Source organism: Labrus bergylta, chromosome 13, assembly GCF_963930695.1.
Source record: "Labrus bergylta chromosome 13, fLabBer1.1, whole genome shotgun sequence".
Lineage (NCBI taxonomy): Eukaryota > Metazoa > Chordata > Actinopteri > Labriformes > Labridae > Labrus > Labrus bergylta.
In genome coordinates, this window is record NC_089207.1 from 16,895,805 (window position 1) to 17,006,890 (window position 111,086).

General features: G+C 39.7%; 3 protein-coding genes across 9 annotated transcripts; 2 read left to right on the forward strand and 1 right to left on the reverse strand.

Moving 5' to 3' along the window:
* The first annotated feature begins 620 nt into the window (after positions 1 to 620).
* spegb (striated muscle enriched protein kinase b) lies at positions 621 to 41,748 on the forward strand. The gene is made up of 41 exons (XM_065962173.1): positions 621 to 1,711; positions 11,276 to 11,359; positions 11,560 to 11,626; positions 11,782 to 13,304; positions 13,476 to 13,619; positions 14,378 to 14,560; positions 15,291 to 15,457; positions 16,204 to 16,292; positions 18,572 to 18,747; positions 19,213 to 19,473; positions 19,582 to 19,740; positions 20,033 to 20,222; positions 20,517 to 20,746; positions 21,689 to 21,808; positions 22,092 to 22,196; positions 22,288 to 22,494; positions 22,577 to 22,700; positions 23,073 to 23,245; positions 23,331 to 23,443; positions 23,579 to 23,747; positions 23,887 to 23,983; positions 24,191 to 24,391; positions 24,619 to 24,676; positions 25,834 to 25,911; positions 26,077 to 26,249; positions 26,354 to 26,380; positions 26,497 to 26,649; positions 27,610 to 27,652; positions 27,750 to 27,818; positions 27,939 to 30,702; positions 30,826 to 30,975; positions 31,812 to 31,928; positions 32,308 to 32,475; positions 32,588 to 32,710; positions 32,857 to 33,021; positions 33,282 to 34,050; positions 35,124 to 35,363; positions 35,487 to 35,710; positions 37,357 to 37,432; positions 37,709 to 37,858; positions 38,355 to 41,748. Exons 1-41 carry the CDS (start codon positions 1,294 to 1,296, stop codon positions 38,617 to 38,619), a joined length of 10,812 nt encoding a protein of 3,603 aa, XP_065818245.1. The 5' UTR covers positions 621 to 1,293; the 3' UTR covers positions 38,620 to 41,748.
* Positions 41,749 to 45,091: 3,343 nt separating this feature from the next.
* ctdsp1 (CTD (carboxy-terminal domain, RNA polymerase II, polypeptide A) small phosphatase 1) lies at positions 45,092 to 74,131 on the forward strand. 2 transcript variants are annotated; one of them, XM_020636562.3, is made up of 7 exons: positions 45,092 to 45,475; positions 58,229 to 58,377; positions 62,559 to 62,660; positions 67,115 to 67,171; positions 69,170 to 69,262; positions 71,278 to 71,463; positions 71,580 to 74,131. In XM_020636562.3, exons 1-7 carry the CDS (start codon positions 45,403 to 45,405, stop codon positions 71,706 to 71,708), a joined length of 789 nt encoding a protein of 262 aa, XP_020492218.1. In that variant the 5' UTR covers positions 45,092 to 45,402; the 3' UTR covers positions 71,709 to 74,131. The 2 variants fall into 2 exon arrangements, with proteins under 2 accessions (XP_020492218.1, XP_065818095.1); XM_065962023.1 differs by lacking the exons at positions 45,092 to 45,475; positions 58,229 to 58,377 and adding an exon at positions 59,174 to 61,877.
* A 771-nt stretch (positions 74,132 to 74,902) lies between these two features.
* Positions 74,903 to 108,870, reverse strand: obsl1b (obscurin like cytoskeletal adaptor 1b). Of its 6 annotated transcripts, XM_065962022.1 has the most exons (25): positions 108,620 to 108,870; positions 106,248 to 107,366; positions 104,456 to 104,725; positions 103,598 to 103,858; positions 103,161 to 103,472; positions 102,772 to 103,038; positions 102,274 to 102,549; positions 90,936 to 91,211; positions 90,557 to 90,829; positions 89,830 to 90,105; positions 89,475 to 89,750; positions 88,911 to 89,186; positions 88,550 to 88,825; positions 88,176 to 88,445; positions 87,791 to 88,057; positions 87,424 to 87,693; positions 86,678 to 86,944; positions 85,401 to 85,667; positions 84,171 to 84,283; positions 83,791 to 83,944; positions 83,015 to 83,176; positions 82,767 to 82,871; positions 82,152 to 82,418; positions 78,270 to 78,539; positions 74,903 to 75,398 (listed from the first exon to the last, which is right to left on the reverse strand). In XM_065962022.1, the coding sequence occupies exons 2-25, from the start codon at positions 107,260 to 107,262 to the stop codon at positions 75,388 to 75,390; spliced, it is 6,477 nt and encodes a 2,158-aa protein (XP_065818094.1). In that variant the 5' UTR covers positions 107,263 to 107,366; positions 108,620 to 108,870; the 3' UTR covers positions 74,903 to 75,387. The 6 variants fall into 6 exon arrangements, with proteins under 6 accessions (XP_065818094.1, XP_065818088.1, XP_065818091.1 ...); XM_065962016.1 differs by lacking the exons at positions 102,274 to 102,549; positions 102,772 to 103,038; positions 103,161 to 103,472; ... (2 more) ...; positions 106,248 to 107,366; positions 108,620 to 108,870 and adding exons at positions 91,657 to 91,908; positions 93,013 to 93,288; positions 93,549 to 93,824; ... (1 more) ...; positions 95,176 to 95,451; positions 96,730 to 97,111; XM_065962019.1 differs by lacking the exons at positions 86,678 to 86,944; positions 102,274 to 102,549; positions 102,772 to 103,038; ... (3 more) ...; positions 106,248 to 107,366; positions 108,620 to 108,870 and adding exons at positions 91,657 to 91,908; positions 93,013 to 93,288; positions 93,549 to 93,824; ... (1 more) ...; positions 95,176 to 95,451; positions 96,730 to 97,114.
* Positions 108,871 to 111,086: the final 2,216 nt, after the last annotated feature.

Genomic DNA, 111,086 nt, shown 5'->3' on the forward strand with positions numbered 1-111,086 from the left:
GTCTGGGGTCGCCAGAGTTTTGTGAAGTGGGGTCACAGTCCAAAAAAGGTTGGGAACCATGGTATCTAGCATTAAACTGACTTAGCAGTAAATAATTTACACAGCATAAGCATCACTTCATTTAAGTTTGACCAAATGTGTTTTTATTTTTCAGGTCTTTCCTTTGTTACAGAGGCAACGATTTCATTGACTACTACTACGACAAATCTTGAAAACCAGGCCAATGCCTCTGTTATGCAGTCTAAGATACTGCCACAACTTAGTCAGTAATAATAGAAGATGCTTAAAATATCCACCATTGGGCTACAGCTGCCAACTTGCAATGTGAACACAGCGATAACATTTACGTTTTATGGTATTTGACCACCTCACCACAATTATGAGGCCAACATCAGCCTCTACATTTGACCTACAAATTAAATATCTGTCCCATACCCACCACCCACGGCTTAGCGCCAAGTGTTGCACCATCTCACATGTTCTACTGACCCCAGGTTGGCTAAAAATGACGAGGGGGCGGGAGCCTAGCGGTGAGTGAGCAGACGGATCACCATGCAGCTGCCGGGCTGTGACTGTCATTTCCCCCTTCGGACTGACTGGCAGAGGTAGGGGGAGATCATGAGTGGGGTGGTCTAGCTCATGGGACAAGGAAGGGGGGGCACTGTGCAACTTGCTGGACAGGACTTGCATTCAAACACAGAAGCTAAGCAGGAACAGATACAAAGGAGGCTGGGATTAAGAAAGGAAACTCGGAAGGAAGATTCGCACACCTTGCTCTGCAGAGAAGTTTCGAGAAGTTAAACATATTTGGAAATCTTTACAACAGTCTGAAAGGGCAGGAAAAGGAAGGGGACAAGCAAGGCCGTCACTTCCAAGAGGCAAGTCAAGAGAGCTGTTAATGCAACTTGATCCAGTGGGTCTTGCCCTAAAAATACCTCTGAACAAGAGAGTGGCAGCTATCTCTATCTCCTAAATTACCTGGTAAACGACAATTTCTTCTTCTTTAAACAACAACTGAGGTCAGACAGCAGCGGTTCTAGGACACTTTATCCATGGCAGACGTGTTTGTAAATATTTAAATTGGGCTTTTCAAATTAAATTAAGTTCTAAATCTTGAATACAAAATGTGAGAACTTTGTTTCCTGTAATGTATACTTAATCCAGCTCATAGTATCTAATGGCCTCTCTTGATATTGGTGTACAAAACTAAGAGAGGGCCCAGTCAGTGTTAGTGCAATTCAAAACCCGTACAGTTACAGGATCCATTAAAGGATCTACCAAATCAGTTCCACCATGAGAAAAGCTGAGGTGCAAATGACCCTGAAAAAAGGGGCAGATGAAACAGTGGCATCCCCGAGCCCCATCATCCCCCCAAAACGGTCCAAATCAAGTTCGGAGCAGGCTGCCCCGGAACCTCGAGAACCCGGTCTTCCCACTCCGACTCCTCCTGTTTTTATCCGCAAAATGAGGAATGCCGCCGTAGGGACTGGATGCGACATCCGCCTCAAGGTGACTGTGGCTGGAGACCCCCAGCCCTCCCTGTACTGGTACCACAATGATGACCTCCTCAACATGGAGAACCAGGAGTACGGAGGACTTTGGATTAGGGATTGCAAACCCAGTGATGCAGGCCTCTACACGTGCATCGCCAATAATCACCTGGGAGAGGCCCGGAGCAGCGCTGTACTCGCCGTCTTGGATCTGGGTGAAGGTAATGCTCATGAATTCATTTAAAATGTCACACAGGTATACAGTATGGTCTTTTAATAGAGATGACTTAGTGGTTTCTAGAGTTTATTTTCAGCATTAAATGAGTCTAAATCAATCAGATTAAGATGCTACGAAATAATTTGTAGACAAAGCAGTCAGACACAACACCTACAGTTCCTTGTTGGCAGACCTTCATTATAATGTAGAATACTATCTGATATTACAGAATAAGGAAGTCATCCGATACACTTTGGGACCAAATATATTCAGCAATATAAGTCAAATCATTGTCAAACCCACTGTGACAATGCAGTTCTGAAAACAAAATCTTTTACTCTACTAACTTCTATGTTAATTACCCAGAATGCCACAGTTATGCAACAGTCCCAGCCTCCCCATAGCAGGAAGTATCTCGAAAACATGTCACCTCCATTTGCTGGAATATTGAGCGATGATGCTGGCTGATACCCCAACTTGCTACTGCACCTTCTCTAAATAGGGTTTTGTGCAACAACTGTCTAATATGTTCTAATATTTGAGATTTTATTGTGGTAGTTTAAGAGCTAAAGTGTGGCTGTCATTCTCTAGTATATGCCCGGCAGTGTAGATAATTTGCTTTTTGTTTTTAACTCTGCTCATTGATTTGAGAAGAAGTCGTTCTAAAAAATAATGGAAAGAGAGAGGAAACAAAATGCATAAATTTGCATTGGCATACATACTTAAACTCTAATGCAAAGCACTAATTTACACATATTTACAGACATATGTTGTGTTCACATGTCGAGGCCAAACACAAAGCCTCACTTTGATTTGCACATTCAAATGTTAATTTATTTAAGATTGAGGTTTTCTTCGATGGAAGTCTCGTATTTATTTGTCTATTTTGCAAACTGCATGAAATGATGATTGACGTTACTACTGCGGTGTTGAGGCAACACTTCATATCTGAATCACTGTAGATTTGTCTGCTATAGACACAGAGGGATCATTGTTATTTTTTTAGCACAGATGCTGAGTTAAAGTATAATTTAGCTTTCACTTGTTGGGAGCCGTTTATCTAAATGGCTTCTCTGCATTCTTCTCTTGGTGGTCTTAATTTCAAAAACAATCTTTTGAGTTTTATTGCTCATGTTTTTTTTGCTATTCATAAAGACTTGTGGAGACCACTGTTTGAGATGTGCATATAAGCGAGAACTTGTTTAGATTCCACATTGATTGCAGGGAAACTGTAAGTGAGTAGTTCTCTAAATGAAGCTTGCTTTTGACTAATTATCCAGAGAGGGAGCTTTTGAAGTGTATTTCAGTCTGATTTCTCCCCGTCTGGATGAGGATGCTCTGAAGGCCAGTGCGGCTCCTGTCTGTTAAAACACCGGCATTCTGATCATCTAAACCTCTTCTTATGCGTTGTGTCATCTGCAGCCCTGATTTGAATTCATCTCACCTGAGCGCTCTGACCACCTCAGCTGCTGTGAAAAATGAAATTACCATCCCCACAAATATGCCCTTCATATATCAGCTCGAGTAGTCTGTCATTGTTTGGCAGAGCTCTGCGTGAGTGTCTAGTGGAAACTCACTCTTCAATTTAAATCTGCCTTTTCCTGCTGAGAGAGCACATGAGGCATGCATTTGCATGCACAAAAATGTCAAGTCTCATCACTGCCGAACACAGTTCAATCAGTTTAACAATCAGTTTTGAGTTTTTTGGCAAATGATAGTTTACTCTGATGGTGTAGAACAAAGCACGGGGTGCTTACATAACAATCCCTGCTGATTTAAAAAAAAAAAGAAAAAAAAAGCTGCTCTGTGCAAGCTTAAGACAAAAACTGGATACTTAAAGAGTGATGATGTCTGCAGACTAGACAACATGATGTTAAGGATTCCTTTTAGTATGGGCTGCAGAAAGCACACTGTATTAAATATACTTGAATTATTTAATTTATTAATATAAATGCTTGGACAGAGACCAGATAAAAGATGCACCATCACATTTTAGCTTTTGAAAATTAATATTATGACCCAGTCTGCCTCTTTACAGAGACATAGTCGAGTTCCTAGTTCAGCTTCTTACTGTAAAGTTTGTGTTCCTCCCTTCTTGAATAAGATTGCACTCAAATACATATAAAGCAGCAGGGTTCTTGTTGTTGTGAATGCTTGAATTGTAGAAATTCAGACTGAAATTGTACATGTTTCTGGTTTAAGTGAAGAAAGCAATTACTTTAGAGATTTAGGCATCAGTAAACTTTGATTCAATCCTCTTTTCTCCAACTTTATAGTTTCACAGAATAATTAAAATGGTATTTTAAGTGTTCACAGTTTTCATAGGGGAGCCATGATGATGATCTGAATTAAGATACTATAGGGAAAAATATAAAAGTCTTATTTCATTACACCCTTGTGATACAATATGAAAGCAGTAGTCGTGATAACGTGGACCACTCGGGACATTTCACAAATAGTAATGTAATAGTCATCTAGACTCTCATAGTTTAGTTTCTCCACTTTTGGCTGGAGATAGCATAGCATTGTTAGCATGAACAGACAGTAAAAGATTTAATATTCAGTAATCCATATCCGTAGTACCCGTGCATCCTGTGTTTTGTGGTGTGGTCCTTTAAAAATGATCATCGACAACAAAAGGTCTTGTGTTTTTATGCAACTGTATCTTGTGACGCAGATACTAGGTGTCACACACTGTTGTAAATCCTCAGTACTTCTCACAATCCTATCAGCTACTTTAAAATGACATCTCCATTCAGAAGTGTTCCTTTGATTCTCCATTTTAACCTTCAGTTTGATTCAGCTCTCCACTGCTTTGCTATGTGCGTAGTCTACAGCTGTCCCATCACTCAATGGTCCACTGCCTGGACCCTTTCTCTCACTCTCTCTCTCTCTCTCTCTCTCTCTCTCTCCCTCTTTGAAAATGTCTCTCTGTACCGCCCCCCTCGTCCACCAACTCTCCCTGGTTATTTATACTGAGGAATGTGCCAGGCCTTAGATTTTTGTGATGTTAGCAGGTCCAACGTCTCTCCTGTTACATAGGAAGACATCACTTCTAATTTTAGCCTGGCCCTGTGTGACTTTTTTTCTCTCTACTGACCAGGGAAAGGTCTTATTATGAATCTGCAACATCTACTAAATGTGCAGGAGCATAAAGATGTCTGCCACATTTTGCGGTGTCGCGCTTCTTTTATGATCTATCCAGTTTTTATGCCCATAAAGTCTCTATCCCCCTTTAAATCCTGGCTGCTGTTTGTGCAGTCAGTTGATTAATTACTGATCTGACAAATTGATGAACTCATTCATTAAAACAAAAGATAAACTGTCCAACTTAAATGAAATATGTGTAGATGAAAGGCTCATATATGAACTGAAATAAAACAAATAAGGAAGGTAAAGTAATAGATGCATTCATCCACTACTGGTTAACAGTATATGATGAGCACAGTAAGCTGCATGCTTTTAAACAAAGGACTTAAAGACACTAAAAAGTTGCATAGAGCTGATGAGAAATGTAGATCTGGGTTTTTCTCTGGGCACAGCAGTGATTTTAATTCAAAAATCTATACAGTCTGTTCAAAGCCTGCAGATTAACTCTGTTTGCAGAGCCCTACTGCTGGCAGCTTTAGATGTCGCCCCCTGAGTGTGACCATGGCCCTTTTCCAGGGTGTTTGGATAGTTTCCTCTCCATGTTGTCTTCTTCTGAGAGCATGAATGTGAGCGAACAGGTGGAGCTGAAGTCACACTGTGGAAATCCCCTTCACGGCCATGTTGCTTTAATAAATTGAAAAGCACATCAACAAATCAATTTGAAAGGACAAGAAAACCCAAAGGGAAATTACGAGGTTTATTACAGCTGTAAGATGACTTTGAGTGACAGACTGTCAGAATTTATATTAAGCTAAATGTTTAATCAGGACAGATTTCTAGTTCATGTGCTCAAATTTAGGAAGATTAAATGTTGTTGAAATAAACATGAATCTTTAATACTTTCATAGAATAGTAAATTATGTCATAAATCGCTTTCTTTCGATTTACATTCTTTTACATTTAAAGGTGAACAGCACAAGAACGTACTTGTGGCAAATTTCCCGTCATGCAGCTCTCAGAGAGTTCATGAAAATGCTTTATTTTCCGAGTAGTTGCATGCCAAAGCTTAATGCCCACCAGTACTTAGAAATATGTTAAAGCTGCTATGCAGGCTGTAAATTCCAAAACAAAGAAGCAAAACAGCTGAATAAGACTAAAAAACTCGACTTTGGTGATTATCTTTTGGGGGTTGATCTTCACAAGCGACCCTTATTATATTACACGGGGCGGCTGTGGTTCAGTAGCAGAGTCATTCGTTGCTCAACCAGAAGGTCAGGGGTTCAATCCCCAAGTCCTGCAGTCCCACATGTCCGGTGTGTCATTGGGTAGGACACTTAACCCCAAGTTGCTCCCGCAGCTTCGGCGGCGTCTATGATTGTGTATGAATGGATTAGTTAATACTGGTGGCATGTTATTTACTCTATGGTAAATTATTGTTAATTAAAATAAACAAACGTTTCAGTGCATTACAGCATTTTAGCTTAAATTTCATGCTGCACATAAATGATTAACCACAAGGGTTTTATTGAACATAATGGCAGCCTCTGTATTCATTGCGTGCCATCAGCAGTGTTTGAGGTTACACGATTTTTTTTTACACATTCTCACCGCTACAATAGAAAAGCAATTATTCCACTACAGGTTATAATCTCAGCACGAAGCCTGTGCTATAGCATGCTGCAGTGAACATTTATACATGATAATTTGTTGCTAGGCTGAGAATCATTTTTCATTTCTCCTTTGTTTAATCAATGTTGAATCCAATACATTATTTAAAAAAAAAAAAACAGAAGAGGTCCACATAAAGTGCAGCTTCCATTGAAACAGGAAGGGACTCTCCATGACCTGAGATTACATAACACACTCACACTTTAATTAAGCCTGTAGGCATATGCAATGTTATGGTTGAAAACTGCATTTTTGGATGCAACCATTACCGATATATCTAAAAGTCCTTATTCAGTCTAGGTGTGAATATTCATTGGTGTGTGAGCAGTGCTACATTGTACTGAGTACAGTGTGATAACATGTGGATTGAAATAAGCGCAGTTATTTCTGTGTAGCGGTTTATTCTTGGTGGTGAAATTAAATGTGTAAGCAGTAATGCCTTTTCCTTTCCCTCAGGGGGAAAGACTTCTTACATACTGAGTCATTCGAAATAAAGCATGTTACAGAATGCAGGATATTCAGGATTTATTATACCAGATGTACATTAGCAGCAACTGAAATTGTGTTGTACAATAACACAGTTGCTCTTTTAGATTTTAGGAGCATAGCTGTAGCCGTGAGCGCATCAATTCCATCTTTCACATGCTTTGGAAATAGCTGCGCCTTGTAACACATTATTTTTTTTCTGTGAGAGCTAACAGAGCTCCAGCAATGCAGTGAGGAGCGAGGAGCTCCCTGTTGCTGTTGCAGTGATTCTCCCCTTCTCTGCCGACAACACACCATCGGCTCATTACACCAGGTGGAGAATAATACACAGACACATGGGGAGGAAGGAAAAAATGAAAAATGTCAACCAATGCCGTAGAACACTGATCTCAAGAGGGCTGGATCACTCCCACTGGTTTTTCTGCCTATCGGTGTGCACTGCCTGTGGGGTGGAACGCAGCGGGGGAAGATGCTTACACTGTCGCTGGCTATTGTGTGGACAGGGGGGCTCCCTCAGAGTGGATGATATGCATTCAACAGACATTTCCACCTGCGGACGGAGGTCTTTTCTCTTTGCTTTTCAGAGACGGATCCTCTCAGAAGAAGTGCTGAGACTGTGAGGGGCAACTTATTATGTAATGGACCAAAGTGCCTTGTATTTCCTTCTTTTCTTTGCATTTTGATTGAGGAGCTTTTACCGGCAGTCTTGCAGTATATAACAAGTTGAATCTTTTTCACCTAAGTCAGATGATTCTTGCTGATGTCTTCATAGAAAAATGCCTGATTTAGGCGTGTAGTAATGGCTCGGAACCCCCCTGTATTTTGGGGAATACCCTGCTGCTGCTGAATGTAAGCCAAGACAAAAAATACCTTTTGAGGATATACCAACAGTGGCCATGAACAAAATCCAGACCAAAGAAAAAATCAGGCAAGTGCTTATATGTTATCTTGTCAATTATTTGTCGATTTATTTTCCTACTTTATTGTTTCAGTCATTGGTAATAAGTAGATACAAGGCAAAAAAATGTTGCACAGGAAATCTTGACTGAATACATTTTTAGAAATTGCTGCTTCTCAACTGGAACACAGTATTTCTTATAAACAGTCTAGATACAATGAGAGTGATTAAATATGATGAAGCTATTCTGTAAAACACTCATCAAAAGGGAAACTAGCTTAGACCAGTGTTACAGTGGATGATATAATAACATTAGCCAACAAAAAACAGCGTTAAACTTCGATTAGATGCACCAAGCTCATGGCACAACCAAAGCTTTGAACTAACTTCAAAGAAGTCTTTTAGAGTTGCACTAAAACGCTGATATATTGGGATGTTGCTCTGACTGATGCTGCTTATGTAAGAATGGATTTGTAGTTCCTTATCACAACTATTGGCTTCTGTCATCAATATACAATATACAAGATTCAAAATAAAACCATATTGTCCAACCCTAACAGCACAAGGTGATGGTTTATTAAGAAGTATTAAAATAGGATCAAGAGAGTCATATAAACACAGAACTATCTCCTTTCCCCTCTAAGAATGCCATATAAACAAAGACAATCAACTATCAGCAGAATATATACCTCTGTATAGAAGCTGTTACTTGAGCTATGTGGTTTTCTGTATTGTTGCAGTGACAGGTTTATGATCCACACATTCATGGATGGGACTATAGTAGGATATGTACAGTAATACCCTGTGCACTCACTCTGCGATCATTCCCCCGTCAAGCAAAACTAATTAAGCAATGTGATGTCCATTCGCCATTTAAGGACCATGCTCAGGGCTCAAGTTGGGTATCAACGTCGCCGAGTTTCCTTTAATACATGTTTAAATTTGTATTCACGATGAATTTATAGATTTAAATGTCTCCACACTCTTTTGCGAGATTTGCATGCTAGAAACTCAGAGGAAGAGAATGTATTGTATGAAGAAAAAAATGGTCAGTCAATCTAGTAGATAGTCATGATTTAATTGTTTTCCAATCCATGCAGATGAAATGTTTGAATAGTTTGCTACCTCCACTGATGACATCCATGTGTGTCATCTTCTTTGCACATTTCCACCATCTTTTCTAAAAAAGGGCTACTTATTGTCAACTTCACTAATGCTATGTCCCCAATCCAATATTTATGACAAATCTAAATATAACAGTCTTTTGGCAGTTAATATAGGGGTTAGTTTATATGTTCATACTTACCTATTTAACCTTTTTGTTTTTCTATCAAGGCAAAGTAGAGAGAAGCTTGTAACGGCTAACAGAGCTCTAATTGTTTCTATAACTACAGTACATTGCCCACAAGATGCAGAGCCAGCTATAACAGCAGCTGGTTAATCAATAGACCTTTCAGTACTTTAAAAAAAAAAATATTTCACAACTTTTATGATTGCTGTGTGATTAATTTTTGTCATTATCTGAAAACTGCTTCAGTATGTGAAATTTAGAAAAGAATATCTGCTGATACTAATGAATGCTCTGGAGAAATTGTTGTACACTTAGTCAATTTTATGTAAAACATATTCATAATGCAGACTCTTGGCCACATGTAGGACATCTGCATTTAAAAAATCTAATCGACAATGTGGACATTTGCTGAAAAATGTAATGTAAATTAAACTTTATTTCAATGGAGATTTGAAAAGCTTTGAGTAATATTATGAACTCTATACACACTCTCAACATTTGAACCAATTTGAGGTTCAGCTGAGTTCACTGCATTTTACACGCAGTGACCTTACACAATAACATCCATTAAACACGTTTATTGTGTAACATTTGGTATAATGAACCTTTCCAATGACTTATGCAAGTGTTTCTAGTATTCGTCTACTGTATTCGATATAACAAACATTGTCCTATTGTGTTCTTTAACTGCAACAGAACAACGGATAGCTTCTTTTTATTATAAGCAATAACACCTACTGTGAAGTGAACGCCTCATGAGAGCTGCTGGGATGGCAGTGACTCAATAGTGCTTTCTATTTTGAGTTCTACCAATGACTGAGTTTGATCTCAGTCTAGGGAAAACAGTCATCTTTCAGGTGGTTTAAACTGGAACACACTTTTATTTTCAAAGGGATAAAATGGAAAGAAATTGGCTTTTCTAACTAAAATACAAGAGCAACTGTTTGTTTGCTCCATGGTTTTATATATATATCCCTTATTTTTATCACCCTGTAGATGTTTATGAGATAATTATGAATGATATAGACTCAGCAACAATGCAGCTGCAGCAATTTTATGACACTTAGCTTAGCTCTACTAATTAGTCCCTGTGGGTGACATCTTTTCAAGTAAATGGACCGTGAGAATCAGAAAGAGAAATGGTCCAATATGTCAGAAAACTACCTTGAAGTTTACGAAGGTGGTGTTAATCTTTGATATGCAGTTTTTGAAATACTTATTATGATACAGTATATTTCTGTATAAGGTAAGGTTACTCTCCCTAGATGCACAACTGAAGTATGCACCTTTTAATATAACTTTGCACAGTTTGTAAATTTGCAGGCGTCATTCACCATTAAAGAGTTGACTGTAATGGAAAACTAAGCCTTAAGGTTTTTAGAATAATACAGGATCATCACTCCAATGCTGCTGCTACCACCATAACAACAGCATTATCCAAAAAATTAATAAAAACATTTGATTAATTTTGAACAATACTTCATATCGTCATTGGTTCTTATTCCAAGAATAAAATTACCTTGCACAAACTCTACCAATTTTCTCTCAAACTTTGCTTTTGTTGCAATTTTAGACAGTGAAAATTTTAATTTTAAAATTTTTCACTGTTTAAAGGTCACACATTATGTAAAATATTCTTAACCATGTTTTTCTAATGTGTGCCCCTAGTCTGTCTACAAATCCACCAATTATGAGAAAAGTCCATACTCTCTGTCTTTGCCTGCTCCACTTTTCAAAAAATGTGTGCTCAAGCAGGCTGTTTGGAGATTTTCCCTTCATGACATCACAAAGGGTAGTAACCCCTCCCCCAGGAGGTTGGCACTCCCACAGCTAGGTGTTTACTCTGCCATCTGAGGCTGCCTTCGAACCTTAAACAATTGGGCATGGAGCAAGAAAGCCTGAGCCATCCAAGCCCTTCCAGAGAGGGACGTGGTCAGACACAGCTCATTTACAGACACAGAAACAGCCTGTTCTGAGCAGGGCTGAAATAGAGGGGTTTATAGGCATGATCAAATACAGGATCAGAGTGGATTTAGAACAAGAAACTTCACAGACATGTTTTGGGGAGCTCTTGAGACTTATTTTAACTTGATTAAAAAGATGATAATATGTGACTTTTATCATCTATTTTTCAGATTCTGAAACAACAGAGGATGAAGGTGACCAATTTGAGACCAAAGAAGAGGTTGGGGATGTTGAGGACCAGGATGTGCATACAGGTAGCTAACATTTCATTCCAGCTGACAGCTATCGATTTTCGAATATTCGAACAATTTGTGATTCCTTTTTTTTATCTTAACTTAACTTCATGATGTAAATGGGAAATTGTGTTTCAAAGAAAGCAGCATTGGTTGAGTGATTAACACGAGTACCTCATTACTAGCCCATATGTCATATCTCCTTTTTACATGTGATGCAGTGAAGGACAAATGTCCAGAAGATGATAGTAGAACGCATGGACATGAAGATCACTTGAACACAACCAGGCAAGAAAATGAATATGCAAAAATTCCTATTAATAATCAATAAAATACTTCAATGTGCTAACTGCATTCCTGTTAACAGATTCTCAGCAGATTGTGAATTAGTTACCACATACTGATTCCAACAGATTTTACTGTTAATCCTCTATTTTCAGGAGCCAGTCAGAAAATTATTTAAGAGAATCTCCCTCAGAAGTCCTCCCACCCCCGTCCCCGAGACTCATCAAACGAACCTCCACGTCGCCAATGCCAAGTCGTTCAACTACACCTCTTAGCTTGCGGAAGAAAATTGTGTCGCCAACTGAATACCAAGACACAGTGCCTGGGGAGTTTGAGGATAAGGTTAAGCAGCCAAAGTCTGTAACACAAAGTAGCACCCAGGACTCCCGGCCACAGACTCCAGTGAGCGAGTATTCCCGGAAAGAACTTACTCCAAGACCATCTCCAAAGCTAACCAGGGCAAGCTCAAAGGTTTTTGAGAAGGTCCGCGGCCTAGAAGAGCGGAGACGCAGTCTTGATATTCCAGAAGGATCCATCTCAGGAAGATCCTGGGCTGGGTTCAACCGTGCTGGATCTGTAGATTCAGATGATGGAGGAAGCCGGTTGGGCATCTCTAGAGAAAGTTCAAGGGAGGATCTAAGGGAGGCTTTGAAAGAAGATGCTGCTGAGCGTAGATCTATGTTTAGACAGAGAGCTGCTTCGCTGGAAGAGAAACCTCGCTACTCCCAAAAAGTTCAGGATATTGAGAACAAGTTCACTGAGGAACTCCAGCGCATCAAGAAACTTGTAGGTAAACCTCATTTGAAGAAGTCGTTTTCAACAGAGCAGCTGACTCTGAAGAGCAAGCAGCGACAGCCTCTGAGGAAAATTGAACCTATTCCTCCACAAGTCCTCCAAAAGCTCCAAGAAAGGGAACGTGCCCAGTGGGCAAAGGAACAGAGAGAAAAGGAACTAAGTCAGCAACCAATGCAGCAGCAACAACCAACGGCCCAAAGGACACCAAGTACCCATTCAACAAGTATAACAGTCAGTAGATTTGGAGAGGTTGCAGGCACCCCAGAGTCCATGCAGTTATCTGACTTACCAGGACAACGATCAGTGAGAGAATTAAGTAGAGTCAGTCCTGTTACAGAGATCATTCAGAGATCATCATCACCTGCTTTATATTATCAACAAAGGGAAGGGTCCCCGAGTAGAAATGTTGCTGAGATGACATTACGTAAGGTTGAGCGAAGGCCCCCAAGTCCGCTTGTACAAAGGGTATCTCGAATGCAGGAATCCCAGCACATCCCAGAATCTCTTGCGCAAACATCACAAAAGGACCAGCCTTCAGGGAGAAAGACGCCAATAGAAGTAGTATTACGAAAAATTGAGAACAGACCTGAAAGTCCACTGGTTCAAAAAAGAGGTATCATGGTGCAAGATTTTCCTTCTCAACCTCCTCCAAAACCCACAAGGATGTCACCGCTCAGTCCAACAGAGGAGAAAATGGAAATGGAGCCATTTAAACCGGCCTTGAAAATTAGGATCCCAGCGATTATTGTCGAAGATGAAAAGATGGAAGAGGATGTTCCTGTGAAGACAAGAGAGCCTCAGCAGATTACCTCCAGCACCCCAGAGGGACTACAGCTGAAACCCAAAGCCAAGAAGCGTCGCCCTCGACCCATGTCTCCAGAGTTAGGTTAGATTTGTATTGCTTTCTGATTTTGCTGTCTTTAATAGTTTGAAGTTTCATTCTGGTAATTTAGCATGTTCAGTCAATAAATTATGACGTCCTTATTAAAGGGGTTATACCTCTAATTGGATAAAAGACACAAATTGACTTTATAATTGTCTTATGTTATTTGTGCAGATTCTTCAGATGATTCTTATGTGTCTGCTGGAGAAGACCCAATGGAGGCCCCTGTATTTGAGTTTCCCCTGCAGGATACTGTAGCATCTGCTGGAGCAGATGTGCTCCTAAAATGTATCATTGATGGAACCCCCATTCCTGAAGGTACACATTGAAATTTGTATTTTTCCAGCAAATACTTAAATCAATCAATCAATCAATCAATCAATCAATCAATCAATCAATCATATATTTAGCACAAATTCAGAACAATCTTGGGACACTTTACAAAAAGAGCTGGTCTAGACCTTACTCTTAGTTGTATTACTTACAGACCTAACAGTGATCCACCACGAGCAAAGCACTTGGCAACCTTTAGCAAAGTAACAGTGGCTAGGAAAAACTACCTTAAAAAAGGCAGAAACCTCGAACAGAATCAGACCTTTTTTAGATTTGCCTTGAGTGATTTGTGTGCTCCAGTATTTTCTTTGGTTCCTGTCTTGAAAAATGTATCCGCTGAATTATTTTGTGTACATCTTCAGTCCTTCTCTGAGAGCGCCGACCTCCATTTGTGGAGTGGCTGAAGGGCAAGAGTTTCCTTCTCCTCAGACTTGCATATGTTGAACAGCCATCTGCAGCGACTGTGTTGGGTTGGAAAGAGGGATAGAGGGAGATGCTGTAGATGGGAGAGAAAAACAGAGCAACAACAACAATGAATAAAAGGAAGTTATAGCTACAATGCCAGTAATAATAGTAATAGTATGTTGTAGTAATAGAGGTAACAACAAAGTATGATAATAGACAGATCATTCTTATATTAACATTAGCACTTATAATGGCAAAGAAATGGGGAGGACTGATAGGTGATAATGCATATATGCAAATGAACCAATGTACATTTCTTTTCTGTTTTCTACATAAAGTTACCTGGATGAAAGACAACAATGAAATCACAGGGAATGCTAATTACACCGTCAAAGTGGAGGGTGAGCGGCATAGTCTGCTCATCAAATCAGCCAGACTAACCGATGGGGGAAAATACTGTGTAACTGCTGTCAATCAGGTGGGCAGAGCGTCCAGCAGTGCCACCCTTATGATTAAACCAGGTAAGTTCGACTTTTTGATGGGATATAAGATTAAACTATTTATCACTACAGTACTGCCATGTGGGGATTTGCAATAGGTCTGGTATCTAATCTTACATTTTTAAATCAGCGTTATTATGCAAAGGAAGCGTTGTTTACATTCACATGAATTAAGGTGGATCAGAACATGTATTGTGTTCTGTGGGCCATTCTTTATTTATTGACTGATTGAATAAAGGATGGTCAGCATTTTCAAAAAAACGGTCTAATGCACCTTGCATCTTCTTCTCCATCTTACAAAAACATCCTGTGGCCTCTTCCCACTCTGGCATTGTGTTTCTGCTGATTTCTCTCCTGCTCCCTTGTCATTATCTCTTTGAGCAAAATGTCTCCGCCATATATTCTAGCTGAACAACCTCACTTATAGTTACCATAGCAACTCAGAGGCGAAACTGAACCTATAAATTGCCCAGTGAGGCTCACTGGCTCCACCCACTGTGAATCCACTATTGTTTGGATATCACATTTGACATCTCAGATTCTAATTATATTTTAAGTGGGCTTTGTTGGGTTTCTTTTCTTGAATAATAACCTCCTTGAACTCCTTTGTCGTCACAGCTGTGCTTACTGTAACAAAAAAAAAGAACAAAGTGGGCAGACAGAAAATGAAAGGTGTTTATAGGACTCACTTGTAAGCAGAATTACATGAACCTACAACACAAAACAACATATCACCCTGCTGCTTTTACAGAGTCTATACATGAGGCGAGGGGAAACCTGGGTGTGCCTATGGATATCAGCAGCCCTATCACATCTGATGAGGAGTATCTCAGTCCCCTGGAGGAGGGCATGGATTTTGGAGGACCAGAGCCTATTCGAAATATTGATACACGATTCAGAAGACCTCCTTCATTCCTGGTGAGACAGTACATAGACATAGAGAGGCCTAATTAGATACTTTTTTTTCACATGGTATGTACTCTAGGTGTTGCATTGACACTTGTTAGTTCTTGTATAGGAACAACATTTCTCATGTACAGAATAGGGGTGGGACAAATTATCAATATGGCAATATAACGTCGCCCTGACTCAATTATCGATACACTGGCGCCAAATGTCAGTGTTTTCATTTAAACAAAATGGCGATCTAAACGAACATCCCTGCCTATATGCCTCATTACATCAATATGTCATAACTCCTCAAGGGTGGGGGGATGGTTTAGTACAGGAATGATGGTAACATGAATGGAACTTAACTGGTCAAAGAAGCTGACAGCGGGACGCAATAGCTAGATGTGGGCTATAAAGAGGTTAAGAATGAAGCGATTAGGGGCATTTTGTATTCTTCAGTCAAACCGATATCATGATGTGTCATGATTATCTTGCAGTAGATCAAATCACATAATCGCTGTGTCATGATATTATTATGGTAGGCAACATATAGTATCGCATCATATTGTATTGTGTCCTAACGTGTAGTATGGTATTTTATCTTGAGTTACACTGAGATTCCCACCCCTAGTACAGAACTGATTTATCCATATTCGTTTTCCTGTTTGATAATGTTACTCACTCTATCATCTCCCCATCGACACATTGATTTAAAAAAATGCTGCAGTTGAAATGCATCTTTCAGCTTCTAACATGCATTACATTTCAAACAGGTAACAATGAGTGATCAAGCCGTAATTGAAGGACAAGAAGTCACCATGTCTGTCCGAGCAAGTGGACAGCCCAAACCCATGCTGTATTGGTAAGTCTCTTCCCTGCTTTAGAGTGTTTCAAGGCTCTGCATGCACGGGAGATGGAATAGACTTTGTCTGCATCACAAACCATGAGCAGAGCTTGCTTGACTGCACAGTTTGTCTCCGAGCATGCCACTTGATTTCATCTGTTAAAGGAGGCAGAAGCTTAATGTTTACTGCCTAACAATCTCCTGGCTGACAGAAAGAGTCTTAATAAGGAAAGGGGATGAAAAACAAGCGTCTTCTGTTTACCACGGAGCTGCTCAGTGCCCAGAAACACAAATGTCTGGCTAAACTAATGAGCTCTTAGATAACAATCTGCAGTGCTGAGGCCATACAAAAATGAGCCAGATCTGTTTGCTCTTCATCACAATGGACAGGTCCTTGAGTGTTAGAAGAGTCTCCTCATATTTTCCATGAGCCAGCTTCCAATAATATACTCAGCTATATTCCACATTTTTCTTATTGTTAGCGAATCCCCAAAAAGACCAAACTTACATTTTTCTCTTATGTGCCCAGCTCCTTCTGTTGAGTCAACCCTACAAACACCACCCTGCAGCTGTAAACACTCACAAGTGCACCAAATGTGGATTCATCTACAGCTGAAAATAGCTCCTAGCAAAGTGCACTATTAACTTCTGTTTGAATAATGTTATCTGAACACTATAGTGCCAAGCAGTTCTGGTTAACTATTGAGCTCTTTTCAAAATGAAACTACTAACAAGTGATTTTTAAAGATTGATCATGTCAATAGGAACACCTCCGCTTCAATGGTGTGATCAATATCTAAAAGAAAAAAACATCTTTTAACCTGTATAAACATTTCATCTCTACGTCTTCTTCGCACCTGCTGAGACGTGCAGTGAAGCTAAATGGCTATGCTATGCTATAGTATTTGCCATTGCAATAGCAATGTTTTACTACATCATGAATATTTCAAAAGTTAGCAATAATGAGCAGTAATAAATGTGTTTCATATGGTTCGACCTAAAAATGGAACTTGCGAAGAAAAATTCAACAAGATTCAGTTTTTTTAGCCAAGTATGTGTGTGGGGGGGGGGGGGGGGTCATACAGGGGGGTTTATGTCTTAACAACTTATGCAGCGGCTGTCGCTCAGTTGGTAAAGTCTTCGCCTCTCAACCGGAAGGTCGAGGGTTCTATCCCCAGCTGGGCATGTCATGACATGTCCGATGTGTCCTTGGGCAAGACACTTAACCCCACATTGTTCATGCTGCTTCAATGGCGATGTATAAATGGATTAGTAATTAATCTCTGATGTATGTCGCTTTGGATAAAAGCGTCTGCTAAGTGAATTGTAACTTACCAACGTTTAGTTTTAAGAAGATCGAGGTTTGGGTATCAGTGCTAACTTACATTAACAGCATAGTAATGAAAGTAACCTATGGTTGTTGCATTACTAATGTCAGTTACATCACTCATAAAGAACACCATTTATTACAAGGGGGTAAGTGACAAGCAAACATTTCTTGATGAAAAAAGGTAGAAGCTAGTGCTGCAGTGGGTCAAAAAATGTAGAGGCATCAGGTGCTCTTCAAGAACCTGGGACAAAAGTCAAGAAGCAAATAAATAAATGACTGTCCTGATTACAAACAAAGTTCATTGTGAAGAAAGGCGGTCAATAATAATTATGTCCTGACGAAGACTCAGATGAGTCAAAGGAGTAGACATATCCCTGTTAATTAAGGATCTGTATACTGTGTCAGAGTGCCTTTCATTTATTCACATTTATTGTATATTTAGTGTTTAATTGGAAATCTTTCTAAAAGTTCTCACATGGTCGGGAAACATTATTTACCGTTCGGCACTCTGACGTTCAAGACACATTTCAAGCTGCTTACAATTTGAATGTCAGCCTCAGCAGGAGAGATGGACTGTCATGAGAGATTGACTAATACATTGTAGGCGTTGGTCTTTCAGGGATTTGTTGTCGTTTAGAGCCATACAGAATATTGTCATGCCTTATCCTTGAATATAGGAGACCAGAATAGGCTGAATCACTCAGGCAGGTTCAGTCATTGGACTTAGTCATGTCTCTCGAGAGACAATAGAAGAGAAGAAAGTGCTAAACATAATATTGGCAGCCCTGGATAATGTATCACACCCCCATACCCTTCCTACTAGCCAGAAGAGAGCCTGCAGCTGAAATAGAGTGTGCCTGGTCATCCTTTATTGCATAAATATCATATGAAAAATAAACTCTTGAGTGGTGAACGAGTGATTCATCAGTTTGTTTTGAGTCATAGCAACGATCCTCTTCTTTTGCAGGCTGCGGGACAGAGTTACGGTGAAATCAGGCCCACGTCACATCGTCCGGGAGGCGGAAGAAGGCACTTTTGAGATGACCATCAAGTCAGCTGTGAAATCAGACTCTGGGATTTACACGTGTAAGGTCATTAACGAGTACGGGACAAAGCAGTGTGAAGGAAAGCTGGAAGTGAAAGGTATGCTTCTTTGACATTACTTGACATGTTTGACTTTTCTTTATATGGATGAGTTTGTGAATAATTTAGTTTATTCATTTTAAAAGACCACTGGGAATTTAATGATCACACAAATATTTTTTTTTATATTTTATATATTACGAAAAAAATATTGTAATATAAACCCTAAAATATAACACAACTGGAGATTTAAATGCAATAACTAGTCATTCCATCGGAGCCGGTCAGCACTCAAATGTGTGTAAGAGTGCTCTTGAGTGTTCGTAACTTCCGTTCTTAGCTAAGAACAAATCACACAGAAGAAAACATCGGTGAATCCCAGAATCTTCTTAAAAGTTTGTAAGTAGGATTTAAGTATGGTTGGTGAATGAGGCCCATTATTTTGAACACACACTAGTTCACAACAGCAGCCTCCAGGTGTAATCTGACAGCACTCTTCAGAAAATGTCCTCTATTTAAACCCAGCTCAACCATTTGAGCCGGGTCTGGCTGTGGTCCGCCCGGTCAGGGACATCACAGCCAAGGCCGGAGAGACCGTTCTGTTTGAGTGTCATGTCATCGGCCCGAAGGACACTGACGTGGACTGGCTGGCAGACGGGAAACTGATCCAGCCGGCATTGCTCAACTGTAAGATGCACTTTGACGGCAGAAAGTGCCGTCTGCTGCTCAACTCGGTCCACGAGGATGACAGCGGGACATACATGTGCAAGCTTAGCACCGCTAAAGGTACATCTAAAGAGTATACATCACAAGGTGCTCCATTTAGAATTGAAAGTGTTTTAATCATCCTATCTTCTCTGTTTCTTCTTCTGAATTCAAATCATTACAATCCAGAGGAAGTGACTTCATGCGGCAAACTCAAAGTCCTCCCTTCATTTGAGCCGCTATTCACTCGGAAACTGGATGTTTTAGAAGTGATTGAGGGACGTAACGCTCGATTTGACTGCAAAGTCAGCGGGACGCCAGCTCCCAAAGTCATCTGGAGTCACTTTGGTAAGTTTGTACTACTGTCAGTAGGACCTACAATGTACATGATGTGTGAAAACAGCCTGTTCACAAGTTGGAAATTCTTTCAGGAGTTATAAAATGTTCTTGACACAGACCCTTTAACTCAGTGTTTCTAAGGTTAGACTGGAGAATCCCTCTGGGGAACTACAGGGGGGAAATGTTTTTTTTGTTTTTTTTTCATTTAAAAAAACCCCCAAAAAACATCAATCATTCATTACTCCTCTACATGCCTTTATAAAATGTTCTGTATAAACACAGGTTCCTCTTTTGTCTTCAGATCATCCACTCGCAGAAAGTGAAGATGTTCGTATTCTTCAGGAAGGCGGCCGCCACTCTCTCATCATTTCTCATGTGACCAATGATGACGAAGGATTTTACACCGTCACAGCCCGCAACGGGCACGGGGATGCAGAGAGCTCGGCTGAACTCTACATACAAGAACATCGGCCAGCCATCTCCTCACAGATGTAAGAGTGTGTTTTATTTTTTATTTTCATACCTTTAATTTTGGGATAGAACAGTGGATAGAGTCAGAAACAGGGGAACGACATGGAGGAAAGGAGCCACAGGCTGGATTCCAATCCGGGCCCCCTCCACTCGAGGTCTTAAGCCTCATTTCCTGGGGGCGCTCGCTTTAACCACTAGGCTACCACCATCCCAAGAGCATGGTTTTTCAATTATTTTCTTGGACAAAGGGCTTGTGTTTTTATGGCCTATAAAATGTGATTTCCCTCTCTCCCCTTTCTTCCCTTCCCATTCAGGGCAAAACTGGAGAAGATGCCCTCAATCCCAGAGGAGCCGGAGGTCCCAGAGAACGAGGTGGAACGTTTCACTATGCCCGACTTCATCAAACCCCTTTATGACCTGGACGTCATCGAGGGGAAGGAAGCCGTGCTCAAATGCAAAGTGGCTGGTTTGCCGTATCCCACCATTGTCTGGTTCCACAACGGCAAGAGGATTGAGAGCACAGAGGACAGGAAGATGACTCAGTGTGAGTGTTTCAAAGTGGATTAATATTCACCCAATTTACAGGCCCTGTCAAAGCACTGATGACATTACAGAGCAATTATACAGCAGTTTTATCGAAGTTTAAGTAGAATTAATATTATAGAAAAAAAGATGATTAAGAAGCATTTCTGAATTGCAAAAAAGAGGAAACTTTATTATATTATATAACTGTTTTTTTTTTTTGATAATGCAAAGAGTCTGTTGTAGCAACAAGTAAAGTATAATGTTCACTAACTCATTCCTCTTCTGAAATAAGCTGCTGCACACTGTCTGTCTTTATTACAAGTATGTTAGTGCCCTCTCAAACAACCCATAAGACTGTTACCAAACGTGTTTAATTAAAGCCAGGTAGTTTATGCATCTGCTTTAATCTGTTGTTCACCTCACTCACCATCCAATTCTCTTCTATAAGAAGAATTGAAACGCTGTGCCAATACCACACTTATCATTTTGAAAGGGCAGTTGATACTTGCGAAGCCCCTAGAGCAGGGGTCATCAACATTTATACAAGGGCTAGCTTTCTTCTTTCTACACAGACAGTGTGTTGGCCGGACTTTAAAATATGATGGTTCATAACCCTGACAGCTGTCAAGCCCGCTGTGAAGGAGTTGGTGTCACCTCATGCGAGTATTTCAGCCTTGGTATATTATTTTTATGTTTATTGTTTAATCACCCGAGATAGTTTATATTCTGGGGGCCGGATGGAAAGCTTTGGGTGGGGGGGGGGGGCTGATGTGGCCCATGGGCTGCGGGTTGATGATTACTGCCCTAGAAGTTGCTTTCAGACACAAGTCAATGTTTTTTTCAGTCCTGATTTATTCTAACTGCAGGGATCTTGTTTAATTGTATCCCTCTAAATTCAGATACTCAAAGATGCTAACTGTCTGTATCAAAAACACTTTAATCTCTGCTCTCTCCCATGCAGTCCGTGACGTCCACAGCCTGGTCATCCGCTCAGTGTGCCACGCCCACGGTGGAGTCTACAAGAGTGTCATCTCTAACAAAGTTGGCAAGGCCACCTGCTACGCTCATCTCTATGTCACAGGTGAAGAATTAACAAAAGTAGAATATTATTCTCAGCTGCTGAGAGGAAACTTAATTTTAACTGGAGCAGAGTCTTCAAGCAGATATCTGTCAACAAGCACCCGTTGTTGTAGAAATAGTGTAATATCTGTCTTTAAAAAATACAAATATCTTTGTCATTTAAAATGTAATACCTCTGTGACTGTTTTGTCCCCCTGAATTCTAGTAGTTCAAATCTTTCTGTGACACAGCCTTTACAGCTCAGAGAAAGGAAGGACCTCTAATTCTATTGTGATTAATTTCAGATATCCTCCCTGACCCTCCAGATGGGACACCAGTGATTGAATCTATTACTGGCAAAACCATCATTATAAGCTGGAAGAAACCAAGGAGGCTGGACCCTTCCATTGGTATGCAAGAGGGATATTAAGGATGGTTTTATGCACTACATATTTTTGAGAACAGAGGAAAGTAGCTTCAACATCAACAATTTGCTTTCAGATCCCAGCTCCCTGATGTATGCCATCCAACAACAGGCATTAGGCTCCATCCAGTGGACCATCATAGCTTCTGGCCTGAAGGAGACGACCTACACCATCACCACCCTCTCCAAAAACGTGCGCTACGCTTTCAGGGTCCTGACAATCACCTCCAAAGCCTTCAGCAAGCCCTCACCTGCCACAGACCCGGTGCAGCTCCTGGACAGAGGTATATTCTTTGCTCTTTTTAGAGCACCCATTCATCTATAAGTGTCTGCTACCAGTTTAGTAAAATGATCTGTTTCTTCTAGGCTCCTATCTTCAAGAGGCTCCAGTGATTATTGATAAGCCAGAAATCGTCTATGTGATTGAAAACCAGTCAGTCACCATCACTGTCACGCTCAATCATGTCAACGCTGCTGCCATCTGGAAGAGGTATTTGTGTCTTTTCCATCAAGTGTCTGTTATTGCAAATATTCCAAGAGGTGGAGTCATTGGCTTATAACACTTTTCACTGTAACATCCTTTGGTTAGAACATATTATTGAGGTTGAAGTTGCCACTATTGTTGGCCCATTGTATTACAGGATAATCAGGGTGCATGACAGGCAGACATAAATAACTATGACAGCTCAAACAGGCAGCTGTTTAAGTCTAAAGGATTATCAAAGATTCCCAACCAGTGAAGTCTATGTTAGTGTCCTGACTTAACCTCAAGCAACAGCCAAACATGCACAGTCATAGTCGGCTTTTCGCTTAACTTTAATATGTTTAGTCTGCTTCACAAGTACAAACATTTTTTCTTCAGGAGGGGAGCAGTGCTGTCCAGCAAGCCCGGCCTGTATGAGATGACCATGCCAGATGACGACCAGCACACGTTGAAGCTGCTCAAAGTGAAGAGTTCTGACATCGGAGAGATGGCGTTCCTGGCCTCCAACAAGTACGGCAATGACAGCTGTACCTTCAACGTGGAGATGGCAGGTACACAGTAGATTTATTTATGTATCCAGTTATCTGTCGAGAGCCAATGTGACATTGTTCTGTTCCTTTAAAAATGTGTCCACAGCTCCACCAACATTTGAAACTATCATGGAGGACTTGGACGTCAGTGCCGGGGAGACCCCTCGCTTCGCTGTGGTTGTGGAGGGCAAACCCATTCCTGACATCCTCTGGTTCAAGGTTTGATTTAATAAATAACTACCATCATACACTACATGATCCCAGTTAGCTAAATATTTGAAATTAAGACGAGAATGTACTCAAACAGATGCTTTTTTTGTAATATAATTTGAGAACCTTTGCTGACACTTTCAGAATGATACCCTGCTGTCAGAGGGATGTCACTTCACATTTGTGTACGATGATAATGAATGTTCCCTGGTGGTCCTCAACGCTCGTCCAGAAGACTCGGGGGTTTACACTTGCACTGCCAGGAACTTGGCAGGATCTGTGTCCTGCAAAGCTGAACTCACCATTCATGAAGGTAAGAGATCACTCTTATCAGAGCCATCAAAAACAGTCCCATGAAGTAGAGGAAGTAACACATAATAACGCCAACATCTTTCTTGTACCTTTGGTGAGTCAGGCATTTCTCTTTATCCATTTTTAACTTGCACATGTAGCCAAAACTAAAGAAGATCCAGCAGAGGATGAGGAGACCATTCTCAGGAAAATGCGTAGACTGACTGACTATTATGACATCCACAAGGAAATTGGAAGGTAAACCATTTTTAAAACCTGCGTTAGCATCCTACACTTGAACTAGAACCTGTTTTATTATTCAATCTTCAGAGTAAGGCTGTATTACTTTGTTTCTTACAGCCTCTGTCTTTCTACTGTGAACTGATTTTTAAATATTCCACCTGTCAGTATTAATGAGCTCAGAATAACATAAAGTTTTGGTCCTTTGTTTGTTTTTGTGTTCAGAGGTGCATTTTCCTACGTGAAACGTGTGACCCAGAAGAAAGGCAAAATGGAGTATGCCGCTAAATTCATCTCCACGCGGGCCAAGAAGAAGGTGTCTGCACTCCGAGAAATGAATCTACTCTCCAAGCTGGATCACGAGAGAGTGCTTTATTTTCATGATGCCTTCGAGAAAAAGAACGCAGCCATCATCATCACTGAACTGTATCCTTGTTACGCGGTAAAAACAGACAGAGAAGTCTGATGCAGAGTACACAATGAGGCTAGGAAAGAAGGTGAAATGTTATCATGTGCAGAAAAACAGTTGGATGTTTTCAGTTATTTGCACTTTTTGTTGTTATGTGCATACTGTACATGTTTTCAAGCAAGAAGCAATTACTGTGCAATGAGTCTAAGTTCCCAGAGAGGACAGCCTTAATTAACTTCTAAAGATGCCACGAGGAGCTGCTTGACAGATTTACAAGGAAATCTTCCATAATGGAGTCTGATGTAAGTCCTGTGTTTTGTGACTACACTGCAAATCTTACAGTTAAAGCTTGGGTGGGCAACTTTAGAGGAACCAGCAGGAGTAAGCTGGATTTTTAAAAGTAACCAACTGAGAAACATCCCAGACCTCCCTCTTTGTACAACAGCCCCAAAGCACATGAATAGCTGTTTTCACATTTGCACTCCTGAAAATATCTAGATAATTGTGGACTGCTCCGGATATTCTTAGTACCTGGCTGTTCGCATATGCTCCTCGCAGCTGGAGACTATCCCTGTCAGACAGGAGGAGGGGCGGGGGGTCTCCTGAGGTGAGGTGTAATGTAAAAAAATGATGCAGAAGTAGCGAACAAAGCAACAGAGTCCGCTTTACGACTCTATATTGAGAATATTTGCCTTTATATCAATGCTATGTGTAGTTCGACAAAGTCAAAATATGAACAAAATTGCGGAGAACAACTTACTGATGAACAGAAAACATAATACAGCCGTTAAATCACGTGTGCAGAGATCGCAGCGGAGTAATGTTCTCTTTAAAATAAAGTGCCCTTAAAACAGGTCAGCACTGCATTTCCTCCTTATGTTAGAATGTCAGCTGGGGAAATTAGTTCAGCCAATTTGATTGTTGACAATGTTCAGTCTCATCCTTGTTACCTCTTTCTCTGCTCAGAATTTTCTCATGTTAAGCTTATATCCCATGAATCTTTCCATTATAGGTTAGGTTTGTCATGCAAAGAATGACCTAATGTCATAGTGCTTCATTTAGTTTTAACTGTCTGTGTAAAGTTGACATAAATCCAGTTTGACTGACACTCACAGGATACAAACGTCACTCACCACCTTCTCCTACTGCCTCGAGGTGAATGCTCAGGATAATATCTTGCTGCCTTCTTACATCAGGTCCTCCTGGAAATATCAAGAGATTTTCAGGAGTTTTCTGCAAGTGTGAAAGCCAGGTTAATGTACATACCGGAAAATAATTTAATTGAAGATAATTTCAGGAAATAGATCAGAATTTTATTTTCTGAAATGAATTGGTTACCCTTGCTTTAATCATTTTCAGTGTAAAGATCAAATGTATACATTTTATTTGAATAAGAGTATATATAATGAGATAAATGAGAATAAGCTGCACTGAAATATTTGTGTTTTGGGACCTCCAGGTGCGTTCATGTATAAGACAGCTGCTCGAGGGAGTGGACTACCTTCATCACCTCAACATCATACACCTGGACATTAAGGTTGATACCATAGATCCTCCCTCCCATCAGTTTTTATCATCTTCTGTTGAATATAAATAAATTGTATCCAAACACAGGAAACAAAGATTCACTGTTGCTGTTATTTTATTCATTCGGATCATTGGACACAATAGATTCATCTTTATGTTCTTATTCCCTCCTTAGCCTGATAACCTCCTCATGGCAGACCCTCATGGCGATCAGATCAGAATCTGTGACTTTGGAAATGCAGTGGCGTTCACACCTGATGAGGCTCAATACTGTAAATACGGCACACCGGAATTTGTTGCGCCAGAAATTGTCAATCAGACCCCTGTGTCAAAAGCAACAGACATCTGGTAAAACATCTTGAATTTCAAACGCAACTCTTTATAATTCATGTATTTACTTCGTATGACTCAAGCACCATTTTTTCTGATTCTCTTTATTTTATTTTTTTCAGGTCAGTTGGAGTTATTGCATATCTGTGGTGAGTGCAGTTGTTTTCTGTCATTTTTAGTGTATTTTGGGAGACTGAGTATCCATGTCTGTTTTTTTTTTTTTTTACACATGTCGCTAAATTAAAGTATTTATTTCTGTTATCAGTCTGACAGGAGTTTCTCCATTTGCTGGAGAGAATGACCGCAGCTCCGTAATGAACATCAGGAACTACAATGTGGCCTTCGAGGAAAACATGTTTGCTGATCTTTGCAGAGAGGCCAAAGGGTTCATCATAAAAGTGCTCGTAGCAGACAGGCTGTGAGTAACAACGCTGAATATCTTATTTTTTCTCAGGATCTGTTTTATGGAACAAAGTCTCAGAAAACTGCAGGTCTGCCCTTTGTCATATTACTTTTGATATCTTTTGTGAAGCACTTTGAATCTCCTTGTTGCTGAAATGCGCTGTATAAATAAACTCACCTCATCTTGCTTTACGAAAAAAAAAAATACTGTCAAAATATATAAATTGTACAATCTAGATCTGCAACAAGCAATTCAGGAAATCAGATCAAAGTACGCTCAATAAAAAGGACATCTTTTTAGCCAGAACTGATGCAATAAGAATGAAGTCTTTTAAACAGTGCAGGTTTTGTAGGTCAACATGGAGGATTAAAAAGTGTTTCAGCAACCCTGGTTAAGGTTTCATTCACATATTAAAGGTTTCTCAACATATTCCTCTCCAATTTGTAACATCATCAGGTTTTTTTTACATTTCTTGTTTCCATTTCATTATTCTGGTCCATGTCTTCAACTCTTCTGCTACTTTTCACTAGTAGTGCTTTCCATTTCAGATAGTTTAGATGGTACATTTGATTAAGCCAGGGGATACCAAACTTTTTAGCCCGTGACCCCCAGTGTTAGAGACTGGGGACCCCCATTGTGCCTGGAGGTGGTTTAAACATTTAACGTTGCATACAGCCAAGCACACTATTAGGCCTTTCCTACCACTGGCATTAGAACACCACACAATAGCCCAAACACCATCATATTATTTTTTAAATGTATTGTAAGAAACAACGATTTTGTATGTATTTTCACAATAATGGGAAAAATCTACAATTTTCCATTTTTAAATGTTTACATGACCCCCCTAACAGTGTCTTGCGACCCCCCCCTGGGGTCCCCCATTTTGGGAATAACTTGATTAAGCTACAGTCGATAGAAACACACATACATACAAACTTGTATAAATATAAAATGCAATATTGTTTTTTTTAGGAGACCCGATACGCAGGAATGTCTTCGGCACCCATGGTTCAAGGTGAGACCACTTCTAGCTGTGATAGTTTTATTTTACAGTACTCTCAACGTCCCATTCTTAATTTAATGTCATGCATTTTATGTCTTTTGTTGTACAGATACTTCACAAGGGGAAGGCCATAAGTACAGAGGCCCTGAAGAAGTTTGTATCTCGCAGAAAATGGCAGGTGAGCTAAATTTGACTTCTTATTCTGGTTGTCCGTTATATCACACCCCAAAGGCCTTTAAACATTTTGAGTGGTTACAGCTTTTTAGTTTTTTGACTGGATCATGTGTTTCTTCTGCAGCGTTCCCTAATCAGCTACAAATCAAAAATGGTCATGAGGTCTATACCTGAGTTGCTGAACGATTCGTCCAGTCATATCTCCATCGCAGTTCCCAGGCACCTTAAAGAAGGGTCACCTTTGCCATCGTCATCCTCAGATTCAGATGAAGACCTTGATGAACTGCCGTTTATTCCAATGCCACTCAACATGGAGTTCTCTGGATCCAGGATGTCCCTGAACGACATCCAGACGAATGAGCAGGAGACAGGAAAGCAAGATAGCGGGGGTAAATGGTCTGGGTCTCCTGCTCAAGCCCAGGAGGCAATGGAGTGTGACCCCAATCAAAAGGATAAAGAAGGGGTTGATTTAACGGGTAAAGGCCGCATGCGGAAAAGGTCATCACCAGACAATGACAGGGGCTCCTCAGATGAGGACGCACCTGCTGAACTGCCACAAAAGTCTGAGCTTTCGAGGAAACCTCTGCGAAGGGGTTCAAGCATGGAGTCAGACAAACCAGAGGGAGGGCGACGAAGAGGAGAGCTGAGACGTGGGGGCTCGGCTGACAGTGCTCTGCTGCTCCGGATAACACCTGAGGAAGGTGCTGCAGAAGGAAACCAAGAGGAAGGCAGGAGAGTTCTGAAGAAAGCTGTCTCTATGGAACTACCGAGGAGGAGCACCAGCCCAGGAACTGCAAAGATGAGTCAAGAGGACTACGCTCTTAAACTGGAGCTGATGAGACAGCGTCTGCTGCGAGGTGGCTCTGTGGACAACAAGATGAGTGGACTGAGAGGACCTCTGCTGGAAACCTTAGGAATGGGTGATGAAAAACGAGCGATCTCCTCAGATCGTTACTCTCGTACTGCTCGTCTCGGCCCACCTCCGCTAATTAGAGCTGCGTCCAGTGATTCTGCAAGGGATGAGGTTCCCAAACCTAAAATTTTGCGCAAAACTGCTTCTTTCAGTCAAGGAGATTCAGAACCGATAGCTCTACACCGCCGATCTGGAGCTCCCTTGGAGATTCCCTTGGAAAAGTTAGAAGAGAGAAGGCTCAAGGAAGCTATATCTATGTCATCACTCACTGAGCAATCCAGGTTTGACTCCCGCCCAACAACACCCAGGGATCCTTCACCAAAAGCACCAACACCAGAGTCTGTATTGCAGGAAAGTCCAACCAAAACAGAAAGTGAGGAATCATTTATTGAGAAAGAGATCAAGCCTGATGAAAGTATGAATGAAAAGATGGATGGGCTGACTACTGACAGTAATTTTGATGAAAGATCAAGCACAAGTGGCTTCTCAGAGAAGGACATGAGCATATCAGAAGAACCAATGCTTGAATCAGAGTATGCAGGCCAGAGAATTCCTACTCCTACTCTTGTGGCTGAAAGCTCTACACTAGAAGAAAAAATGGAGGATGAAGAGGAAGGAAAAGAGCAAGAAGTAAAAGAAGAGTTTATGAAAGAGCAAGAAGATGACAGAAAAATCAGCACTGCTGAATCAAATGCTAAGGAAAATGTAGACGTCTCTGAAGAAAAGGTAGAAGAGGAAGAAGAAGTAAATATAACTCCACAGTCTTCTGATATGGTCATAAGCACAAGCTCAGTAATGGTGAGACCAACACAAGAATCTTCTCATCCCCCTACAAATGTTCTGACTACTTATGTAACACCCTCGCCTCCTGCTAAAGTTGTTCTCCCAGATGGAAGGACCTCAGCCTATGCCAGTATTATGCAGACCATCATGGTGCCATCACTTCAGCCTCCAAATGAACAAACTTTAGCACCATCGGCACCCGCTGTTGTGCAGGACACCTCTGCATCATCAGTATCAAATGAAAGACATTTACAAACATCTCCACCAGCTGGTATTCCTTCATCTTTGCCTGGTCGACCAAAGCCAACCATCATCTCAACCACTGAGCACCCTGCTGTATACTCGAGGGTGGCCTCACCAGAACTGATCACAAAAGAACCGAGCCCACCAAAAATGATCCCACATTCCTCATCCCAACAAGAGCTCTCAGCAGGAGTGGACTTTGAGGACATTACCTCTGAGGAGGTCTTTGAGGCCCGCTTTAAAAAACGAGAGTCTTCCCTCTCAAGAAGTCTAAAATTCCTGTCACGGTCGAAGAATGAGGAGAAATCACAAGCGACTTCATCAGACTCCACCGAGTCAGGGGAAGAGATATACAGACCCGGGCCGATCGGTGCACCGTTGGAATTAGCATCAAGGAGACTTGAGGAGAAGTCGAAGTCAGTGCAGGACCTTCGCGAAGCTCAAAAGGACCAAGGCTTTATGAGGAGACTCTCTTTGCGGCTGAAGAGAACTCCATCGACTGAGCGCAAGGAGGAAATGACCAAAGAAGATGATTCAGTTTCTTCAAGGAGTAGGCTCTCTTGGACTCTGGGCAGAAGAGGCTCACAGGAAAAAAAGGACGTAGAGATGTTGCGCATGGACGGTGAAGGTGGTTCATTAGCAGAGCAAGATGAAAAGGATCTAAAGAAACCTAATCAATCACCAGTTTTGGCAATGCGCAAAAAGATTGAATCGACAGTGGCGGGTATTTCCACGAGGATTCGCAGCTTCTCAGAGGAGAGACGAGCCTCAGAGGATAAGGAAACCAAAAGGACACCTATTCTCTCCATGCTTCGCCGAGCCACATCAGAGAGCCGTGCTCCAAAAGCCCCCAGTGTTCCTCAGAACCAGCTAGCAGCTCAAACCAGTAACGGGGCCTCCTCAGAGTCCTTAGACTCAATGTCCAGCCTAAAGTCGGAAACATCAAAGGGTATGAAGCGATTACTGTACTAACTACTTTTATGTCAGTCATAACCCTACAGTTGGCCACATATGGTACATTCCTATTTGTATGATGGTTGATTTAAAAGGTTTGATTGTCTTTTTTTGTAAGGTGCGGAGGCTGAGCGTCGGTCCCGCTGGGATCGCTGGGGGCTGACCAGAGGGAGACGAGACAAGACTGTATCACAGCCTGATATACCAACGGCAATCTCAAGAGAAAATAGCGCCCTGCGTTCACGCCAGTACTCCAAATTAGCCTCTGGTAGGTCATCAGGAGTGTTCATATGCAAAGCTTTTGATTGCATTCTGTCTCAGAGTTATGTGATTACAGCATAAAGCAATAAAGACATTTTGGTTTGCTGCTTATTACTGAGAATGAGATAAAGGTCTCGTGTTTTGAATATAAGACTAGAACTGGCAGCTGATTATCTTAGTGAAGAAAAAATTGTTGTTGATTTGAGAATGTTTTGAGAATAACTGCTCCAAGAAATAGTCTTGACCACCTCCCTCTTGAAATAAGCACGTCTACATTTTTATAGTGCAGGTCAAACAGGATCAGATAAGTAGCTGATTTTGTTTCTTTTAAATAATGCCAATCTTAGCTAACATGCTGAAGGAAAAACAGAGGTATTACTTTTCCGAATCAATGATCAAGATATAAAGGGAAGAGGAAATTTCCCAAAATGTCAAACTCTTTCTTTAAGTTACCTTTCTTAAATTTGTATACTTTGAGGTCTATCATCCCATCACACATAGATGCACACTGATATCAGTAAATCCATGGCAACTGTTTACCTCATGAGTTTCCATGTGATGATGCCTTATGCAAATATATCTTTTCATTGCTATGTCAAAAAAGCAGAAGTAGAAAATAAAAACCTGAACGTAGGCCAGAAGTTGTACAGAGGGCACAATGATGTAATTCATTCTTTTTAATTCCACCTATTAGTGAAAAGAGAAGATAGGCAATGCACGTTTTTTTTTTATAGAGCATCCTTTCATACATAGAGCAGCAACATCAGATCATTATGAACATCATGAAGCAGGAGAGTTAAAGTGTGGATGTAATCGAAGGGTTGTGATGTCTTTCACTGCCAGATTTCCCACCTGTATTCCACATTAAGCTGAGAGATCACGTCCTGCTGGAGGGGGATCCAGTTACACTCAGCTGTTTGCCGGCAGGAAGCCCCCACCCGAACATCACCTGGATGAAAGGTGAGGATCTCTAATGTAAACGAATAAACGTTTCTCACAGGTGGATGATCAGTGTAGCTTCACAGGATAAAAATAGTCATTTACTTAATTACTCCTGGGTGCATGAGTGCAGAGACATAATAATAATGTCTTACATTGCATCTTGCTGCACACTAATATTCAGTGTGGTACCATGACAACAGAAGCAGCACAGCAGGTAAGGTAAACAACTGAGATTCCTTGTTAATTAAGAAACAGATTAAACCTGCAATTATGTGTCTGACTGCCCTCAGATCAGGGCATCATTAGTTCTTATGTTGTTTTTTTTATCATATCCAAACTCTTATTTTATTTATTACATTTTAATAAATCACCATATATATGTATATTCTTTCCTCAGATAAGAAGCCGCTGCAGATTGATGCCAGGATGAATTTGATTGCCTGCCCTGATGGCCGGCAGCTGCTGATGATCATGCAGACCACCAAGAAAGATGCAGGGGTCTATGAATGTGTTGCTACCAACCCTCTGGCTACTATATCCAGCTCCTGCACAATATCTCTAGCTCGTAAGAAATACTACGACTATCACCCGCGTGTGAACAGGGCTAAACTTGTGAGCAAGGAAAGAGCTCAAATATACACAATATGCTTTTAATTTGGATGCATTTGTTTTCACAGGTCTGCCCAATCGTCCCGGGACCCCTGAAATACCTCAAAAATACAACAACACAGCCTTGGTATTGTGGAGGCCCTCAGACACTCTGGCTCCCTGCACATACTCTCTAGAGAGGAAAACAGAGGGTCAGTTTTACACTCACACTGGTGTCATTCCTTTTTAAGACTCCCAGAACAGCTCCTGATATTTCCAGGAAGAGATATATGTGTCAACGCAAACAGCCACATTTTTTCGCGCTGTACTGATTTCTATTCTGTATTTTGTTCCCCAGGTGAGACTTCCTGGTTGATCGTGGCTACAGGGGTGGCCGACTGTTATTTCAATGTGATTGACTTGCCAGCAGGGGGCTCGTTCAGATTCAGGGTGGCATGTGTGAACAAGGCTGGCCAGGGTCCGTACAGCAACCTCTCAGAGGTAGTAAGCCTGGAGGCTTCAGGTAAGTTTTGTTTAAAAAGTTATCTCAGATAACTTTGTGTTTCTTTAAGATAACGCTTTCAAATATGAATTTAGTTGTATTCAATTTACCTATCAATGGTTTGGCTTTAAAAAATATATAGTGTTTCTTTAGTGTAGTGTTCGTTTGGCTCATCTTATTATAGGTCAGAGATGTCTTGATTGCGTGGCATGTAGTGCCCATTTTAAATGTTTCATCAAATCTTTGATGTGTATCCGTCCTCTGCTCGTCTTTTTTTTTAGAACCTGCTAAATCCAGCGCTACCGTGGTAGTCAAGACAGTCCCTGCTAGTACTTCCCCTCCCCCTGTGGTGATGATGTCATCCATGAAAGTGCCTCCTATTAAACCAGCTCCCAGTAAACCTGCTACAGCACCAACACCAACCACTCCCTCTCCAGCAGCTCCTGCTCCAACCGTGGTTAAGCCTCCTTCTCCAGTAACCATCAAACCCACTGTGCAGGTTGAGGTGATCCGTCCTGCAGTTTCTCCGCCTGTTAGTACACCTACACCAGAACAAACTCCTGCTCAGACCACCACAGCCCCGCCAGTTAAAGCCAAGTCCACCCTCAGCATCAGTTTCAGCAAACCACAAACCAAACTGGCCCCTCCTCCTGTTGTCCCACCCAAACCTCGGAGTCCTGTATCTGCAAACCCCGCCATAACCAACAAACCTCCTTCCCCTGTGCCTGTCATCGGGAAACCTATCTCATCTGTTCCCATGTACAAACCTTCTGCGACCACTCGTGTTACTCCGTCTTCTCAATCTACTTCCACTCCAACAAGCACCCCTTCAGTCACTCCTGTGACCATCTCTCCACCCGTTGTGGTGGTGCAGAGCTTGACGCCAGTGGTGCAGGGAGGGGACAGCCGTGGTACCCCATCAGGACGTGTCACACCATCAGGGCGGGCAACACCTTCGGGACGCAGGACGCCGCTGGGCAAGCCTGGAGAGGGATCTCTGCGCCAGGGAGTTCCACAGAAACCTTACACCTTCATGGATGAAAAAGCAAGGTAATGACCACGGCCCCTACAGTAACCTCTTGGAGAGGGAACAGAGGGAGCTTGACTAAATTATACATCAAGAACCAGATCACTGGAAACATACTCAGATATCATCTGACAAATACAAACTAACTCCTCTCATCAACGTAGAGTTACTAAATGAAGATCCACGTGCTCCTTTTCTACTCTGTTACAGTTAGCATCTAGCCTGTAAACATATTTCAGCAATTAACAGCAAAATACAAAACAAAAATTAGAGTTTCCCTTCAGAAACAATGGGTGCAAAAAAAAAAACACTCCACCTGCTTGCCAAGTTACTTTAAGTTAAAGTCATGCCAGTGTTTTTCTTTATATATACATTTCTAAATGTTCAAAAGGCAGAGAGAAGAGGAAGTAAAAACTCATTTTGGACATGTGAGAGGCCCAAGATTGACATGGCATATATAAATAGTTAAATAAATAAATAACATAAGAAATCGAGTACCAAACACAAAGCTTTAAGGCGTATCGCTCAGGTCAACACCATCAACCCTCCTTTTAAGAAAAGTGGAATATTTTAAAACAATACATGTTTTTATGGCCTGCTCCGACCTCCGACCCCGCGGCAAGTAAGTGTGGACAACAGGAAGGTGGGGAATAAAAGGAGATGCAGCTGTATGTACTGGGGTGTGAAATGCAGGAAAAACTCCCAGAACTCATGAAATAAACAGACAAAGCATCTGATGGGTTTGAATGAAAATAAATTGTATTTAATTGATTATGGAGATAGTACCTGGATGCAGAGACTGTAAAGGATTTTTGTAGGGCACATGACATCGGCTCTATTAATCAAAAAAGGCAAATAATTACACATCTCATAGGTGAGACATTGATGTAGTGTAGTCTTACAGTACGTGTGTTACACTGGGCCAGGCACTTCTTGCTATGAATCATCAAACTGTTTGAACACAAGCTGACTCGCACCAACAGTGGCAGGAATGTGTTTCTAAGCATGAAAATCATAGTCCTCTCACTGCCCCTTTTTCCCTAATGGACTTATAGTATTTAAAATAAGCAACTGCTGACTTCTATTTATGACACAGGGGTCGTTTTGGTGTGATCCGAGAGTGCCGGGAAAACGCCACTGGAAACCTCTTCATGGCTAAGATTGTTCCATACGAGGCAGACAGCAAGCAGGAGGTGCTGCAGGAATACGACATCTTGAAGTCACTTCATCATGACAGGATCATGGCTCTGCATGAAGCTTATGTCACTCCGCGCTACCTGGTGCTCATCTCCGAGTACTGCAGCGGGAAGGAGCTGCTCTTCAGCCTTATAGACAGGTGAAGACGAACAGCTGTTTGTTTGTCGGATGTGAAATAATCCCATTCATGCTGCATGAGCAGATTTTATGTCGAGCTGTATCAAAGACCTGCTGCTCTGAGCTGCTTCCTGTCTTGTTTCAGGTTCCGTTACTCAGAGGATGACGTCGTCACCTATATCGTGCAGATCCTTCAGGGTCTGGATTACCTCCACACCCGACGAATCCTCCACCTGGACATAAAGCCAGAGAACATCATCGTCACCTACATGAATGTTATCAAGATCATCGACTTCGGCAGCGCTCAGACCTACAACCCACTCTTCCTCAAGCAGTTCAGTCCTCCCATCGGAACGCTGGAGTACATGTGTAAGAGTTTACACATTACTGGGGATTTATTTATTCATGTTTAAACTATAGCAGCTATTGCCTTTGTTTTTATTGCAATAATTTAACATAAGCATACACTCGATTTCAAACTCATAGATAATTATCATTCAATCTTGCCAATTTACCAAAAACTGACGAGCTATTTAGTATCTTTTGCCTATTTTAATTTGACTAAATCTACACCAATGTAAGTTGCTAGCTACCTGCCCAACAACGACAGCTAAAATACAAAGCTAGAAACTAGCTGACCGGCAGCTAAAAAGGCATGTTTCTCCCATAGGAGCTGGTTGAGACCATACACTTTATGATACATGGACTTAGTCTCAGTGATGTCATTTATTGTTTTGAAAAGGTGTTATGAAGCCCAACGATGCTGGTTGCCATGTTTGAAATACTATCTACCTACATTTTTATCAATCTAGCTACAGGCAAAGAGGTGAGGGGGGGCGGGTCTAAAGCCTCCTGTCAAACAGCAATAACACATCCACCTGCTCGTCAACTCAGCCCCTAATTATGTAAATTCTTGGGCTTATTAAAATCAACATGGATGAGTTATTAAAAAATCACCAAGTATAGTGTGTATCAATTAAGAAAAGAGCATTTGAGACATTTGTAAACTTTTTAATTTCTGCTGTTAAAGTGTATCATTTTAATATAGTATGGTGCATACATGTACTGTAATGGGGATTCATTGGTTTCTGCAGTCACTGGTGTTTTAAGTGTCAGGTGGACACTCGAGGAACTGCAGTTTGTTTCACTTCTGCGTTGGTATTATTTTTCAACAATTGGTTGCTGTTAGTTTGAGACCAAAACGTGACTAATAGGAGATTTCATTTCATTTCATTTTTGTTTTGAAGGTAATAAATCAGTGTGTTTACAGCATATAGGATGGCAGAAAAGCTGACATTGTACTTATAATGTAAGTGAGGTTTATGAATGTGTTTACTCAAAAATAGAGATGACCTTTCTGTGTTCACACTGGATGCAACATCACATGTTTTAACCGCCTCCAGGGACAGTAGGGGTCTGCGGTCTCTAGCACCTTATTTGGGGGTTCGAGGGCCGAAAGAATTGGGAACCCCGGTTCTATACCATTTTATTTAACGGTTGAAACATTGGATGTTAATGTAAGGATCCCCAATGATTAAAATAGTAAAAATGATCTGTACAAATCGTTTAAACCCTTTGGGGTAGAAAACAATATTTTTGGAAGGGTGTGATCTTTTCTGAACCAACTTCTGAACAGTTATGACTCAAAAACCACTTCCAGAAGCATAAAAGAATTAAGCTGAAAGAGTATAATTAAAAGCTCTTGATAGGTTGTAGATCTCGCCTAATGAAACAGATCTGCGATTCCTGTTCATACGGACAGTTTATGTAAGTGTTTAGTCAGTGGGCGAGCACTAGCTGTGAAAACACAGGAGAATTCAGGACTAACTAAAACTTTGTATTCACACATTTCTGAAAGCTGAACTCACCTTGAAGTCGGTACACACAGAGAATCACAGGCAGTTAATCATAAATTGAGCGTTTCAGCGGTTCAAAGACATTTTCTGCAGATGAAATTTAAGTTCTGTGTAGAATGATGAAGGCTCTTCTGCATTCCCCCTCTCTTCCCCTCGCAGCTCCAGAGATGTTGAAAAGCGATGTTGTGGGCCCTCCAGCTGACATCTGGAGTGTGGGTGTACTGACTTTCATCATGTGAGTACAGCGTTCACAGCTTCCACACAGCAAGCTCTCTTTAAAAAGACATAATCTCCATGTGAAATGAGGCTTGTGATTGAATATGTGTCCACTGCATAGTCTCTACAGTCATTTTAATCGTGTGAACAGCCTTTTTTGTCTCTTTGTGATATTGATTTAAATCATAACCGACCTAGTGACCCATCTGAGATGTGACAGTGCTTTGTTCATTTTGTGTTTAAAAGTGTCTAAAGGGTTTCTTCAGTGTCTGAACTTCTCCCTTATGTTTTTCAGGTTGAGCGGCAGGTCGCCTTTTATAGAAAATGATCCTCAGGAGACAGAAGCCAGGATCCAGGCGGCAAAGTTTGACCTCTCTAAACTCTACCAGAATGTGTCCCAAAGTGCCTCTCTGTTCCTTAAAAAGATCCTCTGTAGCTACCCTTGGTAAGCTGAATATTCATCCTTTTTGTAATCATTATATTGTGCAGAATTTTACATGGTTTGTATTTTTTATTCCCTGTTTTTCAGACCTGATTTTACAACAAAATAGATAGTTTTTTTTTTTTTTTAGTGCTTTCTCTTTTTTTCTGTCTATTTTTTTGCTTTCATATAATAGCAGCTTAGTTATCACGTCTCAAGGTTACAAGCACAATCCTTTTATTCCAGCATCGCAGATATCGGTCACAATGTCTATCCAGCCAGTCTCTGCTGGAGGCTTGAGTTGTAACCATTTTTTGTGTTGCTCTTTTTCTGCTGGCTTCTGATAATATCTGTATACTGTACTGTATGATTCCTCCTCCATAGACTCCTTCCATACTCTCTGTGCAATTTTTGTATTAGGGTTTCTAAATGACCTATTTAGATTAAGCCAACAGAAGTACAGTGTTGATTTTAAAAAGGTGTCGTTACATTTGGTCCCTCACTGTCTGGTCTTCAACAGGGCCCGTCCCTCCATTAAGGACTGCTTCAATAACTCCTGGCTTCAAGATGCCTACCTGATGCGCCTTCGTAGGCAGACTCTCACCTTTACGACCACCCGTCTCAAGGAATTCTTGGCCGACCAGCAGCGCAGGCGAGAGCAGGTGGCCACCAAGCACAAAGTTCTCCTGCGGTCCTACCAGAGCTCACCACAAACCCCCACCAGCCCTGCCACGCCGAATGTGCCAACTACACCCACCACACCAACAACACCCATCGCCCAGTGAAACGAGGCGTCCACAAACCTGTTGGCAGGACTTTAGGAGGACCAGACTCTGGGCCACGAGGCGGGTCTGTCGCTTCAGGTTTGAGTTGATGAGCTTGGTCAGAGGAAACTAGAGAAACCAGCAGCAGCTGTGTTCTTCAGAGACGTCACTTTCTTTTCTTTTCTGGTTCTGAAAAGGAATCTTAAAAAGATTCTTTAACACCGAAGGGAACTCTTACAAAGTTAAAAGAGCCTGACTGCATTTTTTTTATGGTGGACCTTGTTCATACCAGACAGGATGTTGTGTGTTTGTACCTCAAGGTTTGTTACTTTGCATACTTTTTAGATAAAACACTTCCTTTCTTACGGTCAACTCTATCACCATTAGAGGGGACACTTATTAAATACATAGTTAGAACCCTCCATGAAAGGCCTAACATGGATGTTATGGATGTTAAAAACATTATGTCATGAAAGTAAAAGGATTTTTACCAGTTTACAAAATGATGACAATGTACTAATAGAAAGCAAGGAAAGCTAATCAAATAGTATCACCCTGACCAGAGGTTCATTCTATGATGTCTAATTCTATGTACCAGATAAACTACAACCTAGAAGACATGTTTTCCCCTTCATAATCTTAATTGAGATTGAATCAAAGGAGCATTATCTGTGCTACAGTTTCCTGAGTTTTTATACTGCTGTAGCATCTCACTGACGGTCAGGATCGTAAGAATGTAGCTGTTCCAGTTTGGAGTTTTTAAAAAAGTGTCGGAGGATTCTCTGCAAGGGCTATAAGAAAAAGCACTCCTATAATGAGCAAAAAAGATCATATCTCGTGATCAAAAGTAGGATAGTAAGTATTTTCGTATTCTCAAAAGCAGAATTTATTCCATATAATTAGTTATTAGATCATCTTTTTTGCCCTGGGGAAAATGTGGACTGCAGATCTGTCACTGTGTTAGCAGTCACTCGAGTCCCTTCAGCACAAATAAGCTAATGAGCATCACATTGGCTTCCAGGTAAACGTCACTCTGTCACTGCAGCCCAGTGTGAACAGTCCAGATTGATGAGCCATGTAGAAACACAGACACTCTTTCAGGAGGTGGGTGGGGAATTGAGTCGCAGTCGAAAACCGCTGTTGACACCGGGGTGCATCCAAGTGCCCTTTAAGACTTAGCATTAGTCAGCATAAAAAAAGAGAAACCTTTAATATTTATTAAGAGCGGATATTTAATAGGCAACTTTGAGTGTGTCGGTTCTTAATTTTGCTGTAATTTTCAAATGCTAACAGCTACTGCTCTGAGGGTCTGCTTTATTTGGTTTTTATAAATCACAATTTTTAAATTGCATAAAGTTTTATAAGTAAAAGGTATACAACTTAAATAAGACAGAAAATGTATATTCAGCATTATATTTCCCTTACAATATTCTTAATGTATTCCCCTAAAGCATGTGTCACACACCAGCTCGTACAACATTAAGGGCCAACTCACACTAGGCAATCCATACCGTGCCTAAGCTCGTTTCACCCTCAAATGTTCATGCATTTGAGGACAACCACGGGGGTACACAACATGGACAGCTTTCATTATGGAGGGATTCTTCAGTCTGTATCTGACTAAAATGACTCCAAATAAGCCAAATAAGGTTAATTAGGTAACCGTGCTCAGGCCCGATTAGTCCTGGAGCAGTGTGAGTGCAGGCCACTGGAGAATGGGGGGGGGGGGGTGGGCGCAATTGTGCTTAAGCACCGTACGGAGCAACTGGGCCTTAGTGTGAGTGCGCCCTAATACTTGTGCAAATTTGTCCAAAACAGAACTATAAATGTTGAAATGAAACAGCATCCATGGAGCTCAAGGAGACAGTAAACAAAGAAACAGAAATGAGAGGCATGCTTGTATTTAATTCTCTACATGAGGTATGTATCTCTTGACAAGTCCATATATACAATTATTTTTTTAATCTGTATTCTTCTATCATCAAGAGAATGCTGGTTAACTTACAAAATTGGTTATTCCCTAACTCAATCTCATTTTTAAATCTGTTTTACTAAAAAAAAAAAAAAAAAATGAATAACATTTCCTCTTAGGGGACTATTCTGAAGACCTGAGTCTGTGTCTAAGAAAGTTAAGTCTCACCTGTCAGGAGAAACCTCATTTCCAATTTTGCCAAAGGACAGTTCATCCTCAATATTTGTTTGGGGAGTCTTACTAAAGGCATACAGTCTGTACGAGTACATTTTCCAAACTTTTCCACGGATCATAAATCAGTAACACACTACTCGACTTTTCCATCCTCACTCATTTACAGTAAATTCAATGTCTAAGTTTCATTCTCTCTTCCAGTTTGCTTACATTGTGAAGTTATGACATGAATGTAAAGCATTTGACAAACATCCTTGTATCGATGAGTACAGATTTGCACTGCAGTTTTACTTTCACAACAGGTTGGATTGATGTTAAAAAGTGCATTAACGATCACCATCAGACACTGATGAGTGTTTTACACACAGCACAGAATTGGGAAAATCATGAGTTCTTTTTATGTGTGTCGACTGGCAGAGATTTTTGGTAATTCTTCTGAAATCATTTGACCAGTTTTGTATGTTCTAACGCTACTGCTCGATAAATACTACCCTCTTCTGCAGCTCTACGTCTTTTCCCTCTATGCAGAGCAGAAGTTAATCACCGGAAAGTCGTTTAAAACTGGAATGAAAAACATGCAAGGTCAGCATGAGAATGCAATGTTGCATTCAATTCTAAACGTCTGTGCAATATACAATATATCATGTTCTTGAATCACATGAAATGAAGCCACAACTATTTGTAAGCAGACAACAGGATTTTGCAAAAGATGTTGAACGCTCCACATTTTGTATGAAAATCCTCCGCCGTACTTTGTGGAATGTGTTGCAGTGCCTCGTGATGGATATTAGACACACAGAGAAAATAGTTTGTTAAACGAATGACACCTTTGATTTGGATTATATGGATGTGGCTGCTTTGTGTGTGGTTCGCAATTTGTTTATTTATTGAGTGACTGTATTTGTTATAGCTGCTGCTTTTTATTTTGTGGACTTTCTGAATCAGGCATGGAAAAGGCATGACAGCTGTTAAGGCTATGAACAATAAAGGAAATATGACAAATATATGGATGTAGTGTCGCAGTTTGTTTCTATAGTGGACATGAAGAGCAGTAAGTAAGTGTCTTGCCCAAGGACACATCCGATATGTGGCTGCAGGAGCCGGGGATCGAACCCCCCAGATAAGAGACAACTGACTAGCAACTGAGCCACAGCCACCTCAAATTGATGAACCTATCAAAATTTATATCAAATTCACTTGCAGTCCGAAGTGCTTTTCAAAAGAGAATTTAATAAAAGAAAGATGGTGGGAAAAATAATAGAAGACAAAAAAATGAAAGCTATACGATAATACAAGTGAGTGTACCGACACATTTAACATTTCTGTTAAAAAACAAACTGTAATAATAAATTAGATAAAAAAAATATACTTTTAAATACATGTATTATAATAAAATAAATTATAGAAATGATAATGTGTTGATAAGGTAAGACAAATAAAATAAAGGACAATAACAAATGAATAGAAAATACTAAAAACCTTAAATCAAACTGTATAAGTATTTTTGTTGGTGTTGACATTCTTTGCATCCTGACATCACACATTACATATACATATATACATATATACATATTACACAAAAAAAATCAATCTATAAATAAAGCTGTCCATCATTTCTTCAGACTGCATGAAAATGATTGGATGGTTTATCTGCCAGTCTACCGGCTTGTTAGCAAAGATTCTGTCCTCCCCCAAAGGTCTGTTATGGACTCGCCCTGCAGCGGTTATCACCACAGACCTCTACGGAGACAATGAACACTGATAATCCTAAGAAAAATCAGGCAATACTATGTTTTAAAAAAAAAACACTGAATAACCAATTAGCTACCGTTTGCAGGTTCTCGTCAATCAGGAAGCTTTGCAATTCAAAAAGTTGCTCAGATTTGTCATTCTTAAAGGTTTAAACCTGGAACAGTAAGAAGCTGTTTACACCTTGTATTAACATCCATCCTGGCTGATCTGATAACAAGTGGATATCCTAGGAGTGAATGCATCCCAAGACATCCTGAGGACACATTTAGATCTGACAGCTCAGACCACCTCCAACCAGCCATACTTGTCTATGCTGCGCTCTCAGATAGGGCCCAGAGACAGCACTTTGCACATCTTGAGCCACTGCTCTGGTTTACAGTGTATCAGCTGCTTAAGGCCCCCTACTGGCCTGGGGCTCTCAGCTGTTGCCTGCCTTTCTGGTGGACAACCTTTTCCTCATTGGTTTGGCAGTGTCAAAGACACAGATTTTTTTTTTTCTTGTACACAAAATTAGTTAAGAAACTTATGTGGTACACTTTACCTGCTAACAAACCTCTTAACTGCTCCAAGTACTTCCTAGAGTGTTTGAGAGGAGGGTAGTGCATGCATGAAGAAGTATCCTTAACATTTGTCGGGTGTCTTCAGTTTGTTGACTTGCTTAATATTTCTCTACATCCAAAGAAGAAGGAAGTTTTTCACTTTCATCCTTGAGGACTCCGGAAGTATTCCTCCTGACCTCGATTTCGAGTGCATGAAGTCTTCAGGGTTTGATTTTTCTGGAGTGGATCTGAAGTCGAGTGCAGCTCCCAGGTAAAGAGTTACAATGAGTTTTGAATAATAGAAACTGCTGGTAGTTAAATACGTTAATGCTTGCCTCTCTAATGCTGCATAACCAAGTGAGATATGTGAATAGAGCAGAACCATTGTAGTAATTTGTGATACCTGTGCTCCTCATGCTCTAACATGTGAAAATGTCTCCTGGGAGAAAGGTCCATTGAGTTTTTAAGATGTACAGGTCCCCTCTTCACTGCAGGTGTCCATAATGAAGATGGCATCCCTTCCCTGATTCTCTCTGATTCTTGGGTCAAGGAGGGTGCTATGTGAGTCAAAGCTTCTTACTGCAGCCTTTAGAACCAAGGTGTTTAATGGTTGTTGGCATCATTAAAATGAAGGTATGTTGGAGAAGTTGAGAAAATCTGGGGGAAAAATCCTCGTAAAAAAAAACTTGTATGGCACAAGGATGGCAGAGTTGAAGGATGGACCTAATAGCACTATGTTTTTTAGGATATTGTGACACGTTGGTTCAAGATAAGTGCATGGAAGCATGGATCAAAGTTGTTGATGTGACACGGCTGGAGAATAAGAATCTAATCAGACCACTTTTATGAATAAACATAATGCAGGCAAATGGGCACAAATCAGAGGCACGTCTTTTATTGTTGCCATAAATCACTTATTCATTCGTAAACCTGTCCTGGTAGTTGATAGTGACATGAATTTGATGTGTTTTGAGGAAGAAAACAAACCAAGTTCATTGCGTACAGTCAGGGCTTTTGGGCAGCCAGCAGCACCATCTGGCAGTCAACTTGAGGTATTACAGCTTTAGACAACAATCACTATGCTTTACCACCCACCTGTTAGTGGTGATTTTACTCCATATAATGCAGGAGACAGGAAAACAGGAGAAAATGAACAGAGATCTTATTTTCTTTAGAGCTTTACTAAAATACTGTTACAGAGTGAAATAGGCTGTCTACCAAAGTGAGCATGCCAGAGTTATCCAATATTACACAAACATTAACACAATGATTAGAGAACATTAAAAATGAACGAACATAAAAAGAAACAGATTATTTTTCTTTTAATTCCACTCTATTTCCTCAACTAGGGACTCTTCATGTTTGTCCCAGATGTACTTTTCCTTTTCTTTTCTTTTTTAATTTAAAACCACTTCCAATACTTCCCTGTCAGGATGTATTTTGTTCCAAGGATGGCTGCTTTTTATTGTTTAATAAAGGGAAAAGACATACTGACATAGTCCTCATTAGCCCAAGTGTACAATGTTATGCACTGTATATATTTAATTTCAATGACACTCAAAATTGTTAAAGATTTGAAATCTAAATTAAAGCAGTCATAACTTTTAATACTTAAAGTCCATCGTTGTTTCTCTGGATGGGGAGTCTCTCTGGAGATTATTCAAAGAGGGAAAGTGACATCGATATAAGGTGTGGGCGCTTTTAGAGACTGCCCCTTACTTCCTCTTTCTGTTGGACGGTTTCAAGGCGGCCCTTACCAAACGTCAAAGTTGTGCATGAACAAACTTTAAAATCACGACACACACTCTAAAGCACATACTTAGAAGTCAGAAAAGATTATAAAATGTATTTAATATTTTCGTTTTCAGGCCTACTATGGCGGATAAGCTTTTAAAAACGTTTAGCAATCACTTTCGGCAAGTTTACAGTCAATATAAAACAATAAATAATACCTTTTTTTTTTTTTATGTCTCCGCACATTTGAATAATAAAAATATAAAATCTTTATTACGTTGAGGATGTTTTGTGCAAATCTTCACATCCTGCAATGTGACTTTAAGAATGGGGTTCCTTGAAACCGTCCAGCTCCATGTTAGCATGGCCAAATTGATGAACTTCTTCAACGATACAACTTTTTGAAATAACTTCTTTTGTTAAAAAAAACCTTTTAAACCGCTGCTCTTTAACGAAGTTTATCTGCAAAGCTTCGTTTTATACTTCTTTTTTTTTATGTTGCTTCTCATTTTTAAGCTCAGTATGCGCGTTTGCAGACAGGGAGTGGCAAAATATAAATACATCTTTTTGCCATAAATCTTTCGAAGTAAGTTCATTCTGCAGCATCGTCCTTGCCTTTGAGTGACGGACCCAATGGACCACTCGCCGTCGATAATCACGCAAGTAACCAGAGACGACGAGGAAAATGCGACTTGTCGTGAGGAAGGTGAGTTTGGGAGAAAGTTTGTTTGACTTTTCAAGCTGCGCATGACAATGTCGAGCGAGGCACGAGACAGCGGTGTCTACGGGCATGCCAGCGGTGTCACAAATGTTACCTGTGGCCCCGTTGACGAGCCTTGACACCCCCGGTCAACTGCGCGGACACTTTTAATGTCCTTGAATGACATTGTGGGAAAGCTTTTGACCACATTTTCTTAAGTTTAGAGCCTCTGTTGCTTTCTGGGTAGGCCATGCGCGCAGCCCGCTTTGGAGTCTTGTTGGAAGTACTTCAAAAGGCAGCACATATGTATATGAATGAGTGTGTGAAACAAAAAGCCACAAACTTATCCAGGTTCCGCAAAACATGAATAAAACTTGTCAAAATGACGTGTGTGTACTAAGGGGGCGGGGTCACTTTGACAGTCCACTGTTATTGTTTTGGACTTTGATGTTGAGCTGCTTTCAGATTATCTCCGTGAAGGTATTGTCGTACATCAACAGAACAATAGAGCCTGCTAATGTAGGTTATGTAGGACACTTTCAACACGCGTATTCTCACTATTTGGACGAAAAGCATGGCCATTATTCCTGAACTGCTCAGAAATGTGGATCCTCATATTTCCCTTTTGTTAAAATTGTTGGTGCAAAAGTTGCCCCAGTTATCAGTAGGCTTGATGAAGAATAAGATATGCTCTCTGGATGGATGGAAAGTAGTCTAAATTAATTTAAAGTTTGCAACGTGTTTCACTTATGTTGAAGGATGGTTCCCCATATAGGCTAACTATAAACATTTGTTCCATGCATCTGCATCCTTCACTAACAGGGGAACGACTCATCAACAGGCCTATCAACCACATCAGTGATACCTCACACAATATTTATAACACAAAGTGGAAATATCGTTCCTTTTTGTCTGATTGAAGAGTCCAGTTTTTTGTGACTTGTTAAATAATCACTTATCGTGTAAAGTGAGCCTGTGATGTTTTGATTCTGAATTTAACTGAATCAAAAATCTCTCAGTGGCAGACGTTGTGATATCAATAAGTATGGTACCGTTGTCCAAAAGAGTCAGTATGCAATTGTAGTATGATTAAACCTGTGATTTACAACTCACAAGGGGGCGATGTAGGTCATGTAAGACTTTGCTTATTTGTTACACCAACAAGAGGTAGTGCTTGATTTTGTTAGAGTGCTTTCATTTAGTGACCTTATATCCTAAAGACAAAATGGCTAGACCCAAAAAGGGGGGGGGCTTTTTTACAAGTTTTATCTTTAAGGTATTGGACTTAGACTGATGACTAAACATATGAAGCCACTAAATTTGAAATGCTTGATTGTGTAATAATGCACATATTGATCCCAATAAGCAGCAATAATGATATGCAGTGCGATAAAACTAATCATTTCTGTGTCTTATCTGCTGTTCTCCATGTTTTTAAGTAATACGTTTGTCCTGCATTTAAAATTTACTCAAGAGGCATTCTTATTCGCCACTTCTTAGGATAATCTGAGGGTAACTCATGGCGGATATGAGCTTCCTCTGACTGTGGTGAAATGGGAACATGACCATTATATATCTATGCTCAGTTCACGACTTCAGAGTGTGGTTCACTGTGATGGGATGCGGTGCAAACTCCACATGGTATGGCATCTCGCTTATCTATAGAAACATGATGAATGAATTGATTACCTTCTCACAACCCCAAAACATGCTGCAGCATGTAGGGAAGCATTCTAAAGAAAGAAATGCAGCCTCTGACAGATCAACCCGGCAGTGTTTCTTCTGTTACCATTTTGTAAAGCTGAGACCAGTCAGAAGGTGGCAGTACCAGCTAGCCTACAGTACATGATAACTTCAGCCTGCTCTTTGGATTTCTTCCTCCTGGCTAAGAGGTCATGAGTCCAAAATATGGCTGCTGTCCAGCAGAGAGGCACCGGAAGAAAGACGACTTTGTTTTAACATGTTTTTCAAAGTTCCAATCTTCTAGTCATTATATTTTGAAAGCTTTTAATCTAGGTTTGGAAGCATAATGATCTAACTTCACTCCTGCAATTAATATGTAGGTCTACTTTGATGGTCAGTACTATTAATGGATATTCCTATTTTATATTCCTCTCAAGGATTTTGGCCACCAACCAGTAACCTCACCTGTTCACCAGTCTCATCGCAGCAACTCTAATCCGAATAACTTTCAAAAAAAATGTTTTAATTGGACAAGAGTAAGGTGAGCATTCTCAGATGTTTATCCCTGAATCTGACCTGAACCTAAGACCAGCTCGGTCGCCATGAACCTGCCGTTACCATTTGCTCCGGAGGAGTGTGAAGCGAGTTGTCAGATTGTAACAGAATATCGAGTGTCAAAGTTTCGGAAAGTCGTGGCCGTGGGAGGCCTCATTCTTTCTGCGTCTGGATAGGAATAGAAGCAGCTGAGTTCGGAGGCATGCCTACACGTAGCCCCAAAGGGTCCCAGATAAGCCAGCTTTTACTAAGTAGGCTGAAACATGCTGTTGTGGCGTGAGGTCGTTGCTGCCCCTCGGAAATGCTGTAACCTCATTATCAGTGTGTAGGCCTCTTGGACGGGGAGGTGTGAGGAATGCTGCAGTACAGTTTGCTTCTTACGCATTTCTTATGGGCTAATTAGAAAAGAGACTAATGAGGAAATAAGGTTATTTCAACTCTGATTAGCAATAGACTCGATATGTTTCAAAATAAAAAGCAAGAAAGGAAAGTGAAAAGAACATGCATGACAAAACTTTGAAGATAGTGTCAAAGGTTTTACATTAATAACAGACACAAATTATAAAGATAAAGGGGAATAACAATTTAAAGGTAACATCGGTTTTGTTATTGCTGTAAAAAGTAATAATATCTGATTCCAAAATTAAAGATTGACCACTCTTAATGACACAGTTAACACCTCACTTTTCTTACGTAACAAATGTGTATTTAGTGAATTATTTAAAGAAGGCGCTGTTATATCATCGGTGAGCTCTGTCGCCCCACAGCAAGAGGGTTCCTGGTTCCGGTCCCTGCTGGACAGGACCTTTCTGTGTTCAGTTTGCAAGTTCTCCCCTCCGCGTACTCTGGCTTTCTTCCACAGTCCAGAGAACTGCTTGTTGGGTTAATTGGTTACTTAAAATTGCCCGTAGGTGTGAGAGTGAAAGTTTGTCTGTCTCTATATTTCAGACCTGTGATGAGTGGTAAACAGTCCAGGGTTTAACCCTGCCTCTTGCCAAATGACAGCTGGGATCAGCACAATCTGTGTCCCCCAATTCCCCCCCCCCCCCCCCGCGAAACGGGACAAGCAGTATAGATAATTGATGGATGTTTTATCAGACCCTAGTTCATGTGTTATAGAATATCAGAAAGTGAAATAGTGTTTATTCTATGTGCTGTGACAGGGCCTTGCATCAACAGGATAAAATTAAGATATGCTATTCATGCATTTAAAAATAAGTATTTTAAAGAAGGTTTCACTGGGAGCAAGGAGGTCAAAACCGGACTGATGTGTAGGCAAGTCTTTGAGAGTAGAGATGCAGTATACGCTTCTTGAAGTTAAATTCAGCATCTGAAATTTTTCGCACACGGTGCCTCAAGGGCTTTGGACCTACACAAAAATCCGGTTTTCCTCATTGAGCTGTGAAGAAGTTGGACAAACTAATCTTTGGTTATAGCTCATGTGGTGGATTTTTTAACTGGTTATGAAACAGACTGAAATGGATACTGATGCCTCTTTATGACCTACTAAACCAAATGAGAATAATAATTGGTATTATTACTCTGCCTCATAGGAGTCAAATTAAGTGATTAACAGTATTGTGCCGTGACCTTTTTTTTTTTAAAGATTTATTTATGGGTTGGATTGTGCATAGAGAATGAGATGCAGGAAAGGAAGTCAGAATCAATCCCGTTTGGAGGAGTATAGCCTCATGGCACGACCCAACCACTAGGCCATCAGTGCCCTATACTTTAACATACTGTACTTCGTTCACATATTCTACTGCAAAGATTATCTATGAGTGATACATTTGACTTTAAAAAAAAGCAGGATGAGTGTTATGGTTAAAACTCATGAGCCTTCGAAACATGTACAGTTCAACATTTGGCCACATGGGGGCATCTAAATGAACAACAAAATGTTCCTCACAGGTCCGTTAAAAAATTAAGCTTCAACTAATGGATCAAGGTATCCTTGATCAAATCTGTAAGAGTGATATTAATGTATAATGCTCATGCTTAGTGTGAATTATATTCCTTCTTTGGACCCTGCAGGTTCTGATTGTTTCTGTTCAGTTTAGCTAAACATGTCTGTTATCTCCCCAGTGCGCTTTAAAAATCTGCTTGCACAGCTATGAGAAGTGTGTAGCCCTTAACAACTAGTCACGTGTCAGTATTAGAAGTGTATTCCTGGTCCAAAATGCCATGTTCATTACCCTCCTGCAGATCAGGATCAAACCTGCACTTGTAATACGGTGCTGCAGTCCCAGATGTCTGTAACAGTGGACAAGAAGAGCGTCAGTGAAACCTCGGAGTTTAGAGTAGTTTGGTGCTGTTCAGTCAGTTTTAATCCGCACAGAGCCGTGGAAACCTTTACGAATTAAGTTTATTTGTATAGTAGGCTGCAGAGCACTTCGCTGTTTTTAGTGTTATGCATACTGTCATGTTGAGGAAATTGGTACACCCATGTCACACTGCCTCTTTATTTTTAGCCACACGAGTGGTGGGGCTCTAGGGATGGCCATGGGCGGCTGGTTACGTTTTAATGGGGGGAGTAAACTTTCAAAGATACACCATCGACAGCGATCTGCAGGAGAAATTACAGAGGATGTATAACCACACATTTTCTGCATCCCTGCACTAATCTTTGCAGCTGTCTGTTTCTTGATTAAATCTCAAACACCTCAGTCAGTTAAATTAAGGGTCAGAATTGATGTAAACAAAATACAAGTTGTAGGATGTGGACAAAAAAATGACCATTAGAAAATGATTGAGAATGTAGAGGCAGCAACGGTGTTGATGAGCAGAAAGTAAACTAACCAGCATTAGCTATAATGCACTTAAATATCCCATATTATCCTTCAGTAAAGATGTTTAAAGTCACAGTCAGATGGAACATTTTCTTTTCCCTAAAAATTTAAACAATCACACATTTATTGTCCTGATAAGAAAACCTATAAATACAGCGTATACTTTTTTTATCACCATGGAAAATAATATTGAAATACAGATGTAGTCTAGGGCTGGACAATTAATTAATTGCTAAAAACTACAATACTAAAATACAAGAAAAATACTTAGACTAAAATACCAGAGATGCTTTCTCATTCAGCACATGTACATTTTGTCTGTTTGACGGAGGCCTGTGAATAATGGCCGTGCTTTTATGTCATTTTGATGCAGTCAGGGGAGGCTCAAACTAGCTATGACAGTGTTTTTTATTTTCAATGTAGTGGTGGAAAAACTCCTTTAGGAATTACTTTGTATTTTTAGGATTTGACATTTTGCAAACACAGGGATTGTGTGAAGAACAGCAGAACTGAATTATAGATAATTTGCACTCTTCAATATTTGTTGATGTATCACCCTTTATATCATTGTTAAGATTTTGAGCAATGTTATTGCACATTCTTGCACAAAGTACATAGTCCTGCCCAAGAATATATTTATAGAATTTTATGCTTTCAGCAGTCTTGTTGCAACAAACTCAAGAAACCAGGGGCGAGTACTCTTTTAATAAAGCAAGCTCTAACAGCTGGTTTAAAGTTTTGCTTGAGTGCCAAAAAAGGTTAATTCGACATACACTGGCCTATCTTCAGGTTCTTTTTTCAGTCCATGAATGCAGAGAAGCTAAATGGCACGTTTGTCACCTTTGAGAACAGTCAGGCTACTGTTTGGGATGACAGACTGTGACTGAAAGACACAGCATGATGTGGCCAACGATCAGGACACTGAGCAAACCCTAAGGTCAGCCAGAAACACAGGCTTGTTTTTGTGTGTACTACGGTTGCTCATAATAGTGTGGCTAGAGCTAGGGCTGGGCGATAGGTCTAAAAATAGATTCTCTGATGTTTTCACACCAAACTTAATTTAAAATGCAAACCTTTTTTCTTCTTATTATAAGTAAAAAATACAAATGACAAATAAATTACCCCAAACAAGATTTATCAATAAAGTTTTAAGAAAATAAAACTGAATTTGCCTTCTGGGATTTATAAGGGTAACATGCAGGCTGTTGACTTGTCTTTAAAAGTGCACTATGGGGGTTTCAGGGTACAGCAGAAGTACAGAGGAGGCAGAGCAACTTCAGCTAAATACATTTATTTTTTTATATTGTAAATTTATTTCAAACAATAAATCTAAATTTTTGAATGAAAAGGAGCAGAAAGACTAATCTAATCAAATCTGCCAAAACATTAACAAAACACATTCAAAAACAATTCAAAATCAAATAAATTGTCTGAACACAGCCACTGTGAGCCCCATCGTAGGTCCTCGTTAACAATTCATTTTATACCATACAAAGCATATCACTAATTAATTTTTGTGTCACAGCATCACGAAACAGAACAATACATCTCATTAACATATTTCCTTCTACCTGGGTAGCACATACCTGGGGCGGATCGTTCTCCACTGGGCACCGTATCTTTAGTGATATGAGCATCAGCATAGTCTTCCACCTTGTCCCTATCTTGTCATATGTGATGCAATGGGAAAGTGATTCGACTAAATGTTTGTGGGCTGTAGCGGTCTCGTGCATCTCGTAGTGAGAGACATTTCTCCCACTCGGCTGCATGCCTCTGTTTGAGATGTTGATATAAATTGGTCGTGCGGCTGCCTTTAGTTGCAGAGGACCGGGGTTTGTTCGAGGTCTGATGCCACAAAACCAAACCAGTTCCAAATGGCTAAGAGACTGTGCCTTTTTAAAGAACAGCTCTTCATTAATGTCGGTAGCCATGTTGTTGTTGTTGTTGTTGTTGTTGTTGTTGTTGTGTGAGTCTCTGAAGGAAATAAATGAGGAGGAAGGTTGTGAACTACGGGAGCCCAGATGAGTAGCTCAGGAAAAGAGAAAATCTAGATTTTGATTTTATTTATTTTTTTAAATCCTCCTTTACCTCAAATATTTATTGTATTCATGTATCTGAACTTTCTCTGTTGTAGCCTTTTCTTGATGGGTTACAAATGTCTTCTTGTATTTGTGTCACCTCTCACGTGGGTTTCATGCAAATTGGTTGTCTGCAAAAGACACAAACTTTCTATCATAGCATTATCTGTTTTTCAGAACCTATTAGAAATTAGGGGTGAAAAACATAAATGAATCCAGTCCAAATGACTCTCAGTGTGTACTTCATGACCTCTGTTATTTTGGATCATATCTCAGTCCATCAGGAGCCGGTGCCATCTGTGCAGTCTGGCATTCTGTTTGTTGACATTTGCAATATAGACATGATCACTAAGAAGCTTTGGGAGTGACGTGATGCTGCAGCGTATAAAGTGTCAGCGGATTCACTTGGTCATTTTTTTCTATTAATTCACTGAAACATTTCAGAACATTCACTTTTTTTTTGTTTATGGCCCTGAAGATTGTATACAGCTCCATATTTACACCTTAAATCGAATTATTAACCACTGTCAGCAGCTGCTTTGACTATTTTAGGCTCTCTGATGTGTAATGTCAGAAGAGGTAATGAGCGGCGCTGCAAGATGTTTTATAACACTTTGGAAAAAGTGTCACCTGCCTGATTCCCTCACATGTGTTTGCACACAAACCTTTCATCTCGAGACCAAGAGAGGAATGTCCCAACAAGCACGCCTGCATGGGCATTAATGACCGCTCTCTAGTGGCTTCTTCCACTTTGAGCCTCTGTTGAATGAAGTAGTCAGCAGACAAGAGCCATCGCGAATACCACCTGAAACTGGGTCAGGCTTGTTCAGTGGTGAAGCTGAAAGTGGGCCAAACTAAAAAGGTTAACATAAGGACTCTTTATTTTGTAAGATATGTAGATTTAGCCATCCCAGTTTGTTTATTGGATAGTCCTTTTTGTTTTCTAGAAGAAAGCCAAGTCTAAAGTCTTCATATTACTGAATTATTCTCAATAAAATGAAGAATAAATGCTTTCAACACATGTGTAAGCACACAACATTCAGGCAACCACAGTGAACACAGAAACACATGGAGCTTTTTCTGCAAATAAATAATGAATATTAAACCAAAGAAGTATATTGTAAAAATACAAAACACATTGCACCAGTATAAGAAGTGAAATCACCTGTAGAAATGTGCTCATTGTGCAATGTGAAGTAGTATTTTGTATTTAAAATGACTTTGAGACTTTAAGAATAAACATTGTTATTTATGGAATATGGTTCATTCATGTGGTGTCACATGTGGTGACACATCAGAAAAATAATTTTCCGTGTTTTAAAATGCAAATGAACGCCTCCTCAAGTCGTAACAACAATTTGAAAAAACTGTCCTCCTAGCCGGAGGTCAGGGTTCAAGTCCGACCTGTGGCTCCTTTCCAGCTTGTCATTCCCCACTCTCTCTCCCGATTTCCTACTCGATCCACTGTCCTGTCTAAAATGAAGACAAAATCCCCAAAACAAACAAAAAAAGAGCTGGAACAAACAAATGTTTTCATAATGAATCGATTTGTTGATGACTTTACCTCCAAATTGTGACAAAAGTAGTGAATTAACTGTTTAAAAGTTCTTCAAGCACACCATGATGTCGTTCAGTTTCTACTGAATCTAAATGTATTTTGTTAAATATCACAGAGGATTAAGAGAAGCTGCAAATCTTCACAGCTGAGGAGAAGAAAAGCTTGTTTAGTGTTTTGTAGTTACTCTACATAGATTATTGTCGAAGTAAATTTAGTTTATACGTGGCCAGGTCACATGATGATACCCAACACTGCTCAAACACTGATCAAAGCAGGTTTGTATTCACTTCCTGCTCCTTCATGTGTTCCCCGCTAAACAAGGTATCCATTGCAATCACTTCACATTTACACCCAAAGCAAGATGACAGGGCCATGATAGGTCCCCATAGTGCGGCAACAGATTTAGCCTTGTCTGAGCAGCATGCTAATGCCTCGGCTGACAGCTCTGACTGGCCATCAAGCTCACCTAATTTATCATTATTTTTCTTTTTTTGAAACACTGGCTCTCATCGCTCTGCCACCAGTTGATGAGGGGTTTCTACTTGTTTGTGCCCTGAGGTGTAAGTAAGTGGCCCTAGTAGTGTTCTGAGAGATCACTTCTTGAGATTCATGAAGTATTTGTTTGTTTCAAAGGTCAATATTTGTTCTCAATAGACTCAAGTTAAGTCGTCTTTCTTTTGGCAAATGGTTCAAACACAAGCAGAAGCAGGAAGTACAGGAGTACAGTAGTAGTTGTAGTGATCAAGGAAGTTTAGCCGATGGTTGGCCTGCGGGTTTAAGACGCTAACCTGGTTTACAAAAAAGAATAGAACAAAAAAAACGACGCATTGTCTTTACACATGTACAACAAGATCGATGAATGTCTTTAACTTAAAGAGCACAATATACATGCAACCACAGTAACATAAAAATACACAAACAGGTAACTTTGTAAGTTGCACGGTTAATAATGAATATTGCACAGTAAAAAAATGGACTTAGACCGCAAGTATACATTCCATTTGTAGAAGACATATTGACCCAGTAAAAAAAAAAATACTTCCCTGGTAGATATGTGATTATTGCAGAGTAATAAGGGGGGTTGTAAATGGGGATAATACACGAGGCAATGTGTGTATGACTGGTGGTGGTGTGCGGTTTGTGCATATTGGAGTTCACTGTGGATTTGGCTCTGGGGTAGAAATGTCTTTAGTTTTGTTTGAGTCACAATGGATCTGTAGCGTCTGCTGGTGGGCAGAAGGTCAAACAGATGAAAACCAGGGTCCTTGGCTCTTGGTTCTGGCTCAAAATTTGACCTTCAACTGTTTTAGCTTTCTCTTAAGCAATTGCAATTTTCCAATATGCAGCCACATGTCCGATCTGTCCTTGGGCAAGACATTTAACCCAAAGTTGCTCCCGCTGCATCATCAGCAGCGTATGAATGTGTATGAATGGGATTAGTTACTTCTGATGGACACTTTACAACCTCTACCATCAGTGTGTGAATGTGGAGGTGTGACCTGAGGTGTGAAAGCTTTTTGGAGTAGTCAGAAGACCAGAAAAGCGCTTTACAAGCTCAAGTCCATTTACCATTCAATGGTTTTATTGAATCAGAATCAGAATCGGCTTTATTGGCCATGTATGTTTACACACACAAGGAATTTGTCTTCAGTAACTGTGCTCGCAATGTACAAAAAGTATAGCATTAAATATAAACATAATATAAGCAAAAAAAAAGACTAAACACGGCTAAATAGTGCAGTAGTGATTAGTGCAAAAAATGCCGAAATGAACATGATAATAAATATGTCATTGTGTAACAGATGATTCGTTTACATGAGGTAGAGTTTTTACAGTCTTTACATTAAGCAATGTGCATAGATTGATGAGGAGGACAATATCACTGTATTTACATGATTAAGTTATTGAATTTAGAAATTTGTGTCTTTTGTCTTTGTTTTTTTTTTATGTGCTGCAGAACAGGAATCTGCTGTAAACCAGTATTAACTGAGTCAGGCCAGTTTAACTGTAACTTTTGTAATGTTACTTTTCATCTTTTCCTTTATAATAAATAAATGAAAATGGAAAATGGTGTTGAATATTTAGAAGCAATTATGCCAAACCTAAACAGCTTCCTGAATGTTCCCTCTGCACTATATGGAAAAAGGGTCCTAAAAACAGTGAGAACGTGATGAGCTATTTGAATTGTAAGTATTACCTGACATTATGATAGTGAAGTGTCACAAACATTTACATCTTACATAAACAAAAAGAAATTGACACTTTTTTTTTTTGCTTTTCGGGCTGAAACATACACCTCTGCTTTGTTATGTAATGTCTTATAACCTTTAGCTCAACGGCTAAAAAAAGGCATGGTCAAGTTATGCACAACATGACTGGACTCAGCAGGGGTCTATGCTGACAGTCCAGACTGATGTGCGGATCAGATGTACTGGATCCCCATGGGTGCCAGCCAGTACTTACATCATGAAACGGATCACATCTTGGCCCCATGTGACCGACACACACTAAATACTACGTCTTTGACACCAGTGGAATACAATGATACATGTTAAACAAAAATGTTTAATCAATGATAAAATATGAAATCCCAAAATCAATTTTGGGAACAATATTAATGATTCCACCATGTGATGTGTGTTACACAACAAAGAACAACCCCAGTGGACTCCCTCAGCAAGGTGTACTATAACGGTTTTCAAAATGTACAATACTGTCATGATTTGGTCTTATTTAGTTTTGTATTTCAGCCTTTAGGTTTCCATGTTTTAATTTCTCCTGTTTATCCTAGTGTTGCTTGTTTCCCTTGTGTGTTTTTGTCCTAATGTTTCATAGTTTAGTCTTTAGTGTTTCGTGTGTTATTTTTGTAACTTCGTACCCTATTGTTTCTTTATGTTCTAGTGTGTTTGTGTTACTTTCTTGAGTTCTGTGTGTCTTCAGTGTTTCAGGACTAGTTTGTAGTTCTCCTCAGTGTTTCTTGTATTTTATTCCTGCCTCTGTGTGTTTCCCAGTGTGATTGCCCTGATTGTCCTCACCTGTGTCTTGTTAGTCTCACCTGTGTCTGATTACCCTATGTCTATTTAGTCTCTGTGTTTCTTCCGCTCTGTGTCAGTTCATCGTCGTTTGTCGGTGTTGTAAGTCGTTTCCCATGTCCTATGCCAGACCTCTGCTTACCTGTGTCTTAAGTATTTTTCCTGTGCTTTTTGACTTCTAGTTTTGGGCTTTTAAGTACGTTTTTGTTTGCCTTTGGCCTTTTTGTTTATTAAATATATTTAGTTAATTCTGCACGTGGGTCCAGTTCCTTGTTTTCCCCATGAACGTGACAAAATACTTCCCTAACTTTTGGTTTTAATAAAGCTGCAACCTTCGTTGTTGAAAATTGAAGCCAACGCAGAAGTGCAAAATTGCAGTTCGAGTGTCCGCTTGATGCTGGCTCCAAGAGCCCCTGAAGTTACATACACACCCCAATCAAAAAAGTATTTTTTCTTTCACAGCCTGGTACAGAAAATACAAATTGGTCTGATTAGTTATTGTCATCATGGGCACACACTGTACTTGAGGGGAATTTTTGTTGGCATGCGATTTGATGCCGTAGTTAGGCGCATAGCTGACATGATTGACAGGTGGGCCCAATGTAACATTTTGTCCTGAGGCTTAAAATGTGCCTCAGCTCCAGCTCTCAGCCTGTCGTTAGGTTTACTGAGAGTTAGGCTGAGACAGCATTTCCGGCATGGCGGCTACTGCTGAGCCTCTGGAGTCCCCTGCCGTAACAGACATCACTCAGGCTTCGTCCATTAAAATTGACAATCTATGGTTTAATACAGTCTCAGTCCATCCATCTTAGTCCATTGAGCATACACCTGGAAACAGTCACAATAAACTTCAGCTTAAACAGGCGGTAACCTGGAGTAGAACCATACTCGTTGATGAACATCCATCTGCCACAAACGGGCTGAGAAAGGGAGATAGAGGGAGAGGCAGAAACAGACATACAGAAAGACAGGGAGAGGTAAACACACTAACAAATATAACATCAGATAAAACCGATATGAGTCTAGTATGAACATCATGTCTAATGTTTCGTCTCTTTATTTAGGTTCCAACGATGTGTCCCCCTCAAAGAAGCCTCGCAGCAGAGGCCTCCTCCACAGCCTCTTCTGCTGTCTTTGCCACCAAGAATCAGAACCTCCTCCAGTAAAAAGCAACGCTCCCCTATTGGTAGAAGAAAATGGGAGTCTGTCAAAAGTAAGTCTTTCCCTCAACACCTCACTCTTCCTTGTGATATCAGCTTACTCTCACCTTTCCCCTTAATTGCCTTTGAGCAGCATGTGGTCAGCGTTGCGTAAAAACACATGTATTCTTGGCTCAAAGCTTTTCGTGTTTACAAGAGCATTTCTTATGTGCTTGGAGGTAATTGACCCCCAGTGTTGAAAAGTACTTCGTGTTCAGACATCAATCAGGATGATTGGGTGTAAGAAGAGGGGCGGAAATGTTAGAGAAGAAGGCGTCTGACTGGAAATTCACTGCGTTGCAAAAATCCAATCACAGCTACTGTAGATGTGCCAGTGAAAGGCAGATTACACTAGTTGGTGTGGGAAGAGGCCCCATGGCTTACAGCAGAAAACTATAAAACAACTTTGGTATCAGGAGGGATTTAGAGCATGTCGTCCATTACTTTTTCCTTGATTTATAAGGGTTAGATACAATGTTACAGAGGGGTTAATTGATAGAGATTTTTTGAGTAAAGCTTTGTCAAATGTAAATCATGAATGGTCCAGATGTATACCATCACATATTGATGGTCTATCAGAGATTGGCCACTACTCCTTTACATAACATTTTGGACAATTGACAATTCTGTCTAAGGTTTCACTGAGTAGATATTCTTGGAAAACAACATGACTTATGAGAGTTATGGTCTTAAGATCAGGTGGTCAAGGCGTTCTCAGGTGTCAGTTTCAGATTAATGCCTTCGTTCAGCCTTTTATAGAGATTTGATATTCCAGAAGTTATTTGTCACGGCTCTCCAAGGCCCCAAAAATAAGTTGCTTGGTCTCTGGCAAAGGAAGGAGGGGTTGAGTCAAGCGCTAGGCTCAGGTTTGGTTGTGACAACCTGTCATTTCGACTTGCATGCTGCTCCTGTTGCTGGTACTCTCTTGGGCACGCTGTAGTCTCAGTGACTCCCCCCCACCAGCTGAATATCCCCTCTGAATGGACCCTACAGTCACCTGCCTGTCATTTGCACTTGGACTCTGCAGGATCCAGACCTAAGGCATGGAGTAAAAACTTAGCGCAAACAAATCCTGATTGAGAAATAACCTGCTCTGCATTTGGAAAACTCTGAGAAGAGAGAAGTCTCTGGGGAAGAGGAGCCTTCTTCTGTAGCCATGATTGATGAACAATGCCAGGTTCCCAAAGTAACAGAAGCCGAAGATTTAACCAGTCCTTCTAAGGGAAGTGACAAACTGAGCATGAAGGTCAATGTGGAATATACCGAGCAGACTGATAACAGCAGAGAAATGGACTCTTCTATCCTTTGTGTGGAGAATTGTAACATGAATAGAGATGAGAATGAAAACTTCCCATTTTGCAACGGACACTCTGAGAGTTTTGAGCAATACTCCGAAAGCGTGGGATCTTTCGAATCCGACCAGACCGTTGATAAGTGTGACACTTCGGGGTTAAGCCAACCATTCAATGAATGTTTTCAACACTGTGAGTGTTTTAAACCTTGCAAGTCCTCTGAGCACTGTGCTAATCATAGCTTAGCTTCTGAATGTAGTCCTTGCTGTGAACATTGTGCAGAACACCTCCAGTTATGTCAGCAATGCAAGCCCTCTGATCAACAGTTTGAGTCTTTTGACTCTGAGCCAGATCCTTCGGGTTTAAACTGTGATAGTTTTGAGCAGTTTGAAATGTCTGATTTGGAACCTGAATGTCCAGAAGACTTTGAGTTACTGCAACAGTACGAGTTATCCGATCAGCAGTACGAGTGCTCTGACTCTGAGCCGGACACATCAACGGAGGACTCCGAGCAATGTGAATCAACCAACATCTCTGACTCAGTGGACTCATTGGACTGTAGCACTGATCTTTTTGAATGTGACGACACTCAGAATCAAAATGATTGCAATGAAAATAATAATGGCGATTACGCAGAGAGCTATCCAACTGAACAAGAGGACGAGCAAAATGAAACACAACATATCGATGGAGAGTCCGGCGTTTATTTTGATGACGATGAAGAGGGTACCTTTGAGGATGAATGCACTGAAGACTTCCCTACAGATCCAAATGAAATGGTTGAAACTGAGTACCCCGAAACAAGCCCAGAGTATGATCCAGCTGAACAATGTGCGACTTCCGAGCAGTGCGACTCTAAGCCCTCAGAGTTCTGCGGTGAGGAAGACGGCTCCTCAGATTGCTCTTCTTTTGAAACCAAGTCTTTTAATACTTGTCCTGAGGGCTGTATTCCTTCAGATGGCTGCTCCGACTCATCAGGGGAATCTGAAAAAGGAGCTCAGGAGGATTCAGGTGATGAGCAGCTGCAGTGGGAATCTTTCGAAGATGATGAATACATAGAGCAAAGCAATATTAACAAAAGCAACGAGGACAAAAAGAAAACATCCGCTGTTAATATGGTTATTGACGATTACTTCGATCTGTTTGACAAAGGGGACGATTATGGAAACGCTTTCACACAAAAGCAACATTACATCTCCTGCTTTGACGGGGGAGATATCCATGACCGCTTATTTCTTGAAACAGTTCAATCTGAGGCAAAGAGACTTGCTAAAAATGAACACGGATATAAAGAAGACAATGAAGAAATTCACATAAACAATACAGTTACATGTTTTGATGTTCCTGAAGAAGCATGTGAAGAAACTCATGAGGAAGACGAAGGTCCATCAGATGATAACTCAGTTGGATCGTGTGAGTCAGAGAAACAACCTGAGGACTGGATTGAAGAACCGGAATCAGAATTCGAGGCCAATTTGACTTATGTAGAAAAAAGAAGTGAGGAAGCAGAGGAAGATGAGGAAGCTTTGTGTGAAGAATCTTTGGGTGAAGAAGCTTGTGCGTTTGACGGCCGTGTTTCTGAAAACTCAAACGAAGAGGAATCAGAGGGTGAGAGTATGTGTGCTCCGTGTGCAGATGACATTTCTGTTGAAGGCGATGCTTATGAAGATCAAAATTCAGAATCGTCTGACCTGTCTGCCGTTGATCACTTGCCATTAACTGTAGCTGAAAACCAAGAGGATGAGAAAGACGAGATTGAGCCAGAGGGCAAAGTATTTATTGAATGTTCGGAAATGGAGCCATATTGGTCGCTTTTAGATCATGAGGAGGATGAAGAGATTTACAAGCCAGGTGTTGAGGACTACTATCTTTATCAGATTGAAAGCATTCAGTCGTGTGTAAAACAGTCCAAGAACGGGTTAATTATTCATGAAAAATCTAAAAGGGATCCTGAATTAGTGAGTTTAGCGTACTACTCTGTAGTAGATAGAACGACTGGTGAAGAGGAATCAGAAGAAGAACCTGAATTTAGAGACATAAAGCTTCCTTCAGGTATTATTCACAGTGTTGCAAAACACGAGGAAAGGGATGCACAGGTACAGGTCAGAAGGACTGAGGAAAACAAGGCCTCCGAACAAAGCGAGGATTCAGAAGAGGAGCAGAGCGACGATGAATCCTGTGAGGCCTGTGAATGCGAGTACTGCATTCCACCAACAGAGCAGGTATTATGAGTCTTTGGACCCAGCTGAGAAGCATTTAAACAAATTAAACTGAGCTCTCAGAGCCGTTGCAGAAATGTTAATTTATCTCAGGATAGAGGCGGTAATATTGGTTTATTTCTATATTTATCAAACAGCTTTACTACCAACTGTGGTGCTGAAGACGCTGAAATAGATCTCAGCTTGGCATATTGTCTGTGTCAAACTCCAGATCTTTCATTAACCTCACGTGGGCAGCTCAGTCTACACGGACAGACACATGCTAAAGTGTTACTTGCTGACTCTTCAGTCGAGCCAACTTGTTTTTAGCATCAGAATCACATTAACGAACGCCGATCTTTAACCACTCGCTGAAGGATGAAACACAGAATGGTGATACTTACACGCTCAGTCAACATGGCAGCAGCTGTAGCATCCAAAGCTTCCTGTAAGCCCTCAACAAGACACCACAGCACAATGTAGACTCTTGCGTGACAAGAAACACACACAATTAGCAGTAAGTTGTTCGTGACAAAGTGAGATGGTAATTTACTTACGTTTACAAAGATTACTTGCATTATAGTGCTACATTCACAGCTGATATTGCAACTGCAACCTGCACTGAAAAGCCAGGGGAGCTTTTTGATAAGGGTTAACCTTTTAAGATAAAAGAGCTTTAAGTCTCAATTCTACGTTTGTCCTCAGGTTCCAGCAAAACCGCTGCTCCCACGGGTGAAATCCAATGACGCAGGGAAGATCTGTGTGGTGATTGATTTGGATGAAACACTAGTGCATAGTTCATTTAAGGTAAGTTGGCCTGTGTGACCTACTTTCTTGTAGTCTTATATAAAATACATTCTATACTGTGGTCATTGGAAGAAACATCGTTATATTTAGAAAAAATAAATTCCTCAAATTAAAGTGTTTAAGAGAGCTGATCAAACTGTCAGCGTATCTGAAAGAGAAGTAAATGAATGGTTTTCCTCTTATCAGAGTGCTGCGTTACTTTAAGTCATTCAGTATCCCGGTGCAGACTGGTGTGGGTGAGGATTAGAGTCATGTTAAAAGTTCTGCCTTGATGAGGTTTGAACAGTTTTCCACTATTGTTAAATTTAACCGCTGAGGCATAAATATGTTTCTCCCAGAAAACGTATTTATTTCCATATTTGCTGATGTTTATTTTAAATGGAAAGACTGTGACTTTATTATTTAGGCAACCCGAGTGTATTGTTGTGTGCATGAGATGGCAGCATTGCTGGTTTCCAAAGTAAGGGTTAGTTGACATATAATGTACATTTTTGCAAAGAAAATGGCACATTCCTTATTTCTTGGCATGAAGCAATAACTCCCCAGAGAGTTGTAGTCACGTAAAGAAAGTATTAAGAAAGTACACAGCAAGAGCTCAAAACTGTTTGTGTTTGCTCAAAACACATTTGTGTGTTTGTCCAATTCAAAAAAAACTTCTTGTTACACTTATTAGAAACCACATTTACCTGACAAGTCCTTAAAGTCATCCTACATCAAGATTTAACAGGGGGGCGCCCCATGTACAGAGGCTGTAGTCCTTATCACAGTATTTGTGGGTTCAAATCTGACCTCGGCCCTTTGCTGCATGTCATACCCCCCTCTCTCCTCACAACACTTCCTGTCTCTCTTTATCTGCCCTTTCCAATAAAGCCAAAAATGTCCTAAAATATCTTTAAAATATATCACTAAAGAAAGGCCTGGGTTGATGGTTATGTGTAAAAAGAATATTCCAATGGAGAAAGCAAATTTTACTTTTTAAGTTTCATAAAATGAGATGTAATGTCTCGTTTAAAGGTGCAAATCCGACCTGTGGCTTCTTTCCTGCATGTCATTCCACACACTCTCTCTGTTCAGGATTTCTGACTCTATCCACTGCCCTATGTCTCCAATAGAGGACCTAAAAGCTCAAAAATAAATCTTTAAAAAAAAAGAATAGACTTTCTGTCTTTAAATGTGATTACGCGAAGAAAAGATATATTTATTGAACCCCAAATCTGGGAAAGTTGCTTGTTACGATAGCTTGAGTATAAGGTCGGGGGTAATTACCGGTAGTTAAGAAAATAAAAGGACGTGGACACAATACTGAGGGCAACACATTTTTATCAATCATCTTTATTTCTATTGTGCAGATTTGTTAGAAATGTAATCTCAGGACACTTTACAGAAAGAGCAGGTTGAGGCTTTACGCGTCATTATGTTATTTACAAAGACCCAACATTAATCCACCATGAACACAGCACCAAGCAACATTTAGAAAAAATCTTCCTTTTAAAGGACAGAAAGCTTTCACAGAACCAGACTCATGACGTTCAGATCAGCCATCTGCCGAAACTGTGTACAGTATATGATTAAAAGAGAAAAATAATATTAATAGATATAAACACTATGTACACATTTTACTCATGGTTATTTATTGGAGATAAAAACGCACTATGTTAAAACACACACTGTGTGTCGAAAAATGTTTGACTATGATGTGTGCAGGTGTGAAGGATGTCTAACCTGAGATAAACCATGCACAGTTAGCTGCCTGTAGCGAGTGATGGAGGAGTCTTTTAGTATTTTGATCTCATGATGAAGCTGATGTTGAAGAGTCTGAATACAGCTGTTATTAACGACCTGCGGTTAACTATTGACATGTTAACATCAGAGGAACAAACAGACTTCAGTATGAGCTCAGTGAGATTTTATGAAGGACATTTTTAATAGTTGTGACTCATATCAAAACTATCTGAAGGGTTATAAAGTGTTTCTATACTAAAACTGTTGGGTCTGTTTTAAATGAAAAAACTGGACTGAAAATATATTTTTTAAGATCATTGTATATTATTTTACTTTAATCTGAAAAAAAACTGAAGTCCACATTGGTTTCCCTTTCTTCTTCTTTAATGTGTCTTTAAATTACTTAAAATTAGCAAGTGTTCAAAAATAGCTCTGACGCTGTCATCGACGTTGACCGTCAAAGAAAACAACATACTTGCCAAGCTAAAGATGGTAAAAATAGCTCAAGGATTTGCACCTCATCATTTAACATATGTTTAGGGAGCAGATGACTTATTTTTATCTTAAATGACTGGCTCCACGTGCCACATAAGCATTAAGCATTCATTTCTTGGCTGCTCTGGTTTCACCATGAAAAACCCACCTGCACGCCAGTTTTCAAAGTCAGACCCTAAAAAAAGGAATTCAAGTCTGAATTTGAAGATGGAAAGATTCATTTCGAAGGACGAGAACGGTTCAGAGAAGGTCGCTTTTTGAAAACTTGACCAAAGTTTTAATCAACTTGTTCTTCCACAAGCTGTGAAGCTTTTCAGTGACTTCTGCACCGTGTGTAGTGTGCATGAACATTTCAGCAAACGCTCTCAGTCGACAAATAACTGGTGTCCTTTTGATCAGTTTGCCTTTTAAGGTAGCATTCAGTGAACAAAGTAATCGATGCCAAAAGTCAAGACTCCTTTACACGACAAATTATGTAATGAATGCCATTTGGTGTTTAGTCCTTCTCAGGTCACAGACTGTCCTAAAGGATGTCACTGGATATCAGCACTCGCTATGTGTAAACAGGCTCAGCCTCGGTGAACTCCATGTTTAACACTAGGTGCATAATGAAACACATTATTAGTCTGACCATGCACTAAAAGAACGTTAAGTCAGTGAAACAGGTACGGGAAAAGTGAAAGGTAGAGGTGATTGACCTAGTTTCAAAAACATTTTTTTTTTTTAATAGATATTAAATAAAATACTAAAGTAATCAGTATGTCTATGTCAGGGTAAGGAGTATACATCACTTTAAATGCATGTATAAATATGAGCTTGATCTTCTGAATATTTACATGTTAATTTTAGCCCGGGGAAGATAAAAAAAAAAAAAAAAAAAAAAAAATTCGATGAGAGCGGTTGTAGGAAGATGCAATGAACTATTATCAATGCAAAATCTCTCATCTAAGAAAGTGTAACTCTAGTTTCAAGTCAAAAATATCTCATTTGACTTATTTTAAGACATTCTCCCGAAGTGTATTGTATTTCAAGATATAAAACGAGTTGAAAAGACAAAATCACGTACACTACTCTTACTTGGCATCAATCGGTAATGCCGAGTAGCAAGAGTGGTGATTTTGTCTTTTTATTGTGATAGTTTCATGTCCTATGCTCTGACTTTATGAGGTAGCTGGATGTGCGGACACTTCCTTTAAAAAGATGTCAAACATGAAAAATAAGTCCTGCATTGCTTGTAATGTGTAGAAATATCTTCCAAGGAGGCAAGCACATTTTACTCTAAATCAGTTGTACAGCACTATCTAAATGATTTAGATACAACTTTGCATTTCAAGGCACTAGTAAAATGTGCTATCCAGATATTTCTACTCAGTACTGTATAAGAAATGTAGACCTAATTTTTTTATGTTTTATATTTTGTCTTAAAACAAGTGCTTTCACATATTTTTGACTTGAAATTAGACAAATAAAGTTAAGGAAGACTTGAGAGTTTTCAGTTTTGCCATCAGGTGGATTGTGTTGTGATGTTAGTACCTGCTCACTCAGAAAGCAGACTGGGCCTGTGGCAGGAAAGGTAATGGCACCATGAGATGGCAGATCAGTCCAGGACTAAGCAGCTGTGAATACCTGTTTTACATCTGTACTAAAAACTGAGGTCCCGCTCAACTTCAGGCTGATTTAAGTTCCAAATACTTTTCGGAAATTTGGAGTGTCACAGGAAAGAGGAAAATAAATTGTCATTGTCATTCCCATTTCTTATAGTTTACATAGAAATATTCAAACACAGCACAGAGAAAAAACCAGCCTGCTCCATTAATGAGAATAAAAAACTGTCCATGCTCTCACTTTCTGTTCATGATCGCTGCCTGTGAACTCCTTCTGTGCTCCTTACATTACCTCATAGTGTACATACTCAGGCCATGGTGTGATGTCTTACACCTTTCCGGCAAGAACTGTATTTCAGGTGTGAGTCCTGCCTAAAGACATGAGATATTTTTATAACCCTGTCACTTTCTGTAGAGCCTGACCGCCTGTATTTCAATGATGGAAGTGACAGGAGTCGTATTATTTACAGCGATTTGAGAGTTGGCGTCTTCGTGTCTGTTTGGCACATCTTCATGTCAGATTTCTTGCTCTCACTTTCATCTCTATAAGGAGGCATGGGTTTTCTTTGGTGATCATCAATAAAATACTCTTTTTCATGTGTTTAACTCTTCTTCTTTTTTCTTTTTCAACAGCCAGTGAACAACGCTGATTTTATCATTCCAGTGGAAATTGATGGAACGGTTCACCAGGTAGGCACTTGACGTGATGAAATGATCATTTGAATCTGTATTTGATTTTTAATTTTGTGTGAATATCATCAAAGCAATGTCAAAGCCCAAGCCCAAGCACTTTCATGCAGCTTTGTAATGATTGCTAGATTTTCTGCTGAAAGTCCCAAACATGGAAACATTATGGAAGCAGGGTTGACAACATTGAATGGGCGTGTACCAGTCTGTATGCCACACACCAAAATCTATGCTTTTCAAAATCTTAAAAAAACAAACAAATCCAAAAGTAAGGGATTGAAATACTGCCCGCTGACTTGAGTTTGCATTACAAACTGTATGCAATCAGCTTGACAGAGCTGTGGCCCACCCTGTTGATGGCTCCAAGCAGCAGGTGTCTATTTCCATGGCCTGACGAAATGAGGAAACCCTGGCAGGCTTCTCAGAAATCACTGGCCATCAATCTCGCTCCTTGGCGCATATTCTGCCCTGCTCGTTGGTGCTCTGAAATGGCGGTGACTTTTCCCTGCAGGAGTCATATGATAACTGTTGTGCTGGGCCTCCCAGGAGACAGAAGAGCCTTGTTGTTCAAAGGGCCTGGGTCTGTTTCAAGTAATCCAGGATAGGCTTGTTAAAGTGGGGAAAGCCTATTCGGGACGACTTGGTTCAGAAACAGGGCTGCCAGCATCTCAGGGGAAGTAGAAAGATGTAAAGTCAGTGGGAAGGTCACCTGAAGTGTTCTTCAGTTTGCAGCAGGCAGCCAGCCAAGCACAATGTTTACCACTGTGTTAGAGAATGCGGGCCAAAGTGAGCTAGATGTTGTTGAAAGCAAAGCAAGAAGTGTGCAGCGTGACTGATTACTTAGAGCTCCCTCTACACCTGTCTGTCACAACCTGCAAAGCAGCTCACACCACAGTGCCTCATAACTGAACCTGCAAACATGTACGGTTTCAATGTCTTTAAATGCATACGCAGAGCACACAACATCATAAGTAGGGATGCATAATGTTGTCAGCTTACTTTTATTAGTCATATAGAGGACAATTCTCACATAAGGCATATTGTTCGTTTATAGAAATGATTAGGCTGCATTCATTGATGTGTCCTGAGACACAGTGAATATACATTTGTACTGTTTTAAAAACATATTCAGTTCTTATTAATGAGAGACATAAATATCAGGGAAACAATAATGCAATATTTTTTTGTCAGAATGTATAAAGATAATACCATCAGTATTAGTACAAGTGGGTTTACTCCTTGTTTAGGCGGACAACAGAGGGAGGACTGAATGATTGCAAAATGTAAATGCAGAGGTTAAAGGGGGCTGGCTTGATGAGCTAGAATAAAGCCTGGTGAAAAAAATATAATATCCATAGTCTGAATGCAACAGACAAGTTAATAGTCATGTACATTGTAGTCATGTACCTACTGGTGTTTCAATGTCCAGTATGGTCTTAAAATCCTACTAAGATTTTGACTCCTGAAAATGAAAATGTAGAGATGCAAATTGGTGCCAACATTGCTCATCAATATGATAAAAAATATCATGTTAATGTGAGAAAATGCCATCTGTGCTCACCATGAATAACACCACAAAATGCACATTATTTTATTTAATATAACACAATACATCAGCTCAGGGATCAGCTCGAGTCTCTAACAGCTCAACACAGGATGAGGGGTGTAAACTCTGAATGGATGACATCTTGATCAAAACTTGGGTGTCATGTTCAGAAAGTTAAAATGCATATTCTATATGAAACGCCTTCATATGCACTGGCATATTCTGAAGGTGTCCATGTTGCCTTTATTAATTACTCGATGCTGGCGCTGTATCTGCCAGTATATTTCTCTTTTAATCATTTCTTGGCTGGCAGGTCAGATGTAGCCCCTCTCCTTTATGTGTTCACACTTTCCCTTTTGGCATTTTTGTTCTCCTGATCCTATTCTTAAAAACTGAACCATTTGTGTCAGGGGACTGTGATTTAATACCCTCCCTCCTTTCTTGTGGCCGTTCAGGTTTACGTGTTAAAGAGACCCCACGTCGACGAATTCCTCAAGAGGATGGGCGAAATGTTCGAGTGCGTTCTGTTCACTGCAAGCTTATCGAAGGTGAGACTTCTGCTTTCATCATCTGTAACTCGTCATAGCATGAACACAAACAAACTTGACGTGCAGAGTGACACCTGTTGTAACAGTTTGCTTTGAATAACTGGAAGCCGAGTGTTTGTTGATTTATGGTTGACCTTCTACACGCTCCTTAACGAATAAGATTTAATATGATAGCCATCAGTGGATTGCTCTGACATTTTAACCTCTAACATTTGCTTCAAACTGTGTTAACCTCAGCCTTGACTTCGCTTTGTAGTTACAACTGGGTGACTCACTCTGTTGTGATTAATGAGGTTGAATGTGCCGTGTTTGTCTACAGCGTGTGACCGTATGAGGAGTTTATGTCGTGAGACCATCTTGGGAAACCAAATCCTTCTGGTTTAAATATGTCTGAGCTTTAATGTTGCCCTTCCTCTATATCTGACATGCATGTCTCTTCGTGCACAAACTGTGCATTGAAATGTGATGCAGCTTCTGGGTAGGCCGTAATATTCAAGTTTACACGGCTGACTTTAAAACATGAGACCCTTAAAGAGCCTGTTAAGTCCCACAGTATTTACAGACTAATATACATTAAGCATCATTAAGTTATAGCTTCTCAGGGTGCTGGTGGCGCAGTGGATGGCGCGCGCCCCATGAATGGAGGCTGTAGTCTTCCAAGCCGGCGGCCCAGGTTGGAGTCCAGCCTGTGGCTTCTTTCCCGCATGTCATTCCCTGCTCTCTCTCTCTCCCTGATTTCCAGCTCTATCCACGGTCCCATCTCTCCATTAAAGGCACAAAAAGCCCAAAAATAAATCTTTAAAAAAAAAAAATAATAATTATAGCTTCTCTGAAGAGAGTTTTACCCCTCTGCACAGTCAAAACAGTCAAAACAACATAGTGGCCAGAGAGCCCCACATTTTACAATTATAGCTAATAATAATAAAACTGAGCGCTGCTCTTTAAGAAAAGGCGAGCAAAGCAGCTTTATTAATAAAGCGCTTCATATTTTGAGGCCAAATTCAAAATGCTTCACATTGGCAGAGAAAGGCAAAAGTATCTTAGATCTGAATGTGTCTTGTGTCTGGGGGTCTATTTGATATCATCATGAAGTTATTTCTCGTCTGTTTCCGGGAAATCAGTTTATGGCAGCTTCAGTAAGTTTTATTCTGTCTCACAGTCCAACCAGCTGACTGCTTCCTTCAGATCTGTTGGCCCTACTGGGTTTATACTTAGATTTAGATGGCTTCCCGACATCCAATGAATGTGCAGCGTTTCCGAGACGATTTTCTGTCTTGTAGTTTGCCAGCTTGGTGGCGTGTTATTAAGAGACTTAAACCCATGCATGGGTTCCCCTGGGGCACTCCAGCATCCTCACTCAGTCCAAAGACATGCTGGTTAGATTAATTGGAGACACTAAATTGCTCGTAGGTGTGCCTGGCTGTTTGTCAGCCCTGTGATTGACTGGTGACTAGTCTAGGGTGTACCCCGCCACTCACCCAGTGACAGCTGGGATTGGCTAAGCAGGATTAGCAGTATAGATAAAGGATGGATGGATGGATGGATGGATGTGGGTCTGGCTTGTAGGGATACTGATGGCTCATTTAAAGGCATAGTTTATGAATAGTTGCTGTGTGCAGAGCACCTTGATACTTTTATTAAATTAGAAAGTGCCTAGACCTTCTTTATGATAAATAACAAATGGAAATAATTATTTTACTAAAAAATCAAAACCTTTACCTGACTCATTACATTAAAGCTCAGTATTTTAATATATATCACATGATTTCCCCCCTTTCAACAACTGGTTCTGAAAGATTCTTCTGTTACTTCTGAGTGAACGACATTGTGAGGGCTTCTCATCGCTCACACAAAATAGACAACATTTTTTTCTGTCCTTAATAATCCTTCAGCTTCTCTTGTAGTTTATTAAATGATCATCATTTCTTTAGGGTCCTAGAATTAAAAACACATGATGTGGCTCTGCATTGTTTAAAGCTTCTTTGTGTGTTTTCCTGTTTCTTCTTCTTCTTCAGTATGCAGATCCTGTGTCAGACCTGTTGGACAAATGGGGGGCCTTCCAGAGTCGCCTCTTCAGGGAGTCGTGTGTTTTCCACAAAGGGAACTACGTCAAAGACCTGAGCCGCTTAGGAAGGGATCTCAACAAGGTCATCATCATTGACAACTCCCCGGCCTCCTACATCTTCCATCCAGACAATGCAGTATGTTGTTTCTCAGACAAACATAAAGATATTTGTTCGAAAGAGTATTTCATATCTGTCTGTTGTTGAGTATAAGTCTTCTCATGTCATCTTCCCTTGCTCCCTTAAACCTCCAGGTTCCTGTTGCGTCCTGGTTTGACGACATGTCGGACACCGAGCTCCTCGATCTTATCCCCTTCTTTGAGAGACTGAGTAAAGTAGACGACATCTATGATTTTCTCCAGCAGCAGAGGACTTCAAGTTAACAGAGGCGGGATAGTGGGATAAAAAAAAAAAAAAAAAATGATCACCAGCAGCTGTCATCACGGGGCCACGGAGGCTGGTGGGCCAAAGGCTCCACGCTGCTTCCAACTACAAGGACCACACTGCAAAAAAAATGCCTGTCATTAAATCTCATATTCTTCCTCTTTATTGCACAAGAAGGTAAAAATAAATCATTCGGAGGGGTTTTATACTTTCACACTGGAAAGTCCATCAGGAAGTTTTGTTAGTATAACACTGAATATGAGATTCAATGACCTCTGTAGATTTTCTTTTGCAGTGCAGCTAGTGTGTTGTTGTTGTTGTTGTCGTAATGTGACAGCAGTGACCTATATAAGTGTGATGTAAGCCTAGATTGTGTGAACGGTCGTTCAACGCCATTGTACAAATGAACCACATCAGTAATTGTCATGTCAGTATCATGTAGCATTCGAAGCTCTAACACAGATCATAGAGTCATCGAATACTTCCCCTTAAATAGCATCGACTTCCTTCTGTTAGCCAAACACGGCTGAATGTGTGTGTAGTCAAAGACAATCATTAACTCTAGAGAAAGTGTGTTGGTTGAATAATTCCTATAACATGTCGTGATGCATTTTAATGAACATTTTGGATCTGCACTTATCATGCGTCTTTTGGTAAAGTTTTGTCTGCTGGGGTGGAATCAGACTCCAGAAGCATGACAGCTCTCGTCTTTCAGATTGGAAACAAACTGGAATAGTAATCATGGGAAGCCATATCCAGTTGTGGATTTATTGTAGTCTTTACTAACTACATTTCAGATAATAGATGAGATCTAATCACTAAACTCTGTCATACTGGACTCTCTTTGTTTTTTTTTTTAAATGTGTTTTGACCCTTTTATTTGTTGTCTTGTTTCCAGGTCAGTCACAACACATCATTATCTTGTTTCTTTAAAAAAATCAACCTCATATCTGCAAACTCCAACAAAACCTGAATAAGAGATGTAAGAAATTCAGTCTAGATCTTTGAGAGACTTCTTGTTTTAACTGATTGCTCCTGAACTGAATTTTAATATACACAGATTTGCACATGGAAAAAAAAAGGTTGTACTTGATTTTTAAGTGTGTCCAATCATTTCATTTTGGTTTTATATGCATCTTTATTTAAAGTTTTGATCAGGAGGACGGAGTTGCGTCCATTCAAACTCCAAGGGAAACCTTCAGTATTTCTAAACCTTTTTTCTTTCTACAGATTTTGGGTCTAAATGACTTCAGTCAATCAATCATTATTTGTACAGCGCCAATTCATAACAAGTGTTATCTTGAGACGCTTTACAAAAGAGCATATGGGATAATATGCAGGAAGGATTTCTCAGTTGCGTTCCTGTTGTCCACACTTCCTTGCCGCTGAGTTGACACTCTGAGCAGGCCGTGCAGGAATGAGGAACAAAAAGTAAATTATTGCTGCCGCCGGCCATGGAGCAGGCTGCAATGTTTTACTACTGAGAGGCTCAGAGTGTCTGAATCATTATGGAATAGATTCATACAAAAAATATATATATTTGTAAATGATTAATTAAAGTAAGTTGCCCTTTTCAAAGCAGAAACTGCTTCTGCTTGGAAAGGGATCATAGGGGTCATCTCTCACCTCTCTCTTTCCTGAATATTATCCATCTATCTTACCCACAAAAGGCAAAAATGGTCTCAAATAATCATTACAAATGATCTCACTTTACCTAGGACATGTATCCTTATTGCCTTTCTCAATGCTGTCAGATGCATTTGATAATATCTGGAGTTTGTCGGTGCCAAACACGAGCTGTTGTGGTGAAAGTACAGGCTGTCCTGTGGCTGCGTACTGAAGCAATCTGCAACAGCAACGCCTCAACATCTTTTTACCTTTTGAATATTTTAAAACACCTTTATGAAAACATATTATATTATCATATATCGGCCTGGGATTAAAAATACTGGAGTTCCCCTTTAAACATATCTGAAAGCACACCTTGATGAATTCAATCGTGACAGGTTTTTTCCTCGTTGGATCCTTTGGTGGAGTCGGATGTAACATGCTTATTAACCTGTTTATCCAGTTTCATGGGGGAGACTTGAAGCAGACATCTTTTAGTGTGTCTCTCTGTATGTGTGTGTGTGGGGGTTTCAGCGTGATTGTACCTGTGTGAGTAATGACATTGTTTAATATTTTAAAAACAAGATACGTGAAAACCATAACCTGTCTTTAAATAATGATTTAACTTTTCTTTTTTTTACTGAATGCAACACGAGTATTAACATTGTGATTCGAGTTAAGAAACTGGTTCAAACGAGTGAGTTTTTAAAATTGCTGCTGATTAATGATACGATTGATTTAAAAAAAAAAAAAACTACACACAACTAGAGATATTTCTACCTTGTGTCAATAAAGCATGTTTTATTGAAACAGATCATAAGTCACCACCTTTTTTTTTGAATGCGTTTTGAACATGTGACACGACATGGCAGAGGTGAAAACAAGTCAAATGGAAAGATGGAAAATGGAACAGATGTGATATGAAAACAAGTATCAGTCGCTGTTTAGTTCAAACACAACACATTGAAGCTAACACACCCTGATCATCAGTGTCAAGTCAAACTGATCAAGTTATTTTTAGACTCATTCTTTCCTTGATTTCCCAATTTTTTGGCCCGATGTATTTACATTACAAGCCCCTCGCTACAAGACAGAAAGTCTTTCCAGTCATCAATACAAAAAAGAACAAATTATTTAAATAGTCTTAAACGGCTAAAAGTAACCGGATGATCCTGACTACAGCCTAAAGCTAAATGTAAATTGTACATGCATACATGTCAATTGAAACATTATGCCCTAACCTCTGGAGTCTGACACACTGTCACCAAGAAGACTTTAAAAGCACACCAAGTGCAAATCAGATTATACCGCTAAGGATGTTGCGCAATTATGCACATCCGTTTTGACTATGACTTGTGTTTCCTCTTTTCATTAATACTATTACATAACATAGACAAACAAATGATCAGTTCAAAGGTCAGGACAGAGGTCTAAATTGCAAAATGTTATTTTTTCCTGCTTTTTTCTTTTGTTTGATTTTGTCAAAAATGATGAGCAAATAGAGTGAACTACACCCAAATGGTATTACAAAACACCTCTACACTTCAAACGCCGTGTTTTTAAAATCTCTTTAAGTACATATGTATTCAGACATGGCATTATTCATTCGGTTATTTCCATATCTGACTTTATTGAACTCTTCAGTCAAACTGTAATTTGATTATATCAGTACGTCTTTAGGTTTTTTAAGTATTTAAATCCAATATTTATTGTCACAAAAACACATTTTAGCATCAACTTTCACAGCACAGTTCGAGTCAGTTCACGTACACACAGAACATTATTTACATCTTAACTGCACGTTGCATTATGATTAAGAAACTGTGAAAAACATCCGCACACTCTAACAATGACACATTTTTCTACAGTCAGATCTTACTTCCTTGTATGCAAAAAAACAACAACAACAACAACGCTCCCTCAGTTAATTGAACTGCATGATATTCATCACAACCCTGTTTAAACCACTTTTATAGACATTCTTGTTTGTAGATATAGAAGCGATGTCAATGTCACAACTTAAAAGCATCAATCAGTGTCGATCAGGCGATGACAGATTGGAGATGTCACTCACGGATCACCTGAAATATGAGCAGAGGAAAAAATGAGACTGGACCCGACAGCTTCAGTCAACAAGTCTGACCTCATTCTGTCAAAATATAATCCTGTCACGTGTAAACTGTCCATTCTATGACAAGTTTTAATTCACATTTTTTTGTAAAGCACAGTTGCTAAAAACATTTTTTCTTTAAACATCTCTGTTTGAGACCACTTAAAAGTAATCAACATCCACCTGAGACCCGTTATGACGAGTTCTTCTGGCCCATGATGTACACAAGAGACATTCACACAACAGAGAGATTTTACTTCTAACATTGTTGTATTTGACAGATTTTAAGGGCTTAAAAAAAAATCTGAATCTATCTATCTATCAATCTATTATTTGACCAGGAAAAAGTAAAAGTCTGTTTTGAGGAATGGAAATGAAATCCTTTTTTCTGAATATATTTCAAAAATTATTTCTGAACACACTCAGAGATAATATTAAAAAAACACACTTTTGCTCTCCCAATATTTAAGCATTTTGATTGAAGTAAATGACCTACCAGTGTCTTTCCCAAGTACAAGCTATTTTACAGTGAAGCCTTTTTTTTTTTTTAAAGATTCATTTTTGGGCTTTTTAGGCTGTTATCGTAGAGATAGGACAGTGGATAGAGTCAGAAATCAGAGAGAGAGAGCCACTGATCAGGTTCTGGGTCGCCCACTTGAAGGACCACAGCCTCTGTACATGGGGCGCACACACTAACAACTATTCTACTGGCATGCCTGCTATATTCTTATTATCCATCCATAGGTGTAGCAGTACACAATATTTATATATTATTATTTAATTTTATAACTGTCAGTACTTTTTTCTTTTTCATTTTGATATCTTTCACTTGGTTATATAATCATTTACTCTGAGCTGTTGTAATAACTACATTTCCCACAAAGAGGGAGCGGTTGTGTAAACCTCATCTGATGTTCACCGTGGTCGGAAGAACTCCAACTTTTCATTGCGAAACAAGAAACAGCATGTGCAGTACAACTGCTCTGTTACAAGTTGTTCATGCATTCAAACATATTATGTTAAAGTGTACTAATTCAAAATACACAGAGAGTACTGTGGCTTTATTACAAGACTTTAAAAATCATGGAATTCATTTGGTTGTCTTTGTCACCTCACATTTAATACATTTGCATCATGTTTCTGATCCTTCAAAATAAAATACAAGTAAAGCAATCAAATGAACGTAGTGGAAGACACAGTCTGTATTAGTTTATGAACACATACATTTTACTTTTGTTTCATTTCAAAGCTGAAGAGGCCTTCTGGTTGTGCTGTGCTTTGCCCTAAATACCGCATCAGTTCTTGACCAGGCTCACCACCAAAGCCCAATCGCTGAACCTAATACCCTTTCTTTATAAGCCCACATAATAAAATCGAGCTAAAATTAGTTTACTGCACTGCACATTTAAAAAGCCCAAGAAGGTTTTGTAGGTCTGTGTGCTCTGTGATGCCTGACCTACATCCCTTGATGCATCATAAACACCTTATATTATTTACAGAATGCAGCATACAAGGAGCCAAAGCATTTACTGCATTTATTACTAATGTGCTGCATGTGCAGTGCCAAGTCATGCAACACACTTAACACGTCATGCTGCCAACTCAGAATCAGGTTGAAGGATTTATGAATCTGTTTTGTTATATATGATGGATTTATTGACTTATCATGCTGTTTTAAGTTTGTTTTGCTAAATAGATCTAGATTAAAAGAAAATCACATTAAAGCACATTTTTCTCTCCTTATTTGAAAAAGTGCATCAGTACACCGACTCTCTAATTTAGGATGCTGATTTGACCATATGAGCCAAGTCAAAGCTTTGTCATTACCTCCATCTAGTGGTTCATTTATGAATTACATTCAACACGTTTACAAATGGGAGGTCTGGTGGCGGTATTGGTTGGATGTGGTTAAGCTCATTTAAATTCAGTGTTACCACTAAGGCTATAAAAAGGCTGATAAACCTCAACATGCATATTAATCAAATTATTTAGCATTTTTACAAATTCTAGAGATGATTCTGCATATTTGAGAAAGATTGGACATCATATGGAATGAATGCATTGCAAAGACTCAAGATTTGGGATGCCAGGCCGGGTTCGAATCCGGCCATGGCCCTTTTCTACAAATCATCCTCCCACATTTCCTTTCTCTCTTCAACTGTCCTACTGTATGTATTAAATAATTTTTACCAGTTTAAGTTACTGGAATGCCTTCTGTCATCTGATGCTTCACAGATGTGAACAGTTCTAACATGTAGACACCCTTTATATTGACATAGTTACCTACAAAATGGCTTGTCTTTGGGAGATTTATGTTTAAGAATGGTTAAGGTCAATGTATCGGTAACCTGGTCTCGTATCAATAAAGACTCTGTTGTAAACTGAGCCTGTCACTGAAGACTATTTTCAAGACACTTTAAAATGTAATTTAAGAAAATATAAATAAAGATTGTTCTCCAGGGGAAATTAGTCGAAAATGCTTCCTTCCCATTCAAAGAGCTGTGATCAACACACATGAAAACTAGTTGAAGTCATTGCTTTACAATCAGTCTTACCAAATGCCAAATGTTAACTTTTCTATTTCAAAGCTGGCTCTGAATGACAAGTGATAAATCCACCTTAAAGAAAGTTTATCTCATTCTATTCTTAATGGTTTTATGTTCTTATTTCTAGCAGATTCCTGCCCTTTGTGTGACAGAGTATTTTCAAAAAAGTGTATAAAAGCAACATGTATTTTACATTTGTATGTTCTACTGACAATGTAAGTAAAGTTACAGTCTAAAAAAACGTAAAAGAAAAGCTTTGAAGATAACACAAAATCAGCTATACTTCTATTACTTACTAAGTACTCGAAGCTGTGCTCGGCTATTTGCTTTCCCGTAGGTAAACTCCACTTCTCCACTCATGTCCGGGGAGGTTTGTCTGAGGGTCAGCCTGTGGACCGTGCCCATCTTCTCCAGGCTAACCTGGGAACTGTCCTGTAAGGGCTCTCCATTCAGACTCCACACCGGAGCTTTGAGGACCGGGACTGACACCTCACATTCGAAGCAGGCCTCATTCGGGGCCATGACCTCCACATCCTTCAGCTCCCGCACCATCTGCAGGGACCGGGCTGAATAACCAGACAGACAAAAGGAAATTGTGGGTTCACAAAATATATATATATTTTTTTATGTCAGGCCTTGTCTTGATAGCCACACAAAGCCCATATCTTTGTATTTGTGTTTGTTTGTAAATGCTGAAATCTAAAAGCCAAAAATGTTTATGTCTCTGTGTAAAAAATATCCCATGTTCAGTTTTTTCATAAAATATTAGGAAGTTATCAAATGGAATGATGTTTATTTTCAAAAAGAGAAATTACTTAAATTGGAAGAAAACTGAGAACCATTAGGAACCCTTGGTCTTATCATAATAGCCTACCACAGTTAAATAAGCTTTCGTCCATATTTTTTTGACTAACTTTGTTCACTTTATTTGTGTAAATTTTAACCCTGTCATTTTAAATGCATAATTGTTTTTTTCTTTTTTTTTCTTTCCAATCACCTTTAGGGGTCTTTTTGTCTTCATTTTAATACAGGGTGGCTGGAGGGGGCGGAGCCAGTCCTCCAAAAGCCACGCCTCCAACTAGTAATTTGGTGAAAGTGAGAACGTTTATAATAAACTGTAATATTTACCTAAATATTAAAATATCGATTTGTTTTGACAAAAATAAAAATGTATATTATAAAATTCAAATTATATTTTTAATTTACGTAATGACGTTACAGTGACGTGCTCACGCTTACCCATGAACTTTGCCTGAGAGCACTGCAAACATTTCTCTACTAGTTTCTTTAAGTGTTGAACCATTTCGGTGAGAATCAGCTGATAAAGGACCGCGTTAAGTTTGAATTAAACTAACTAGATTACAGTTGCTTGCTTGATGGCTTTTAATTCACAAGTGATGCCGCAGATGGAAGATGATGAAGAGTACGAGGAGGATGAAGAGGATGAAGAGGATGAAGAGGGCTGTCAGACCGAGCTTATGTCTGCTAAGTTTAAACTTTGTCTGTCCTGTGTTGTTTGTGTCTCGCTAGCTAATGCTGGAGCTGACATAATCATCTCATTAACTTGAAGAATCCTTTGAAAGATCTTTGTTACCTGTCATAGATTTAACAGATTTTTCTAAGTAAAATATTAAATATGACTAAAATATCAAAGTGTCTCTATGCAGTTTCAGCAGAATTTACCTTTATTTATTTATTTTAATAACTTTACATTAAATCTCCTGAAAATTCTCAGGATAACAGTCAGGGACATGAGGAACAAGAATCAATTGCCAGATCTTTGTCACCTGTCATAGATTTTATCAAATAAAATATTCAATATGACTACAATATCAAAGTGTCTCTATGTAATTTGAGCAGACTTTATCTTTAATTCTCTCAAAAGCTATACAGTAAAATCTCCTGACAATTCTCAGGACAACAGTCAGGGACACGAAGAATAAGAATCAATTGAAAGATATTTGTCACCTTTCATAGATTTGATCAAATAAAATATTAAATAGGACTAAAATATCAAAGTGTCTCTATGCAGTTTCAGCAGAATTTACCTTTATTTATTTTTTTTAAATAACTTTACATTAAATCTCCAGAAAATTCTCAGGATAACAGCCAGGGACATGGGGAACAAGAATCCTTTGAAAGTTTATTGTCACCTGTCTTAGATTTTTCAAAATAAAATACAATTGTTGTAATTAAATTCTTATTTCATTTTTATTTCAAGTTCTTGAAATACGCGGCCGCATTCCTCCTTTTTGGGCGCTCCAAGCACCCGTACCGTAGATGCGCATCATATTTCAAGCGGTGGCTCGCTTGACCGGGGTTTTGCAAAAGACGGCTCACTTGATGGCGGTGTAACTTTCAATGTATCTGCTTTACCGTAAATCTTGAATTAATGAAGTGCTCCAGCTGTTTTCCCACAGACAAAATGTAAAATGTGTTACTTGAATTATCATGTCCAGGATTTGTTTTGGCTTGGTGATGTTTACTTTTTGCATTCATTTGTTTATTTTTTATTAGAAACATCATTAGGTGTGCTAGGGTTGTACATTTAGAAATATGCATTTTGATGAAGTACCTGTCAATTTCATTTGTTTTTTTGTAATAATAACTTTAATGCTTTGTATTTAAGTCATTAGAACCTGCTTGAACATCCAGCCCCTCGACAGCTCAAGATCTCCCTGATGCTACTTTTTATTTGTATTATTATTATTATTACTTTTATTACTATTATTATTATTATAATAAGCAATATATCGTTTTCTTTCTGATACATTTATATTTCTTCAAGTGTTTTGCATTTTTGTATTTGAGTCTGAAAAAAATGCAACTAAACTGATATTGGAATCATTATGTTCATCTTTATAGAGTTACAGAAAGCTTACAGAAATTCTTTTAAAGTGTACCAGCAAGCCAGGGGGAAATGGGCTTCACATCGCCGGCATGTTGGCTGCAAGAGAGGGAGCTAACTCGAGGGTAAGGCATCAAAACTTCATAAAGTCAAAATGTTTGCTCTGAAAAGGGCGTTTTGTTATTTATGGAAATGATTACTCTTCAGTCCTCTACCTCTATATATTTAAGGTGAGAACATTTTGGAGGGCACTGACCTATTATACTTATAGAACAATTTTTAATAAAGTAACCTTTGCATTTTTCCAAACTAATCATATGTATGATCACTTGTTTTTAAAGAAAGAAAACTGGGCTTGTTTGCTTGTTTGATAACAATCTTCCTTTTTTGGCTATGTTCTGGGCACTATTTTATACATATGATTATTATGACATAGTTTAGTGTTCAGAAAGTTGAATAATAGTCTGCAATAACTAATAAATTAACAGCGACGTCAGTGGCTCTGTTTCATCTTTAACCCCATAACATAGAAATTAAGGCCAAAATTAAACCAGAATGTGGCAAATGTTAGCTTCAAACAGAATAAATGTGCTGTTATCCAAGAGAGACATTACATGTGTTAGCTTTGCTTCGCCATCATGTGATCCTCCCTTCCCCGTGTAAGTGTTAGTACAGATGGCTGGTCTTTATTCCACTCTGGGAGTGAGTTGTTGGTAAAATAGGAAGGATTGTAACTCAAAACATGGCATACATCACTTATGCCTGTACTTGCTATATTATCAGTTCCTGATTTCTAATAACAATCACATAAATATAGTTTATATTTAAGTGTGACTGCCTTATTACAATTTTATGCAAACTAATTCCAACTCAAACAGTTTTGGAGGTGTTGTTAGATACGTATTCTGTGCCGGATTATTTTTTGTTTTTACAGGATTGATTATATTGTACAATACACTTGTTTAAAATAAGACAAAAAAGTGTGGCTGTTTCATCCCTTTATCCCCATAACATGGAAATTAAGGCCAAAATGAGAACAAAAGGAGAGACATTACATGTGTTAGCTTTGCTTGGCCAGCAGATGGAGCTAAGAGGCTATGTATGTGATCCTCCATTCCCTGTGTAAGCTTCAGTACAAGAGGTTGGTCTTTATTACACTTTTTTGGGAAAAAGGAAGCCTTGCAACTCAAAACATGGCATCCATCACTAATGCCTGTACTCGCTGTGGAGTATAGCAATAACAATCAAATTAATATATATATATGTATGTGTGACTGCCAAAGTTGACTGTGTCAACTCCACAGAGCTTGTATTGATTACAAAATCTTACCCTCCACGGTCAGTTTTGCAGAGCATGTATGCTCTCCAACCTGTACACTGTATGTGCCCTCATCATGTTGCGCCACCTCCTGGATGATTAGTTTGCGGTAACAGCCTTCACTGCAGATCTCAAATCGCTCGGATGGCAGGATGACGTTGCTGCCTTTGTACCAGCGGATGCTACATCTAGGGTTTGATACAGCACAATCCAGGAGCACCCGAGTCTTCTCAAGGGCCGTCTTATCCTGCAGAGGTTTGACTATGTTGACTGGGAGCTCTGCAATGGACAATGGAGTATTTAGTGATCACATTATAAATGGAAGACTGAGGAAATTAAAACATCGTGGGACTTGATTATAGAGTTAATGTTTCCAGAAGCCAAAATCAACACACTTTCTACCCCACAAGGCCCCTAATTTATACGACCAGAAATGAGTTGTAGAGCTTTAAGCGCTTACAGTAAAAAAAAACAAAAAAAAAACAGCAATAATTATATTCTGTGGGGAAAAATATAAACTCTACTGAGCAAATTCAAATCTTGTGTAATTTATGAGTAAGGACTACAAAACTTCATTCATAAGCCAACCCTGTTGAATGAACACCTTCTAATATGTATAAATCATACCTTCCACCCCCAGGTGAGCGACAGATTCAACTTGTCTGGCGACAAACTGGATCTTTCCCGAGTCCTCTGCTCGCACATTGCACATAAGAAGAAAATGTTTGGTCCCTGAAATGACAATTTACATGTCAACACATACCATATTTTTCAGTTTTTTATAAGTTGGATGTTTTTACAGGCTAGGTCATGTGTCACACCCACACATCATCAGCCGACATGCAGGAACATGTGTTTCTGATTTTGATGCTGACCTTCCTGGCGGATCTTGACGGTGCTGGTGGGCTGTATCCTCTCCCCATTTTTGTACCATTCTCCCGGCACATCCTCCACTGAGATCTCACAGACAAACACTGCATTCTGATCTTCCTGGATGTCCAGGTCTTCAAGACCATGTAGGATCTGTAGCTCACGCTCTGCCAAGAAAACAGCTTTCTATTACCTTTGAACAAATTCAAATGGTAAAAAAGCAAACAAAAAAACAACATCCCTTACAATTACAAGACTCAATTTATATCTAATTAGTGCGCAGCAAGGAAGAGGTCTGTGCTATAACATTCACTATACTCCTTTTAAAATATAATGCTGTAATGGGTAGACATTTATTTCTGAACCATAGTATACAACTGTAGTTTGTATGCTAAATGTTAGTGTTTTACAGTAAATATCAAAGCACTGTTATGTCATTTTTGTGTCATCAACTCAAAGCAAGGCCCCGGTTCAAAAGACCTCACCCCCCCCCCCCCCCCCCCCCTTTTCATATTGATAATATTCTAAGTAATGTTAATAGGGCTGGGAATCTTTAGGTGTCTCACTATTCGATTCGATTTGGATTCTTGGGGTCATGATTCGATTCAGAATCTATTCTGGATTCACGATTCAAGTCTATTTTTGAATTAGTTACACATCTCATTTTGCTTTCATGATGTAGCCCCAACTGCTGCTGTTCTTTATGCAACATATACCAAAATAAAAACTTTAAAACGAGAAGACCTTGTATAATTTACAGTATCTAGACAGCGGACTTTACCATAGACCTCCACAGTGCAGGACGTAGTTACATCTCCAGCATCGCAGGTGTACACTCCAGAATCACTGACATTACATTTCATGACCTGAAGAAAACGTTTCCTTCCCATTGCATAAATGCGCAAGTCCTTGCCCGGCTTAACCTCGACCCCGTTCTGAAAAAAACAATAACAAAAATCAGTTATGAAGTTAAAGCAATGGCAAACTAATAACTTTATTCATTAAAACTATGTGATGCTTTTCTTAATTTTGCTATATATAGTTACATACTGGTCAACACAAAATTGATGGACTACAATTGACACGAGCTGTCGAATTTCAGACCAGCAAACATTTAAAGTCATGAGTACTGTTGGTCATGAGAAGTAATTCCACACTTGCCTTCAGCCATTTCACATCGACATTATGTCTTGAAAGCTCACACTCAATGGAGATTATCGCCCCATCAGGGAATTTCTGGTCTTCCAGTTTTCTGAAGATGGTCACGGGGGGCTCTGTTAGAGTAAGAATGAAATATTAGTCAGTCAAACCAACCAATCTTAAATTTCAGATTTACTAACTTTTCTATTTAGTTACTAATTTATCGCGATGACAGTTTCATCCAATCGTCATCCTCAGCTTTTCAACCCCTAGCTCAAAAGGGATGAAGCTTACTGAGTGACTCGGTATGGAGCGGATTATTTTACAGCATGAGGTTAAACTAACACCTGACAGAAAAGACTGAACAGAGCTACCGCTTTTCAATGTGTCATGCTAGGCAATTTGTGTTTGTAATGTGAGACTGGATGAAGGCAACAGTAGCAAAGCCGTCACTGTAGTCTATTATGGTGCCTCCATTGGTTGGCATTTGAGTACTGCTCTGTACTGTACATGGTTTGGGAGCTGAAAAATAAATAAGATGTTTTAAAATATACGTTAATTTTCCTCATACTATTTAGTAGTAAAAGTGGTTATTTGCCTAGAATAACGTTTGAGTCCATTTTTTAAGGGAACGTCTGATATTTTAAAACCTGGACCCAATTTTAACCTGGTATCTTATTACTTTGATTAATACAAAAAGTTATATAAATAATCTGGCAGTACATTGGTGGGCTGTAATGGCTTCAACATAATCTTTTAGGCCAACTGTTCCTGAAAAAAAGTACCTCCCATAAGAAGTGTTTCTTCTTACCACTGACAGGCTTCTGTTGTCATATAACTGTCAGACAACATCACAGATAGGATCAGTGCAGAGTTAAGACTATTTGGTTAAGGTAAGAACCCTTTTTTCAAGAACTGGAAACAGTCACATAGCTCTCTTCGAAGTCATCAGACTTCATAAACAATGTCTTCAATTTTACCTTGCAGAACACAGAAGACACTGTTCTACCACTACCACTACTGGTTAGTGTGTCTTCATTTTTGTACTACAGTATGTTGGATCCATTCAACTCTTCATAACACCAAAGTCACACAACAACTCAAACAAAATAAGGATGATGTAGACAGTCATTATGAGCCTGTGTCACAGCAGCAGACATGATAAATTGTATACATTGCTACAACTTAGAAATCAGATCTTTTTCGTTCGTTTTAAAATATCCCTATAATCTATTTTTCAAAATGACCTACCCTTCACAACAAGTCTTGCAGTTGTCTTCAAATTCTCTACACAGAACATAAAACTGCCAGTGTCCTCTACTGAAAGGTTAGAGATGGTGAGGCTGTGGACTGGTCCTTTGGCACTCATACGGAAGTGATTTGTCGGCTTCAGTTTGATTCCGTTTCTTGTCCAGGTGCCTGGAACATTTGGATGGGACAGCTCCACTTCAAAAGACGCTGTTTCTCTCTCTGTGGTTTTAATGTCAGTCAGCCCTCTCTTCATTGTGATTTTTCGAGCTGTGAAGAAAATTTTGGAGACATAGCTACATTCAGAATACTTTGTGGGTGCTTTCTATGTTAGTGCTTTCCAGTATAATGAAAACCAAATAGTAGTTTAACAAAGGTAATGTTTGAAAGATTGGCCCCATTCCACCCTAACACCGTAGACATGGTGTCCGATCTCTGTTGCAGAATGGATAGGCAGCAGTCTGCAGCTAAACAATCCATGCTGGCACACATTGACAAGCGGATATTTTAGTCATTTGAGTATGGGGCTTTACACAAAAGCCACATCTGAAACTGCCAACATTTTTCACTTATTCTAACACAGACGAGCATTCCCTGTGGAAAAAAAAGGAGTGTTTATTTTGGAGACCTGATGACAACAACCTTAGTTTTGAAGGCCAGTGTATAAATTTAGATGCAATGAGAGGAGATCCAAATTCATAGGAGGTGCCAACAGCAGCCTGAAGTCCTGACTGTCCCCTTCCCACCCACACTAGTGTTGAAAGAACAGCCTTTAATTCAACCATTGGCCTGTGGATCATAGGACGAAGAAATATAAGCAGCCCGTACCAAGAAAAACAAGCATAAGTACGTCTTAATCACTACAAGATGTCAATGTTATAGTGTCTCAAGCTTGGTATTTTAAGACACACAGTGGTGCTTGTTGGTAAAATTGTACTTTGTAAGTTTTTATTCTTGTTATTTAACAGAGATGTCTTGTTGTTTATCAATAATTTCCTCATTGAACTTCGGTAGGATTTGACATTGGAAATCAAAAGACTTTATAGATCTTGTCAACACAGAAACTCTGGTCTGAAAGTCTGCTTGGGCTGTAAGGCTATCACCTGTTGGTTGCCATCATGTTCCAGTACAAGTGCCACCTTGGTCCCCAGTCACTCAAATTACTCTTACTCAGTTAATTGAGCTTTGCCTTCACAAGAAGCAATGGCAAGAGTTGGAGTCGTCGGCAACGCCGGTAAACAAACAGCAACGGGGCATAGTGAGAACATGTGCACACTCACGTTCCACTGTGAGCTGGGCTTGCGTGCGGTCATGGAGGGTTTCACAGCTGTAGGTGCCCCGGTCAGACATGGCCAGTGTGTGGATGTGGAGGCTGTGTAGTTGGCCTTTGTGTTTCAGGGTGTACTTGGCTCCCGGGTGGATCAGCACCCCTTGCCTCATCCACTGCACCTCGCCAGAATCCACACTCACCTCCACCTCTAGAGTGGCCTCACTGTACTCTTCAGCTACAAGCGGTGCCATTTTCTTGGTGAACAACACCTGTTGCTCTAAAAGCGAATTAAGCAAGTTACTAGATAACTGCATAATGTCAATGTTTAAGTATTTGAAGATCAGTAAAGTGACAGTGCAAGTACAACACATTGAGCAAGTTAAACGGTCTGAGGAGACTTTCCCCCTGCTGTGTCAAACATCAAAACCACAGAGCCACTTGTCTGTGTCAGTTACTGGAGGAATCCTAACAGGAGAAGCTGCCAAACATTGACCGTCACTCTTCAAAAATTGAATTTTATCTAAAGGGTCAATATTTCTCTCTCAATGTATGCTAATGCTACTCAACCATTCAAAATCTCTTGCGTTTATGTTCACATTCACACCAGTATTTTTAAAAATTGCTCACAGTTGAGCATACAGGGATAACCACCAGAGACATATGAGGTATTTTAACAGTAAATGATTGTTAAATTTTGGAACTTCTATGATTTGATGGAGTATACTGAAAGTTCTTATGTAAGGGGCCTCAACTCACCTTGAACCTGGAGTTCTGCCTCTGATACCAACCCCTCGGCATCAGCTGTCACTCTGGCGCTATCTGAAACCCTGCAGTTGTGGATGCAGAGCATGTGGCATAGTCCATTGCTTGAAATGGGAGTGCGCTCATTCACAGCTACTTGCTTGCCATTTAGACGCCACACCAACCGAGTGTCCTCTGGTGAGACCACACACTTAAATACTGCGTCTTCTCCTTCACGGACCGTGGTGTTACGGAGCTCCGCTATAAACTCAACAAGGCAGGGAGCTGAAGGCAAAGCATTCATCTAAATTAGATTCACTGTGCTTTACACTTTTTTCAGTTCTGACAAGCCTTAAAGTTTGCTGATTTAGAATTGACTTACTTTCTACAGTGACAGTGGCTGAGGTCCTGTCATCTGTGGATTCACAGGCATATTCTCCTGCATCTTCATCTTGTAGTTGGTGGATAGTAAAGCTTCGCTCTCGAGCTTGTGCCCGTATGGTGTGCCGGCGGCTGGGTGGGATCTCTTGGCCGTCTTTTAGCCACTGGACATCTCCTTTGGGCTTGTTGATCTCACAACATAATATTAGGCTATTGCCCTTCAAAGACACTATGTTCTCCAAAGGTCTGATGAATTTCACTGGCATTTCTGATGTGTACACAAAAATCATATAATTCCAGAGATAATAACTTTGCGATTCTCACAGTTAAAAAATGTAAAAATGTAAATAGAGGTGACATTTTGTTTAGCAGGGTTGAGTTCTCACCTTTTACTAAAAGACTGAAATACATCTCATCCGTATTTACGTCACAGACATATTCTCCAGAATCTGACAGCTGCAGGGGATTAATGGTGAGCTTGTGGGTAATACCCTCACTGGAAATGTGAATGTTGTCCTGGTTCAGCAGTTGGCCATCCTTTAGCCACCGGACATTAGCTCTTTCACGGCTCACAGTGGCACACAATGTGACACTCTCATTCTCATAAGCTGAGATTTTACTACTTTCATTTTTATTCACAAATTTAGCAGGGAGCTCTGTGGAAAGCGAGATTTACAAAGAAACTTGCATGTTGAAACATTGAGTGAATCAAACAGGACTCGTGAAATTGGATATTTGTGAGATGTCATTTTGGTCTTACCTTGGACCTCGACAATTGTTATCAATTTGTCATCGACGGCATCACAAATGTATTTTCCAGAATCTGAGGGCTGAAGTCCAGAGAGAACAAGTTTCCTCACAACATCATGGCTTTCAATTTTTATTCGAGTGTCTGGTTTCAGTATATCGCCATTCCACAACCACTGAACAGAGGCGTTGGGCCGAGACACCTCACACTCCAGAGTAAGGTCATCTCCTGCCACCAGAATGTGATGCTCTGGGTTGCCTGAGTTTCCAATAATCTGCACTGGAGGTTCTGTACGTAAAAAAGACATTGCATTATTTTCCTCCTTAATCAAGGAAGCACAGATAACAAATGTATTGCTTAATCATATGATCACCTTTAACAGTGATATAGAAGACCATCTTATCATCCTTTGCATCACAGATGTACTCTCCTGAGTCTTCCAGCCCAGCATTAAGGACAACCAGTGATCGGAAAACGCCTTGCTCCTCGCTACAGTATCGTTCAGTTTCATCAATTAATTGATTATCTTTGTACCAGCTGACAGAGGCATTGGATCTTGATAGTTCACATACAAGAATAATGTCATCTGATACTAAGAACTGCTTTTCTGTTTTTGCATCGGTTTTGCCAACAATTTTTACAGGCAACTCTGAAAATGAACAGAAAAGGAAAGAACAGAAATTCTGTTGAGTTACAAAATATTTTGTCTTTTTATCATCTGTCCAGAATTTTTCATCTTAACTACTCTTTAAAAGTAAGTTGTATGGTAGAGAGCATATACATTTGATTAAATGATATAGCTCCAACTAGAGAAAAATGTGTACTCATAACACATGGATCATGATTGCACAATATAGGGAACTTCTTTTTTGGAACTTTGTCTTCTGTCAAAACTGTGAGATCCCATATCGTTTTTTCAGTAAGTATAGTTGCCTACCTTGCACTTTTACTTGGAAATCCATCACATCATCCTTTGCATCGCAGACATATTGCCCAGTATCCTCAAGTACGAGTGAGTGAATGGTTAATTGACGAATGACTCCATCCTCAAGGATGGTGATATTTCTGGAGTCTTCGACTTCTTCCCCATTCCTCTTCCAGCTGACCTCTGCATTTGATCTGGAAACTTCACAGTCTAGAACAAGAGTCTCCCCAGCCACCATCTCCACTCTACTTGCCATCTTCCTTGGACGTACAAAGCGGACAGGAGGCTCTGCATAAGAAAACGTTTTGTTAAAATCCCTTCAACATAGAAAAAAGATGACCCTTTTTTATTCTTAAGCTTTCTTCACCTGCTATGTTGACAAAGAAAGTCATGGAGTCATCTGCTGTATCACAGACGTATTCGGCTGAATCTTTGACTGTAGTTTCAGGTATTATAAGTCTTCTGTAGACACCATCCACCTCGAGAATGAGGTTGTCGTTCTCCTCCACTTCAAGTCCGTCTCGGTACCAGCGCACCACTGCATTAGGCCGGGAGATCTCACAGCTCAGTACCATCCTCTCAGAGGTCTGCTGGCACAGCTCCATTTGGGACTGACTTGGGGACACAATGCGCACTGGAGGTTCTGCACAGAGATATTGTCATCAAGATAAGACCCAAAAAGCACTGGCAAAAATGCAATATCAGTACCAGTCTGATTAATTTATTTTTCAATCCTTCTTGCATACTGTATGAGTATGGATAAAATGATGGTCGTAAAAGTGGTCAACTCTTCATAGGACTCAAGTTGCAAGTGTCCCTGTCAACAATAACTTGCATAGAGAAGAAAGATCCCAGTTATTACTATGTTCTGAGATTGACAACTATTGGAATCAAGACAAATGCTTTTTAGGAGAAAGTCTGTGATACTGAGTGGGGATTTCCTACAATTTCCCCTTCAACCAACATTCAAAATTGGCTATAAACACTTAACACAATTTTTTTTCTTTAAGCATACTGATACCTTCAATAAGAACATCTACTCATTGTCCTTTTTTGTATGATTCTCAAATGTTTTCACAAACACTTTACTTTACCTGTAATAGTTAGATGAAAGAATATTGAATCGTCGGCTGTATCACAGACATATTCCCCAGAATCCTCAACTCCACTTGAAATAATCTTCAGACGTCGATAAGGGCCTTCAACCTTGAGTTTTATGTTCTCGCTCTCTTGCAGCTTTTGACCATCTTTGTACCAGCTGACGGCACCGTTTTGACGAGACAATTCACAGCTTAGAATAATTTCCTCAGGGACATGACGATCAAGATGGACATCCTCCTTAGGATAAGTGATCATGACTGGAGGCTCTATGAATGAAGAACAAATGACATTGGACTATTATTTCTATTTAAACTTAGGTCAATTAAAACATTTGGTCATTTGTATTTTCATTAATCATAGCTGTTATCTTACCTCGTACATTCACCTTGAACAGCAAAACATTGTCGCCTGCACGACAAGAGTAGGTGCCTGTATCAGACAATTGGGCTTGATGGATTGTGAGATTCCATTGGGTGCCTTCTGCTTTGATAGTGATTTTATTGCTTTGTTGCATCTCAATTCCGTCTTTGTACCACTGGACAACACCATCAGCCCTAGATACTTCACAAGACAGAACAAGCTCTTCTTGTTCCACAACACTCTTGAAGAGGTCCTCCTCTGGGATTTCAGAAAATGTCACCGGTGGTGCTGCAGAAAAGATATCACAAAGACAGTAAGTTTTTGCTTGAAAGTATCTCTTATTGTTTTTGCTCGTAGTACATGCAGCAGCTCAGCTGTAAGGCCAGGTGTTTCAGAGCTTAGAAAAGCCTTGCTATCTACGTTTTTCATAGATGTTATGATGGGTATTTAAGTGGGTGTTAATCCTTTTTAGAGCAAAGAAAAAATTGAAGTAGTGCACTGAAGCAATGCAGTAGCTGTTGGTCTGTTGGGGAAAAAACAGACTCATCAGAATTCATGCTAATTCTTCCTCACTGGCCATGACTGTTCAGAATGCATATGGAACGACTAAACAATTATTAGAATTTGGTTAATTAAAGGGAAATGAGCTATAAAGATATGATGATGATCAGGTTTCTATGGGTCTGAAAAGGGAACTACAATGATTACATCTTTCTAAGAAAAAGCATATCACCTTTCACCTCCACATGGAAATCGTTGATTTCTGATTCATCATCAGTTTTACAACTGTACACGCCAGAGCATGAAGACATGGTCGATTCCTCAACTTTTGTCGTCTTAATTCCTTCAGAAATAATGTTTATTTCTGATTTTGGCAATGGTTTAACCCCATCCTCACACAAGCAGGTCTGGCCTCTTGGGTCTGAGATCTCACACTGAGGTTTGATCAAACTGCCTGCTTCCACAGATGTGCTCCTTTCAGCCTCTGGAACAGCTGAGAATCAAACCGGTGCTATAGGAATTTCAATTCATTGAATGCTCTGTTATGTAACATACTTGGATTTATAGGTGACAGGACTCAAAATTTTGATTTCAGATTTGACAAACTGTTGTCAATATTGTTTGGCTTAACCACAAAACAAATATTTTGTGTTGAGATAGGTTTGCACATGAATTGCCATGCAATCAGTGATCCAGTGTAATGACCAATGAGTCAAATTACATTTCTATTTCATATTGACAATATTGTGCTTTGGAACAGTTTAAATGGCTAAAACCAGATTGACTTGCTGCACTGTCTTCATCTGACTGTCTTTTGATATATTATTTTGCATTTGTTAATCCAGGAAATAGAGCATTAATTCCCTTCCAGGGCAGGAGGTTTGCAGCATCTTGCAAATGGTACTTGATAAGTTTTGATTACAGTACCAAGCACATTCTGCGTGCAGGATGCTGTGCTCAGCATCTTGCAGGCAGTGGCATCCTGGGACATGTTCAGAAATAGAGAAAAATTGGACCACTACATGTATCACAGGACTGAGTTGTTCAACAGCATTTTTTTGTGAACATGTTAGCAAACAAATGCACATTTATACACGCGACTGAAGCAGAAAGCACAGTTTTAGTATTGCTTTGGAGTTGTGGTCTCCAACATTCTTCATAAGACATCTGGCTGTATGGATGCTTAAGGCTCCAATGTGCTAGTATTATATTTTGCTTATCGCTAACTTTGCCTGTGCTGGAGACTAGTCTATTTACCAGAGCTTTGCTTGGCTAAAGCAGGTTGCCTACTGCAGGTTGCTGGATGTAATGATATTCAACAGGTTGCTGAAAATATAACTGGCATTACTTTAGTACCGGTAGCTATCAGTTTTGAATCTGATGTCATCCTTTATGAACTTATCTATGATCCATTTATTGTAAGCCCTCACAAATTATATATTTTTAAAAGTATGTCCAGCTGTATAATTCAAAATACATGATTGAGCTTAAGTACACAATGGTTTAGAATTCTATTCAATGTTGCTGTGGTAGCCAAGACTTAAGAAAACTTTAGCTAATATGACAAAGCTCAAAGTATGTAGATCACCTGCAACATCCACCTTGAATTCAATACGGTCATCTGCAGCCTCACAGCTGTACGCCCCAGAGTGTCTGACTTCTGCTGATTGAATAATCAGCGCTCTCAGTTTGTCTTTGGTTTGGGTTTCATATTCACTTTCTGGAGGTAGCTGTTCTCCATCCTTGTGCCAATAGACTTGGGCAGTTGGCTCTGAGACTTCACATTGCAGCTTAACTGGGCAGCCTGCTTCAAAAAATTTCTTTCTTGCAATCTCTGGAAGTGTGGAAAACTTCACAGGAGTAGCTGTGGGTATTACAAGATTTTCAGAGTACTGCTGTTAAGCTGTCAGAATATCATGACAAGTAGTGCTGTGCACATTATGTTTTTGTTGTGGTTATTTTAACACGTTAACTGTAAGTATTTGGGGATTTTATACAATATTACATATGTATCTAAACTGATATTTGGGTAAATAAGTGTACAGATAAGGGTGATAAAGAGGATCCTTAAATGTTCATCTGAAACCTGTAAACACAATAATATGCTCAAGACAAGCAAATCACCTTCAACGTCCACATGGAATGTCACAACATCATCAGCGAGGCTACAGCTGTAGAGGCCAGCATCAGAGACCTTAGCAGAATGAATCATTAACTTTCTCACGCTGCCGCCTCGTTTCATATCAAGGCCAGTTTTGCAAAAAAGCTCCACCTCATCTTTAAACCAGGAAACCTGGGAAGCAGGGTCTGAGACCTCACACTGTAGGATAATTGGACAACCAACTGCAATCAACTTGTTTTTTTCTGACAGTGAGACTGGCATGATCTTTGGCGATCGGCCTAAGAGAGAGGAACAACAGGGGTTTTGGATAAGAGACGAAATTCACTCAGTGGACAAAACTTGTTCAGTCATAACATGCTCTCATGGACATTCAAAACAAATCACTCACTATAGACTAAGACAGTCGTGGTATGTTTAGGAGATTAAAGAAGATAGAATATCACCTTTTACATCCACTTTAAATGTGATGGTGTCATCTGATGTGGAACATTCATAGGTGCCACCATGCATGTGTTCAGCAGAATTGATGAGTAGTGTCCTTGTTAGACCGTCTGACTGTGTTTCCATATTGTGTTGTGGCAGGAGCTTCATTCCATCCTTGTACCATTGGACATGAGCAGAAGGGTCATGAGACAGTTCACAGCTGAGGACAATGGGACAGCCTTCTTCCACAGACTTGTTCCTGTGCCTCTCCTGAAGCTCCGAGAACTTCACAGGTAGTGCTATAGGTTTCAGATATTGCAAAAAGAGTGTCTTAATAAACCGCATACATTTCTTGAACTACTTAAAAATCTTGTATATTCAGTCGAGAAGATATTTGAGACACAGCATCACAAAACACAAAAACAAGGACCTTCACAATGACCAAACATCTGACAAAAAAGTGTTGAAGAGCAAGAATCAAGAGTTATCCAAAGTTATTGTCCACCATCTAAGAAGCGTTGAATGAGCACAGGTAGTGGTTGTTTATGGCAGAGAATAGCTGTGTTCGGTTAGTGTCCTATATTAATGGATCTCAACTGGTCCAGCCTAAGGACCCACCAGCAAACTCCTTAATGAGAAATCGTGACCCAAATTTCTCATATTTTTCAACCAATCAGATTTACTTCATGAATAGCATTGCAGGTTGGACCTCAGACAGAACAAAACATGACAGAACAAAGAGACACAACAAAACAAACCTGTTATAAAAGTGCTTCAAAGACTTTGTGACTTTTTTTTCCCCCAGGCACTCATCGGCAACCCACTGAAAACAGCTTCGCAACCCACTTTGGGTCCTGAGCCACCAGTTGAGAACCACATCCCTATATGACACACATTAATTCCTTTTTTTAAGATGTGAGTCATGCATAATAAGAGGCTGCATAGTGAAGCTGCATGTTTAACACAATATTAGAAAGATTTCCACACATTTTCCACAGGTAAGAAGTTTTAAATGTTTATGACCTTGGATCTAAAATGAACACAATTATTATGTTGGTGTGAATTTGTTGCTTACGTTTTTGGATTAGTCAACCAAATTGGCTAAGCAGATTTATTTCTGTTTAGTTATTTTACAAAGATCACCCACTGTTATCGTTAGTTGGCAGTGCAAAGCAGTGAAAGCTCTACAGAGTTTCAAAGAATCACCTTTTACTTCAACAGCAAACTGGATGTCATCATCCTTAGACTCACAACGATATATGCCAGTGTGAGCCCTCTCTGCTGATGGGACAACTAGACTCCTCACACTTCCCTCTGACTGGATGTCTACTCCACTCTGAAGTAGGAGCTGTGTTCCATCCTTGTACCAACTGACTTGTCCAGTGGGGTCTGACAGCTCACACTGCAGAGCAATGGGACAGCCCGCCATGACTGTCTGTTTCTGGTCAGCCTCCATTAAAGCTGAAAACTTCAGAAGTGGTGCTACAAGATTAAATGTGAAACAGAATTTGTCAATAAAACATACCGAACGAAGCAAATAAAAGCTGAAACTAAAGCTCTTAAAAACTACTAAAATATTGAATTTTTTTTTTTTTATTCTAACCTGAAATTGCAAACTTCTCAGGACCTAAATTAAAAATTGTACAAAATGAATTTAGTGTCACAAGTGTCTTACAATTGAAATATAATAAGATATATCAATAAAGCTATAGGTTAGATGAATAAAAGCCTAAAGTAACTAAAAAACTAAAGCGTGTTTGCAGGCAATCATTTAATAAGTAGGACTAGAGTCCTATCATTGGTCAAACAACTTTGTTTTCAGCCTAAACCAAAGAATATATTTTTCCCAAAGATCTCTCTGAAAAAGCTATGATGGCTTTCCTGGAATTCTTTCAATATTCTGTGGAAAAAAGTGCCTAATCATAGCAATGGAAATACCCAGAAGGACAATATGGCCTTAAGTGAAAAAACTCAGAATGTTACTTTACATATCAAATACCACAAAAGTCAGTGTATAAGACACACTTTTAATGCCTTCCTTTGATCTAAAAATGAGCTGCATCCTATAAACCAATGTGACCAACATACCACTGTCAAATGCTGAGAGAAGAACTTTTATGACGCCATAATCTATCTAATTATTATTATCTCTCTATTATTTATCATATTGTGTATTGCAAATTGCAGCTTGGCTGCGCATTACATGCTGGGATACATAGTGATGTGGCCAGGCTGCCGGTGTAACTTTTTATTAGGTCATAATCAAGCATTAGAGAAAAATGTTGGTATAAAATAAATAAACCTTGTGGAGTGATTGAATGATTTATAAAACTCCTCAGTTTAAGACAGTTTAAGTGACCAGTGGAGGTTGACAGTGCGGGTTGCAGGTCCGTACTTCACAACTATCAACACTACCTTAGCCTGACACCTCAACTAGTGGTATCAGATTTTTTTTTTTTATGTAAATATCAATATAATAATATAAATATCTGTAACCTTCCATTTTGGGTTGATTTTCTACTATATTATTAGCACTAATGTTGTTGATAGAAAATAATTTCTTGAGTTAAAGTGTTCAAATGTTCTTCTTACAGTCCATATGTTATAGAGCCTACAGTTGTTTTAAGGTACAATGAGTATGAGGATTTGTCAGTTACTGTATGTAAAGACACCATTCAATGTTTGCAACATTAGCATTTATAGGGTCTTTACCCTTCGTAACATCTACTTGTAAAACAAGGTAGAAATAGCATTTTTCACCTTTAACATCCACATGAAACTGCATTGCATCATCTGTTGTCTTGCAGATGTAAATCCCTGCATGAGACATCATCGCTGACTGGAAAGCCAGTGTCCTTATAGAGCCCTCTGCCAGCATGTCTTGCCCAGCTGCTTCAGGTAGTTTTATTCCATCCTTGTACCAAGTTACTTGAGCATTAGGATCTGATATCTCACATTGCAGGACTATGGATTCACCAACTTCAACACACTTGTTCCTCTCAGCCACACAAAGTGTTGTAATTCTCACGGGTGAAGCTGGGGATGTTTTGGTAACATTAAGAGAAAGTTGCATCACTATTACTGACTAGATCAGAAATTATGCTTTCAAACAACAAATAAACAAAATCACAAATCAAGATTAGTCATGCCAATAATCCCTCAGAGTTAAAATAAGTCCTATTTAATATAATATTTAAGTTATTAGTAATCTCACAGGGGCTACCTTTGGTTAGATTTGAGATAACTAGGCATTCAAGTTAGGATTTGAGGCTCTTTTATTTATTATTGTCCCTATCTTTTATTTATTCCTAAGACCACCCAAGCTAAAATATTTTACACTGGCCACTGAAGTAGTTTTAGTACAACAAAATTAAGCAACTAAATGTAGAAGTTGGCATCACTCAAGGATTGCAAAGAGCAATCTCTTCGTTTTACAAAATTTAAAAATTTTGCCTGACCATTTTTGTTTGATAATGCTGACCATTTAAATCACCTTCAACAGCCACCTTATTTGCAGTGACATGGTCACTCCAGTGACTGTCACATGTCCTTGATAGATAGATCTCTTCAGATTGGACAGTAGATGTCTTCTTTACATAGCAAGGCTCTGTCAACTGGGTAGATGCACTTTGCACAGAGTTAATTGTGCTTTCTGCCTGGTATTCTGTGGCCTTGGTGATGGGATGACACCCTGCTTGGACTGCTTCGGCCTGCATGGACTGGCACAGCATCTCTGAATGGTTGGATGGTGCTTGTTTTCGGTGATGGAGGTTGTCACATCTGGCATATGCAGACTGTTGCATGCTGTAATGTTCTCCACATTGGACAGCTTTGGCCTCTTTAGAGTAAAACAAGTCCTTTGCTTGCAGAAATGCAGTCTTCGGTAAGTTATCAATCCTTCCTGACTGTACATCTGAGGTTGGTAGGTGCCTTTTTAGCTCCTCTGATTTTTCAGTTGCAGTATACAATAAGTCACCGGGCCCCTCTTGGATACCTTTAGTTAGTAAGCAATCAAGAAGTCTCTCTGACAAGACAGCTGAAGTCTGTATGGGGCTACAAAACTCATCTGATTGGACGAATGCAGTCTGTGAAGATTTGAAACAGTCTTCTGATTGGAAAGTTGCCGTATATAAGGAGGTAAAAGGCACCTCTGGTTGGTCAGTTGCAGTATGTGAGGATTTAGAGGGTTCCTCAACAGATTCCATCAACAGATTTGCAGTTTTGGGGAAATTACAATCTGACTTGACTTTTGAAAACTTTAGCTGGTTACTTAAATGCTCTAAATGGGCAGCTGAAGTCTGTTCGGTGTCACCTCGCTCTGAGTTGAATGCTGGCATCTGTATTGAACTATGCAGCTCCTCTGGTTGGCCAGTAAGAGTCTCGATCGTAGATATCCCTGATTCAACAGGTGCATTTTTTTTTAAATTACAGAACTCATCTGTCTGGAAGACGGTATCCAAAGAAAGACCAAGCTTCTTTGATGGGGCCACTGCATGCTGTACATAATGAATACACTCCTCACCTGTATATTCTGTGGGCTTTTCAGTGCGACAGAATGTGTCAGATTGTGTAATTGATGGCTTTATGGAGTTAGAGTTAACTGGAGATTGACAATTGTTTTTTTGTTGAATGTTTGGGAGTTCCTTTTGCTGTTTAGTTGTAATCCAGTTTGTATATTTATGTGTTGACTGAGAAGTTGGTATGTAACCAAAATGTTCTTCATATGTCTTTGGATCTCCTGTCTTGCCACCAGAGATGCCAGTATTACATTTGGCCAATATGCAGTCAATGGCGTCAGGAGAAGCGTCTTCAGTTGACCTCTGTTCTTGGTCAGAAGAGAGCCTTGGCGTTGTCGCTATAAGCATTGTGATGTACACAGAGAAAGGTTTTCAGTGGATTGATGGTCTCAATAATTCTTCTCACAACAGAATTTTACATCAGTGTGGGTTAGCATGAAGTTATGGGATAGTTCATTGCAAAGACAAACAAGAAGATCGACCAGTCTTGGTCTGAGATTGAGCTCCTATGTTTCCCCCTTCATCTGACTCCTAATGCGTTCTACCATCAGTTTGTCCTCTACCACTCCAAAAACCTAAAAAGAACATACGTTTTCTTCATTTTGATAAGAGTTCGTTGTCATTGCAAGAGGAGATGTTTGGGGCAGCAAAATGAATGAGAGGATCTGGTGATGAATAAGATATAAGATGGACTTCAAGACTTGCAAGCTGCTTGTTACAAGCAAAGATGGCTGTTAAAATGAAGAATTATTTGACAAACACAACATTTATGTTAGTATGAAGAGCAGCGATTCAGCTATTAACATCCATATGATGGATTACGAGCCAAGAACTGCAAAAGATTACATGAAATCATAATTCAAAATGACATAAAGCAATTTTCGACAGAAAAAAGTACAGATGCCTTTAATGATTGTGCTAATGGTAAAATGCACCACTACTGTTATATGCATTTATGTGATGGGTTAACATGGATGACTGATGTTGAAATATATCAAATCACCTTTGACATCAAGAGTGTATTGGCCAGATTCATCAGCTATCTCACCAATCTTGTTACCAAAGTGACACTGCTCTGCTGTTTGGACAAAGCCAAAAAGAAAACAATGAGCTAGGTGAAAGCTGCATGTATGAAACTAAATACTTGATTATTAATTGTGCAGGTACAATGTGGAACACCACCTTTCTTGTCTGCAACTAGCTGTGCATCCCCAGATGATTCACAGTCGAACCTCCCATCATCAGACATTTCTTGTGACTGAAGAGGCAAAGCTTTGCTGATGCTCTGTAATTCACAGTCAGCTTCCCTTTTTGGGTAGATCTGAGTTCCATCTTTGTACCAGCAGGCTTTGGCAATGGGATCGGAAATCTCAAATTGCTGAACAATTGCGCAGTGAGCTTCAGCAGACTTCTCAACTTCAGGACCAGTCAGATATGTTTGAGGTGGCACTAAGACAATCATTGGAAGCAAAATATGAATGTGCATTACCCTACATTAAAGGAAAACTGACTTAAAAAAAAGATATCGTCACAACTTCCATACATATTAGTTCATCCTTGTAACGAGTAAGAAGACAGACAGAAGCTACATAAATGGTTAGTGATAACTACAATATTAAACACATTTACCAAAAAAATCACCTTGTGTTTTTACTATTAATTGGGCAACATCGTCTGCTGTTGCACAATAGTATGCTCCAGAGTTTGACGGATGAGTCGGTTCGATAACAAGGGTCTTCTTGATGCCTTCCATTTCAAAATCAGGCTCTCTGTTTGAATCATGTTCTTTGTCCCTCTGCTGTGACACCTGGGAAGCAGGTTCTGAGGTTTCACATGTTGATGCAGTTTGGCAGGGTACTTCAAGTGACTGCGTCTCCGCAACCTCTGGCGAGGGCAAGGGCGACAACAGCAACGTTGGAGCTAAAGATGATGATTAATATTATAATTGTAGTCTTGACAGGGCACAATTACAGTCTTATTTTTGGGTCATAGATTTAGCTTTCCCAAACAGGAAACTTTAAGTTTGTATTTGACCAAATTCAGGGAGGAAAACTTTTCTTTTCAAGGATCACACAGAAATATTTCTTTTGTCAGTAGAGATTAATTTGACCATGGTTTAAGAAACAGTTACAACTTCACACAAAACATCACATGAACACAGACAGACGGATATGCATACTGTAAATATTAGTTGCACTAGTCTCTAGGAAGCTCTAGGATTTGCTCTAAGATTCAACAAATTAAAATAAAAATCACCTTTGATATCCACAGTGAAGTGGATAGTGTCATCATAGGTTTGGCAGCTGTATAGCCCTGAGTGCAAAAGCTCAGCAGATGGAATAATGAGTCTCCTCAATGTGCCATTACTCTGTATATCCCAACCATTCTGAGGAAAGAGCTTTACGCCGTCTTTATACCAGCAGACAGGCACAGTGGAGTCTGCAACCTCACATTTCAGCTCCAAAAGCTTGCCCACTTCAAGTGACTGGGTTCTCTCAACATCAAAGGAAGTCGAGTATGTCACTGGTAATGCTAGCATTGGAAATTCAGGAAAACTATATAAAATCATGTCTATGGACAGGAATATGGTACAAAGATAGAAAATGCTGAGCACAATAAGAAAAGGGGTTTGGAGACTTAGAATTCAAGGCACAAAACAAGAAGTTATAAAAAAATATCTGGTGCGTTAAAAGTTCTTAAAGGTTATGCGCATGAAACAGTCCTTCAAACCACGTTCAGTAGAAGCAGGGATTATTAGTTGCATCTATAAAGAGGATGTTGGGTTACTATATTAACGCACAAGATAAAAAGTGTAAAGTCACCTTTGATCTCCACTTGAAACTCCACTGTATCATCCTGTGTGGTGCATCTGTATACACCAGAGTGGGACAGCTCTGCCGACTGAACCACTATTGTCCTGTTGTTGCCCTCTGAGGTGATTTCTATTCCAGAATTTGAAATAAGCTGGCTGTCATCCTTGTACCAGCAAACATGGGCCTCAGGATCCGACAGCACACACTGGAGTACAATAGGGCATCCTGCTTCGATCGACTTGGTCCTCATTTCTTCAGGAATTGCTGAGAACTTCACAGGTGGAGCTATAGATATATTTAGAGCTCATGTCAACCTCAATTCAGCCTCATACCAGCCTTTAAGATTATTCATCATAGTCTATCTACTAGCAACTACATTGCTAACATGCTGTAATGCAATCAAAGAAAATGTTTCAGCTGAGTTACCCTTTTAATGAATGCCAAGAAGGAAGGCAACAGACAACAAACAGGAGTGTCAACAGAGTTAGTTGCTTTGGTCAAGAGAGCTTGTTAATGTTTCAAGTCGCGTAAGGTAAAACAAATCACCTTTGATGTCCACACTGAACATGATGGTGTCACCCTTTGTCTTGCAGCAATATAACCCAGAGTGGAAATATTCTGCTGAATGGACAATCAGTTTTCTTGCCAAGCCTTCAGTTAGAATATCTACTCCAGTTTGAGGATGGAGCTTTGCCCCATCTTTGTACCAGTACACCTGGGCAGAAGGATCTGAGAGCTCACATTGTAAAACAATGGGACAGCCTGCTTGGATGGTTTTGTTCCTTTCAGCATCTGGAATTGCTGAAAACTTCACAGGTGGGGCTATGGATATTTAGATATTTCAATAGATGGTTATGGTGCTCTTTAATAATTCAGACTTTAGAAAGATAACCAATTGTATGTTTGAATGAAAAAGAAGAAGGTGGTTAGTCTCTGGGAAGATATCAGTATAGTAAGAAACTCAAGCCACTCACCCTCTACTTCCACATTGAACCTGATGACATCATCAATGGCATCACAGCAATAAACTCCAGAATGTGAGAATTCTGCTGATTGGATGACAATTCTTCTCATGGTGCCCTCTGATTGGATATGAAGACCCTCTATTGTTTGTAATTCAACCCCATTCTTGTACCAGTTCACTGGAGCTGCAGGGTCTGACAGCTCACAGTAGAGTACAATAGGGTTCCCAACTTCTACAAATTTGTTTCGATCCATTTCTGACATGGGTGAAAACTTGACAAGAGGAGCTGCAAATTTAAGAAAAACAATTTACATACATCTTTTATTTCCTAGCTCTGTCAATGAATGCAAGGACACAGGGTGTTAGTTTCATATTCTATTGATTGTGCCAGATAATTTTTCACATACGTACATTAGCACAGTTAAAACGAAATAAACAAAATCCCAATAAATCTTAAATTAATCTTGACACTTACTCAGTATGAGAACATTTACATTGACGTACATACCTTGAATGTAAAGTGCTGCAGAATCCCGGATGCCATAGGCAATAAAAGTGATCTCAGCTCCATTGTCTGTATCACGTACTCCTCGAATTCGAAGAGACTGGTGAGTTCTTGATCGACGCATTGAACAACGGTCATCCTCCTGGAGCTGAGTACCATTTAAGAACCATGTACCAATAACTGAAGCCGAGAGCTCAATAGAGAAGAGAGCGTCTTGGCCCTCTGGCACCAATGCGTCTTGTAAAGGAGCTTGTATTCTTGCAACTGGGACTGGGAAAAAAAATCCATTTATTAACAAATGTTACATCAACCATGTGGAGGTTTAATGACTTGAGTAAAAACAAGGTTTAATTGATGATGTACTGTTGTGTCTAAAAATTAACCAAACTTACCTAAGTGAACAGCCCTGGGGAACTCAACATTGTTGCTCTTTCCGTATTTGTTTACACTGCAAATACGAAATCGATAATCAGCTTCGCATGGAACGCTGTCACCAAGGATCTCCACAGCTGTTGCAGAGTCAGTAGTCAGGCACTGTAGCCACTCCTGTGAGCCAGTGCCCACTTCCTGTCGCTCAAGCACATATCCAGATGGAGGGTTCTTTCGTGAGTCCTGAGCAGGAACCCATGAGAGCAGAGCTGCATTAGCACGCTCTGTGTTGATTTGCACACCCACCGGACAACTGGGAGGACAGTGTCTTGCAGCTGAAACAGGGAAAACCAGTTTTCCAATAATGCCCTTTTGAACTTGAGTTACTAAAACATGTTAAACAATTTGAAAAATAGTGGATCTTGAATGTATTACCGGTACTTAACAAATGACACCGTACCTTTCACTCTTAGCTGAGAGGAAGTCTTGGATTTGCCTACAAGGAAAGTCACAAGGCCTGAGTCTGGAGGCATTGTGTTGACGAAAACCAGGATGTGAGTGCGACCAAAGGACTTCAGGATGGTCTGATGTGTTTCACGGAGCTCTACACCATCTTTGTACCAATGTATGTCCATTTCTTCTTTTTCAACTTCAACACAAAAAGCAGCATTTTCGCCTTCCAATACATCCACTTTTCTTGGAAGCTTGCGCAAAATTGTCCCTACAAGGAAACACAAGTCAGTGACTCCTCACAATAAAAGGCAAAACTTCAACAGAATTGGCTACTGTCATTTGATTCCCTTTGTTTTCTGAACAGAGACCAATGTTGTCAGGACATCTGTTGTCAGGGCCTTTAGAAAATACTTCAAAAGCGAACACAAAACTCTATTTAGATTTAACATTGCTATGGTAAAGGTTTTGATTAAGTTGGGCAACAACTGTTCTTCATTGGATTTAGGAAACCAGCATTTTATTAAGATAACTTCTTTATTCTATCAAATGAACACCCTCAACATATATCTTTCAATAGCCACAGTGCACTGTAGACATAGTTTCATAAACTAAACATCAACAGTTCAGACTTTGTTTACTGTGCGATTTTTCCAGCATTTGCAGTGCCCAACTGGCTCAGTGGAATTAAGGAAAGTCAGAAGACAGTGTAAAAATATGAGTGAAAGTTTTTAGTCCGAGGCTTTGCAGCCTCTGCGTTCGAAATGGCACAGGAAATTAAGAAAGTTTGGGCATAATAATGTTAACCTGTTTGAATATACTTTTACTTGCGTTATGCTTTCATAGGAGTTTTTTCTTCCATATTTACCTTTCACAGCAACCTCTGCAATGCTTCTGCCCCCATCAGGCATCTCGCAGAGGTAAATCCCGTCATCGTCCACTCCGATGTCACGGATAGTTAATCGCCGTTTTGTTCCCCACTCCTCCATTCCATATTTGGCCCCTGGCTGCAGTCGTCTATCCTCCAGATACCATGTGATGGAAACAGAGTCCTCTGGAACTTCACACTCAAGAATTGCCAAATCTCGTTCCCATACCTCTAGATCAATGAGGGGCTGCTTGAACCGCACAGGCGGCTCTGAAACCAAGGAGGAGGAAAAACACCAGTTTTGATAAGCTAATGGTGCATGACCAGCTACTGAAAATCTAGTTTTCAAGTTTATATGCAGTTTATAAGAAGCATTACGTCTACTTTATCAATTACAAGTCTACAGGCAGTCTATCCTGTGAAGATTCACACAGCACAACATTTACGTCCTTGTAGTAAACACTGTAAATTGAAATATAGTTGGCAGTAAATTCCAGTGAAGCAAACAAGATGAGCAGAATCATGAGACAAGTGGCCCATTTAGTTGAGGAATGGAAAGGTCATTAACACATCAGGGTGTTAGATAGAAAATAAACTGTTCGTAACTGACACCAACAGACAGTACCAGACAGTTGTAAACAAAAGAATGTGAACTCTATTTAGTTGTCTGTGTGCAAAGCTCTTTATTTCTTTATCTTGTTAATATTTTAAGTCAAGTTTACCACACAGACAACTGTTGAAATATGTTCACCAACTACTTTATTACATTGAATCTACCCTCAAGCCATGACAGACAGTTAATCATACATCATTGTTATTTTCCATGTTTCAGATAGATACAATACAATACTATCTTTTGGAGCCATGAGTTTGGACTTCTCTGGGCCATGTTAGAAATATGATCCCCTTTGCAAAGACTTCGATCACATGGACCACTCCCCACCCCCCAGGACCTTTCACAAGTTAAGTGACTCTGCAGACATCATGCTGCTGGTGGAATCCACCTGGTGAACTTTGTCTGTTCAGATATCTATTGGCTCAAATTTAAGATTGTTAATGCAGTTCATTAATCCTCCACCGAACATAAGACTGAATAGATTTTAATGAAGCTGGTGTCAAATAGGGCTTCACTATATTCCCTGACCTGTCCTTTTATAAAGTCAACTGACTGATGATACAAAGCCTAATATCCTTATAATACCCTTAAGAAGCATTTTTAAACATAAACCTGCCTCATGACATTAGCATTTATGCTATATTTGCTATTTAAAAACATTGGTCACCTTTGTTTCTACCCTGTAACTTGAATAATAAGATAATAATTATTATTTTATCTGGAAAATATAGATTTGAATTAGCAAATACATTTTTCGGTAGATAGAAAATGTTATAGCAATACCAAACAATATTGGGATTTTGACCCTGTGTTTTGTTAACAAGTGGACATGTTTGTAAAATGTCTGTTCATTGAAAAATGATTTCAGTGCATAAAAAGAACATCATTCAAAATGTTCTGCTTTTTTGAAGCGCCATACAGCCTAAAGATGTACTTTGCCCTCCCTTTCTGGCCTTACCCCAATAAATGATCTCAGAGTACCTCTTTGAATATATCTCACTGACATCATGCTAGCATCAAATGGATAGAAACCCTATACTGTAAGCCACCACACCCTGACTCACTCCTTTACTAACTGCACAAACCATAACAGGTTGCAACTGCATGCATTCACTCAAATTCTAAACATGTTATCACATAAAAACCCTGAAGCGCCAAAAATGGATCTTAACTTACCCTTTACGGAGAGATGTACGGCACTGAGGGTTTGGCCCGCAGTATTTGAAGCAGCACAAACATAAACTCCATTATCCTTCTGCTTACAATACAGAACTTTAAGTGTAAAGTATCCCTCTCTGTCCTCGTATAACAAATACCTCCTTCCAGAGAGTATCAGTCTGCCATCTTTCCTCCAAATGATCTCCGGTTTGGGTTTCCCAGTCACAAAGCAGCGGAATTTTGCATGTTTGCCCTCTGTCACTGCAAACATTTTCACTTTAGTTGACTTGGTCATGGTGTCATCTTTGAGCCGATTTGGAACTTGCCTCCCACTTCTTTGTTTTCCCTGGTGGGTTTTCCAGGGGCCATTTGTGTAGCCATTGCGATTACCTTCTTCCTCGTGTCCTGGGCCTGCATCAACGAGCAATACAGCTCCAGCTAACGCTTCCCCACACTCATTCCTTGCTTTGCACGTATATACACCACCATCAGGTGCACGAGTCTTAAAGATCTTGAGCTGGAACCATCCACCGTCCTGGTAGCCAACACTAAAATGTGTGCTTTCAAATATTTCATTGAGTTTTCTGCCATCTTTTTCCCAGACAACCTCGGGTCTTGGGTTTCCCCAGAGTTTACAAGAGAAGACGGCATCCTCCCCACGACCAGCACGAGTAGAGAGAGGCTTGATGAGGAATCGTGGCTTATTTTCCTCTCTCAACTCCATCTCTTGTGCCTCACCTTCGACCTTGAGTGTGGCCGCCGCGTATGTTTCCCCAATGCTGTTCTTTGCTTTGCAAATGTACTGGCCACTATCCTCAGTGTTGACGGCTGAAATGATAAGATTGTAAACATTTCCGTCCTCGAAGACCCTGTATCGTCCTTGTGGGTCAATCTTTTCATTGTTTCGCTCCCAGATAACTGCAGGCCTGGGATCCCCACCAATTTGGCACTTTAGGACTGCATCAGTTCCGCTTTGTACCACCACAGGTCTTGGATAGGCCAAGAAACGCGGTGCACCTCCAAACACATCCATCGCTGCTTCCTTGTCAGCCTCTTCTTATGCTAAGCTGTCCAGGAGTGTAATCAGTGGGAGTTATTCACGCGGGCATGACAGTCCAACCTCTGCAGGAAAAATGTCTATAATCAAAAAAGAAAGGAAAAAGAAAAGGAACCTATGGATAATTTTAATATAGAACAGCAGTGCTTCTGATCATATCATATTTGCAGTTTATCATATGAACTGACTGTATATGTTACACAATAATATGAAAAGCCTTCCATAAATAAAGTAATGAACCCAAATCATTTGGAATGAAATAAAGCTTCTGTCATTCAAACACTCAGCCTTTACGTGCATGTGTGGCAGCACGAACGGATGGTATGATTATTAGGTCTAATTGAATTAGATCTGTCTGCATGAGAGAAAAACACATGCGAGCAGTGTGAGGGGAACATCCTATGTCCTATTGCAATAGCAGCCACAACACATAGCCGCTACAGCTGGTGCTGTATTTCAATGGGAAAGTGCTTAATATAGTACACCCTAAATAAAGACTTGCGAGGGAGTGTGTGTCAGGTATCACAAAGAAGGCTTTTAAAACCCGCGTGCTCACACAAACACAGGCTAATATCACAGTCTGCCCACCCAGGAGACCTTGTAGTCAAAATACGCTGCGCTTCCATCACACTCTTTGTTGGCAAGTCTGTCAGGGAGTTCCTTTTCTAAATTTGATGTTTGAAATAGTTTGTCATGTTCATAAATAGGAGTTCTAGACATTGTTTGCTTTACACTTTATTTACTCTCTTGCTTTAGATTATAATCCCCTTTTTTACCATTTATCTAATCTTGTCTTTCATAAAAACGTTTCCTTGAGTAGATATCAAACATAAATTTATCAAATAAGATATTATATTTACATATCGGTAAGTTTAGTTTACTTTGTAGCTTAGTCCTATTGATTAAGAAAGATCTAAGTAAGAGAAAATGTTGTCAGGATGGTTGTAATGAAACCATTTTGTTTCCATAAACATTATATTTGATTACAGTATCTTTATGATAACGCTCACATTGAAATGATGACATTATTCAAATACCAACACACACAAACATCAAAGTCTTACACTTCAAACTGACCAACTGAATGTTTGAATACCACTGAATACACAATTTGACATACATTTGATAGAATTGTATGTTTACATTTATAATTTGCTTGAAATAACTTTTTTCACATTTCAGAATGTTTCATTTCCATAGTTTGGACAATGTCTTCAATATTCCCTCTGGAGGTTTAAAGAGAAGAGATTAACCCCGTGTTTACTTGTCTCATTTAATTGGAATGACCTCTGCCCCTTGTGAAGCTCTGCTGTGTACCCCTCACATGACCTACCTCGCATCAGTCGCAGGGAACGACCGTCAACATACATTCTGCACTTGCGATCTCTCTTCGAGGTAAGAAGCAATGCCTCCCGTTTCCAGAAGGCTCAGCTATGTCCCAAGTTGATTTCAGATTCAGACACATGCTCTCCTCAAAGATCCCAACATTTAATCCATTACATCTTTGAAGAACAGAATTCAGAAGTATCCACAGCAGCTTCTCGTCTAAAACTTCAGAGTGGTTCCCCAATCTCTGTGTCGTTCAGGCCTTAGACACCCCAAGTGTCATTGTTCATGGAATACCGTTAAATGCTTTTGCAGCTGCTGCTGTCCCCTAAAAATACTGGCTGCCTCGATGACAGCAGTGAAGATAAGTCGGGCACTTCCATTCACTTGCCAGCAGGGGCTAAAGATAGTTCAGGTGGCCACTGCAGGGTAGACTGCTTAGCTTACTTGAGACTTTGCAATAAAAATGTGAGCAGAAGAGCAAGCTTCTGGTCTCAAAACATTTTAAGGCACACTTTGGTGTCATCTACAACAAACCTTATTTAAAAGTTGCAAATATTAATATAATAAAACAAATATTATACAACTAAGACCAAATGGTCAACAAATTATAAAAAAAACAACAACCAAGTCTCGGATAATTACAAGGGACAGCGGAGGGGGCAATGTTTGGTTACTTCCCTGAATGTAATATAATGTAGGCCTAGACCTACAATGTAGGCCCTTCAATCATGTAATTCAAACAGATTAAAATGATCTCTTCATAAATGTGCTCATTTACGTGAGCAGAATCTTCAAAAAGCAAAAATTAGAGAAATTAGTTTAGTATGGAAAAAAACAAACAAAAACAATACTGTTAGCAATGACAACGATGGACTCCTCTCCCAAACCTTCTTTCTTTTGAAAACCATACCAGTACCAGTCGTGAGGAGGCTGTTGTGTTATCAATGAGTTTGAAGGACCGAACTAAGCATTCTTTTTGGGAGATCTTTAATTGCTTAATCTTGCTGTTTCTTCTGAAGTTGCCCAGCACAGCTTTAACAAAATGCTACATGACAATTTGTTTCCCATATAATATTTTTGAAACTGGCCCACCAGTAAAAAGCATATATTTTATACTTTGTTTTTTTTAGCCCTTAAATACAACTGTGCTGGGAAAACCTCTTCTTACATAGCTACCATTACCATTAGCTTGTTTTAATTATGTTTTAGAGTGACCGCTAACTGACCACTAAATTCATGCAGAAAGAGCATTGATATATTATTTATAAAGACCCAACATTAATACACCATGTACCAAAGCACCTGAAGAATGAATTGCATATACTGTAAGATTATATTTCTAGGGTTTGCTAAATCACTTTTGACTTTTTTAATCTGCTCCATTAATTAATCTGGAACACTGAAATAGCTGAGCTTCATGCCCCTGCAGAGGGTGCCTTTCATAATTCTGCTTTGCTGGAACCAACCCATGGGTAGTCATGTGGTAGAGGTGTTGCAAATCCAACAGCCTTATCCAACACAACATGCTCAAAGGAGGTGTGTGTAGATATGTTGTTGTCAATGCTTTGAGCACTATTTTGATAGTACCAATGTGTGTCTTCAAGTTGATGTTTAGTAGTTGAGGTAAATAATGTGATCTGAAAGCAGTATGTTCTGACTTTGCAGTGTTGTGCTTATTTAATTATCTCACCTTTTAATATCCATCACATTATCCGCTTGCCAGGTTTCTTTTTAGCTTTGTCAACTTGGACAACAGCGCATTGATTCTTTAACTTTACATAACGTTTATTTATACTGGAGAAGTGAAAGCATTTCGATACTGTGCAAATACTTATGGAGCCCTATTGACTGCTGCAGTAAAGACCGTCATGGCTTGGCAAGTTCAATGGAGCATGTGCTTCACTTTACAGGCGATTTAACTGCATTTCAAATACCTGTGCAAGTACATTTGCTTCAGTTCAAGACATGTTTTTGGCATCTGTGTTGCCAAGTGTCACTTTGAAATAATGAAAGAATAGCTAAAACCATTTACATGAAGAAAAGTAGCTCCACACTATCAAAAACACTGGATTTGATATGATGACAACAATAACTGCAGGATCAGAGGTCAAAGTTTACAGTACAATAGCCCCTGTCTGCATTATATTAAGTTGTTTATGTATACAGATAGGTTAGCAGTTGCCACTTATTAAGGTGAAGCCAATATTAATTATTACTGTTGGGTAGATAATCTTTTATACATGATTTAAAGTTTAGATTGTCTGCATTATATTAAGTTGTTTGATTATTTAAATGTATATACAGTATAGGTTAGCAGTTGCCACTTATGACATTGCTTGTTGATGTTTTATACTTGATTTAAAGTTTAGATTTGTGAATAGCCTCTGCATATATTGGAGTAGAAGTATACTGTTCTTTAAATGTGCCCTTAACAAAGGATGCTAATGAAATAACTTGCAAGTCAGTCGCAA

Excerpts from the sequence above, each read along its gene's own strand:
- spegb (XM_065962173.1), top strand. The coding sequence starts at position 1,294 with ATGAGAAAAGCTGAGGTGCAAATGACCCTGAAAAAAGGGGCAGATGAA. Across the intron at positions 22,495-22,576 it reads GGTGCAGCTCCTGGACAGAG|GCTCCTATCTTCAAGAGGCT; the intron begins GTATATTCTTTG and ends TGTTTCTTCTAG. Across the intron at positions 23,444-23,578 it reads CTGACATCCTCTGGTTCAAG|AATGATACCCTGCTGTCAGA; the intron begins GTTTGATTTAAT and ends TGACACTTTCAG.
- ctdsp1 (XM_065962023.1), top strand. The coding sequence starts at position 59,520 with ATGATTGATGAACAATGCCAGGTTCCCAAAGTAACAGAAGCCGAAGAT. Across the intron at positions 67,172-69,169 it reads TTGATGGAACGGTTCACCAG|GTTTACGTGTTAAAGAGACC; the intron begins GTAGGCACTTGA and ends GTGGCCGTTCAG. Across the intron at positions 69,263-71,277 it reads TCACTGCAAGCTTATCGAAG|TATGCAGATCCTGTGTCAGA; the intron begins GTGAGACTTCTG and ends CTTCTTCTTCAG.
- obsl1b (XM_065962022.1), bottom strand. The coding sequence starts at position 107,262 with ATGGATGTGTTTGGAGGTGCACCGCGTTTCTTGGCCTATCCAAGACCT. Across the intron at positions 104,726-106,247 it reads CGTACATCTCTCCGTAAAGG|AGCCGCCTGTGCGGTTCAAG; the intron begins GTAAGTTAAGAT and ends CCTTGGTTTCAG. Across the intron at positions 82,419-82,766 it reads CGCTCACCTGGGGGTGGAAG|AGCTCCCAGTCAACATAGTC; the intron begins GTATGATTTATA and ends TGTCCATTGCAG.